The sequence below is a fragment of the Thunnus thynnus genome, chromosome 8 (assembly GCF_963924715.1).
Source record: "Thunnus thynnus chromosome 8, fThuThy2.1, whole genome shotgun sequence".
NCBI lineage: Eukaryota > Metazoa > Chordata > Actinopteri > Scombriformes > Scombridae > Thunnus > Thunnus thynnus.
This window is the reverse complement of record NC_089524.1, coordinates 26,403,665-26,533,553: the sequence shown is the minus strand read 5'-3', so window position 1 is coordinate 26,533,553 and position 129,889 is coordinate 26,403,665. Positions and strand designations below refer to the sequence as shown.

General features: G+C 39.3%; 6 protein-coding genes across 19 annotated transcripts; 3 read left to right on the top strand and 3 right to left on the bottom strand.

The window, feature by feature from the left end:
* The first annotated feature begins 16,246 nt into the window (after positions 1 to 16,246).
* Positions 16,247 to 36,513, top strand: kita (KIT proto-oncogene, receptor tyrosine kinase a). 2 transcript variants are annotated; one of them, XM_067597592.1, is made up of 21 exons: positions 16,247 to 16,685; positions 19,580 to 19,834; positions 20,530 to 20,814; positions 20,952 to 21,091; positions 21,911 to 22,082; positions 22,545 to 22,731; positions 23,554 to 23,669; positions 23,917 to 24,031; positions 25,857 to 26,041; positions 27,541 to 27,647; positions 27,805 to 27,931; positions 28,519 to 28,623; positions 28,947 to 29,057; positions 29,290 to 29,431; positions 29,607 to 29,701; positions 29,805 to 29,935; positions 30,326 to 30,448; positions 31,280 to 31,391; positions 31,484 to 31,583; positions 31,895 to 32,000; positions 33,842 to 36,513. In XM_067597592.1, exons 1-21 carry the CDS (start codon positions 16,631 to 16,633, stop codon positions 34,019 to 34,021), a joined length of 2,949 nt encoding a protein of 982 aa, XP_067453693.1. In that variant the 5' UTR covers positions 16,247 to 16,630; the 3' UTR covers positions 34,022 to 36,513. The 2 variants fall into 2 exon arrangements, with proteins under 2 accessions (XP_067453693.1, XP_067453692.1); XM_067597591.1 differs by having other exon boundaries at positions 21,890 to 22,082.
* Positions 36,514 to 55,722: 19,209 nt separating this feature from the next.
* kdr (kinase insert domain receptor (a type III receptor tyrosine kinase)) lies at positions 55,723 to 73,059 on the bottom strand. 2 transcript variants are annotated; one of them, XM_067597590.1, is made up of 30 exons: positions 72,733 to 73,059; positions 71,743 to 71,836; positions 71,440 to 71,642; positions 70,820 to 70,941; positions 69,113 to 69,278; positions 68,716 to 68,855; positions 68,099 to 68,282; positions 66,237 to 66,357; positions 65,308 to 65,474; positions 65,066 to 65,222; positions 63,962 to 64,082; positions 63,729 to 63,840; positions 63,268 to 63,612; positions 62,653 to 62,799; positions 62,435 to 62,566; positions 61,345 to 61,451; positions 60,840 to 60,975; positions 60,032 to 60,136; positions 59,778 to 59,891; positions 59,339 to 59,427; positions 58,907 to 59,069; positions 58,724 to 58,815; positions 58,485 to 58,607; positions 58,288 to 58,399; positions 58,096 to 58,195; positions 57,896 to 58,001; positions 57,248 to 57,393; positions 57,063 to 57,147; positions 56,681 to 56,763; positions 55,723 to 56,533 (listed from the first exon to the last, which is right to left on the bottom strand). In XM_067597590.1, the coding sequence occupies exons 1-30, from the start codon at positions 72,797 to 72,799 to the stop codon at positions 56,317 to 56,319; spliced, it is 4,056 nt and encodes a 1,351-aa protein (XP_067453691.1). In that variant the 5' UTR covers positions 72,800 to 73,059; the 3' UTR covers positions 55,723 to 56,316. The 2 variants fall into 2 exon arrangements, with proteins under 2 accessions (XP_067453691.1, XP_067453690.1); XM_067597589.1 differs by having other exon boundaries at positions 69,113 to 69,281; positions 72,733 to 73,058.
* A 5,840-nt stretch (positions 73,060 to 78,899) lies between these two features.
* srd5a3 (steroid 5 alpha-reductase 3) lies at positions 78,900 to 81,905 on the top strand. Of its 2 annotated transcripts, XM_067597585.1 has the most exons (6): positions 78,906 to 79,014; positions 79,105 to 79,181; positions 79,351 to 79,502; positions 79,882 to 80,067; positions 80,150 to 80,275; positions 81,310 to 81,905. In XM_067597585.1, exons 1-6 carry the CDS (start codon positions 78,958 to 78,960, stop codon positions 81,567 to 81,569), a joined length of 858 nt encoding a protein of 285 aa, XP_067453686.1. In that variant the 5' UTR covers positions 78,906 to 78,957; the 3' UTR covers positions 81,570 to 81,905. The 2 variants fall into 2 exon arrangements, with proteins under 2 accessions (XP_067453685.1, XP_067453686.1); XM_067597584.1 differs by having other exon boundaries at positions 78,900 to 79,181.
* Positions 81,906 to 82,774: 869 nt separating this feature from the next.
* tmem165 (transmembrane protein 165) lies at positions 82,775 to 88,079 on the top strand. 2 transcript variants are annotated; one of them, XM_067597587.1, is made up of 6 exons: positions 82,775 to 83,118; positions 83,524 to 83,749; positions 83,862 to 84,037; positions 85,265 to 85,447; positions 85,548 to 85,653; positions 86,203 to 88,079. In XM_067597587.1, the coding sequence occupies exons 1-6, from the start codon at positions 82,969 to 82,971 to the stop codon at positions 86,277 to 86,279; spliced, it is 918 nt and encodes a 305-aa protein (XP_067453688.1). In that variant the 5' UTR covers positions 82,775 to 82,968; the 3' UTR covers positions 86,280 to 88,079. The 2 variants fall into 2 exon arrangements, with proteins under 2 accessions (XP_067453688.1, XP_067453687.1); XM_067597586.1 differs by having other exon boundaries at positions 82,776 to 83,118; positions 83,521 to 83,749.
* A 90-nt stretch (positions 88,080 to 88,169) lies between these two features.
* clocka (clock circadian regulator a) lies at positions 88,170 to 120,019 on the bottom strand. 6 transcript variants are annotated; one of them, XM_067597578.1, is made up of 23 exons: positions 119,929 to 120,019; positions 113,424 to 113,506; positions 103,931 to 104,158; positions 103,730 to 103,821; positions 102,219 to 102,278; positions 101,751 to 101,899; positions 101,543 to 101,634; positions 101,335 to 101,424; positions 101,014 to 101,134; positions 100,748 to 100,861; positions 100,538 to 100,656; positions 100,023 to 100,105; positions 99,182 to 99,288; positions 98,911 to 99,058; positions 98,659 to 98,734; positions 98,396 to 98,540; positions 98,163 to 98,263; positions 97,881 to 97,994; positions 96,808 to 96,966; positions 96,488 to 96,697; positions 96,187 to 96,374; positions 95,223 to 95,541; positions 88,170 to 94,472 (listed from the first exon to the last, which is right to left on the bottom strand). In XM_067597578.1, exons 4-23 carry the CDS (start codon positions 103,747 to 103,749, stop codon positions 94,218 to 94,220), a joined length of 2,670 nt encoding a protein of 889 aa, XP_067453679.1. In that variant the 5' UTR covers positions 103,750 to 103,821; positions 103,931 to 104,158; positions 113,424 to 113,506; positions 119,929 to 120,019; the 3' UTR covers positions 88,170 to 94,217. The 6 variants fall into 6 exon arrangements, with proteins under 6 accessions (XP_067453679.1, XP_067453683.1, XP_067453682.1 ...); XM_067597582.1 differs by having other exon boundaries at positions 96,808 to 96,942; XM_067597581.1 differs by having other exon boundaries at positions 97,881 to 97,991.
* A 2,293-nt stretch (positions 120,020 to 122,312) lies between these two features.
* Positions 122,313 to 127,337, bottom strand: nmu (neuromedin U). 5 transcript variants are annotated; one of them, XR_010929326.1, is made up of 10 exons: positions 127,009 to 127,337; positions 125,794 to 125,849; positions 125,661 to 125,708; positions 125,470 to 125,523; positions 125,339 to 125,368; positions 125,097 to 125,127; positions 123,854 to 123,928; positions 122,983 to 123,036; positions 122,851 to 122,893; positions 122,313 to 122,661 (listed from the first exon to the last, which is right to left on the bottom strand). XR_010929326.1 is itself a non-coding variant. In XM_067597573.1 (10 exons), exons 1-9 carry the CDS (start codon positions 127,154 to 127,156, stop codon positions 122,858 to 122,860), a joined length of 564 nt encoding a protein of 187 aa, XP_067453674.1. In that variant the 5' UTR covers positions 127,157 to 127,336; the 3' UTR covers positions 122,321 to 122,661; positions 122,851 to 122,857. The 5 variants fall into 5 exon arrangements, 4 of the variants coding, with proteins under 4 accessions (XP_067453674.1, XP_067453675.1, XP_067453677.1 ...); XM_067597573.1 differs by having other exon boundaries at positions 122,321 to 122,661; positions 125,085 to 125,147; positions 127,009 to 127,336; XM_067597574.1 differs by having other exon boundaries at positions 122,321 to 122,661; positions 125,097 to 125,147; positions 127,009 to 127,335.
* Between the last annotated feature and the right edge of the window lie 2,552 nt (positions 127,338 to 129,889).

Here is a 129,889-nt window from a genome sequence, read left to right as displayed (position 1 = left end):
ACCTGGAAAAAGTGTGTGTGGTGAAGGGGGTGTGGTGCCAGGAAGGTGTAGCTTTATGTAACATCAGGCCACAGCTGGATACCTGCAATTAATTTTATTTACCATCTCATGAGGTAATGTTTTGCCTTTTAAGAGCTTCAAACTGTAAAAATAATGTTGACAAGGCGTTTAACTGCATCTTTAACAGGAATCACAAAACAATAAATGACATCATGCTAAGACAAATATTTGTGCACTGAGAGTGCATTTTCCACTTCTACGCATATATTTATACTTCTACATAAAGTCTTATTTCATGTTATCCACATCTGAACAGTTCTACAACTATAACTTTAATAACTTCTCCCTTATTTGTCACACTAATTCGGTCTTGTTTTACAGGTTTTCTTTTTTTTTTTTCTCCTGTTTGCTCAAACTGTTGAACCCTTAAGGCAGATCTGTGCTAGTACAAAGCAGGGTCAATATCAGCTAGAAACCACAACTGCAACTTCAAGGGAGCTAGCAAAGGAGCTTGTACTGGATGGACAAGTAGTGATGATCAGAAGAGCTCTGCTCGAGGCTACTGGTAAACATGTCTGCGTGTTCAGAACCAACAGTTCTGAGCTTAAATTCAGGTTTTCTTGTCAGCAGGAATTTTATGAACTGCTGGTACAGGGAGTGTTTTTTTTAAAAATGTCTTTATGATAAACATTCGCACCTGAGCCAAAAATGAAAAGGACCTTCAACACATCTGGAATACAGTGAAGTAACTGAGAGAGTCTGTCAACGTCAGACCTGAAATGAAGTCGATCAACAGGGGCTTTGCAAATGGAACATTTTTTTTTCACCAAAGCTCAAATAACTTCTTAATATGTCAGAATAATATTTTTAAGTTTTATTTTTACTTTAAAAGAAACAGCTGTGCCCAGAATTGCTCCATAGGAAGCTTTGTTCCTGAGAAAAATAAAGTCCCTTGTGGTGTGAGGGGAGGAAGAAAGATCCCTCCATAATGATAACAAATGTGCCATTCACTGAGCTTTAACATGAGACATGCATGCAAAGTACAGCAATAAAATAACTGTAAGTTTGGCTGATTTTTTTTATGTATGGAAATTGATTCCAGAGTAATGTATCTTGTTTAAACTAAAAAGTTTCAAAGGCCAAAGAAAACAGCTCAAAGAAAACAGAAAAAAATAACTTTCTCGTAGCAAGACATGACAATAGAGATTCTGAAAAAGTCCACATTCATAAGAAATTAAAAACTGTAACTGGGGACATTTGTAGAGAAGCAAAACACTGATCAGACATCTCTGGAGACATCTGTTACTTACTCTACCCCACAAACACACACACACACACACTTGCAGTTAACACTAAGCAAAGCAACCTAACAACCTAACCTAACAAATGTGCTAATGTATAAAGATAACAATCTTGCTGAGGGGACAGGAGGACGAGACAAAGACACAGTATTCACTGTGTCAACACTTGTTTATTTATGAAGTGATTTAGTACGCTGCTGATACGCTTCATGCTATTCGCTTCATTTTTCAGGCTAATTCACCGAGCCTCTCAGGACAGTGAGTGCCCTGCAGTGTTTTGGTCTCTGTCAAATTGTGCCAAATGGGGTACCTTCAAACAGACCTGGAGTACGAAAAATAACCGTTGGGCGAGTTAGCACATGAAATATGTAACAAATCATATGATTGGATTTTGGTTGACCCTACCTTTTCACAAGAACAATTCATTTCTTTCAATTGCTAATGGAGGGCTGAATAGCACACATGTTGTAAACAAGAGATGAGCCAGTAACATGTGGTGCATCCACTAAATGTTTTGAGTACAAACTGACACTAGATCTGATTTAGAATGACAAATAAAGATCTCTTTTAACAATATGGAAAGACTCAGTAAGGCCTTACCAGATCATAAGTCATGTAAGAGATTGAGGGAAATTTGATTGTATGATGTTTTACTTTGTGAGAGTGAGAGGGAATCTGATTTTGATATATTTGGCTGCATGAGTGAGTGTGAGACAATTAGATTAGCAATCTCTTTGGTTTGTTTGATATGTAACATCAGTCTCCTTCGTGAAACTCGACGCCTTGTTGCCATCCGTGCGGTATCCATGCTCTGCTCCTCTGGGAGAACAGGTCCAGGAGTAGTCCAGGGTTTGAACAGATCTGCTGTAGATTTGTCTCTTGGCCGTCGTGAGTCCTCGAGGCCGGTGTCCCATTTCAAGCTTTTCTCTGAGGGGCTACATGTGTTTCCCAGGCTTTTTGTTTAACAGGGGGCATCATATACAGATTAAAACACCATCTCTGTAAGAGATACTGTCATTGATTTGTCACACCAGGACGGGAAAATAAACAGCAGTCAGATTACATCAACACTACTTTTAGCCTAACCTCTTAGAAAGACACACACGCACACACATACGACACATATGTGCTGTAGAATAACCAAAAACCCATTGATCTTGATCTCTAATTTATAGCTATAATCACATAGGCCTCGTTGTTGGGAACTTGCTGCAAGCCAAGAAAACATGCTAACTCATGACTGTGCAGAGATTGCTTTCAGGAATCATATGAGACTGCTCCAGGCTGGGACAGTACAGGACTCCAAACAGCACTTAAGACTTCCTTTTATATTTATACTTTTGTGTTACCAAGCCAACTTTTGTTTGGTCAAATCTTGCTCCTTGACTACTCAGTACAAAACAATCAACTGAAATAAATAAAAAGGATAATTTGCACATATGGACATATGTTTTCTTCAATAATCAGCTATCCAATGTCATTTCTTAACTTGAGTGTGAAAGTCAGAGTTCAAGAAAGATTTAGAAAAACAAAAATTCAAATACTGAATTTGTTCTCATAGAGGCTCTAATGTCCGATCTTTCATGCTACATAAATGTAAATGTTGTCTTACATAATCAGTATTATTAATTGATTTTCATGCTTTTCAAGTGAAACTGTTAATTCAGGGGTTACAATGTAATCAAAATACAGACATTTCCTGTCTGTATTTGACATATATTACAGAGTCCTGTGTTAGTTTAGGAATAAAGGTTAACAATGGCGCCAGACTAAAACTAATGTGTGTCATATCAACAAATGTGTGTCATATCATGAGGAAAATATGTTTTTCAAATACACAAATCACACTGGTTTAGCTTGTTTTTCGTATCTTTCGTGTTTTCCAGTCTAATTGTTCACTGCTTCAAATTGAAATTAAATTAAATTATCATAATGAATCTTCATTCAAAACATATGTTTTCTAAATTGTACAGTGAAAAGCATAGTAGTCATGCAAATCAATATATCCAAAGTGTTAATTATCCATGAGATGGATGTAATTTGAAAAGAAAGTCTTTGACAGTCCAGGTTTGAAAAGCACTTGGTCTTGAACTAACGGTGACTATCGAGGATACAAGACACCTGGCTATTCAGTTCCACTGTTGCCTACACCACTCTAGCCACATAGTATATTTAAACATTTATGTACCCTGACTGCCTCACATTACAGTATTTCCTCTGTTCTGAATGACCACACACAGATGGTACTGAATAGAAAAGGTTTTAACCAAAAGTGTTTCATATAGCTTCTTTCTGTCTGGAGCCTCACAGAGAAATAGTCTTCTGTATTCTCAGTAGCTGACTCTTTGCCCCTAAGGCAAATGTATTGGAACACGCAAACGATCGCTGACTGCTGCTGCGTCCACATTTCTACAAAGCACAAAACCCATGGCATCTCCATCACCCCCAACCCCCCCTCTTGGAAAGACTGTACAGAGTAATGATTGTTTTCTTTTTATTTCATTTTTTCACTTAACACCCTCCCTGTTTCTGTATTTTATAGCTTCAGGTCTGAAACATTGTGCCTCTTGTTGCTTCCTGGGGGTCTGACCTGGATACAACAATGTTTATTTTTATTATATATATATATAATAATAATAATAATAATAATAATAGTTGTTATTGTCCACAAATGTGGAGATGTGCCTTCAGCTTCACAGGTTGGTTAAAACACATCACAGTAAATCACATTAAATACAATAATAAATAGCACAACATGCACAGTACAGACAAAAACAACAGACATGGTTTGAGAGTGAATGGTGTTTATGAATTTAGCAAAGTTATTGTTCTATTATTGGTATGACAGACTTTTTGTAAATGTTCTTGGTTGCTGCAGCGACTCTATAGCGTCTTCCTGAGGGCAGTTTTATGAATTCTTTAAAAAAGGGATGAACAGGATCAGGCTTTTGTTTCACCTGTGTTTAACAAACTGTATACATCCCAGTTGTTTCTGTTCTTTCCCAATAATGTTACTGGCCATGTTTGTAATTCTGGACAGTCTATTTTTGTTCTTATGCCTATACTATATACACATATTAAAAGTTAAAACACTTTCTACATGACTTCTCTAATATGTTCTTGTTTATAACTTCCAATTTCCTGATTAGATACAAGCACTGCATTGCTTTTTAAAAGTGTATTCTGTGCTGGCTGTGAAAGTGCAGTCAAAAACGGTTCCTAAATATTTAAACTCAGGCTTATTTAAAAACTTATATTTAAAACAGGCTGATCATTAATCAGAGCGGTTGGAAAATAATGACAGGCATTGTGGTGACTCACAATCACCAGCTCCTTAGTCTTACTTTCGTTAATAAAAAGGCCACTGTCCTCACACCACTTAGTAAACTCACCAATATGGTGGAGATATGTAGACTGCTTAACTGTGTCCCCTCTCTGCATGAGACCAACTGACACCATGTCATCAGCATATCTATACAATTGACAGGTTGAATTCATAATTTCGATTTCATTAGTTTATAGGGAAAACAAAACTGGTGAGAAAGCAGTTGTCTGTATGGCTTGTTTTTTTTTAACTTGTGAGGGCTTGTTATTACATAAAACTGTTTTTGTATCTTACAGTATTAACTGCGGGTGTGTGTGTTTGCGCTGGTGTGTTTTTGCTTTTCTGTGTGGATGCATGTGCACTTGCGTGCTACTGATCCAATGTAGTAGTCATGTGCTTTTTGACTTGTGGCCTTGGCCTGGGGATGACACCCTTCCATTCATGTGATCAGTGACAGTGGGCTGTGTTGGTACCCTGAGCCTCAGGCTGAGTGGAGAAGATATATTCCTTTCATATGCCAGACTGACAGAAATAAACTCTCTGAAGTCACCAAAGTGCATCTGTCTCCCAAACTGTATTAAATGATGGCCATGATGCCCTCCATGTGGTGTGAAGCAAACATATTCAAATTCACAGCCACACTAACTACATGTATTTGCTTTGTGTGCTGCAGTCCTTTATAAACTGATCTGAGTGGAGGAGATGGTTTTAATCCTGCAGTGATCTGGCAGAGCCTGTATTGGTGCAGCTCTACTGATCCAGCACCAGGCAACAATTATCTGGGTCTGTCTTCATCTGAAACATTATCTGTTCCCCCAGGAAACAGTAAAAAAAAAAATCAAACTTGAGTTACTCTCAACTCTTGGTCCTGGCAATAAGTAAGAGTGTAAGAGAATGTGAGGAAGCCTGACCAGACTGGTTTGGAAGGAGGTAGGAGGCAGACTCAGACTTGTTGAATGAGAAAAAAAATATTTATTCTGTCCAGTGTAACAAAAAACAAATGAACAAACAGACAAACAAAAAAACAAATGTCTTAAATAAAGAAATGAATACAAGCAAATCAATTTAACTGGCTTAACTCAAGATGACTCAAACTAAGGTATGATCATGTGTACACAACTACACTGTCATGCTTTGATTTCTGCCCTCTCTCAAACCAACATCTCTCCCCTTAAAAAGGCCCTCCAATCTATTAGGCAGAACCACATTTCTTGCAGGGGTGTTCCTTTCCTAATACCAACTGGCATATAACTATGCTATTGTATCAGTTAACATTGTTTACAACAAATCATATCATCCGTAGCATAATCCTCATTACAAGCCAAAATATGTACAAATCATATAGATGCTAAAGCAAACATTAACGGAGTAAAATAAATCCCCCATACTTGGTCTAACACATGACAATGGGTGACAATTAATGACTAATGACTGTTTTAATCTCCTTGTTACTCTAGCCCAGATTTGACAGGTCTCAGTATAGTGGTTTTGATTTTCGATTTTGATTTAGACCTGGTCTAATGTGGTTTGGATGGAGAAATATCAGTGAAATTGCTTTTTTCATTTTTCATAAGCAAAATAAAGGTTTCACAAATCTGAAAGTGGGTTTAAATTGCATTAAGGCTTTTGCTATAATATAGTGTGAGTGATGCAGAGAATCAGCCACTAAAAATCATTATTTATGTTTCCCTTTGTTCTCTTAGACAAATTGTCAAACTAAACGGCCAATCAAAGGTCATGGTCAGTATTCAAAGTGACCAATGAAAGGAGTGAACTGTCTATTCCATCCCCACCTCCAAAGTCTCAAAAGTCAACGAGGGAGTGAGTGTTGACCAGTTGTGAGCGTATAGGAGTTGTTGAGCTCATGCTCATCACAGCCCCATGCTAACAGGACCACAATTGTGCACACAGAGCAGAAATGCTCCCTTGCGAGGATGCTTTTACAATCAAAGATACTATTCCGTGCACTTGTATCACATGCACGTGCCTGGTTTTTATGTGCGGGAGTTTTGAGACTAATTTAACACCATACACTACATACTACAAACTCATCTCTCATATGTTCCGTCAGGATGTTTTTGTCAAAATGACAATATAATATTACTTTAAGGGTTAATAATCTGTTTTTTGGGCAACATACATTGTAACATTGATTTGTGTTCAAAACGCAGAACACATTTCAATTCCATGTGTTCTGCAGAACCAGTGAATCTGATGATTGGCAGGTTGTCGATTCCTCTGAGACAGCTGCTGAACAGCTTTTTTCAAAACTGATTGTTTTGCTATGACTGTCTTTGTCTCTCTGTCTTTGTCTTATTGTCCATATGTGCAGTGATGGTCCATATGAAAAAAAGGAAATTGTGGTTACTGAGAGTGGCATCCATCCATGGCAGTGCAGACTGAAGCGACCAAAGCAATTATTATGGTTCAGCTACAGAGGAGAAGTCCATGAAGTTTAGACCTCCATGTTATGATTTTCATTTACTAGCAGTGACAGCTTGTCAGGAGTGTAATGGATAGACTTTCATTACATTTATTCAGGCTTTCTAGTCATTATTTCATAATGACATGACATTCCTGATGAGATGAAATGTGATTAAAGGTATTCAGAACAGAAAAACATGCAATTTTGTGCTACTCATAATTCTAATTTGACTGGTCAAATTTACATTCTGATTACAGTGAAAACATTTGCAGTTCTATAAATCTATATACTGTTGAAATACAGATCTGATTATAGTGCAACTCTCTTTTGTTGAATGAGAATAAAAATTTAACTGCATCAAGCAAGCAGGATATAAGAGACTTCTTTCTTCTGACTGTAAGTTGATATGTAAGAGCTTAAATGCAGATACGGTAGGTAGAAAACTATGTTTTTAATGTTTAAAGGAGAAAAACCTGACTAGTCAAAAATCAAAGACAAACTTTTTTTTTTACAACAACTTGCAAATGTTAGTCACAGATAAACAGCCAAGCTCAAAAACCACTGTGGATAATTACTGTAAATCCAATGTATTGGTGTGGGGAGCAAAAAAAAAAAAAAAAAAAATTTCTGTACTTCTTAAGTTTTTGTGATCTGTCTTTGAAATGAGTGTGGACATTTAACCATTTGAAACTCTAAATACCAGAATACCAGGTTCTTGAAAAAAAGTTGCATGCACATAGGTGGCTGTGTGCAGCATATTGGTATAGAAATTTAAATTTAAAATATGTTTGTTTTCCAGTCACTGTTGCCAAGTGCTTGCTCATGGAGGAATGTTGGGTCTCTGTAAATTAGAGGAAAATCTAGACCCTGATCTATGTGAAAAGTGCCCTGAGATAACTTCTGTCGTGATTTGGCACTATATAAGTACATTGACTCGACTTGACCAGTCATCTGGTTTGGCAGTATGGAGGACCTGATAACTTGCAGTTTTGAAGCAAGGCTCTTTCTCGCCAGCTGAGCAGCTCATAATCCCTCCATGATCCACAAACCGATTAACTCCCCTCCCAAACACACCCAGTTTTCCTCATGCCATGTTTTTACAGGAAAGCCAGACTCCATCACTCAATATATTCCAGTATGAGTTCTCCTGTGTTTTCACACAACATTCAGCGAGAAAAAGTTGGTACCGTCAAGTTACCCTAAGGCACATAGTATTTTAAGGGACCCTGGTCAACACATGCTTCAAATTTCTTAAGATTGATTTAGCACTATGAGATCATGGAGCCTTCATACTACAGCTCTGATTATAAGCTGTAACAGATGGGAAAATATCATGGACTCTGCCTTTGACAAAAATTTATTAGCTGTGAACGATGAATATATAGTATCTTTTGTGTCTGCAGTTGAAATGACAAATTTCTCTCCTGTTGCTGCAGGTGATTTGGATCAGCTGTAGCTGTACTGACATGACTTGCATGTTTGAAAAATATAATTTAGTAGTCTTAGCATTCATTTTACTATACATACATATAGTAAAATGAATGCTGTTGCAGAGCCGTTGTGGTTCCACAGAGATTACTACATTGTATTTCTATAGGTTGTTACACTGTGCGTTCATTGAATATGTCAATATTGGTATAAGCAAACGAGGCCTCTAGGTAATGCTGCAGGACCACTGCTGAAGCTTATTCTCACAGCTTTTTTTCACCTGTCTGTTCCCAAGAAAATTTGTAACAAAAACAAAAGGCCATGGAGGAAATTACAGAGTTGTCTTATTGTGATTCATATCCAAGCAAACTTTCTTGAGTAAAATATCAAACATGCCATGGTTGAGTAAATAATCTGGCTAACATAAAAATGTCTTTTCTCTCAAAGCTGCAATTTCAAGCCATAAATGTGTCTGAATTCAAGCAACAAACAGACTCCCCTCCTGGGAAACTGGATATTTAATGTCTGCTGGGTGATGCATAACTGACAGCTGGGCTCCCCCACTGTGCAAGTGGAGTATAGACAATATTATAAAGTATAGCTATATCAGACCCACTACTTCCTCTCTTGTGACTCTCGGAGGTTCGTTGCAGTGTGTTAGTATCATGTTGATAGGTTTATGGCTCATAACAAGCAGGGAATTATATTTGGAAGAGGTTGCAACAAGGTCATGTGATATGAATAAAATTGAAGGAAGTGCAAAGTTGACAGTTCACACCAGAGGGTACTGCAAGTGATAAGTGCTCATTTTTCATTCTGGCCTCTATTTAAAAGCAGCAGTCATTCTGAATGCTGCTTTCTTTCACAGCTTTTTCTCCCCCTCATGGTCCTGGGAACCATGACGGGCCCAATTAAGACCTCACTGACAAAATAAAAATAAGGATTCATTGTTGTTTTTTAGATGTAATGTACAAATACCTACTGGGGTCTAATATTTCATTCTGTCCCCTGTTGTTTCTCTGCAATATTGACATTACAATAACAAAATATCAAGAAAGAAGTACAGCATATTTAAAAAGCGTGTCATTTAGCTTATGGAATGCAGAGACTCTCTGGTATTGAGTTCATGTGATAAAATGCTAAAAGATATTCATAGATTTCATACCCTCAGATAAAAGTATATTTCAGCAGAAGATAAAAGGACTCTTCCTTTTACACTATCTGATCAGATGTATAGTACTAGTCAAAAGTTTGGACACACCTTCCCATTCTCTTGAATGAGAAAATGTGCATAAACTTTTGACTGGTAGCTACAGTATAAAAATGGACACTTTTAAAATACAGGTTTCCCCTTAGCTACTACGTAACACAGTAGTCTCCATTGTTCAGAGTTGTGTTATTTTCAGCAACAGGTTTATTATTTTGAGATCATAACAAATACATAAAACTCTTTCCCTGTACAAAGTTCATTAAACAGTTTCAGACCTTCTTTTCTTCCTAATCCTGCTGAATAATCCTAACAGTCACCAGCTACAGTACTTATAATTAAAAATGAATGATTTAAAAAACTGATTCTGTCCAATAATTGTCTTGGAGGTCATGGAGTGGTTAACGAAGATTCCTTGTCTTCCTGATTAACTATAGAAAAAGGACAAACAATGAATCCAAATATTGGGAACATCTTGGGCCCCTGGTTCCCTGGATCCTGGTTAAATTGTAGAAGTAAGCTTCCCTCACCCTTCTACTTTGCATTAAATAATGGTATTGCCAATAACCAATATCCAGAAATTCCACCAAGTGTTCACACTGGAAGTAATATTAATACCAAAGTGCAATATAAATACAATGACATCATCAGCATACAGTGACAGCCGATGTGTCTCTCTCACAATTATTCAGGCTCAGACCCTAAGGGGATCTAGATAGTCAGACAACAATGCTGATATCCTATTTTGACATTAATTGGCTTTCATATGTTGTGGACTTTGTATTTATATAATCTGAACCCATTTTTAAAAAGTTGCTCCCCCATCCAAAGCAATATATCCCAAAATATCAAAAAGATAAGGACACTGATTTCACCAAAGTCTTTGTTCCAAATTTCCTTCCAACTATGTAAGTTGGATCTTCCTGAAATGAAAGTCCTGAAATGAATACTTTTGATCTTTGCCACCTGCATATTTTTGATTTTATATTAGCCGATAATTTATGACTAGATTAAGCTACATATATAACTTTCGAAAGACGAAATAACACACTGTTTGTCTCACAAATGAAAAGCAGAATTTATATGCAAGATAGCGCAACCTTGCCCAATTCAGTACACTAGGCTGTAGTATGGCTGCTACATTAGCCACTGAGGCTAATGTTAGCAAACTACAAACATGTTTCTGTGTAACTAACATTGCTTTTACTGTCGTTATGGCAGATGAGCAAACTAAATTGATGATTCCTCTCTACTTATTCAACTGTTGCATATGTTTTAGCATTTACAATATCCTGTGATAGTCACTTGCGGCCACACTGGTGTTCAGGAAAAGATGCATATGGTTAATTTAATGTACATTGGTCTTGTAGTGTTTTGGGTGTTTCCACAAAACAGGCTATTACTTGTTTGGAATAATCATAATTAGAGCATTTCTCATGGAAGAGTTTCTCAGATGCCTCTAAAAACATTTCTACGAGTGGTTTCTGGCTCTGATCATTCCTGATTCTTTCAGTTCCAGCCAAGATTCCATCATGTCTTGAGGAAAAGTCATTCATAGCATTTATTATAGCCAATATTGTCTCTGGTTTGTACTCCCGAGTGCGCTCCCCGAAGTCTCCATGTCAGCCTCTTTGTTTTTCATCAACATTGTGTGCACCAAATTTGTTTAACTTTCATTGCCTTGTTTTTCATTCTCTCTGTGTCTTTTGTTAACCAGGATGTGCCTGCGCCCTAACATAACACTTCCATGCTTTATTGTTGCCCAAAGTCACACTAGGGACAGTTCAGCATCCCAAGTGCCCCCAAAGTGCCCTGTGGTTTGCCCAAGTAGCAGTCGGTGGAAAAAATTAAACATAAATTTAAACATACACACTAACACTGTGCACAGTGCAAATTTTGGTCTTTGCCTGTGCCCACTGGGGAGTCTTTGCATGCTACATCTCTATATGACCTCTCTGTTGTCAGCATTATAAATTCCATATGAACATTTTTGCTCATTTCCACATTATATCACAAACATATAATGTAGAGACACAATATTAAACATTGTTTATTAGTTGACAGGCATAATCACAAGTAGATTTGTGTTTTAACCCCATATTATTTTTTCTTATTTGTAAACAACAGATTTAACAGTCACTGTTTTCTGGTCTGTAGGCCTTTGACATGCTTTGACAAAACTATAATGAAGTCCAGTCCTCTCTTGCAATGTTTAGGATAACACAACTGAATTTATTTTTTCCAGCAGTGCATACCTCCTTTCTTCATGCCCTATGTTGCCTTCTAATGAAAAGAGCTTCAGTAAAACTATGCTTAAGTGCTTTTGATGTGTAACAGAGCCAATTAGAACAAAGCATGCACACACATACACATCTATACTGCAGTTAGCAGGACCCATGAGGAATGAGACCAAAACACCACCAGGAGACTGAGGGCAGGCATGAATCAAGTCCGCTCCATGAGGTTATTATGGAGAGGCTGCAGGCATGTGATGTACATTGATGCATTTAGTTAGCCAGAGGTCTATCTCACAGCTTGACAAAAGTTGGGCTAAATCTAGATTTGGGCTGTTTTGTTTTTGCTAATTCCTTTGGATATCACTTTGAAACACTGCAGGAGAAGAATCTGCCTTTTCAAAAACATGGACAATGTGGAACAGTCAGTGTACATCTGCTTCGTCTTGGCAGAAAATAAATTTGTTCTTACCGTTGCGTGCAATGCTAGGAGCCAAGTTTCTGTCACCTCCCAGTGTGATCACTTATTCCTTGTTGGATCACTTTGTAAGATCACAAAATAGAGGTGATGTGTCTTACATTACTTTTTCTGTTTTTAGACCACGGCGTAACTCCATAACCACATGTGTTCACACTTTTACAAGCACGCAGTTCCAAGACAACAGCAATTGTAGGGTATGTAAATTATACTGTAGATGGAAGCTGTATTCATCCGGTCACCTACTGTCAACACCTTTGTTGAGTTTTAGACTGCACTAAAACACAGTGATTAAAGACCATAAAGTACATTTTTTGTGTAACCACAGGTGGAGGATAGTTGGTTTTTTCCATGGCTGGCTGTGATGGAAACATATATATACCTGACTTCTGGGACAAAATATAACCCTATACATCAACCATGATTGTGAAAGAGGTTAATGAAATCCAGCGCAGTTCTGATGAAGTGAAAGAGATGGGATTGATGAAAAGCACAAGAGGACGTGTTACACAAGAGCTGCAGAGCAATTCTCATTCAAATGGCGTCTTTTGTATATTATTTCTATTTTCCATTTTATCCATATTTTTTAATTCCATATATGCATTATTCTATTTAATTTAATGATTTAAATTGTGGTCTGGTTATTTGTGGCAGTATTAAGATACATTTATTTGCCATTTTCTGACCGTGCTCTTTTGATCCTACAAACAGGAAACAAAGAGCAGTTGTTCTGATATCAGATTCTCTGCTACTGAGTTGAAGGCTCCTAAGGGGTTGTTGACTAAATCACATGCGCAAGTTTTAACCAGCCCCAAGTTCCCCAACCAAGCCCCTCTCTCATCATCTCTTTTGTCTCTCAGTCTCTTTATCTACACATGTTGCTTATTTAGATATGCATACACCCGCATGCACCTTCATGTAACTCTTAACCAAAACAATATGACCAAAACCGAAAGCGGCTACTGTAATGTGCACTCCGTCTGTTGTAGTCTGTTGTTCATATGTGGGCAAAAACTTGCACAAACATCAATTTACATAAAGACAAGCATTGTATTCCTACTTCCCTCTCCCAGTATCCCCTACCATTTTCCACTGTACACATCCTAGGTAATGTTTTGGAGAGACACACAGTCAAAACTTTGTTATTGAGCTTCCTTTATCTAAACCAAAACAACTCAAAATTACAATCATGTTTTTTTGGGTAGAGATGGTGCCTTGGTTAAAGAGAACATGTAGCCTACCTCCATTTTCCTTAATTATAAGACGGTGGATACTGTCCTTTTATTATTATATTACAGTATTATACAGCTACTATATTTAGATAAACATGGACATGGGACAACAGGTGTATCCTTAAGTTTTTATGCGTACAAGGAAATGTGGAAATGTTTAGGCTATGCCACTGAAAACAACTTGTGAACTATACTTCCATATACACATACATTATTTCCTTAATATACTTTTATTTAATATGTTATGTCGATGAGTGGATTTGACAACTAACTGTGGTGTTTTCACATGTTGATCAGACAAAAATCATTTTCTGTTACCCGAAAAGACATTTATGTGAATAGAAAAATCGATGTGTGATAATTGATGGGTCTTTTACAGGAGTTAATGCTTCGAGGAAGTTAAATTAGAGATTTGGTTTCAGTGTGTGAGCCATCTGAGCCTTTAAGAGTGGTGTGTGCTGCTCACGTTATGCGAAATGATCCCCGAACATGAAGACAGCAGGAATCTATTCAGGCATGAATTTATGGTTCATACCTTTTATAGTGTTGAGACATTTTTACAACAAGCATATTTTCCAGAAATGTGCTTTTTCCCAGTCCAAAACGGAGTGATTCTGAAGACAGTTTTACACCCAGAATAATACCAGGAGCACACGTCCAGTTTGATTTCTCCACAGCAGTTAAAACAATGTGCCGCTGCACAGCATTTACAGGTTGTGACATTTAATTTCATTGTAATTTCAAACTCTCCTCTGGGGAACCATGTCAGATGGTAGGAGTCTCGTGTTAAATGTGATTTAGTGTTTTCAAGCATGTGTGATTTTGTGTTTCGGGACTAAACACAAACAACATGAAGCTGTTAAATGAGTGTATGTATTATTTCTAGTGGGATTTGTTGTAAGTACACAAGGACTTAAAATTCATTTCTGAAACATGCATATCAGATTTCATGACATTTGTTTAATTGGGTTAGTCGTGACATTTATGGACTCTGGTTAAAAATGTCACAGCAGAATTACTGGTTGTCATTTATTGTCCACCTAATTTCACATTAACAACACACAATGTTAATAGTAGAAGCCACACCCACAGATTTGCATGTGGAAGCCAAACATGTACAATAGTGCAAATCATAGAAAATAAATACATACATATACAGAGGCAGAGATCAGTAGTCCAAATGACAAGTTGTAGAATAGATTGAATAATGGCAGCTTGATGAGCTTAAATCAGACCAAACATATAGGCTTTGTTTTATATTATTCTTTAAATTACTTTTAAAGGGGCACTCCATCAGATTTTACACAAAAAGGTTAGTTGAGAACCACTTGGCCTGTGAAAATCATTGTGTAATGTCTTCTTTGGCTCAGGTAAGAGCTTTCTAAAGTCAAACAGTCTTGACTCTCATGCCTATAATTTAAAAAATAACCCTGATGATGTTGTCAGAGTTGTTTTGAGTTATATGCTAGAGACTTCAAATATTTGGCAGAAATTGAAAATAAACTGGGGGTGTGGAGTTTGAGAGAGGCATTTAACAGGCGGGGAAGGTCTATGTACATGAAAGATACCATTGAGTTGCATTACGGGAAATGTAGGATCCAGTATTTTTAGAGCTTGACCCAAAATAGGGCCTAAAACTCAGAATCTCTCCGTCTCTGCTGCCTTGATTTTGACAATTGTTTTTTTTGTTCTTTTAAATCTGTCCCCCAACTTTATGAAGTGAAATCTGTACAGGTCTTTTTGATCTTTAATTATAGCGCCCCTTCAGGAGTCATTATGTTTTAATGTTTTTGGTTCAACTCCAACTGAAAATTTTTCCCAAGGGTACTACAAAAACTGGTTAAATCACTTGAACTGTAAAACCCTGAGGATGTAAAAATGTTATAATATAAAGTCTTATGCAAAAAATAGTATATGTGTAGAGAGAATTAAAAAGTCTAACATCATATCACAGGATAAATAGAAACAGAACATTTAAAATGCAAATTCTGTTTCCCCGAATGGGTTCATCTAAAAAGTCACTCAGAAGGGGAACAGTGTTTGATGTGATCACAACAGGGGATTTTAACTGGCTGTTTTAATTTACAGGATAAACCTGATGTGGATGGAATAGTGGATGATACAAGAACAGCTGTTTGCAATAAAAAAATGGCATAGCTATTTGCTTGCTTTGCTTTGCTTGCAACATTACACACCATCAGAGAGCAGTTACCATGCATGCATGTTTGATAGCCAGTGGAAAACTAGGCCACCTCTGGGAGTGTGCGAGTGTGTGCCAGTGTCCAAATAATGTCATGTGTGGTCTCAGGAGGAAGCAAAAGACAAAGAGTCGTTATCTTCCCCATTTCTGAAGAAATCCCAAAATAAATAAATAAAATAAAATAAAATACTTGAGAAACATTATTGTCTCTTTAGAGCTGAAACTGATGTGCTTTCAGTGTAAAGCGTGAATACGTGTTAGGGTTGCACCCAGTTTTTTGACTAGACATGTGGAAAGTTCTACAGACTTAATTAGATATACTGATTCCTAAAGATTCGGCGTTATCTACAGCAGGATCATTCATGTGGGCTAGATCAAAGCTTTGTACAATTGTTGGTGTGCAATTGGTCTTCATCTGTCAGTCTCTGAGCTCGGTTTTCTAGTCGGGAAGCAGACAACAGGTCCCAAACACCTCCCTCTCTCTGTGTAACGTAGGCTCCACCACTGGCTCGTATAAACATGTTGTTGACGCCACAGACAGTCAGAGATAGGCTACCTGGTCGGCCTGCACCGTCCCCTCTGGCGCGCTCCAGGAGAACAGCATGTTTACAGATAGGCGACGGCTGCTGCTGTTGCGAGCTATACTGAGCATCTGTGCCTTTAAAGACTTGTAAGTGCGCCTCTATCAGAGCCCGCAGTCAACTTCCCACAACCCCGACGCGCTCGGCGAGTAGAGTAGAGCTACCTTGACCATAAAGGCACTGGCTCACCTTCACAACTAGACCCATGGAATAATAACTATGGAATACCACTGGATACTGCTGTCTGTCTTTTTGCAGTTCACCTTCCATCCAGGTAAGGCTGAGCTTTTGCACTTGATGCGCCAGTTTATGAAGGCAACTTGTTGCTGTTCACTTTTGAACAACAAAAGGGTCGACTATATCTTAATGACTACAGGTATTCAGCTCCCTTTAGCCCGGTAGGTTAATCCACATTATAGTGAATTGAATTGTCTTGCTCTGCATCGCCCTCATGGTGCATTTCTCCACACTTGTCTTTGTTCTTGTAAGTGCAGGCAGGTCTAAAGCCCGCTGATAAGAAAACCTGAAGTCACTGAAACCTCATGAGGAAAGTGGATAGCTACTTTGGGTGATGATCTGGAGCGCGCTACTTTAATAATTTATGTTTTATTTAGAGAACAGAGCGCCATTAACAAAAAGCGATGTGACTGTGGAAGTAAAGTAGGATGCAGAATAACGTACATGACTGCGATCGATGCCGAGAGACTTTTTTAAATATCTTGTTATGGTCGATAAGGGCGACAGGTTCATGCGGTTTTCTGCCGCACATAACCGTCGTTATGGAAATATTGACAACCTCTTATTCCTAGGAAGCATGCAAACGAGCAGCTGCAATATCTCGGACTGTTTAGCCTGTTTATGCAATTCCTCACCTTTTGGATAGGTACTAAATATTGTCACATGTGTGACTTGACACCAAGCCGTTTAGACCTGCAGCCCGAGTTGGTTTGTTTTGCTTTCTTCTGTGGATGCATTTTGACACATTGCATCTATTATGTCTTGGCATCATTTTCAGTCTTGCTGCTGAGGTTAAGGGCCATAAACATCTAATTAGAACACTTTACTGCCTTTTTATACAAATATGTTTGGGTTTTACTCTGTTATGTCAGTTGAGTTTTCACTTTGAAAGGTTTTTATCGGTTCAACTGCAAGTTTATAATTCAAAGTCAACTTTTCATCATGTCAGGAAACAGACTTTGGGATTTCCCCAGAGATAGCTCGCAAAATTATGGAAATCTGTCTTGGCATGTCGCACACACCTCCTTTCTGTCCCGATACGAGCGGTTAACCATAATGTGATAAAGTGTTGCTGTTTGCACTCCTTTGCACCACTGGTGCGTCCGCGGAGCCTCGTGCAGCTCAGGGCGGGATCAGGTGGACTGTGTTTTGTGGCTTCATTTCCATCAGATCCGATCGCCAGCCCATGGGAGGCCGTTGATGTCCATGTTGATATCATCAGGGAATTTGAATGACTGCCACATTTCCAGTCAGTGTACACAAGCTTACCTGTCATGTGATGCAATACGGCACGCCATGAAGTTTGCCTTAAGCCCGTTCAGACAGGCTGCACACCTAATTCACTTTTTGCCATGTTTTTCTGCGCTCTGCGACAATTTCTCGTGCTATTTAATGATTTAATAAATGTAGCCTATTCCGCATACATCACAAAGAACTGTAAGATCCTCTTTTTTTTTTTATCTTCCATTACTTGCCATGTTGACCTGCCAAACCTTTACGTTAAATTCCACAGTTGTTGGGTAAATATTTAGGACACAGAGGTTCTGCACACACAGAATCCATAAGCATTATCAACAGTGTCTAAACGGACCTGTCTTTGCTGTTTGCTGTTCTGTGATTCTAATAATTTAAGTGTTTGAGATAAGTCTGTCGTGCCATTACACCCTTTCCACAATGTTATCTCTATACACAACAAATACTGTACATATTGTGGCTGAAGTGTAGGCTGTGGGAAAGGGAGAACAATTGACTTCATATGAAATGTATTTATTTATCGTAACAAAGGAGGGGTGAGTGGACGGATGGATCTCTCACACTCCTACTGTACAGAGGAAGCTGCAGCCACAGTTCTGTAGTGTTTTTATCACTGAGGAGCTCAGTGGGGGTTGTGTACCTCTTTTTTTTTTTAGTCTTCTTGGTGATGTTTTCTCAGGGAACAGGAAACATTACTCATTCACTTTCCGCACCTGTTTTCAGTTAGTGCAGCAGATTGAATCTTTGGGTATAGCCGACCCCTTGAAAACATCCACTTCACAGTACCCATCACGCCAGCTCATGCTACACACATTTGTTTTATTTTATACCATGACTGGTAAAAATATGAAGGAGGAGTTGCATGTTTCTTGTGTGTAGCGCAAGTCCTCACTTGATTTCCTTTGCTATTTGATTAGAGAGATGTACTCAGATGTCAAGAGGTTGAGGGTGTGATCTCTGGTGTCACTCCGAGCTCCTTTACCTGCCACTTTACGTCATGATAGTCAGACGTTAAAAGCCCAATCTTCAACAATCTAAAGTATATTCACATATATCATCAAAGCTTAGCTTGTAGATGAAAAATAACACTTTTTGTGATTCTCAAACCGTTAAGACAAACCGTCTTAAACCGAACAATTATTCTTTTATATATAGTTGTTTTTAAGTGTTAATCTGTGTATCAAAAGACCTCTCAATCAATTTGGGAGTGATAGCCAGTACAAATCTTGTGTTTTGAATTTTGAGGGTGGGGCAATCCTGTTGTTTACATTTGGATCAGGGATTGTACCTTTAAGCCGTTATAATGCACATGAGTCTTGTAGAGTTGTTGACACATCTTGACTTCACAGTGGGGAGGGGGATTATAGCATGATTAGGATCTTTTAATTGCCGCCTAACTCCCCTTTAAGGTTTTTAAAGTAATAATAAAAAAAAGACCTAAATTATCTCTCCAATATTCTGAGACTTGAAAAGATTTTCAGTCTTTCAGGACATTTAAACTCACTTCAGTGTTTAAAAGCATTCCTCCTCTGAGTGATCATAATATCACCAATGTTGCCATGAGGATGTATGATCTTGTCCTGCACAGTGTGGTAAAAAAGTAGACCACTTTGCAAAATATAAATAACACAAAATCATGAGTTTGGAATGTTTGCTGTACCTTCATTCCCATTATAGGCAACACAAAGCCCACTATCACCCCTGCCGGCCCCCACCTTGTCGTCCAGCTCAACGCACCCTTCGACCTGCGTTGCCAGGGTGAGAGGAACATGCAGTGGCAGCGGGAGGACCGGCTGAAGGTGCGGGGAGAGAAAAAAACTGTCGGGATGTCCACTCTGCACATCGGCCGGGCTCAGCCTCTTAACATGGGCCGCTACATCTGCCTGGAGGAGAGCTCCAAAGAGAAAACCTCCATCTATGTCTTTGTCAAAGGTAGCTGGATAATCTGTGTATGAGCAAATGTAGGTGATTTGTGGTTGTGTGGTATTTGCGTGTGTGTGTGTGAGTGAGAGAGAGGAGAAAGATGATTCAAATCAAAAACAGCAGAGGAAATCCTTTGGCATTTCTCACAGCAGTGACAGGGAGCAGTGTGTGTGGGTGTGTTTATAGACAAAGGTGTTTGTAACTTTGCCCCTGACAGGTACAGTAGATACTCTAACCGATTATCGAGTGCTATAACTGAGTTTTACTGTATCTCCTGCTCTATGTGGCTCCACATCCCCTTGGCTTACTGCCATCACTGCAGGCTTATGTGCTGATCATTCACCCCACAATCCACACTTCTACCTTTAAGGCAACAAGCAGTTTAGATCAGAGGCCCAGATGTGGAATCATCATAAATACTTGCTTATGAGCTTGTGCAGGAGGTAAACTTTTAACTTTTGCCCACAAATACACTCTGTTTTTTTTTTATCAGTGCTAGAACCATCATGAAGAAAGAAGCAATTCATAGCAATCATATGGCAAGAAGTCAAAATATGACTTCCCAAATAAAAATATCAGGAATATGGAGCCTGTTGAGCAGTGTAGCGTTTTTATATCATGGAAGTCACAAACTAAAGTTTCAACAACACATTGTTTTTACCGCTCTGACACCACCTTCGATGTGCGATTGCATTTTTTGGCAGATCCCGACAATCCGTTCAGAAAATCAATGGTGTCCAACATTCTCACTCGAGTGGGAGACTCTGTTTCCATCCCCTGCCTAGCAACTGATCCAAGTTTGGTCGACCTGCGCCTAGAAACGTGTTCCAGTAGAGTTCTGGCCCCTGGTCTCCAGTACTCTGCGAGCCTGGAGCAAGGCATCACCATCCACAACACACAAAAGGCCTACGAAGATTGCTATGTGTGCACAGGAACGCTCAGAGAACAGCACGTCAGATCACGTGACTACTATCTGACAGCGAAACCAGGTAAAGCAGTGTAAACACACGCATGCATGTACATTGTTTTGCTTGCTTTGTTTGTTTTGCTCTGTTTTGTTATGCACTAGCTCTACCAAAGTCAGTTTATGCAAATTGAATCTTAATTTGAGTTTATTTCCTTCTAGTCCCTGTTGCTCCTCCTGTGATTGAGATGCAGGCACCCAAAAGAATGATTCTCACCTGGGATGAGAGTCTCTTAATCACCTGCAACACCACCAACGTCAATGGAGAAATTAAGCTGAAGTGGGTCACCCCGCCTGGCTCGGTGAGACGCTTCTGCCTTTTCTTTACTGTGTACTGTGCTGTTGGTGTAAGATTCGACTAGATTTTTGTCAGTGGAGCCATTTTTGAGTATTGATTGGTTGTCTTGTGAGATCTAAAGGGGCTTTGATCAGGTCTAGGAGATATTTTACTCAAGAGTTAGGAAGAGTCAGCCACTAAATACCAGCTGTCCTGGGGATTTATAGCCAAAACTAGTGTTATTTTTCTGAATTTATTGTAAAAACTAGCTTATAAATCATCTTTGATATGTCAGAAATGTGAATCCAAATAATAACTACCTGCCAGTTACATTGATTATTGTCCAGGAACATAAAAATTAGTGCCATTTGAGCTGCCACAATTTATAGTCAAAAACTGCAATGATTCAGTAGAAACGTAGCATTTTAATACACACAAAAAACTTCATAAGATTGATGCCATGATGCACTAATGCAGATTTTTTTAAAAATATTTCATATATAGATTCAACTATTTTAAAAAATGTTTTTGTAATGAAGAGCAGAGTGTGGAGGAGAGAGGTGAAACTCCTGTGTAGCTGATATCAGTGGCTGTCTCTTCTTATAGACGAGAGTGAAAGGGGCCATAGTTCCTGCTGTCTAAGCTTGAGGGTCTTGGCTGTGTGTGGAACATGTGGACTACCGTGTGCATACGTATGTGTGTGTGACTGGATGTGTGTATGTAGCTTGCATGCAGGCACTTGTGTGTCTGTCAGTATTTGTGTGCTTGGCAAGGATAGACATGCAGACGGGGTTAATCTCTAGAGATCTCTGGGCGTTGACAGGGTGCCGTCTGGTATCCACAGCAACCACCAAAGGTTGACGGTGCTTCACGTATCCTGACGGAGGACTTTACTCACGTACGCAGTGCCACATTGCACATTGCGGCGGTCGGACCACAGGACGCTGGGAGGTACCAGTGTGAAGCCGAGAACGAGAAAGGGGTCAACATGCAATCAGTGTGGCTCGATGTTTATGGTGAGTACATGAAGAGATTTGTTTTCGGTTAAAGCTGCGTTCGGTAGATTTTTGACGTCATAAAATATTAAATGAAATGTGTCAAACATTTAACTGACCAATGAGGAGAAATTTTAAGCAGAAGGTGTGACCGGCCAGTCACTCATAGCTGGTATTGGAGTTGTATCAGTCTTGTGTTGAATTTCTTGATATTTCATCTCAAAAAATCCGACAGCAACTTTAAATTCACCAGTTTTCATGAAATTTGAATGTTAATTGTTCATATTTGGAGTGATACGGTATGTGTTGTCTTGTCCCGTCGCTTTTGACTGTGAGGTCTTCATGTGCATGTGTTGGGTTACTCTGTGGTTTGCCTGTAAGTCTCTTGACGACAACGACTGAAATCATTCTGTGTCCAATGAATATAGACTGTATTTTACTTCTGCAAATCCTGCAACAATATCTAATTTCATTATTTTTCAGAAAAAGGGTTCATCAGCTTAACCCACATAAACAACAGAACCATCCATGTCCGTTCAGGTGAGAGTTTGTCCCTAAACGTTGACATGGAGGCTTACCCAAAGCCATACTTCTCCTCCTGGAGCTTCATGGGCCACGAGCTCAAGAACACAACCGACCATGTCATCACCACACACAGTCATGAGTACAGGTGCGACAAAAACACACATACACACACACACACACACACACACACACACACACTTACTTTAAGTGTGACTTACCCCAGTCTCACCACATAGATGAAAATGTTCATTAACGTCTTACAATGGAATTTAACACCTTTGGTTTGGAGATGGCTGCAGTTCAGCCAAGGTGCTGATGCAACAGCTACACTTGTTGCAGCTCCCTGAGAAATACGGCAGAAATTTTAAAAAGGCCTATGGGTTTCTAGTGAAACGAGAACTGTCAGAATATAAATGGCTTTCATGGAAATTGAAACCATGAAATATCTGCAGTATTACCTCTGTGCTGCAGATAGAAATTTTACATAATATTATCAAAGGCTGCATGTCCAGCATAATGCATTTTAGTTCACGCTTCATGGTGTGTGAAACAAACATTTCTTTTAATATGACAAGCCTGTGATGTGACCTTTAAGCCTCAATTGGACATGAGAGAACACAGTTTTTCTTACTATGTTAAAAATCAATAAATCTATGTCAGTAAGTGTAGAAAAATTGATTTCTAAAGTAGCCTAGAGAATAATTGGGTATAAAAGGACTGCAAATAGTTAATCATTTTCTGTTAATGCTTTGCATGAGCACGCTGTCGATGAACTGATTTGTATAAAAGAAGACAAAGAGAACACTGGTTATAATCTTAAATGCAAATATCTGAGCATTTTAAATTCTTTCCTCAGGCAGTAAAGAAATGAATGAGCAGAAGCTGTTTCTTTTTTTTTCTTTGTTTATGCACAATTAAAGCAACAATAAGAATTTAACAATTAATATAATTACTTTTTGTTGTTTAGGTACAGCAGCGAGCTGAGGTTGGTGCGACTGAAAACGTCAGAAGGTGGAGTTTACACCTTTCAAGCTTCCAATGGTGACGCATCAGTGAATCAGACATTTACCATCTTTGTTATCAGTAAGTTATGTCATAGATTATGTTAAAGGTTTCCTGCTCCCTTAAGCTATATAATAAAAATTCAGTTCCTCCACATTGCATCCGCTGACATGAGGTAAAAGGCTTCATTGACATTTTTTCTTTATAGGTCTATAGCTTTCACCCTCCCTTGTGTGATTTATACCTGGCTGAGGTTCAATACAATTAAATGTCATGCTGATAAAATTTGTTTTACTTGACATTTAATAAATTAATTTGTATGATTTAGGTAAACCTGAAATTGTATCACATGAAGGCCCGGTGGACGGACAGGTACGCTGTGTGGCGGAGGGGTTCCCTGCCCCACAGATCACCTGGTACTACTGTGAGCAGCCCTATGTCAGGTGAGATCATCAGACAAAGCGGCTCAATCGGTGAACATTTTAATGTATAGTTTATAAAGGCCTTGGAAACCTATTTTCTCAATCAGCTTCTTACTATCAGGGATCGATGCAGATATGTGAAAACACAATTTTCTGTCAAAGTTAAAACAGTTTTGGTTATTTAACATGAGAGATTTCCACATTTCTCTGTTTGTCATTACGTTTCTCACTGGCTTGAAGTGGGCAGACAAAGTGTGACATCATACCTCCATGCACCAATCAGTGTTTAGTATTGTTGCCAGGCCGCTGTCAATCAAATCTGATCAAACCATACCCACATCGTCCTCATAAAGCAGATTAGCTGGGTTAAGTGTAAAGTGTTGAGTGAGTGTTAAACTTTAAATAAATAACAACTAAGGATTTTTCTTACCAAATTTGAACTTTTATTGTTGCTTATTTGGTAATATTTAATGTCATAGAGAAAGATTTGAAACTTTTCAGAAAGTTTTGAAAGTTTCCAGGGGCTTTAGAAACGACATAAGAGTAAGAAAAACATATGGTCCCATATTCCAGTCTCAAACTTTATCCATATTCCTTTGTGAAAGTTTTTCGTTATTTCTACTTTGGTTTAAAAGACATAAATAAGTACAGACTAATATGCTGGTGTTGTGTAACAACTATGCTGGACGTGCACTGAAACTACAGCCTGAAGTAATTACTGGGATTGGAAACTGATATAAGGCAAATTGGTCATCAGTTTTGAAAACAAAGTAAGCAAAACCTGCCAAATCAAAATCAAAAGCAGCTATATCATGTGTCAACGAACCAACAAAATGCTCTAAAGCTTTCCAGTTACTAGATTTGTGTTTGCTTAACGATTTCACAGCTTTTGCAATGTGTTTCCCACTATATACACAAGGTTTATTTTCTGTAAGACACTATTGATAAGCATTTAGGCTGTTAAAACTGCATTAATGTAGAGTCCCTTCTGGTTATTCTGTAAAGTTTTGGGAGTTTTACTTTATGTTTGCACGCAGAACCACCAACTTATTGCAAAGCACCTTTTCAGATCTTTGTTTGTAGTCTTACACTCAAACTTCCACAAAATCAATTTGAAGCACACCTCAAGGGTCATAAAGGTCACACTTAAGACATATTGGATGAAGGCAAGAATGATGATGAAGGTGGAATGTTGGATTGTGGGATTTGACGAGGCTGACTTGTGATTGGTTGACTGTGATAAGATGATCCCATGTGACAGGGGATTGGAAAAGAATTGACTTGTGATTGGTAGGGACCCAGTACATCTGCCTGGATACAACTGGACACCAGTTCATCTTGTGTCAAACATAAAGTGTGTTGTAGGAGGAGCACCTGGTTGCCATAGCAACTCCAATCCCAAGTGGCACAGCCAATGGATCATAAGTAATTATCCCAACTTCATCCAGTCATTTTTTAATTACAATCAAATCCACTTAACACTCATTACATGCAGGCACGCACACAAAGTATAGAAAGAGAAACTAACGTGACCTGACTGAGCTTATGACCAGAGAGCACGTAGATAAGAGTTGCTTTTATGGTACAGTGCAGTGAAACATGGAGCCATGGCCTCATTATAAAAAAATCACCTTTGTTTTATGAGCACAGAAGGAATTCCCTGCTAGTATTATGACTTCTGGCAAAACTAATTCCTGGGAAAGGTGTTTTCATGACTAAGGAAAGGAATGTGTGCTTTGCAGAGACTTAGGTCAGAGATGCCAGAGAGTCTTGACTGAGACAATTGATGAATAGCTCGGTGATCCCGTCAACTCGCAGTCAACAATGTATAATCTTCTGCCTTCAGGTGCTCCCAACAGGTGAATGCCACCCAGGAAGAGCACAATATCATCACTGTGACACTGTTCAGTCCCATGTTTGGAAAGACAGAGGTGGAGAGTCGAGTGAACATCAGCAGGGGACGGTTCAATACTCTGGAGTGTGTGGCCACAGTGCAGGGAGAGCAGGCCTACACACTCTTCTCTATCAGTGGTGAGTTGAGGTATCACACACGCAAATTAATACAGTGGGATGCACACACATATGCTCACAGGTCATGTGGTATTAAAGGGGGTGCCGGCGCCTGGCAGTCTCATGTTTTGTTGTTGAATTGTTATAATCCTCTGCTTGTGTTCACCTTCGGATAAGAATTAAGTGCAACAAAGTCGACAGTGCAGAGAGAGGACTGACGGATGTGAAAATCTCCTCATTTCAAATTGCAGATCTTTGTTTACCTGATTTTAGTTTCATGAAAATGCTGTTTACTAGATTAATCTGAGTGACGTTAAAACTTCTGTCACCTGCCTGTGACTCCCTGCTCTGTGGACTTAGAAACAAAATTTTAAGTTCAGCTTTCTGTAACGCCCTCATAGGATTTATTTCTCAACTCAAAATATTTACTAAAAGCATGATTTGGGTGAGGATTAACCCTTAAATGTGGCCTTAAAGTTAGAAGTTGGTCTCCTAAAATCTGTTAGGTAAACATTAGCACGGAGAGATACCTCAGACATGATTGGCTACGATAAGATGTTGTCACTTACAGATAGGAATTAGCTTTAGTCCATTGTTTACTCTATGACTCCAAATCCGCTCTGTTATAACGGCTTCCCCATCTGCTGTATAATGTCCTGAAAGTGGTAACAGCACTGGAACCGAAAGTATAACAAGTTGTCCCTGCCTCAGCCTGAAGACCCGGGTTTATGCAGGACACTGGGGGCTAACTGTGGCTACAGCGGGTATGTGGGCGAGCATTATGAGGGAGGAGAATGTTCGCAGCCAGACAAGACAGGCCTTTGGGAGCGTGTGCCCAGGATTTTTATGCTTCACAGAGTAACAGCAGACCAGGCGGAGGCGCTGAGAGTGTGGAGCGCAGTAGGAGTCCTGGCAGTGCTGGGAGTTCTGGGGCTGTAGGAGGCTTGGAGGTGTCAGTGAGCTGCAGCAGAGAATACACAGGGCTTTAGAAACCACTGACAGGTTTACAGGGGATTAGTTCCTGCAGACTCTGCATTCTCAGATTTGAAGTGGAGAGAAAGCTTCTTATCTCTAAAGAGCTTATTACACCCCACTGTACAGAGGAGCTAAACAATAAGGCATCACAAACAGCCAGACACAAAGGAACAGAACACTGATTACATATAATTACTCACCAGCACAGCTGTAAAAGCAACAGCAATACAGTAAAATACTGTATAATCAAAAGGGATTAAAAGCAGTTAACAAACAAAATAAAGTGGAGAATTTGCAAACATAAAATAGCAGAGGACCCTACTGTATGTATACATAAATAATTGGATTAGTTTGCTGTGATTTGACCAAAGAGGGCATCACTATGACTTAACTTTCTGTGGCTTACCTTAATGCCCCTTTGCAATGTCATTTAGAGTATAAACATGGCAAACCACTGAGAGAGTCACTGTTTGACTCTGTTGTCACTGCTCTCATACTGTGTATATCTTATGGTACCTAACAGAATCATATCTGTCTTCCTGCAGAGAGGACTGTTCCCCATGATCTATTCACCCCTCTGCTAATTGGCTCTGTATCAGCAGCAGCCATCCTCTGTCTTGTTCTTATCATGCTGTTCTACAAGTATATGCAGGTAAGACAGTTCCGCTCATTTCCTGAGTGGCACACCCTCTATCTTCAAATTTTGAGACATAACAGATCAAGAAATAAAGAATAGCATGTTCAGCCCTATGAGTTTGTTTGTATCAGTAATGTCTGTTTTGCTCTCTTTTTGTTTGCCTTCACACCAGAAACCCAAATACCAGATACAGTGGAAAGTTATCGAGGGCATCCACGGCAATAACTATGTGTACATTGACCCCACCCAGCTGCCGTATGATCACAATTGGGAGTTTCCTCGAAACAACTTGCGTTTTGGTGAGTAATTTGCACTCCTCATGTGCTGCAGCCACTGATTCATCAAAAAAAAATCTGTGATGTGTGCTGTATTGAGGCCTCTATAATTCTATTAATCTGTCATTTCTGACGCACTGTGACACTGAAATGTACATCCTGGTTGTCACTGTAGGAGCAGAGTGAAATGGAGATAAATGGAGGTTTGACTCAGTAATAGTCTCTGTAATCAAGCCTAACAGTGCAGTTGGCATGACATCATTGCTGCCACCCTCAGGCTACTTCATGCTGATTGACAGACTCTGTTTTCTGTGTATTTGGACACAGCATTAAGGTTTGAGCCATGTCTGTGGTCATTACCGACGAACCAGTTCTACAGCTCATTAATGAAGAAACCCCACTCCCTCACTGCAAACATAATATTGTTGACATATTCTGGGTGTTGTTTTTAACAAACCTCCTTAAACAGGATCCTGCGTGTCCTGTTGGCTACGCACGCAGCCCAGGGGGTAAAACTGGTGTGTTGTCCTAGGAACGCTGGCATGTGGCCAGTTTGAGGGAGGAAAACAAGATGGGGAGTAACAGTTTTGTGTCTGTCTTCTTGTGTTCAGGGAAGACACTGGGATCTGGTGCATTTGGAAAAGTGGTGGAAGCAACTGCGTATGGACTCTCCAAAGCAGATTCAGTCATGACGGTGGCTGTGAAAATGCTCAAATGTAAGCACATACATGCAAAGGAATTGGCACGAGCACAGTCTAGCAAACTGACTAAACGTAGCTATTTGATAAATGTGCATAATAGCTATGATTTATTAAGAATTAATTAATAAATAATTTTCCTGTAGATGTTTAAAGACAGGCAGTTATTATGTTGATATTTTTACTGGGTGGTTTGCACACTGCTGCCAAGTCAACATATTAAACAGGCACCCTTTTATTTTAATTAGCCTCCAGCAATCATGGGTGAACTTGAGCTTAGTTTACTCCTAATCCTTTTGCACATGCTGATTGTGTTCCAACATTTTTTTTTTCTTCCACAGCAAGCGCTCATGCCACAGAGAAAGAGGCACTGATGTCAGAGCTGAAAGTCCTCAGTTACTTGGGAAACCACATGAATATTGTCAACCTGCTGGGAGCCTGCACTGTTGGAGGTGCGGCAGCCATGTTGTCCAGCATGATAATTAGGAATGTGGAATAAAACTAGAAACCTCAGACATTGTTTACAACATTTAAGATGATTAATTTCCTTCTGATTCTTGCTGTCAGTATGTGTATCAAACCATGCTTTACCACACCACATTGGTACCGTTTCACTTTCTAAATCAGCTGTTTGTTATATTTCTGGAAATATCACTGACATGAGGCGTGTTTTTTCATCTGCAGGCCCTACACTGGTGATTACAGAGTACTGCTGTTTCGGAGACCTCCTTAACTTTCTACGCAGAAAGAGAGAATCCTTCATCTGCTACAAGCTCGAGGAAGACTGCTACTACCGCAACGTCGTGCCACAGAGAGACGCAGCTGGGTCAGGTTCTTTTATGTGTTGAAGAATGGGAGAGTGGTTTATTGTGTTTGGAAGAGAAAAGAAAGTACTAGTATTTACTATCCAGAACGTGCGTAGGAGGAGAGTATTTAGACGGCAGCGTGCCTATGTGCGACTGTGCTCAGCTCAGACCAGACTGCTCCTTTCCTCTTCACAGTGACAGCTTGAACGGCTACATGACCATGAGGCCTTCTGCTGCTGGCAACCTTCCTTTCAGCTCATCTTCTGAGAAGAGACGCTCACTGCGCAAAGGCAAGCCAGCCATTCATCAAATTCTTCAGACTTAATAGACACAGTTGAAAAAAGGCTTAAACCATATCAGAAAAAATAATTTTGGACCCGTTTGTCCCTTCAGGTGGCTCTTACGCTGAAGCAGATGTTGAGAGTGAAATGTTTGACGAGGATGGTCTGTCTCTAGACACTGAAGACCTTCTCAGCTTCTCCTACCAAGTGGCCAAAGGCATGGAATTCTTAGCCTCCAAAAATGTGAGCATCCACTCTTAAAATAACAACTGTCAAGCTAGATTTCTGCATAAAACTGAATGTGAATTTCTACAAATCATATCTGACTGTTTTTTGTTTTTTTTTAAACACAAAGCGTTGGTCATGTTTCCACAGCTAGTAAGCGGACCTAAAACGCATGTTGGAGCATGCTGTTGAAAAATTTATTAGTCATGGGGGCAAAGATACTGTGGCCGATAAGCTCATGTCTCAGTGTCAGTGGTTGTGTGTTACATAGAATCAGATGTGGAAATTCAGTACCAAACTGCATCGGGAAAAAGCGCTTCATTCGTGACTAATGTTATATTATTGATTGGTCACGTAGCTAATGTGTATCATCAGATATTATAGGTAGTGGTGTGCTTTGTTTTCCAGTGTATCCACAGAGATCTGGCAGCCAGAAATATCCTACTGACTCAAGGAAGAGTGGCAAAGATATGTGATTTTGGCCTGGCCCGGGACATCACCACAGACTCCAACTATGTAGTCAAAGGCAATGTAAGTCTGCACTAACGATGTGACACTTCATGAAAGTCCCACTGCAACATGACATCCTTCTACTGTATTAAATCAACCTCTGTCCTTAGGTTTACTGGTTTGGAACTGCTTAAATCAATTTGTAAAGTAATAAATTAGTTTATTGGTAAGTAAATAATAAAGTTAATTGGTGGGCCCTTGCATAATCTGTCATGTCGTCATTTGTCAAAGCTGCTGTTTATGCAACCTTCCTCCTTAGGGACTGTTCCTTTCTCTAGAAAGCTAATTTTAGCTGAAGGTGTATGACGATAAATCATCTAAGGAATATAATATTTGAAAGTAGTTAGTTGAAGGAACATTATTTAGTCTTGAGGATGTTTTGAAACACAGTTTCAAGATCAAACAAGGCAATTTGCCTTTGACTCACTCCTCTTAGAAAATATTCAGCAACTTAAGCGAACTGTATCTTGAACCTTATTTCTCAACAAGCCTGTTCTCAGATCATCGTGTCTTCTGAGAACTGTTAAAAAATGAATTTTCCAAAAGAACTCCTCTCAAAACTCAAGGCAACAATTCCCTTTTTAACTTTTTGTTTTTTCTCTGTTTCTGCAGTGGCCTCTCTTGTACTTTATTGTTTCATTTGTTTAATTGCTGCATTTGAATTGTTAGCCTTAAGATAGCATAGTAAACAGGAACAGTTGTTGAGGCTTGTATACAAACCCGACATGCATATGACAGCTCATGAACTGGCTGTGGTCTGTCACAACTTGTTTGGCCATAAAAGTAAAATAACATCACTGATTAAAAGTTTCCAATTGTTACTGAATGCAATTTTCCATCACTTTCTTTCAGGCTCGTCTTCCAGTGAAATGGATGTCTCCAGAAAGTATCTTCGAGTGCGTGTATACATTTGAGAGTGATGTGTGGTCATATGGCATCTTGCTCTGGGAGATCTTCTCACTGGGTATGTCTATCAAATCTGTGTGTGTGGTATTCTGGCTTTTCCATGCGTTTTCAGAAGCACATAGTGTAACAAGATCTCTCTTCTTAACATAGGAAACAGTCCTTATCCTGGTATGCCTGTGGATGCCAAGTTCTACAAACTGATAAAAGAAGGATACAGACTGGATGCGCCAGAGTTTGCACCCAGTGAAATGTGAGTTTCTGTTGAAGTGAAACATGAGCGTGTGTGAAAGGTGTTGAAGTGAAATGCGAGTGAGTGTAGAAGGATCATAGCAGAGATCGTGTGGTTGGATAGATGGAGGTGGTGAGACTATGAAAGAATGTGATGTGGGGGATTTGAAAAGCAGCCTGCTCTCATCCTGTTGCATTTGGCTTTTCACAAGCATATAACTACAGTAAAACTGGGACATGTAAAAACTCTTGAACAGAAAGCAAGACAAGCAAAGAAAAGGAAGGGAATGTGGACAAATAAAACTGTTTGTGTGCTCATATATTGCTTTGCAGGTATCAGATTATGCGGTCCTGCTGGGATGCTGACCCCTTCAACAGACCCCCCTTCAGGAAGGTCGTGGAAAGGATTGAACAACAGCTGTCAGATGCCACTAAGCATGTAGGTCGCACCACTTTGAGATTGTTTACTTTCTCTGTAAAGAGATCAAAATTCCATTCCTTAAAAATAATGAACCGAGAAGACTTCACACACCATTCAGCAGGGTTATGACGTTGTGAAATAGAGGCAATTCTTGGGTCCTAAAACCTGATGCTACATGGTTCATGTGATACCTTTGGCATTATTTTTAAGCCCTTAAGCTTTCACAAACAAACAAACTATATAAAAAAACAGAGAATGTTTTTACATATTGAACAACATGAAGCTAAGCAATGTCCTCTATGCTAACAGATAAACCAATGATTATTTTATTTTAATTCTTCAAACACTCCCTGATAGATTTGTTTTTTAAAGCGGATGACTGTGGCAAGCACGCTAGGTGTGGATTTCTGCCATTTTCAAAGCCACCTCTAGAGTGTTCACACATAATTTAGCCGAGGGTCTGGGGCCTCACAGCATGAGCATATGTCTTTGAACTCCCTGGTCATCTGATTTACACATGCAACATATGAGGGGTTCCACTGTTCTCATGATTTTCCACTTACACCACAACAACTTTGATAGTTCATGCTTTAAGCTTTAAAGGGACAGTTTGACATTTTGGGAAATATGCCTATTCATTTTCTTGCTGGGAATCAAATGAGAAGATCAATGCCACTCTCATGTTTGTGGATTAAATATGAAGCTACAGCCAGGAGGCGGCTAGCTTAGCTTAGCATAAAGACTGGAAAGAGAGGGAAAGAACTAGCTAAAAAACATGCATTCCACCAGCTCCAAAGCTCACAACTCACCATGTTATATCTAATTTGTTTAATTCATACAAAAAACAATTAAGAAACTATTTCTTCAGGAAGTAACTGCACCTGGCCAAGAAGTAGTCCAGTCCAGTAGTACATAACTGCTCGTAAAATCACAACTTTTTTCATTTGGGTTATTGTACGGATAAAAGGTGCAATACACAACATTCAGCGCCACTCAATGTCGGGAACAACTATCTGCTATGTAAAGATATTGTGGAGTAATGGCAACCTGAGCAGAGAATGAAGTCACACTCTGTGTGTGTGTGTTGTAATCCGAGCCTCTCTGTTCTTTGTTTGATAGCCGGTCCAGCCACGCATGCATGTTATTGCATGTGAGCGTGCATGCTAGTGTATCTGAGTGTGCATGTTAGTGCATGTGGGTCACTTTGTGTGCTCCATGTGTCCGTTTTCAACATGGCAGCTGGTCAAAAAGTTTCTCATATTACAGCTAAACAGAACATTAAAATATGTTTCTGAAAACATTAGCAGTAAGAGAATCTTGATCCATTTGATCAGCACTGCCTAGTTTGACAGTTTGATCTGAGTTTCGTGAGCTGTCAGTTCAGGGGGCGCTTTCTTTTTTTTTTTCTTTTTCCAACTTCATTGAGTAAATAATGCACACATTTGTTTTGGTCTGAGATGCCGGTGCCACAGCGAGACATCTAGTGAATGTCGTATATTGGACCTTTAAATTGACGAGATATAACGTGTTAATTAGTAACCTTCAGGTGGTGCTCGTAGGCATATTTTGTTACCTTTGGACAGAGCCAGGCTACCTGTTTTTCTCTACATCCAGTCTTTATGCTAAGCTAAGCTAACAGACTCCTGGCCATGAGCTAGGCAAGAAAGTGAACAAGCATATTTCCTAAAATGTCATACTATTCCTTAAAGTTTATTTGTTATTTGTTGATGTAGCGGCACATATATAAAACACTAAAGTAAGAAAAGAGACACATTGTGCAGATTATATGAATACTGAAGTTTAACTGAGATGTTTGAACAAACCTCTCTTTCTCTCCACCAACTCTTCCTCATTTTCAGATTTATCTCAACTTCAGCTCCAGGATTCCTGTGACGCCCGGAGCCAGGGAGGAGCCGAGTTCTCAGAGCATGGCGTTTCACCCAAATTCAGCTGGCAGTAATAGCGCTCCAACCCAGCCCTTACTGGTCCAACATGAGGTCTACCTGGAGGGGACAACCCTCAGAGCCCAACGGGTGTAAGGACCCACCCAACCTGTCTTGCTGCCTCATAAAGTGCCTGGAATGTTCCGCCACAAACCACCCAAACACTACACCTGCCCACCCCCACCCCCCACCCCCCGATACCAATGGCATTTGATGTCACGTGTCGCAGACAGAATGGTAATTGCCATTTGTTGCTAGAAAGAACAACAAAGGAAGAATGGCTTTTATCATTGCTATCACTATTATTGCCTACTGATTACAGGGAGAAAAGTTGGACTAATGCTCCCCTGCTCACAGCAAATAACTCTTAAGGCACCGGGGAGGCGGAGGGACTCTAAAACTGTTGTACATTATCACTGCTATCTGTTTTGTTATTTTGAGTTTTTCAGTCAAATTTTTCCTACATATTTCATAAAGATTGTTTTGTTGTTTTTTGGCACTCCGTATGTAACTGAGATGTTTCTTTCTATCTATTTGGAGTTTTTTTCTTTTTATTACATTTTGTGTTTTGTTATTCTTTGTTGTTTTTCTGTCATGGACATTTTATGTAGTGTTTTTATTTTGGTTGGCTGTTGCAATTGTCGGAGGAAAAAAAGCACTTGAGGCACTTGAAATTCACATCACTCCATACACCACGTATACACCAGCTTTCATTTATTTTTTTTTATTCTTTTATTGTCAGTATTATTTCCATCTGTTCAGCTTTATGTTTATATGAAGGATATAATTTTCAGGGGCCAATTCAAATTGAGATATCAAGACACTGGTATATAAGCTACAGTATTAGTAGACAACATGGTAGACATGCTTAGAGTCCATAAGTGCTTCAAGTTGATTAGTTGATACATTTCTGCTCATTTTATGTTGGATGTCACTACCTAGAGAGCAAATAACTTTCTTTACAGGATTTGATTAACAGATACACTTATTTATACCATGTATCAGCCCATTATTACTTTACATACACAGTTGTCTTCAGAGATGTGGTATAGACATGGTACTCTAGCTTTTCATTTATGTGCTTGTTGACTGTATATGTGTACATATCTGTAGATAATGATACTAATCATTACAATATGATGAGAGTTAAACATTTGACAAAGAAGACACTCTGTGATGCCTGTAACTCTGAGGAGCTTCAGCGTTCGTCCTGGTTTTGTTACATATAAGTAATCCAGGTGTATAGTTTCACTTTTTGACAACTGGACTGCTGGAGAGTTCTCTTGTAAAGGTGTAAATAACTGTTCAGGTTTATATGGTTTCTCTCCTGCCACATCCAGTGTATGATCTTTGTTTACAAGCATGAGACAGGTACTGCCATTTCTGAGATGTGTTTTCTCTGCTTTACACCTTCTACCCCTTCATGAAGGACCAGGAAACAGGAACTTGTCTGTTTAGGCTGACAGGCAGTTGGTGTGTTTTTTGCCCATACTGCTGCTGAAGTTCTCTATTGTATATATCATGATCAAGTCAGGGCGATGCTAATGTGAAATGCCATTAAGTGAACTGCAGTAATCTCTGAGGCAACAAGCCAGATGAAGACTGAGGGTCATCAAGGCTCAACACTGAGTAAGAGTGGCTCAGTGTGTTGGTCATCTCATTGTTCCCCCGGCCAGTAGCTGGTTTCCCAGCAGTCCTTCTCCTCTTTGTATCCAGCTGTTTCCTCCATCAGAAGTGGGTCTATCAGTAGCTCTCAGCCAGTAGTCTGTTCCAGTTCAGACCATTACGATTCCCCTCTTCCCACTGGTGGATGTTGTTGTGAAGAGCACCAGGAAAGTGTCCTGTTTGTGTGTATGAACATGTGTTTGTGTGTGTTTGTATGCGTGAGAGCATGCACGTCTACTTGTCTTTGTGTGCGTGTCTGTATGTTTGCAGAATTAAAAGAATTATTGTTATAAGAGGTGCCACTACTAAAGATTCATCGAAGTCGTTTAGGCTACTAAAACCCCACAGTCTTACTGCTCTGTCTTTTTGTAAATATAAATGTGCATATGTTGTAAAGTAATGTTGATGCTTTTGAAGATGTTTATCTTACTGAAGATGTGGTACATTCATGCAAATTTTTATTATGCTGTATTTTCTTACGTGTGCACAGATTTCCAACTGTAGACTCAACTGGAAAACGCTGCTTGTGTCTCTGTCACCATGGTAACTTAAATGGAAGAGATTCGCTTTAGCTAATGTTTTGATTTTGGCTAATTCATCATTTCGACCCATGTGCCAGTTCACTTGGTAACTGCCACAGTAAAACAGGCTAAACTGTTCTCAATGGTCATATCAGACCATCAGTATTTATGGCAATATCAGTCAAAAATGACATTACTGTATTTTACAACCTGGAGGGAGATGTCTGAGACAAATAGAGATTATTTTTCATTTCATTGCTCCCCTTACATCTTAGAGGTTTTTCCTGCATTTTGCTACATATTTATTAAAACTAAGGCTTTAGTGTTACCATGTAAATTTGATGTGTTGCTGTTACATATGTCAATGTAAATAAAATTGTGTATATTGAATTCCCAATGAAATTTTTTGGTCCTTGAATACATCATTTCTCATTGAAAATGCATCTTGCTCAACATAGGTCACTTTAAATCTCCTGAAATCAGTGCTGTAATGAATGGAAATCTTTTAATGACTGACATATGACAGTCATTACAAATTTTCCAAGTGCAGTGCCAGCCATGTGAATTCTCAAAGCAGTTTGTCCCCTCAGGCGGTTGTCACAAGTGATTCAGATTATCTCTACTTTGCTGTGAAATGGAGGTTAACTGGACCTCAGTTTTGCTGAATGCTATGTGAAGCACAGTAATGGACACTATATGTTTTTTTTAGCCATTCTTCCTGCTCTACACTAAATCCTTTGGCCCCTGCCCAGAAAGGGACATCTGGTCGTTAGGGGAAAGCCACAAGGAGGATTCGGAGTCACCCACAGACAAGCCCGGTGTACAAATTTGTGTGGGCTGAGTCTATTGTTTTAGGATCTAACTGATAAGAGACAGGCAGGAAATCCCACCATTGAAGCAACAGAGTAGTTGGATGCGAATGACTTAGGGAAGTTTTAGAAGAAGAGTGAAAGACTGAGGTGAATCTTTGTGCTATTACAGTAATAAGGCCAAGACAACATCAACGCTTCTCACTGCAGCCAACAGATATTTTCACAATATAAAATATTATTTGTCACAGCATTTCATTGTCAATGAATAATATATGTGTGTATTAATTAAGTCTGTTTATGACCTTGCTCCTAAGAAAGTTACAGTTACAGAGTCAGTTGCTCCTTCCATCCTCTTACAGCAGTTGAATGTCAATGAATTACAGATGTTTTGGAACATATTTCAAAGACATTGAATCTGTCAAACCTTTTTTATATGATTAGGCTCCAGGCTTCCTTGAGGGCTAATAGGTGTGCACTGCATCAGTATGAAAATGTTCTTGTTGAAGTAAGTATACTACTCTATTAACACTGACATTTATAATGTAGCTAGGGGGGTTTGTCAGACAGTAGAACCATTATTCATCTCTTGAAACCATCTTGTCTCCTTTCTCTCTGCCCATTGGAAAGACGAAAAGTGGGAAGTGATCTGGCTCCGAAAGAGTAGACACATTTGTTTTCTGTTATATCAGAAAATATAAAACGAACATGTGCTGTGTTTTGTGCAACAGGTCCCCTGTCAATATGTGGTGGCTGCAGTTGCTCAACTCGCTGCGGTTATTCGTTGTGGTTGTAAATTTGATAAGCATGTCTCTCTCCTTCCGACACTGTTTGTGGTAAATCTGGCAGTTTAATATGAAACACTTTCTCCATGTTTTTAAGCTTAAGGTAAGAAGGAAACAGTGAGGCTGGTGCGTTGTGGACAGTACAAAGATTAACAGTAACTTCTGTGGACAGAAAGACGACTTTTCTAGTTTACAAATGTATTTTCTTTGTGGATTTCTAGAATTTAGAATATTACTGCAAATATCCAAAAACAAAATTACCTTCAGCTTCTGCAAAGTTGCCTAATGACAAATTATTTAGAGTAAAGGAACATTTAACAGTACCTCCAGGTCCTCTATTAAATGACCTTCCTTGACCACGTCACAGTGTCTTTCCTCAGCATCATGTGATGCTTGATGCCTTACCATGTGATGCTTGAGCACCATCTTATTTTCAGTGAACTACTATGTAACGGAGATAGAATCAAGTCTTCAGTTAGAAAAAAGGGTTGTCCTGATGTACACCAGAACACATTCCCATTCCCGCTAGCCTCCCACGGCTCTGGTGAGCTGAATACCAGCATTGTCACAGACTGTGTCCTGCATTAACCAACTTACTGTAACTTCTGGTCACGTCTTGAAGACTTTCAAAAATAGCAATTCACCTCAGAAATGACATATTTTGCCAGTAAACATATTAAATAAATGAGGTGGAAAAATGTTTTTATTGTGCACATTTAGCAGTTAGATTATTTGCAGGGGTAAGAAAGGAAGGCAATATGGGTGCCACATATGGGTTACTTTCTGGGTCACCACCACTTCCTCATATTTGCTCAAGCTGCTCAGGAAACATGCACCCCTGTGTGCACCCTGACAGAGCCAAGGAGGGGTGCTGCTGCAGCCTGTCAGCCAGAAGCTCAGAGATACAGAGACCGCAGCGGGAGCAAGCAGAGATGGTTGGTTGAGGATGAGTTGTGTGTGTGTGTGTGCAGAAGGTGGTTAAGGATCTGTGTGTGGTGGGGGTTGTTGGGGGGCAAATTTTATCTAAGGTACACTGCACTTCCTCATGTGTTAAGAGCAAACCTTCTGTTCCCAGCACTGTGTGTCGGGTCAGTAACAGCTACATTCAGTCCCAGGCAGGCAGGCAGGGCTCGGGACTCTAGCAGATGGCTGCCATGACTCTGTTGTAACTATAAAAATACTAAGCAAACTTGATGGGTAAACAACTCTCTCACATTTTGTTTGCTTTGAAACATTTTATAGGGTTGACTCATGACATGTAGAGACATCATAGACATTGTCTTGTTTGGTTAAATTATAAAAGTCCTGGAAAATTTACACACTCAAAAATGTGTTTTACTTATTGTTTCTTCAGCTTCACTGTGCAGAATAATGTATGTACAGTTGGCATAATGCATGTGAGTTTGACACCAGAGGGCTGTTTTCACATTCTCCTGCTGAAAGTGCTATGAGCATGATTTGTCACGTCACAACTAGTTTGAGGGCCAGTAGTGGTCTAGTATGCAACTTACACAAGTGTGATGTGAAGATCTAAAGCCTCCAGTGCACAAACACTGAAAATGGACTTTACAGTGAAGCAGGAGACATCTTGTGTCCAGCAGTTAAACTTTGGTAATGAAAAATATTTGTATATTCATATATTCTGGATTTTTCAGAGGGAAAATGAGCAGAGGTCATTTTAAGAATTTATAACTTTATAACTGAACTTTAAAAAAACAGTGACTATGAACATTGAAATGTCATCACCTTTTAAGTTGATTTATTGAACCTGTTTCTTATTCACACATTAGGCAGTATTTATTAACATTATTATTCATTAGGAGTTGAGTTTCTGTCCGGCTGGTGAATGAAAGTTCAATATTTACTTTAGCTCTGTTTTTGATGTCTACCAACTTCTGAGGGAAATATTTGGCTCTGTAGCTACTAAATGCTCCACTATGCTCACCAGTTAGTGACTAACTGTGTCTGTTAGCCGTTTGGTGCTGAGCAGGTAGTTTACAGTTGGTTTTTAAAGCTTTTTATCTGAAAACAGCTGCCCGCTGCGACCGAGAATGATGCTATGAGAGCTGTGAGAGTGAGCCAAAACAAGAAAGTCACAGCCAGACAGCTAAACAATGAGCTGAAACTGGCTGTAAAGCTCTGTAAAGCCGGGGAAAGCCATGTCAGTGTGTTTACCTCTTGGTTACTAGAGATATCAACATTCTTGTGCGCTTCAGGTATTTATTCATTCATTCACTGTTCACCTCAGGCTTGATGCCAACATGTTTGTGCAAGCACACAACAGGGAACCATAGCGACTTTGCTTCTTTTTTTTTTTAATTGGCCCCTATTTTTGGATGTGACCAAATCTTTTGAGGCATGGATTAAAGGATAATTTCTAACTACAGTTGAAGTGCAATTGTGTTGACAGCTCAGAAATATATTGTGATGCTTATTGCAGGAGTTCTCACGCCCAAGGTGTGTTGTAGAGTGAGTTACTGTTTATAATGCTGACTTTAATATTCATCCTCTACGATGTGTACAGATGTTATAGTGCCATCCTATTTGGAATAATCTTCATTTGTACCTTCATTTTTTTCTTATAGCTTTAACATTAATGTTTTGATGTAAAACTGCTCTATAGGCCATGTTTGTTTTTTTTAAACACAGAATGAATGATCTTATCTGGTTTTAATACAGTCTTTTATCAACTCTACCATCTCTGCAAATGTTTTAGTTGTTCAACAGAGCCAGTTCCTCCTGTGAGATGTTTTTCCAAGCCGTCCTGTGTGTCGGAACATTCCATCGGGCAAAAGGATATCACCTGTCCGCTCATCCAATATTTAACTGGTGCTGCAAAGGCAAGGTATTGAGTTCATTTTAATCTCCAATTTCCTTGGATCTATCGAATAGGTCATGACGTTTACTCAGAGTTAATTCTGCCAAACATGCCATTCATTCCATTTCAAACTATTGTTCACTTCACTGTAATGTCTGTTCTTGTCTGGGAGACATTGTGTATCCCTGTGCTGTCATTAAACCCACACTATCACCGGCCTTTGTCTTTTATCACAAACCATCAATTTTATATAACTAATTGTGATCTGTACTGGAAACTGAGACAACCTTTCTTATTGACAAAAGGAGGCCTACTTTTCATGTTTATCTGTAAAGCTTAACTGTCAAATCTTCCCAACTATATCACATCTTTCCTTTCATTTAAATCACAGTTTAAAATTATTACTACAAAATTACAGTTTTGATAGACAATGATTACCCTGACTTATGTCCATTCTAACCCTTGCAGGGCTGGATTGATACTATGACTGCTACTGCACCTTTAAAATGCAATGAAATAGAAACAACTCTGGAGTTCCCCTCTTTCTTTCTCTTTGGAGATTGTGAAGGTCTATTACGACATAACATTTATGACTCTTTATTGTTACCTGAGTATCGGTTCTCTGACTTTATATTAGTTTAACGGTTGTAACTGTTTTCTCTATGCTGTATGTCTGGAAGCTATTTAAGAGCTGTCTGTAAAAGTTTTGTCTAAGTTCCCTCTTGAATAAGACAATTTGATATCAGGGAGTCTACCTGATGATAAAGTTTCTATTCATATACAAGCCTTTTGAATACAATTTAAAAAAATATTCTATATGTGATTAAAAGCATTGAAAACATATGTATAATATGTACATATATTGCCATATGTTGCAGCAGCTCATGTGATAAGTGCATTGAACTGTGGAATTTCAAGCAAGCTGTTTCTCATAGTCCCCCAACACCATCACATATGGTGTAAATGAGAGAGGCTATCTGGGAGAACATGCGTGACAGGAGTCAGGAAACCAGAGGGTGAGGGTCATTGGTTTGATGACACAAGTGAGTGGCTCCCTACCTCAAACCCCACTCCACAATAAACTTGTAAAATTATTTTGTGAAACCAATCTTGTTTTTAGCGAAACTCATTTTCCCATATATCCTCTTAAGAAGGCTCAAGCAAAGATCTTCAAATGTGATTTCAAGCTTGAACTTATTTAGTTATCTTTTTGAGGAAACTTGCAATAGAGGAACAACACAGACTAAGAGACAAGAGACTACAGCCAAGTTAGCATCTCTGTGAAGATGTAGCCTACTTAGGCACAGCAGTGCACTAAATACTAATGATAATGATAATGCTAACATGCTGGTGTTTATAAGGTGAAATGTTTACCATCTTAGTTTAGCATGTTAGCATGCTACCATTTGCTTATAAACACTAAACACAAAGTCCAGCTGAGGCTGATGGGAATGTGATTAGGTTTGCAGCTATTTAGAAATAAACCAAAGTATTGGACAAATCAAAAACTGAACCTGGTGATGGTGCTAGAGGAAAAGTTCAATAGCTGAGAAAAAAATCACAGAAGTAATTTCAGTTCATCCTGCAGGACAGCACATTTCATGGAAATCCATCCAATAGTTGTTGAGAAAACCACAAATGTCAAACTCACGGTCGTGCGAGAGGTCAATATGACACATCATCTAGGAACCATGAATGTCTGTACAAAATTTTGTCCCCATCCATCTAGCATTTACTTTAAATTTTGAGTGTAAAATTTGACATCCTGGTGGTGCTATATAAAAAGTCAAGGGATCGCAAAAATAAGTATGATTCATCCTCTCGCGACCATGATTGTCTGTTTGGTGGCACCTGGAAGTTCCTCGATGCCCTGTCGATCAACCATATTCTTCATACATTTTCTCAATTTATTTATCATTTTGTCATCCTGTTTTTCTATTCTTTTGGGGGGGGTTGGATGGAGGATGTTGTATGCTGTACAGATTGCAAAGTCCCCTGAGAAAAATTTGTGATGTGTGATATTGGGCTATGACAAAATCTCATGGTGATCCATCCGATAGATGGACAAAACTGACCAACAGACAGACCAATATTGCTAAACCAACAGCCATGCTGCTACCATGGTGAAAAATGTCTCTTGCATTATCTTGTTAGACATTCAATTCTTGTTCTAACTACACTGTATACATCATCGAAACAAGTTTTCTCATTATACAATAAAACAAGCGTTCATAACCACGTTATGACGATGTTAATGTGAGATATAATTTCTCTAATAATGGAAGCTGCACACTGCTGGAGGAAATAGGGGAGCTAGAGTTCAGAAGAATACTTTTCTAACCTCTATAAAACAAAACAGCATGTTTTTATGTTTCTCTGTAATATTCAACACACAAATGACTGATTGACACTGTTTGAGACCGCCTATGACAGCTGGTTTCTATAATGATACAGAGGAAACAGCATGGTGCAGCTACAAGCACGATATTGAGACTGCCAAGCTGTATTAAGTCATGTTCTAACAACTGCAAGTAACTAATTGTCTGGTATGCGACATCACATACCAGGCATACACGAATAAGATTCTAATGGAGTTCTGTATGTTTTGGTCCATAGGTGGTGAGGGTATATCGCCTTACTAAAGTAGATGCAGCCATTTGTGTTGGTTCAAAACAAGCCCTGAGGCAGTTTGTCTTGTTCAAGCGCAGTCCTGTGAGTGGATGTTGACTGACACTGACAGATTTTTATTTTAACAGGCTCTATACCTAACCACTCTATATGTAGGGTAGTAGCTGGAGAGTTTCACAGGAATGTTAACATCACCACGGGTGCATTGGTAGGAATGCGAGGAGATCACTGTTGTTCCCCTGTGGCTCTTTTCAACACTGTTCTTACTGTAACCAATGCAAACAGCAAACAATGAGAATAGAATAGAAAAGAATCCCTTTATTGTCGTTGCACAGAGTATAACACATATATTTGGTGCAGCCTATGAAACAATAAGATATAAAACAATATGATAAAAAAGAAAAATTATTAGCAGCTGAGATAATGCACTTCAGGATATCGTACATTTGCTGAATTGCAGTGGCCTGTATACAAGTAGTGCAGTTAGGAATATGTGCATACTAAGGTTCAGTTGTAATGAAAACATCTGTACAGTGTCCTGTAAATGTGTCTGTAAGTATTGTAGTACTGATAGTCACACAGGTCCCACACAGTCAGTGTTCAGTTCTGGCTCTGGGGTAGAAGCTGTTCTGGTTAGCCCTTTTAACATGTTGTGATCACAGCATGTTGGCAATTCAAATTGTGGTTTTTACTGGTGTGTTGTTAAGTGCTAAAATACAGAGCTGAATAATTAGTTGTGGGATTTTTTCAAGTGTACACTTGCTTGGTAAGAAATACTGATCCTTGTGCTTTTCTGTAGGTGAACGAGTGCTTTATTAAACCCTTTATCAAATACATATTGGCAGTGAAATTAAAGAGGAGAAGGTATTCAGCCTAATTTATTTATATCACAGGTAACACACAGTGAACCCTGGATTAACTTCTTGAACATAAAAGAAACATGATTTCATATTTCTTCTTTATTGAAAACAATTTTATTACTTTCCCTTTCATAATCCTGCTTAAGTAGCCAATTTCTAATACTCATCCACGATATTTATACCCCAGGGCATTATATCTTCAATCAAACTCATGTTTTCTGTGTTTGTTAGGGTTAGTGGTTTCGTCATTAAAGTGGGATTAATGGCCTGTCTCAGCTCAAAGTCAATGACCATATTAGGAAAGCACAGTGACTCTCTCATGCCAACTCAGACTAAGGTAATGATTAACAGACCACTGTGAGGGAGTACTTTAGTTTGAGGCTCATTTATCTGCTGGTTTATGTTGAATTTCCAGGATCCATAGTTCTGCTGTTTTGTTTCCTTGAGGTTCTTTCACCTGCAGATGATTTAGAGTCTATAAGTGAATGTTTGTGTTCATCCGTGGTGTTATTATAAGTGGATTGTTGGTATTATTAGGCTTAAAATCCCTGAAGGCAGACTGCCCTGAGGACACTCATTATGTTTTCAGGGATCCGTGGTTAAAGCTGTCTGAAACTGCACAGGATGTTTGGAGGTCAGTGACCAGAAAAAACAGATCCCTGTTTAATGTTTTAAATCAGACTCTGTTTACTTGACTTTCCTTGACTATGGTTTAATTTAATAAAATTATATTTTGGAAAACACAAAATAACTCATTTTGTTGAGATTGTATAACCAGTCATTCTCCCATGCTTTATGGCTTTGGACCCAACCAAAAATTTGATCATCATTCTCATTAAAGGAAAATAATCAGAATTGAACAGTTCATTTATAGTTTTCAGTCTAAATTTATTATAGACCAGTAATGTCAATTTATTCTCCTGAGTGGCTGTAATTGAGACAAAACAGTCTGAGAGAATGAAAGTCTTTTGCCGCACTCTTACTGAGCATACTGTACACAATGCCGTTATCTCTTCACCTTGTATAGTACGCACCAAACATCCTGTTTCTGCATTCATTATTTTAAGAGTAAGGATATCAGTCTTCCTTCCCTTCCACTTTGAGCTGTTGGCAACTAAATAAACATCCATACGCACACATGCACACGTTCTCTCGGTGTCAGTCTTACATCCTGGATCATTCAGTCATCATGCAGTCTATCAAATTCACTCTCCCGCTGTCTCTGCTCATTTGAGTTGAGTAAGACTAATCTATACCATGCTGCTGGTGTGGCAAAAAAGCAAAAAAAAAAACCCTGTAATATTCAGTTTTCATTTCACTGTCCCAAATGTTTCCATTGCTATTCTATTTTGTCATCATCATTTCGAGTGAGGAACGAATCAGCAATGACCTGATAATTGATCAATCAGTATTTCCTGAATAACTTGAGAACTGAGGACTATATAGTAGATAATGATGAATTACTATAGAACTGACTATATTAATCAATCATTAGGTAATAATTTATTCATAAATATCTGTGAATTTATCATACTGACCACTTTCACCATGAATCACTCCTGATTAACTCTGAACCGGATACTGAGCAGCACAAAACTAGTGTTGTTAATTACTCATTGCCTAAACATTAGTTACTCTTTTTGTACACCTCAAGTAAAGTGATATATCATACAAAGTGGTTACTCATTAGTCCCTCATTACTTCATCATTATCTTACCATTATTACTCTTTTTGTGCATCCTCAAGTAAAGAGACACATCACACTGAATTGTTACTAATTAGTCTCTCGTTAGTAATGTGGGTGGCTCAAAAAAGATGGTAAGATAACCACCTTACTTGTGCTCCAGCAGATTAATTCATATATTTTAAGAGTTCTTGGCACACCTTCTTACGGACTTTGGATTAATGTTCGAGGAACGACATTGTGTGGACAGCATGCAGAGCAGATATAAAAAAGGAGAAAACTGTGGACAAGGCCCAAGAAAAGGAAATGGCCCAAATCAAAGTGGATAAAGTTAGAGTAGTGAGGTAGTGAACTGAACCAGCTTTTGATATTAAGCAGGCAAACTCTTTACTGTGATTAAAGCAAAGCAAAGGGAAGCAGGTGGCCTCTTTTGGTTCAGAGCGCCTTAGTGGGGGAAGCTCAGAGAGCAGCTGCAGTGTTAGACAGTCGCACAGTGATTTTAGGAAAGCACCTACAGAGAAGTTTTGTAAACTTACAGTAGGTGACAACCTGGATACCTGGATTTGTAGAGGAAACTGGTAGTAGCACAAGACCTGTGGTTTAATTCCTGTGACACTTGCACTTTCCAATAAATGAAAGACCTCATTTTACTGGAGTAGTTTAGGGTTGCTGTGTTGCATGAAATAGAAATCTATTTGAATGATCATGAAGTAACCAGCCCGACATTTGCAGCTCACAGTGGTACGATTAGTGAAGTATTTGGATGAAGATAACAAAAGGAGTAGAAAGAACAGAGCCTGGCGTCCTCAACTGCCTGAGTGGAGAAGTTTACCACTACTCCAGTCCTGGGAAGGCGCTTACAGCTGACACTCAGGGCGTACTGCCACCATAATGGCTAAGCTTCACTGCCATTATTGTTATAAATTGGGGAATAAAAAGAGTTGGACAACAGACGTGGTCCAGCTAAGCCAGTTGGACTTGTATTTGTGGAGAAATGTGTTCATGATGATCGTCAGGAGCAAAAGTCCACACCATTACTGACTTTCGTGTTCCCAGTAACCAAAAACACCTTTGCAAAAAACCAGAGGAAGGTTATAGAACAGGCCCTGCACACTCACACAGCTGCTTTCAATTGTTCTAATTAGACCCTGCTCAAGTTAAGATGGGACTGGGAATTATGTAAGCTTGCTTAACTACATTTCCTAGTAATGATGATAAGGGAATGAGAAAGTTTTAGTTCTGTCAGGGTATGTAGAGGGTTTGCAGGACCCCGGTGGCTCTTCCAAGTTCAGGTCAGTTCAGGTCAAGGTATCAGGAGTATTGAGTGCTTAAATGTAATTAATAGTGTTAGAGGTTACAATAAATTTATTGACTCAGTCATGGTTTATTTAAGCCACACCCAGCAACTTGAGAGTGAGGGAGGGAGAGAGAGCTCCAGCAAAGGTCCCCAGTTGGACTGGAGACAGAAACATAGCAGTTCGTGGTTAGTGGCTTAACCCTTAATCTATGTGGGTGCCCCATTTTGATTTTGACATGGTTTCAAATCAAATCAAATCAAGTTTATTTATAAAGCTTTAAACTCTGTCAGCCAATGCAGGGACAGCGGTACAGGTGTGATGCTGTGTACTGACTGCTTGTTTTTCATCAGCTCTGTCTAACTCAGAAGGGAGATGTCTGTCAAGCAGAGTCTGGACATGCAGTCTTGAAAAGAGGTCTAATCTGGCAAATAAGTGAAAACACCTGTGTGGGTGGACCATCAGTGTGTGGGCACTGTGTGGGCAATGGATGAAAATTAGAAATATCAAACAAAATGACATTTTAATAGAAAAGCGACACATTAGCTCAGTTACACCATATAAAGTGCATAGCAATAAAAAGCATGCACAACACAGTATAATACACAGTACTTGCACCAACAGAAGACATTAAAATTTGACTAGATAGTTTATACCACTTGGTATTCACTCCTTTAGTGACTGATTTGGTGATTTATTGTATCCACCAGCACTGTTAATTCAATTTGAACTACCCAGTCTTATTCAAGGTACCAGTTCCTCTCTGGAATATAGTATAATATATATTATTTACCTGGGCCCCACAAAACACCCAGTGTATCCCTTTGGTCCAAAATATCTCCTTCCCCTTTCTCCTGCTGACCTGCTTTAAACTGCACCTGTAAAACTTAAAAAGATTCCTCTTCCTCAAACAGTTTTAGTTCCTCTTGATTCACTTCCTCCAGTAGAATCGATCAAAATATGCTTTCAAATTGCCTCCAAAATGACATTAGCACCTGCAAGGCCTCATTTAACAATTTAATTGCAGAGTTTTTCATCACAAATGCATCTCTTAATGTTCTGTTAACTTGACATACATCTTGCAGAGAATATATGTAATAACATAATGATGATGTAATTTTACTGATGATGTAGTTTTCCAAATAGACTTAATGGCAGGTTCCAATTTGCAAAACTAAAGGTCAAGTTATGTACAGTCCATAAATGTTATGATGAAATTTACTGCCACTAAATGCTCACAAAAGTTTGAAAACGTATGGGCTGCTTTTATAATTAAGAGTTTAATACACAGACTTCCCTTTACTGATGCGAGAGGACTGACAGTTGACATTTTCAGTTCATCATTTAGTTTATTTGGATTTGTGACTTTCTCTTTATGTAAGTTTCTTGTAACTTGTTTTGAGGAATTGTGCAACAATGTCACAAAAGACTTTTCCCTCTGTGTGTCCCCGTCACTGCTGTAGTTTCCCTGCCGTGTTTTCCCTGTGACGGCGGCGAAAACACACATCTGCAGTGTAGCCGGGGAATGACGTGAGCATCCGGTGAGAGTAGTGATAACCTGAGAGGGTCTACTTCCTGTACAGCTGTGCTTGACCGGTACAACAACACTCATGAATGAATTATTCACCAAAGACACATGCAGATGCACACACACACACACACATACAAAGCTGATGACATAGATACCTGACTTATCCTTGATATTTAGTGTCGGCACCATAGATGGACATTCCTTTTACGAAGGAAGGAACCAGCAGTGTTATCATGACAGAGAGAAAAACATCCTGAAGTTTCATACTTTTTTGCCCCCCCTCTCCCTCCCGCCAGCACTATTGCCGCCACCCCGCTGGCTTTTAATATCCAACAGCTGAGTGACCTCATGAGAAATTTGTGAATGGGCAGTCCGGCGGGTTCTCTTATCAGACTCTGCAGATTTCAGCCCCTTGTAGGACTATGAGACACAATAACAGTGAGGCAGCACATCCTGCTTTGCTCAATGGATAATGGATAATTGTGCAATCAATTGTTGAGAATATACAGTACAGTTGTGCAGGAATCATTCAGTTCATGCCCTGATACCAGCTGCAGATAGTTGTGTGACACTAACAATGTACAACTGGAGCGGGGCCATTTTATTCATGTCCCCCACACTCACTGCTAACTTTTCCAAACAAAAGTGTTGTAGATAAAAAGTGCCATGGGAAATCTGAGGCTCTGTGTGATTAAATAAACTTGAATCATATTAATCTGCTGACAGTGTGTGTGCTCATAGATGTGCTAGATGCAGAATTCAGTATGATGCATCTGTGACCATTTTACCCGTATTATCTCTGAAATGTAATAAATTAAAGTCATCTGACTTGATGAAACTGTTTCATGACAATGTTTTTCAGTCCTACAAGAGAAAACCCACTTTTTAAAAAACTACCTCAATATTATTGTAATATCTTTTTCCTCATTATTACAAAGCCTCTGAAAGGCTTTGTAATAATTTATTACATGTGTTTTCATATTGCAGTCTAAGCTATTCATCATATACAATACAAAGTCCAGCATGTTAATATCTATGATTTAAAGACCCATATAATACCTGCTTCTCTTTACTATCTGAATCCATGTCAGAGAGGATAAGTAATTACAACCCTAGAACTATTTCCTCTTTTCACTTTCAAAAAATAGAGAGCATCTTGATGTATTTCACCTCCTATTGTTGTGTGACTACAGACAAAATAAAATTGAACTACAAGGGTGTTAAATAAACGGATCCAACAAAGCAATATTAGTGTGTCTCTATTTTTGTAAACTCTCGCTGATGTTAATCACAGTATGTATTGTTCAGAGTTTACACTAGTGTTTACATTCATAAAGTCTGAGCTTCCAACATTCTTGTTTCTGAACCACATAGAAATATTTCAAATGGTTTGCATTTGTCATGGTTGGTGGGTTTAAATCTCTGTCAAGTTGTGAGTTAAATTACAACTTCGATTCAGCCATGTGTTGCCAGATGTTTGGGAAATTACCAGCAGGTGTGTGTTATCTGAACTTTTTTCAGAGAGGAATTTTTGGTTCAGAGGCACGTCTCCTCTCAGACAAGCTGCTCTCAGGTGATCATGACTCCTCTAACCCTGAGACTGCAGACACAGACGGTCGCTGCTACCCACCCGATGCACACAGGACACTGATTGATGAGGTGGTGCGACACACTTCCTGACAGCAAGATGGATTGCTGATTTTACTGATCTGATCTGGTGTCACTCATGGTAACATATTTAGTTAGTTGAGGTATGCAATGCCCCCTGTGGGTGAATCTTAGCTCTGATAAGATGGAGTCAAATGTTGAGGTCATCAGTGTTTACAACTTAAGCAACACTTTAAATACTCTGTATGTATCACTTCCTGTGGACATACTGGTCAAATGCAATTAGCCTCAAGCCAGAGCACACATCATTCACTGCTGAATGTTTACTGTTGAAACCAGGCCTGTGGCTACCACTGAGGATGTAAGCGATGTACTTGTTTTTGTCTTTGTCCATGTTTTCTTGATTTTAAGCTTAATCCAGTGTCGTATTGACTTTCCTAACATCTGATTTTGTTACACTGAACAGAGAGTAAAAGAAGTGAAATGAATACCAGTTTCAGAATTTCTCTTCAATTAATCAAATGATCATTACCCACATCAAGCCAATGCACTATATCAGACCATCAAACTCATCATTAAATATCCCCCGGCACCAGAGCATGTACGAATAACTGCATCAAAACAACTTTATTGCCAGGCTTCTCACGAACATACGCACACACACACACATCATGTTTGAGGATGAACTCCCTGGCGACCCAGCAGCGTATCCTGCAGGCGACAGGTCACATTGACAAGTTTATAAGAACATTGCTTTCAGTCTGTGCCCAGACGCTCCAACAGAACATCACCTCCTGCTCCTGCTAGACCTTCAGCCATGAGCGTAGCATGCATTGAAAATGTGGGTTCGTCAATCTAATGTGGGTCTAGAACATTTTTTAACAGAATACATGTCGTTTCCTGTATTCTGGTGCCTTTTAACAGGTGGTTTGATACTTTTATCTGGCTATACTAGCGTGAGGAAAATTATGGGAACATTTCGTAAGTGGTTGGCCCCAAATCACATATTTGAAGATATTAAAAAGATAAAAGTAAAGAAATTGATTAGATGACTAATTCAGAGCCATCTTTCATAATCACCACTTATTGTTTATTTAAACTTGAGGATCTCTTTATGCTTGCATGCAATCACAATTCCTCTTGAAATTTCTTGTGTGTTATCAAATCAATGAGTAAAGTGTGGAGTACAACTGTAGTCAAAGTGCCTCTGCGCGTTCTCCAATAAACTACATTCATCTTCCAATCATTTCTACTAATATGAAGAATCACCAGGACCTGAGGTCTGTGTCTCAAAGCTAGATTATGTTGTTAACCAGTTAGCTTTGTTTACACACACATTTTTTAACACATAACACTGCCACTGAGAAGCACTCCATATACATTTTTAGGGCAACATTTCATGAGAGGATGCATGATATAATACCTGATGTTATATAATATAATAGCTGTGACACCCGTGCCTCCAGCCCCCCTTCCAGACATGACACACAGTGAACCAAACTGAAATGTACTGTCAGCCTCAGACCTCAGGTAACTGCAATTAATCTTCCAATTTACTATACCCAGCACACGTTATCATAGTCACTGTTTGTTTGTGGTTTTATCAATATTTGAATAATGTTTGTATGTTAGGGAACTGGAGGTGGTCCCTGGGGGCTGCACTGTGGCTGCCCACTGCACCTAGTGTGTGTGTGTATAGGATAGGTCTTTCCCCACAGTGATCAATAAAGTTCTTCTTCTTCTTTAATTGCATATCAAAGCTTCTATTTTGACTTTTGTCTGGGAAGCTTCAGAGGAACATTTTGCTCTGAGCTTCCCTTTCGGCAACTGAACACCAAATGCCACAGGAGTTTATTTGCCGCTGAATTGTTCGAGTATCAAAGGAGTCAATCTTGACTGGTAGCGAGTGAGTGACAGGCTTGCATAAGCAGCCTTTAAAAGCTTGGGGCATATGCCAAGAATATGAGATAAAGCTGCTACAAGCCTGTCAGTGAAACAAGAATATCTGTTCAATCAATATGTGTGTGTCTGTGTGCTGTGTGCAAGTGTGGTAGTGCAGTATCAAAAATGCAACTAAGCCACTATGTTGATTGCTAGTAGGTTTTTGGGTTTTTTTTCAGGTTAGGTAGTTATTTGTGAACTGACAGAACCCGGTTCAAGGAAGTCACAAGTCTTTATCTCTGAGTGACACACTGATAGAAGTCTGACAGCTTAACAAGCCAATCCATCATTGCCACACTTACTGAAGGTGTGCATTTGTGTGTGAGAGTCTGTAAATGTGTCTTGGGTTTCAGCAAATCTTTTCTGATTAGACAGACATGAGGAAAGAGCAAAGTACATTTAGTGTGCATCATGTTGCAAGGCACTATTAGAGATTGTCCAGCTGAGTTAAAAGAGTGTCAGTCAATCATATAACATCAGCTTTTCACACGGGGAGACCGCTCTTCGTTTCCTGTTTCCAGCCGCAAGTTAACATTAGTTCTGTAAACCATGATCAAGGTCATACTTAACCACATGGTTATTATTGTGTCCATAACGACGAAAGGTACCAATAACCTTAATTTCAACTAAAACCATGATATTTAAATTATCACATCATAAAACATATACATTTTTCAAAGAGTTTAGGAAGTGACAGACAAATGATCAAATCAGGAACCTCCTGAATCAGGAACCTCCTCCTATGTGTCATTGTGGAGTGCATGAATAAATGTATCTTTCATTTAATTTGGAGGACTTGTTGCACTATTGCTCTGTCTAATTTCTGTTAACATACCAAATAACATGTAGGTTAGCATCAAGATCTGGGGTGTAGTTTGTAGGGTGTGCCATCAGATGACACGAGAGACGTTGCTTGCTGTTCTGTCTCTTTGTGATCTCAGACTTCAACAACTACAAGTTAGAGCGTTGCTACCACTTAGTGGTGGGACTCAGTTTAATAAGACAGAAGTCACATGATCTTTCTGCTGCATCCCTGTATGAAATTGTTTGGTAGTTTTTTGTGATGGTGCTGTATATTGTGAGAACTCTCTGTTTGTTTTAAAGTTTATTCAGCAATCATCTGTTTACTCAAAGACTCATTGACAGCAACCGCCTGTTCCTTAATATGGAACCTAATCCTGATGTTCCATTTGTATTAGTTATAAACTATGTAAATTATAAACACTATCTATTGCATACAAGTGGATATTGTTACAATATTTTAATACTTTTGAACTTAATATTTAGGTCAGAATTTCAACTGTTTATCCATTAGCCTGCTGTATTAGTTTTACCTCTCTCTCTGTGTGTGTGTGTGTGTGTGTGTGTGTGTGTGTGTGTGTGTGTGTGTGTGTGCGCGTGTGTGTGTATGTGTGTGTAATCAGAATTCCATTACAGCAATTCATCATTATAACATATAATTTCTGCAGAGCATTGTAGCTTTGGTTTGTTTGTTTGTTTGTTTGTTTCTCTCTTTTGCTGTTCCACACTAACACACACACCTACACACATGCATAATATAAGAAAATGATCCTTTAAAAGTTCAATTTTTTTTCTTTTTGTTGTCTTGTCTTGTTGCTTCTCTCTGTCATGTGTCTTTATCTTACACTACCAATTAAAAAAAGAAATTTGCTGATTCATTCCATTAGAGCTCTTTTACACTAAGAAAACAAAACAAAACAAAAAAACATGTAATTTTTGCAGGAGGTTATGTAAATAACAGAACCCTCTGGTATGTCAAGTTGACGTCAGAGTGTACTTTGTAATGGCAAACTCTGCAATTATATTCCTAAGGCAATTTCAAAAGATATCTTGATCAGTTCTACAGGATGACGGGACAATCTTTCCGCCTACAGCTGCAGATTTACTTCCTACAATTACAACCCTGGCTGGGAATCAGTGATCATGTATGTCTGCAGGGGCAGAGCAAGTATGACCCCCTGATTTGACCATTTCAAATTTTCTTCACTGAAACCTTCCACCTCACTACATTAACAGCTGTTATTAATCATGCACTGGAGAACAGGTGTATTTGTGTTGGCGGGGCAGTTCTGTCTGTCTGTCTGTCTGTTTATTTATCCGTCTCCATTTGGTGAGCTGGCAGCCTGATTACAATAAGGCTGCTGATATCTGTTTGTGAATGCCAAGGTATTTCCTGCCAGCGCAGAGTTCTGCCTTCGGCCTGTTTATCCATTCCTGAGGAAATTAGACCGAGTTCCTGTGTCTGTGTCTGTTTTCTGAACAGCAGGAGTCTGTCACATGAATCATGAGTCATATACATAATGCTTTTATGATTACTTAATAGCTTCACCTTCTTTGCCAACATAATGCACTGATCAATCTGACCTACTACAATAAATTGAGGAATGGGTGTGCTGTGTGGGAGGGTTGGGGTAGGCGGAGACAGACATGTAATTACATCTTAGGATCAGCAGAGGGCACTGTTGCTTAGTTATCCCTGGATTCCAGATACGAACAATACTGACATCTTTTGAGAGATGATCTGATTTTTCCAGTAATTTTGAACATTATACAGACCATTCCTGTCTATGTCTATTTTCAGTGAATGAGTATGTTTTCTCAGCACAATTTCACCTGGTACACTATATATGGTTATGATTTGGCTGTAAATTTCATTCAATTGATGCCTGAGAAGAAACATTTGATTTTGAAACCCTCTGTATCCATCTTGAATACACCTAAAAGCCCGCTGACTTTTGATCCCCCCCCCCCCCATACACACATACACACACACCCTGCACTATGTATGAAGTGTGGAAACAACTCCTCAGGGGCAACAAGTTGTTTCCTCTAGGATGCTATAATTAGCCGGGTTTGTTGTGCTTGATTGCAGACAAAACTGTGTTCTCATGCACCGTCACCCGCTGAGACCACCACCCCTGAGCTCTTAAGCCCAAGATAGCAGTGGCTGCCATCGTCTGTTACGGCCATACATCCGGGCACAACGGCACACCAGGGTAGAAACAGCTGAGGAACAATGTAGTGACACAACCCCCAGACAAAAATCACAGACATTGAATCATACAAGATTTACTTTGAACTGCTTCCTAATCAGGGATTTTGCCCGGAACTTTGAATATTTGGAAATGCTTCACTTCATAAACTTCTACTGTTGTATAAACACATTTTTAAGTCACTCAAAATTATGGTTGCACTCTCAGTGGTAGTGTGTGCATCATGCATCATAATTACAAGTCAGTGTTGAAAAAAGACATCCAGAATCTATATGTGGATGGTTTCTGTCCTAAGCTCTCACACTGGCTTTCAAATGTGCTCTTTACTTTGTTTGTTTTCATACTGGCCCACACTGGCCTTGGCAGGTCCATTGTGGGCATTGTGAACTGAATACACCTAAGAAAATACCCAAGGTTGGAAGGGTATTGTTTATAGGATACACACACAGAATGACCAAGGCTGAGAAAGTATTGTTTTCTTTGCATAAGACAAAGAGAAAGGAAGCAAGAGGTGTATAATACACACGGACAGACAAACACAGATTTTTTTATGTTTCGGATGAAAAATGATGAGTTTGGAAGATTTTTCTCATCAAACAAAGGCTATTAAATATTTTTTTAAGAATACACAAGAGCAATTAATCTGTGAGTATTTTTATTTTATAAAACTACTTACATTTATTGCAGGTTTAGTCAATACATTTTCAATAAAATACAGTAAGTCATATGAATAAAGGAACTGTACAAATGTGACTCTAGAAACATTGTTCAGATTGATCTGAGAGAACTTCCTCTTTACTGGGCATTCAGTGTGCCAACACAATATAAAAAATAGAGAGAGAGAGAGAGAGAGAGGGAATGAAAAGAAAGAAAGAAAGAAAGAAAACATTTGCTGATTCAATTATCTAAAAATTCCAGATGCCATTTCCTGCAATAGAGGAAGCGGGTGGATTTGCGCCTCAGGAAGTAGGCGTGCCCTCATGTCTCGGCTCCGCAGGCCTTCACATGCTGTGTAAACATGATAGCATTCCTCCGGCTGTCCAAAGAGAGCTTACACACTTATCATACAACCTTCATTTTCCCCAGCTGATTTATTAAGTTATAAAAATATCTCAACGTCACAGTGAACAGAGCTCTTTTGCGATTGTTCCTAAAGTGTGACACCTGTGGAAGGTAAACAAATACTGTACAGTGAGATGACTCAGGGTTAAGGGTTGGGGGAATATCTGGGGTCAGACAGGTGGCGTGCTGTAACGGATCTCCACGTTGAACTTGTCTGGCGTCTTGGGCAGCGGAGGTTTCTTCAGCATGTTGTGCTTCATTATCACCTCCTCGTTAGCGTAGATCGGGGTGTCTGTGTCGTCAGAATGGTACCCTGACTGGTACCCGCTCGTCTGATTGGACGACTCTGATGCCACAGACTCTTTGCTCTTACAGCGCAGCAGCTGGCTGTGGAGAGAAAAGAAGGATCTAGACGTTCAGAATCATAAACCCTGAAAAATGTTAACTAGGAAAATTAGATTTACAGTAACAGATTGTAGTTATATGAGTGACACTGGGTTTAATGTAGTGTGGGTTATATGCTGATATCCTCACCTGAAGTTAGGCGTAGTTGGCAGCTGATTCAAACCCTTTACCTCCTCTGGTGAAAAGCACATACCACTGTCTGTGTGACCCTCCTATAAGAAAGCAACCGATGTGAACAAACATGTGTCTTTATAAATATGTTTAGCAGTGAAAAATGAGGCCTTACTCAACATCATTAGTTTCCCCTTTAAACAGACTGACTTGCACTCATGAACAACTTGCCTTAAAGATTGATGCACTATATTGAAAGTAGTCTCGATCATCAGATTTTATGACATAATATTTTGTAACACTTTAAGTCCCTCTATGTAGGATTTATTAATTTGTGACTACTGCCATTTTATGACTGAGGCACACTGTGTGTTGATGGAGCACATTCAGAGACACTCACCATGACGCTGCTGTGCTCCACAGGGATGTCCTCAAACGTCTTCACACTGAGGGGCCTGCTGCACCTTTCACTCTGCTGGGACGCTCTGCACACAGAAGATGAGTCAATGAATGAAAATCCACATGTAAGCACCTCAACATTTTGAAGTGACAGTAGACAGTGAGAAGTAGGAGCATCGTGCTGACCCCAGGGATGGTGCGTTGTCATAGTGAAGCTGAGCTTCCAGGATTTCTCCACTTTGGGGCGTGCTGTAGGGGCTCCTGGGCTCAGGGGTCACTGGAGATGCCTCTGTCTCATTACCTGCTGTTAGAGGGATGTAGTCCTTCCCATCCTGGAGAGCAAGAATGACATCACCTCAAATACACACTGGAACATTTAATTACACTTACTAATAAAACAAATGAGTACAAATATTTTAAAAAATCTAAAATGTTGAATATTGTAAATCTGTGATATTAATCACATTATAGTACATTCTGGTAACTACTTTTTTCTGATGTAACTAATTTGCATTTATCTGTTTTGTCTATTTCAACTTCAGGTACTGACTTCCTAAATTTACCAGAATAACATGGCAACACTCAGTGAAGGGGTGTAAACGTGTTGCAATCAGCTGTGCATTTATTATACAGGCAACAGTGTGATGTAATGAAAAGTCAAATTGGGCCTTTGATCTAAATTGTATCATGAACTATTGTGCAGAAACTGTTGCATCCGCCCTTTGTGTGACAGATTTCTCCATGAGTGCTAAATAGAATATGTTGAGTCAAATCTAGAAAGGAAATAATTAATCTAAATGGAAACTATTAGCATTAGCATTGATACAAACGGACCTGTTGAGCACTGGCCTGTAGCAGGTTGCCCAGATGTTCAACCAGTTCTGCAAATGTTGGCCTGTCTGTGGGTCGATCCAGCCAACAGTCCAACATGGTCTGGTATCTATGGACACAAGTAATTCGGATCACAGTAAGACAGCGGATCAAGTTACATTTCTGTGGTGTGTTTAAGTGCTTCATGTCAACTTTCCACTCACATCTCAGTGGTGGCGTACTCTGGAGGTCTCATCCTGGTGCCTTCCTTAAGCCTCCTACAGAAAGACTCATCGATGCAAACACCCGGATAGGGAGAAGCCCCTGTAGGAGAAATGACAGAGGTGGTATTGGAGGTATAAAGTGGTCATTATGTATCCAGTGTTGTGTGTGCTAGTTATTACTACAAGGTTTACCCAAGGAAAAGATCTCCCAGAGAAGGACCCCAAAGGACCAAACATCACTTTGTGTGGTGTACACCCGGTCGAAGATGGTCTCAGGAGCCATCCACTTCAGAGGCAGACGAGCCTGCAGCAATGATGATGTCAATTTTACTGCTTCACAAACCTAAATAGTACGATAGATTATCTATGCGTCAGTTCACGGGACTCACATCGCCTTTGCGGACATAGTCAGGGTCTTTGTAGACATCTCTAGCGAGGCCGAAGTCGCAGATCTTCACCACATTGTTCTCTGAAAGCAGGATGTTCCTGGCTGCTAGATCCCTGTGGATACACTGCAGAGGAAACAGAAAAAGAGGAATTTACATTCACATGCATCAAAGAGCGATCATTAAATATAATTTGGATGCCTACATGCACACGCACTGATATCCAAATCATTTGTTTTCACCTTGCGAGAGGACAGAAACTCCATGCCTTTGGCCACCTGGAAGCTGTAGCATATCAGGTCCTCCATGGTCAGATGGTCATGGTCTGAGCTCTCTGTGGTCACATGATGTATTTTACAATCATAAATGAACTAGGATTGACAATAGCAATGAGCTGAGTGCAAAAGTGAAAATGACTTCAGTACCTTCCTGAGTGTCCACACTGCTGCCTGAAGCCTTGTCTCCAGCTCTGGAGCAGACAGCCGTTCCTGTGCAGATGTCCAGCTGGGCAATCTTCCCCAGACCCAGATCCCCTTCAGTCACATCCTCCTCTCCAGATGCCCACTTTTGGCTATCCACTCGCTTCCTCTGTTGAATACAGACGTCGGTTGAGAAAATCAGTGGATAAAAGTTAGAACATACAGGATAATAGTATACTATTCAGCATGCAGGTATTGTTTGTATACATCACAATAACATCCAAATTAGATAAGACGTGTGAGTCAGTACTGTAGTGCATTGCTGTGTAATGGTCTGTGGTCTGTGGTGTGGCTGTGTGCAGTGGCCTGGACTGAGTGCAACCACTTCAGAGGTCGACTGCACTTTATTGTGCTGCATGTGGGTTACACATCATTTACCTTGTAGGGACTGTACTCTCCGCGCTTGCTCTTTAGGTAGCTGGAGAGGTTTCCATGTTTACAGTACTCTACAATCACCATCAGTGGCCCTGAGGAGAGAGCAAAGAGGTTAGGGATCAAAGTAAGAAGGATCAACAACTCATAAATACATGTTACAGGATCACAGAGCACATCTACAGGCTGATTTAATGAGAAGTGTGAAGCATATTAGAGAGAAAGGAAAATAAATACCAGCTGCCCCAAATAAACTCAGATAAGTTAGTGCTTGAAGGCGATATGTACAGTAAGTAGGCCAGAGAACACTTGTTAAGTCCCATCTCTTGCTCTCATAAAAACGACTATTACTCAGGAATGCTGTATGCTCGGGACACAAAGGGGACAACGTGAACAGGCCCTTCTTGATGTAAAGTACAGGCGTGTGTTTTGTATGATGACTCACCCCCAGGCTTTGTACAGGCTCCCAGCAGGTTAACAACATTGAGATGATGTCCAATATGGATGAGGATTTTCAGCTCTGACATCAAGGCACGGTACTCACTCGACGTGGCTCCCTCTTTGACACAAAGAGATCACATTTAGCTCTGTGTGTTTGAAGGTTTGAACTGTCTTTTGTCTATATGTGTGTGTGTGTGTGTGTGTGTGTGTGTGTGTGTGTGTGTGTGCGGGGAGAGAAGGAGAGGACTGATTACTAACCCTTAAGCATCTTGACTGCAACAGTGGTGCATGTGGTGGCTTTCTCGATGCCAAAGGCGGCTGCTTCTACAACCTGACCAAATGCTCCTCGTCCCAGTGGTTCACCTTTGATGCAGAACATTTGACATGAAGATTAAAATTTTTCTATTTTGACTTATATGCTCAATTGCTATCTAGTTTTTATGCATTTTTTCCCCACAAACCTACAAACCACTGATAATCCCTGGTACACAATATAGTCAGTCTGTTGTTACTTTTTTTGTTCTTTCTCTCTTTTTATGACTTTTTCCCTTGGTATTTTTGTCCATCTTTTATTTAACATGAGATATGTTCCTGACATTTTGAACTTGAACTTCTCAAACATCAAAAACACAATGTAACAAGGCAAGTCTACAGCCATGCTAGCAGCTCTGTCAGGCTGTACTAAAGCTAATGTCAGCATGCTCACAATGAAAATGCAAACATGCTGATGGACCAACTGACAGACCGACATTGCCATACCTAGTGCAACAACGCTAGCAAGGCTGAAAATCATTTTAAAAATAATTAAACATTTTTTTAAAATGGCAGACAGTCATCTAATTGTTAAAATCTATAATAATTTCATATGGATGAATTGAACTATTTTTCAGCATAATTTTTTGTGATTATAAATGAACTCTTCTGGGGACATTCTCCTTGCTTGTCCCCCCTTTCAGTGTCTTGCTTAAGGACCGTTGTCCTTACTCACTATACCCCCTTGCTGCCTATTTTCTGGATTTCAGTTTCATGTTTCACCCATTAGATTATTATACATCCACGGTCTCACCTAGCTTCAGCCTGTCCCGAGGGAACTCCCATTTGTTAGCATCATAGGTGAGCCTTTCACACTGCTCATCCATGGGCATGTCCTCTGAGTCCAGGATCATGGACAGGTAGCCCGTCTTCAGATCCCCACCATTTGGCTGAGAGAGAATATGAGAGGCAAGCAGAGATGTAACATGTGAATTAATGAGCCATGGTTTGTCAGCAGTTTTCCAGTGACTCCGGTGCCCCTCCAGTAAAAGGGGGCCCAGTCAGTACTGCGAGTCCGCGTGACTTATGGGAGCAGAAAGTGGCCCTCTTGTTCCTGGATACAAAGGAGAGCGGCTACTGAGAGCCACACTAATCACTTCTAATTAGTCATACACCCCATGAGTGTTTTTCTCATGCATGTGGGTGTGTTTTAGCTATAATTTTATTATTCATTATTGGCTCCCCTGTGTGTAACTGGAGGGAAAATCCAAGGAAGGAAAAGCGTGGCAAAGGGAGGATGAGGATGAGGAAGTTCTTACTCTCTTTCTTCCACGGATGACAAAGACGATCAGTAGCCAGAAAAACATGGCGATGACCACTGACCCAATAGGAACAATCAGCTCCACATTAGTTTTTTCCTCTGCACCTAAAACAAGCACAGAAATATCATTTGCAGGATTATTCACAAAAACGTCTCATGAAAAGTGTCAAATCGTACAAGTGATCTGACAAATTAAGGGCCCATTCTCCTGAGAAAAAGAGGAATGTCGAGTGTAATTTCAGTGACGTGCCTTGGCAGCAGGGCATAAAGTTCAGACAGATTTGTCATTGTCTTTGGCATCTACACATGTGTCTGTGTTTGGGTTGGAGGAAGGAGGCTGTTGGAATTTGGACCGTAAGCAAACTGATATTTTATCTAGTCATAACAAATGGTCAGGAGTCAGCGCGAACAAGTACTGCCAAAGACAACTTGGAAAAGGCCTATCAGAGCAATAGTGGTGTGTAACTACATGCTGTAATGGACCGTTTCTCCCTCTAATTCACTTCAGTTCTCTGTTGCTCTGTAAATCTCATACACAGAGATTTTCTTGTTAGGGGGTTTGTCGTCTACCCTCCCTCTTTAGTGGCGCTGGGAACTGCTGTAACTGGGTCTACATTCTGCTGGCGGGGATCAGGTCACGTAGGCCCTGCTGGTTCTAGTTAGCACATTTGTCTATTTGTCTCTCTGTCCAGGACAGAAAAGGGTGGACAGGAGAGGTGGAGGCTGGAGTTGGGGCAGGGTTGGCCTCTCCCTTTGTCCTGCAGTCTCCTCATTGTTTTGGATTTAGAAACTCCCAGGAGGATGTGCGCTAACTGGGCCAACTTCCTGTCATGCGGAAGCAAAGTTATTCTTACTCTACATCTTTGATATCATAAAATACGTATGTGTGATGTGAATCACTGAAACCTTGAGGCTGGATATAAATACACAGTCTTTGTGGGTACTGCCAAGAGGTTAAGGCTAACTCTCTTCCATGAACTATGGACAAAATATTTTTTATTATCAGTAAACAGGAAATATTACATCATTATACACCGTAATATTTCAGTTATAATTAGCATCAGTTGCCAGTTCAGGCAGGGACTGACCTTCAGTAGTCAAAAAGGCCTGTGAGGTGTCACAGCCACGACTGTTACATGCAGTGCAGGTGTACAGACCACTGTCCTCCTTCTTCACACGCTGAATAGTCAAATCATGGTTGCGCTGGCTCAGAATCACACCTGAAAACAATTCCACATTATTCCTTAATAGCTGTGGCAACTCATGAAGTCAGTCAGTTTTAATTGATAAGACGTGCACGCCTCACCTGAGCCCTCCACCACAGTGTGGTTGTTTTTGGTCCACACCACCGTTGGGTTTGGCGTCCCAGTGGCATTACAGAGGAGAGTGATCGTTGCACTCACGTTAGCCTTTTGGTCGGTTAAATTGTTAAGGATCCTTGCAGCCTCAAGACCTAAGATTATAGCACAGAATCAAACGCAATTCATTTCAAAGCCACTGAATAACTTTAAATATCATGTTTTGCTGACTCTTTTGAACATGCTTGAACTCTCTTGGAACAATAGCAAACAGTTATTATATTATATATTATTGTATATTCTTCATGACTCCATTATAAATATATTCAGCTTGTGTCAAGATGGTAGCACTGGTCTTTTGAAAAATCCTTAATGTGAAAACAATGTAACTGCAGTGGAAACAAGTAAAATAATCCCAAATTACAGGCATAAAGCTTCACTTCAGCAATCGAAAATATGACAGTAAAGTGCCTCTAAAACATTTTTTTGTAATGCACAAACCTGTCAGATTTCTATCCTATGTAATGAAATTATGGTTTTCCCTTTTGAATAATTGTTTTGCCAGGCACAACACCATCAAACAAAAAGGGGTCAGAGGTCAGACATTGAAATCTTTGTTTTACCTCTGAGAGAAAGACGGCGTAGCAGGCAGGTTCTCTCCCCAGTCTTGATGTTTTCCACCTGACAGGCATACAGACCCTCATCCTGGCGGGATGCGTTGGGCAGCGGCAGGTCCAGGGTTACGTTGGTGCCCCGCACACTGGACGACTTGACGTGCGACAGGGGCTTCCATTGCGGCGGCACGGAGCGACAGGACTGCACTGACGCGATCTGCTCCGACTCTGAGATGTTGTTCACACGGAACCAAGCGAGGTTGTTGTAGATCAGCCTGTCTGCCTTACACCGCAGGACCACATCGTCTTCTTCCAACGGCTCATTGGATGGAGACACACTCAGCTCAAGGCCACCTAACAGATGGACACACAAACAAGAATGAAACCAGACGTGATGTACACTGAAATGTAGCCACGATTACAGAAAGAGCCCACATGAAACAAAGGAGAAGAAAAAACATAGTGCTTACGTGTCACATGGAAAAAGATGATGCGTGAATCCTCTCCTACTTTGTTAGCAGCCAGGCATCTGTAGAGAGCATGAGCCTCGGCTTTCTGAATCTTCAAAGAGCTCATGATTTTCTAGGGAAATGTATAATTTGTTAATACTTATTATTAACTGGGCTGTCAATTAAACACATCAAATGCAAAAAAGAAAATGCAGGAGTCTCATGGGGACAGGGTGTAATCTCAAAGAATTTACCTTTTGGGCATGATCTGTGTCAGTGAAAATCCGCTCTATAGGGTTGTGACCAGTGCTATTGCTGATATCTCTCCAACCTTTACAGGCCGCTAGCTGGACCTCAGACTTCATCAGACCTGACCTGTTGGATGAAAATGAACAGAAACCAGGTGAAAACTAAAAAATCTTGCTATGATACTTCTTTCTTCAAATTTTCCTGACAGTAACACTGAAGCGCCTACAGTGTTACAGTATTACACAAGTTTCTCTGAGAACTCTGAGAACATTCGCAGTCAGTCTTGCGTGTGTTTCAATTGTTTCCATTTCTAAAAATAGAGTTTGTTTGTCTTCGGTTTTTGTTTTGCTGTGTTACGCAATGTATTTTTAGGTGAAGCATATAATACAAACTGATGTCTGTCCAAAGTAAGAAAGACTTGGAAAACTGATATTTTGTAGAATACAGCTGTACAAAATTGGATACATGAGAACAAGAGCAAGAAAGTTTACAACAAGAGACGCAGCTTTAGCAGGAAGAAGCTCTTTTTTGACAGAGAGCACGGTGGGAACAACAGGAAATGTAGTGCAGGACTGACTGAGGAAGTGCTCTGATGTGTAGACAGAAGATAAGGAACATGCTGATGGTCTTCTCTGGCCAAAGCAACCCCGCACGCCTCCTTCATTCTATCAACAGTCAAACAAATCACTGCATACCTGAGGAGGCTGTTGTGTAACCGCATTGACCTCCTGTCTGTTTGGACACAGACTAGAGCTGCTATCTTAAACAGCTGATCCACGCAGGCACATGGCTTGCGGTAAAAATATCTGCTTGTCGTAATTAGTAAACACATTCAGAGTCTGAATAATTGATGTCTAAAAATAGACATTGTGAAGAACATGAATCACATCCGCTGATCTGCATCGGGTCAGAGTGCACTCTCATTGTCTCTTCTTTTGTTTTTGTCAACATCACGAAAGCAGCTATTCCTCTCCTAAATCAACAACCTGTTGACAATGAGCGACTGAGAGGCATGTGAACACTGCGTGCGTACACGCAAGCCCGCTGTCTTCCTTTCTGGTTCTCTCTGTGTCTCTCTCACACACACAAACTGATTGAAGGTGACTTACGGGAAGGCATTCGGACAATCCTCTTTAGACATCCACTGCCACTGGATGTGTGCTGGTGTGGGAAATCCACGGGCGGTGCACCTTAGGGTGGGGCTGCTGCCATATGGGTATACATCAGTGTCCATAGCCACCTCCTTCTCAATGATATGAGGAGGAACTGTAGGAGAAAATAACAGGAATTATCACAACTGTCTGCAAAAGTGTCAGGCACTGTAAGAAGGAACAGAACGGGGGCTACATGCCATTGACCAGCAGCTGGAAGGAGCGTCTCTGCTCCTCTTTAGTGATCTTATTGGTCAGGACCATTGTGTAATTTCCTGCATCCATTTCTGTGACTCCACGGATGACGAGGGCATCACCTCTCTGTCTGATCCTGTAGTCATCCCTCAGTGGAAAGCCATTTTTTAACCTGGACAGATCGAGGAGAGTGACAAAGTAATCCATAACACGCAGTATCTGGATAAACTGTATGAACAGTCCGCCATGAAGGTGGTCACAATGGATTATAACTTTTTCACATGTTGCCAAAGCTATATATCGATGGCCAAAGTGCAAAACCTCCTATCTGCAGAATTTTCTGATTGGCAGATTTCACTTTGGATGATGAGAACAAGGAAGGCTGCTCATATTCAGTCTGTGTGCAAGATAATCCTGCCCTTCGTTGTGACAGAAAAGTCACACAACAAAACAAAAACACAACGCAGAGTCCCTGGGTGTGTAGACAGCATGAGTGAGTTACACAATCACTGAACATTCATTTCCAGTGGACAAGGAAGCAAATACACTGAATTTAAGGAATTCTGACCCTAGTATACTACAATGTAGTAACTATAACATTTACTACATCTTTTTACCTGAAAACAAACTTCATTTTATTTTTAATTTAATTTTTATTATTAACTTAATTTAGAGCATCGTTTTGTAGAACCTCTTCCAACTTGCAAAAGCTCCTATCTGCACTTAGCGAGGCATTAACATCTAGTTGGTATTGTTAACACATAATATAATAATATAGTCCAAAAACAGTGTATTATGTGTTGGATATCCTTAACAAATAGCATTCTGCAAGAAAATAAGTTTTTTTTTAGTTTTTTCAAAAAAGTACATTTTTCAGATAGGAGGTTTTGCTCTTCGGCCATCGATATATATAGTTCTTCTAGTATGATCATACCATTTAATGCTGGGTTCAGGATATGCTGAGTACTTGACAGGAATGACAGTAGATGTCTGATCTCCCACATTTGCCTCCCAAACCTTCGTCCATGGCTCTTTCATATCAATGAAAGGCTTTTCTGGAAACACAAGATAAATCACAAAATGCTGTTAGCGACACAAATCATCAGTATTTCAACATATATGAAAGGAATTTCCTTTGGCAAATTCACAGAAAACAGAAACTTTTGGATATTACATGACTATTCTGAGACATAAAATCGGAAGTAGAACATGAAATGATTATAGTTAAACAAAAAGATTGCATTAAAAAAACTAAATTAGAAATACATTTTAAAAATCAGCACCATAAACCAACTATATTTACTAATGTGGGGCACCAAAGTGATCACTCATGTGTCTTACTTATCTGCAGATCTAACTGACACGGCCTCCAGGACTATTATAATCTGGTTTATCAACTTCATTTCATTGTGCAGGTGTTGCTAGGAGAAAAAAACAACTACTCAAACAAGCTCACATGGGATTGTTGGTTAAATTAAGATCTATGTGTATAGCTAAATTAAGCTCAATCTTTTAAGGAAAGAAAGATGGAGATATTTAATTTAGAAAGCAGGTGCAAAGTGAGCTTTTAGGATTCACAAGACACATCCAAGGAAATACAAAAATAAAGTAAAAAAGTCCTTCTTCAGACTGAATGGGCGGTCTTTGCATTAACAATAATGGAAAAGGAGATAAAAATAAAGTAAGATATTATGATGGCGTATCTTGAAGAGATAATGCACTCTGAACAGATACAGACAGCATCTGAATTTTTCCATTTTTTCCATTCATCAGATATTGAGTTATGTTCATCCTCAATAACTTTTCACCAGACTTCATCATACTTGTTGGTCATGGTAGTATGTAGCTTGACTGATGTTATGCAGGTGTTATTTTTACCGCATGAGCCGATATTGAAGCCTGGCAACTTACAGGTAGACAGTAGACGGAAAACTGACAAGCTGAATTTACGGACTGTCTTAAAAGTGAAAAACAGTTATGAGATTTTCAGATTCCTGTTTTTTGTAGAAACTTCAGACCAGTTTGCATCCACACCTCCTCCTACTGCATACTCAGCTTCCTTTTTATTCAATGATGCAATATGGCCCAATTATATTCATTATGACCCATTTTTTGTCAGTATCCTCCTCATTTTCATCTTACACACTTCTGACTACTTGACATTCATGTGGGCCTCCTCCCAATTCAGTATAAATCAGTGTAATTCTGTACTTCTGTTAACAACTCTTATTGTATTTAAAGTATTAATCAACAATTACACAGTTTTTATTTAGACTCACTGTAGACTTTCTTTTTGAAGGTGGGGATCAAATGCTAATCCTGCTTTATTATTTGATTTGTTTAGGTACATAATTGAAATACTGTTGTATACTCCTTATATGCATAAGGAGTATACAACAGTATTTGATCAGTATATGATCAGTATTACACATTTACCTAAGTATAACCATATAAATATAACCATGTATCTATGTATAAATCACAGGAGAAAAGAACTATTGAACATGTAAAATGAAGCAGCTCAGACAATGTCCATCAAGTTCCTGTGTAGCCCCCATCCCACTTCCAGCATGAATCCGACAACAGACTACATTTTTGTACCATTTAATGGTACTCTCAGTAAGACTCAAGTCTCAAGGCTCTCTATCTCCAGGCTTTCCTTAATGTCAAATTATTTCTTTTATAGCATGAAAGACTTTCTAAATGGGATTAAATCATTTGTCATAGTGATTTCTTTTAGCTCTGAGCATTGAAACAGCTGTCTTATACAACATTACGTTTTTTTAGTAAACATACCATAAACTGTAAGAAATGCTGAGGCTTTTTTCTCCATCTGCCCACTGAATGCAGTGCAGGTGTATTCTCCTGTGTGATCGACCGTCACATTCTCCACTATGAGCGTGTTGGACAGCTCCAGAGAGTCCCACAGCTTCTTCTTGTGGGGTGTTGCGTAGGTCAGCCTCGAACCATTCACAGAGGTCTGACGGAGAGACAGAGAGATGCATAAGGAATGCTACAGTATGTATTTAGTGTATTTGTCTTTTACAACAGACAGTTTAAAACACATGTAGACATTTAAAATATTTATGTGTGGAAGTTTTGTTTTTGTTTTGTTTTTTGGGTTGTTTTTTTTTTTTCAAAAGCCACCACTCTCATGTCAAAAGCATATCTGGTCACCTTTGCACTTTGACCTGGCATAAAGATAATCTGAAGGATTCCTGAAAGCAGGAAGTAAGGAATATGTGCAAGGACAACAGGAAGTGAGATACAACACTTCTGGTATCTCTGTCCTCAGCAGTGTGTCAAACAGGCTGATTTCAGTATCAGTATGAAAGAACGCTGTTACAAGGTTCGTTTAAAGCACACAAGAGCTTCTAATGTCACAGAAGACAAATAGAGGCTTGGGCACTGACCAGGGCCTGGCCAGAGTGTGTCCAGTTAAACTCCATGGCCACATTGAGCTCAGTGTGGGCAGTGCAGCTGAGCACCAGCCGCTCCCCCACAGACAGCCTGACTTGTGTGGGGTTCAGGGTGAGGTCATAGATCTTGTATCCTGCGGAAAAGGGAGGAAAGACACGGCAGTCAGTCGATGGCCTATTGTTCTCCTGAGACCACAGACGGTCTCGCTCTCTCTGTACCTACTCTCCCTCACTCACTCAGGACTTATAAATACTATCTGTATAAATAAAGTTTAATATTCAGAAATAATTAAGTCATAAAACACACGTACATACATTTTTCCCAAAAATTTGTATTAAAATAAGTAAACAACAGACTCATAATTTGTTTTGAGAATCTTTTCCACCTTACCGACAACAGCGACAATGTAGAGAGGGGACTTAAATGTCTCATTCCCAATACGAGTCTGGCAGGACACGACACCGGCGTAGCTGATCAGATAACTGGGAACAGTGAAACCCGTCCTGGCATCCCACAGAGAATCCTTCCCATCGGGATGAAGCTCCTTATTTGGATACTTCTGACAGACACAGAAATTTGAAGATTTTGAACACAGAATTTAAAAAAGAGACATCAATACCATCAGCACATTTTACAAATGAGCAGCCTTATCTGGCATTGTAAATAAGATAGCACTACTTTTTAACAACACATTAGATAAAAGTTCAGCAAACTGATATGTCGCTGATGATATGGGAACTGATGTCACTCCTGAGGATGTATTTTTCAGTATGATAGCTTGAAACCACATTAAACTGAAAAGCCTTTTGTGTCAGTTCCACTGATTTAAAGGGGCACTCCTCAGGCACTTTTACACATAAAGGATAGTTTGATGATGATGATGATGATGATGATGATGATGATGATGATGTCATCAGGCTTATCTCAGCTTGGGATTGGAAGCAAAAAATCTATAAGAGCAAGCCTTCTTTACAAAATGGGGCATGGAGTTTGAAAAACATGGACATTACACAGCCAGGAGGGTCAAATGGAAAGAGGCTATTAGCTGCATTTTGGGATATCTCAACCAATTTTGAAGAAATTTTTTAAAGAGGTCACATTATGCCCCTTTCTCAGTTTAATATTTTCATTTTTGTGGTCTATTTACAAACATTTAAATGTTTACCACAGGTATTGGATTGTAGCACACAGAGAGCAGAGGAGAAGAAAGAAACTAGCGCGACCATAAGTTACAGCGAAACACAGTAGAGATTCTAACACTGAGCTGAAATGAAACGAGTACACATAAATAAGGTAAATAAAAAATAAACATAGTTTGTTTCTTTCAGGAGTGGTGGGGGGGGTCGCGTTGGAAGTGGGGGTGGGGGGTGGGTGCCCCTCCGAGGCAATGGTAGGGGGAACGCTGAGCGCATAGTTGTGACATCACAACCTTATGGAAGTCCAAACGACTTAAAGGCGCAGTTTCTGGAAACGGGCTGTGTGCATTTCTCTGAGGACTGAGCATTTTGATAATTTCACAGTATTTATTTAGCACCTAGACCTGCTTTATCACCAAAAAAGAAATGGAAATCTCCCTTTCTACGATATGTACCCTTTAAAATCTATGTCTTCTCTAAGTCTATGTCTTGTGAGTCCACTGATTTTATGGCAGTGCAATTCTAAATCCCACTTTAAGAGTACCTCTTTAAATAACATGATATTAGTTTATATTAATGTGTCCTTAAACTGGGGAAATATCACTTGAAAATAAATTCACATATCATTATATTCTGGTGCTCTACTGGAATATCTTTGCATGATTTACAGTTCAGAAAACTCCTTATTTATGTTATACTGAGTCTTTATGGAGCCCCTCAGTTCAGCCTCTGTCTGAAACAGGTCGTTTTAGCTCCTGTCTCTTTAAGGCCCGCCTCCTGATGAGCACACTCTGTTCTGATTGTTAGCTTCCAGAAGCTGCCCCCTGGCTACGTGAACAGATAGTAGTAGTTGGATTTAACTTCTTTTCATTTCATCCATCAATTAAAAGTAGCTCCTGGTTGTACAACACTTTGGATTTCACAAAGGCAGGAGAAGAAGACAGAAATAACTCTTCCTTACAGTGTGGAGCGTAACGTTGAGATTCTCCATAGAGCCTCGGCACGGTATGACCACCCGCTCTCCTTCACGGATGAACACCACCTCATATTCTTTCTCAGACGGCACAAATGGCACCTTGTAATCTAAAATCAAATCAAATGCATAAATATTAGATATGTGTTTAAATATAGGTTAGACGAAAGTAAAAATCGCGAAATCACCACAACACTGACAAGGCTGTAGCAGGCAGGTGGTCAGGGTGGCAAAACTTGAATTATGATTGGTCACCTCGATTTTTTTGGTACATAAGTGAATTTTTGAGCAAACACATTAGAGTAAATGGAAAACTGTGTAATAGTGTATCATTTGTGCCACACAAGACACACAAAATACTACATCACACACAAAAGTAGCACAAAACATCAAAACACAACACAGTACAATTCAAAAACACATCTGCATTTTCATATAACACAAAATATGACATAATGTAACACTGCAACCTGCACAAATCACACTATATTAGATAAAATAGCAGCAATGAATACTTGATTATTATTCTCCTAACTCTCCAGTGCCTATTAACTAAAGCAAAACTCTTCTGTCTAAGTAACTCCAAATTAAGTTAAAAAGAGTTATACCATGCACAAACACGTATGCAGCTACTGAAGTCTTGCCATCTTCAACTTTAAGGTCTCTGTAGGAGCAGCGATACTGTCCAGTTTCATTGGCAGTTGCATTGTAGATCTCCAGTCTTGTGCAGAAGAGTCCTGATCCACTGCAGTCGCTGGTGGAGAAGCGAGTGCTTGTAGGAGGAGTCGTCCACCTCAAGTACTGGCGACCTCTGTTGGATCAGGAGACAGATAGTTATGGATGACCTGTTTCTGCACTGTGTGTGTATGAGTGAGTGGATGAATGCAATGCATTAAGGTACATTTACATACCTGCATGTGAGTTCAAGGTTGTCAGATTTGTTCATCCTGTGGATGCCATAGATGTTCAGTGTTGGTGGATCAGGCATAAACCGCAGTTCAATGGCTGAAAGAACCAACAAAACAAGTCAACAAATCACTGCAGAGACTGACAACAAACACAAACAACAGTGATGACATAAATCTGTACGGCCCTCACTAACAATAGCTTCATAAAGAGATCAGAGGTCATGTTACTATAGTTTCCAAATCTCACACAAACAACGTAATCCTTGAAAAAAATGGAAAAAAACTAAAAACAATCAAATAGTTCAAGATTCCTATAACAATAGAAACTAAAAGTCTCAAACATGTGATTTGTTTTGTCACTGGCTCTCTGGCTTCCGGGGCCATTTTTCCACTGTTACACAAAATGGTGGAGCTGTGTCAAAACAGGAAGCCGGGGAAGATGGGCCGGGTCAGGCTCAATGGCCAAGCACAGTGTGGCCTAGGTGGGGTTCCTGTTTCTGAGGATACAGGCTGCCTCCCACCTCCCTGTGAGGCCCTAACACAGATATTTTATGGAAAAAGCCAAACATATTGGTCTGACCAGTTAGATATAAAGCACACGTTAACTTACTGTAACTTCATGAACCCTAAATAAAAAAAGGCATAATAAACACAAACTAGCATTATGACTAGTTGTAACAATTATTCTTTGTCAAATAGGCACATATTTCCCTCCTTTTCTCATCATATGAATTTGTGCCTGAGAGAACAGAAATTAGCTGACACCACAATACTTTCATTTTCTTCACATTATGTAACTCTTAATTAAACACAGCATGTATTTCTGTCCTCATAGTCACAACTGACAACCACATTATATTGAGAAATAAAAACAGTCTGATAGCATATATTTTTGCCACATTATCTCACTCTATTATAAAAACTCCTCAGTACTATTATTCAACTACAGTTTATAGATACAAAGCTTTGTAAGTAATTAATTCATTATCTTACCAGCAACACAACTGATTTCCATAATAATGCCAAGAAGTGGAATGACGGAGACTGCCAGAGCCATCATCCCACAGAAGACATGGACAGAGTCCTCATGAACATCCAATAATTACAATAATCCAACAAGCTTATTACTAATCCATTGACCTCTGATGTTTTATATTCCACTCTGGTGAAAATTTTTCAGTGCCGCAAACTCCTGAAAACAAGCACCAGTAGAGCCAGCACTGACAGTGATCAGCAGTGTGTCCCCATGGAGCTGGATCTGCTGCTGAGGATGGAGAGACGCGCTTCAGCTGAGCAGCCTGCAGGGGAGGAGCGTCTCTCTCTCTCTCTGACTGTAACTAAAACTTACCACATGAGAGGCACCTCTTCTTGTTGCTGCTTGTTGGAGGGACAAACACTGAACTTTGACCAGAGTTTTTAAGGGGACCTTACTTAATTTGAATGTTTATTTTAAATGGAAATGGGATCATTAATAGGCATATTAAAAAGCAGGTCATGGTAAAAACTAATTAGGTAACACTAAAGCATTTGATGATGATTTTGTTGTTAAATTGTCATTTTGAATGATGAATTTTAGGAACTCCCCAAAAAACACATAAACAGTAACATTTAAAATGCAGCTTGTGTAACGTACATTTATTTTCAGAATATGAAAAAAACAAAAACAAATTCAGGACTTATAACATTTACAATAAGTTCACTCTGTTTCAGTTTTATTTCAATTTAAACAACTGTATGGAAAAAACTAACATGTAATTGACAGACATTCATGGCTCCTGGAGGATGAATCCTAATGACTTAAGTGATCTCCTGACTTTTCCTGTAGCGCCACCAGCAGTTAATTACTACTTGAGAGACTGCCACAAAATTTGGCACAAACATTCATGGACCCTAAATGGTGAAGACCATCATACAGACTTTGGAGATCCCTAGACTTTTCCTTTCCTTGAATGGATTTCCATGTAATTTGGTACAGATATTCATGTAGCCCTCATGATGAATTACACTAACTTTGGTGATCCTCTGACTTTTCATCTCGCACCATCATCAGATCAAAATGTCAAGTTGTCTAATAATTTGGTTTATGACCAAATACTTGCAAAGTTAATGATTTTCCCATCAGCCTCAGCTGTACTTGTGTCGGCTGTTTTGTGCTAATTAGCAATTGTGAGCATGCTAACACACTTAACCAAGATGGTGAACGTGGTAAAGAATATTGTGCGCATGTTAGCATTTTAACACTAGTATTCACCCTCACAGAGCCGCTAGTGTGGCTGTAGACTCATGTTTTCTTTTATTAATCATGATTTTGAATGAACTTGAAAACAATCTTTCATTTTGGAACATTAATATACAGAGAAAGACAAGAAACAACTGCTTAAGTACCTCTGTGTAACTGTGATATTCAGTAAATTCAAAGTCTTGATTGAAAGTTTAAAAAATTAATTTAAAACAAAATTTGAAGGTTCAATCTGAGCTTAAAGGATGGGTTCATAATTTTTCAAGTCTGTCCTCAAACATCAGTCAGGTGTCCGTATGAACAGTGAGAGATCTCCTTCAAATGTGCTTTCAATGTAAGTGATGGGTGCCAAAATACACAGTGTGTCCACACAGTCATTTTGTGCAAAAATGCATTTAAAAGTTGCTGAGGTTATGAGGCTTCAGCAGTCTCAGTTAGTCATATCAAGTTGATATCTGCCACATTTATAGTCTTTTTAGCATCAAATTCCCTCTTTGTGTTTCCTCAGACAGTGTTTCCCTGTTGAGCTGTTAATAACAAAAAGAAGAACTTTGGCACTAAAAAGACTGTAAGATTGAAAGATATCTACTTGATTTGACTAATTTTGACGTCTGAAGCTTCATATTAGCTTCAGATAAACTTTTAAATACATTTTTGTGCAGTAGGAGGACTGTGGATTTGGGCCCCCATCACTTACATTAAAAGTGCATTATGAAGGATCTTCTAATGGTCAGTATGAACAAGAGGAATGATTACAGCAAGAAAAACATGTTTCAGTTTTCATTTGGGCTCCTGACTATTGCTCAAAGACAGACTTGAAAAACTGTGAACCTGTCCTTTAAGGTGCTCCATCTGCTCTCTCAACTACAATGTCAGAAGGGGAATTTGTTAACTTTTCCAGTTTAAGGAGTCATATACTGAACTAATTTTACAGACTCAAATCTATCAAGTAATCAGGTTTCACTATATATCCACAGATTTCTGATAAGGTTTGGAAATTAGAACTCAAATAGTTATGTCATTTTGCACAGGAAGGGAGGGACAAGCCACACAGTGCCTCGGTCACAGATGACATCTACATTAGAGTACATAATGGTTAGTTCAGCTTGGGAAAAATAAAAGCAAAGCAGTACCTTGAATTACACTAGTCCATGTCTAATGATCATGTTTTTCAGCGGAATTCAAAACTGCCCTCAACATGATGAGTGTGGCATTTCACCTGACGAGAAGGTGGAGACTTGTGTTTTGTTGCTGGCATGGATTCAGGAGGGTTTAGGGAGATGATGGGGTTGTCTGTTAATGTGCTACATCCACATGTTTCCTGGCCTGGTCACTTCTACAGGGACCCTCTGCCTACTAAACCGCCCACCCGCCTCCAAACCAACACTTCCTGCAGGGCACTCCTCATCACATGCACCTCTGGTAAAGCTGGAAACATAAAATATTTTCCATTTTTCTGTCTGCTTCTGTTTTCCAAACTCAACATGAGGTGATGGCTTTGAACTAAGGTTCACTCAAAGACAAAGAGAAACATAAATGATGATTATTACAGTACTTGAGCAAACGAAAGAGGAGGAATGTTGTAGAGCATAATACATTGTATTTATAAGGTATTTGTTCAGGTCTTTAAAAAGCATGATGTGAGTGATATCTGCTTGATATCACTTCCACAGTTCTCAAATTACTGATAAAAGAAAGCAGAATCACAAGGCATAAGAAAAGTGGTAAAACAGTAAAAAAAAAAAAAAAAAAGATTCATACACAATGAGCTATGACTGGTATCTCTAGCTCTGAACTCAAAAACAGTGTTTGCATTAAATCACCTATAAAAACAACCCCTGTGCAACAGTCTTTGCAAGTAAAAAGCTGTGAATTGTCTTGGCAACGTTTGTGTTTATGCCTCTGGGATCACAAGAGGGATTTCAAAGGTCAGTGTCCCACAATTGAACAGAGAAAGAATGGGCACGCCACGCAGCGTTTGTGCACTGAGAGAGAAAGACAGAGGGAGGGGGTGAGTGTTTGTGAGTTCATTTTGCATTGTTGAGATTGAGGCAAAAAAGAGGGCACAGTACAGATGGCATCAGAGGGGAGTACGATAAACAACTAGACTGAAACAAGGAAAAACATGACTGATGAAGAAATCAGTGATTACAAAAGAAGAAATGTATTAAGGAAATGTTTGAAGTATTTCTGAAATTACTGGTTGATTAAAATCAATTTCAAGTTTGAAAAAACCGATTCATCCTTTAAGGATGAATCAAACATATGAACATTAAATGACCAAACATTTCCTTGTTAATACTCACAAATGTGACAAATTTGCTTTTTGTCACATTTTTATTTCACATCATTCCAATTTCAATGAGTCTTTTGGGTGCACTACTCAACTCAACTCTATTTGTATTGCGTTTTTTAATACAACACAGCTGATCAAAAGGGATCTGCAGAGCAAAAGAAAGGAAGGGGAAAAGCAAAAAAAAAAAAAAGTCACATATTCATGACTACACACACAAGACACAAGACACACAAACACCAAACAGTACGAGAGCCAGTGGACACTTCAGAAGAAACACAGGAGCAGGTGAAGTTATGAATACATTAATAAGGGCGATGAGTAAACGTGTATTTAAAGCTGACTCTTGACAGCATTAAAGAGTGACAAAAAAATGGTCAGAGGGATATTTAATGCTTTGTAGACAAACAGCAGGATTTAAACTCTACTCTAACAGGAAGCCAGTGTACGGAGGAGAGAATGGGAGTAATATGGTGCCTCTCTTTTGACACTGTTAAAATGAACTAGTTTGAGACGGGATAAAAAAAGTCTGAGTGTCCTCTATTAAAGATGTGTGGATATCAAGGCACAGATGACTTCCTCCACATCAGAGACAGAGAATTGTTTTAATAAGCACTAATAAGCAGTTGGCATTCATTTTTGAAAAGGCTCCCAAAGCCTTCCACTAATAAACAAAGGGCAGAGAGTAACAGTCTCTCTGCTGTGTGTCTCATTCATTTATGCAATATCAAAACCTTCTTCTTCACTCTGATATTTTGGATTATTTTCCCTCACATTGAGCCTGAATCTGTATGTACTGATTTGGATTTTCTGCTTTACACATGTTATGGTACAGAGTGTTCATGGAGCACCAGCTTGATTGCAAGGAGAGAAGTTTCTGCAATCTTCGGGGGCCTATGAGGGTCCAGCTCTTGGCACGATAAAAAAGATGAGGACACTCTGAGGACAGGGAAGGGAGGGAAGCAGGAAACAGTCCCCACTTCCTCAGACAGGATACTGCGCTCCTCTAAGAGGCATCCTGGAATCTAAGGCCTCAAAGGCCTTACTAAGTCTTTCACACAAAAACACTTCTTTTCCTTTGACATATTACTGCATTGTAGAGGACGGGAACACACACTTGTGAAGCTGTGAGTAGAAAGCTCAGCAGAAACTGAACATGAGTGAAGTATGGAGGCCAGAAGGTCAGTTCATCGTGTTTGGTAACGCTGTCCTGAAGATCAAAGTGTGACGAACTGATGCAGATACTGAATCCAGAGAAGTGCTTTGATCACTTTTCACATTATACACAGTGCACACAAACACACACACCAACACTGTCATTGTCCTCTAAACCAAACCTCAGACAGTTTGTTTTAAGCTTTTAGTTTGTTTACAAGTTTAAAACATGTATTTAACCAGTGGTGGGAAGCACAGTAAGGTAAAGCTTGAGTTTTTTTTTGTTTTGTTTTTTTACTACTTTCTACTTCTACTACATTATATCTGAGGGAGTTTTTACTCCACTACATTTATCTGACAGATGTAGTAGTGTAGATGTATAACAAGTTATTTTGCAGAAAAAACATTTTACACATAAACAGGATAAATTCATAAGATACATTGTAGATAGATTTATCTAAAATAGTTCAAATTAGATCCACTTTTACATGCTTCAGCATTTAAATGATTCTTTCATGTTAATCATTAATCCAACAATATAATGTAAATAATAACATACCACTCTTATTGTGTATAATTAGCATATTTTGCTGGCAATACTTATGTTCTCTCACTGAAATAAAATTAGGAAGTCAGACCTTTTAGTTTTTGCAGAGTATTTTTACATTGTGATACTGTTTATTGTTTAAAAAGAATCTGAATTAGATGATTAAACAATTAGTCAATTAATGACAGAAAATTAACCAGCATCTGATTTTGAAAATCGATAAATTGTTACAGTCAATTTTTAAAGCAAAAGTGCAAAGAATTCACTGGTTCCAGCTTTTCAGATGAGACTGTTAGCTGGTTTTCTTGTTCTTTTATTGTCTCTAAACCCAATTTCTTTTTTGGGTGGGTTTTGGGTTTTGGACTCTCGGTTGGACAGAACAAACCGTTTGAATATGTTAACTTGGGTTTTGAGAATTTCTGATAAAATAATGCACAGATTAAGCGATAATGAAGATAATCATTAGTTGCAGCCTTAATCTGAATATTTCTTTCATTACTACCTTTGATTTTGTAAGTTCAAAATCAAACTGATGGAATTAAGGCATATGGGTCATTGCACATGGACATAAAGCATCTCTCATTGTTGGTTACCAGGAAACAATTGAAAACGTCAGAATATTTAAAAGTACATCACCTATTAGAAATTGACCGCATCCACATGGTCCGTGTTTTCATGTTTGCTTGGTTTGTAACTCAGCTCCTCTTGTCCTGAGATGAGATTCAAGTGCTGCCACCTGCTGCACCATTTTGCCAGATCGTTAACTGTCTGAATGCAGAGTGAAAAGCTCTTCTCGTGAATGCTGTGTGTTATATATTTTTTGCACAAATAGCTTGCAACTTATAACATTAGTAGAATTGAATAATTTCTTGACATTCATTGTCATGAAGTTTCATCCGGAACTGTTCTGCACCTTTTACCCGACGGTCTCTTTTCCGTGTGACACAAAACAATGAACACAAACTGCGGCGCTGAGCCTGAAACATGATTTGGAGCTCAGTGAGCTTTAGCTTTATTGATGTTTTGTGGTCATTTCTGTCTGTATGTTTCCTTGTAGCTTTTGTCGCACACAAGATCTCAACACACCTGCCGAGGAAATATGAAACATCTCGTCTTTATGTGTTATTTCAGGATCTTATTCGGTACGGAAAAACCAAACAAAACCTCAAACGAGACGACTTATTGTTAGTGTTTGACGTCCCCAAAAGGTAACTGTTGCTTAGTACCTTATATACATAGCAACCCTTGTATATCATTAATATATTCTTAATATATTTTAAGGTTCGATTTCATTGTTTACCTCTGAAAAACTTAAACGTATATGTGCTAATTTAGTTGCATTTTCACAGACATAACTTGAGCTTTTTCCTCTTTCAGATGGTTCTGGCACTTCTATGCCATCTCTACTGGGTGGAATGGTCTTCTTCTGGCTTTATCCCTGAACTTCATATTACAGCATCAGTCATACCCAGTATGGCTGACTGGGATGTTAGACATGTTGACAGGTGTACCACACAAAGACAGTCAAGGTAGGCTAACATCCCTCTGCTCTGTTAAAGCTTGTAGAGATGCAACGATTAGTCGATCGACAGAAAATGAATCACCAACTATTTTGACAACCAGTTCGTTGTTTAGAGTCATTTTTTAAGAAATAATGTCCAAATTCTTTGATTTCAGCTTCTCAAATATGAATATTTTCTGGTTTATCTATGATTATGAACTAAATATATTTGGGTTGTGGACAGGTGGTCTTTTGAGGACGTCACCTTTGGCTTTGAGAAACAGTGATCAACATTTTTCACATTTTTTAGACTTTTTATAGACCGAATGACTAAATAGCTGTGGCCTTAAAAGCTTGTGTTTTCCTGCTTGCTGCACACTGGTATGTGATGTTTGTCCTGTCTATAGTCCCTCAGCTGTCCACTCTACTGGTGCTGCTGCTGCTCTGGGTCCACTCCCTCAGGAGGCTGCTGGAGTGCCTGTTCATCAGTGTTTTCTCTGATGGAGCCATGCATTTGGTGCAATATGTGTTCGGTCTGGGGTATTATGTCGTACTGGGGTTGACGGTGCTCTGCTCAGATCGCCTGGGAAAAGGTTAAACTGATACTAGTCCTTTCTATATTTGATATCCACTTATTCTACTGTGGGGTATTGATGCTTGTGTTGTTATTTCTAGGGACTGGCCCTCTCCTCTCACAGCTGAACTGGTTGCATGTAGCTGGAGGTGCACTTTTCATTTTGGCCTCACTGCTGCAGCATCAGTCTATGGTCCTGCTGGCAAGACTGCGCACTGGAAAGTCAGGTAAACATGTGCAGTTTTCTCAGCTTAAAGGATCATTGTGTTAATTTAGTGGCATCTAGTGGAACAGACTGGGCAGGAATGGAATATAAGAGTCATAAGTTTGTTTTAGTTAGTGTTTGTTTTAGTTAGTGTATAAGGATATCTATTATTTATATCTACATATTTCCACAGCGGCCACTATGTTGCACCACCATGTTTGTACAGTAGCCCAGAATGTACAAACCAAACACTGGCTCTAGAGACGGCCTTTCACATTTTTCGCAGCCACTGCAGGTTCTCCTACATGCTTGGAAGGGGAGTATGAGTGGAGGTGTATTCAGTCAGTTGCAATCTGCAACCTCACCGCTAGATGCCACTAAATCCCACACACTGGTCCTTTAAAGGACCATACCAGTGTTTCTGCTTATACTTCATTACTGCCAACCATTTCTTCAAATTATACTCTAATTATTGGGTATCTGTAGGTGTTTTTCTACCTTCCAGACTGCTACTGCTTTCTATTCTTTTCAGGATACAAAACAGACTACAGATAATTCAAGTGTGCTTGTAATACTGTAGGTGATCCATAGTGAACATCTTGTCTTGCTTTTATTGTTGTGTTATTGTTGCATGGTGATAGCTTTTTAAAGTGCAAATTGATTTTTAAAAACAATTGCATTGTAACACACAACAATGAAGTAACTTTGGCTGAAGTAGGAGCATACATGACATTCAATCTGAAATGAACAAACAGCATGGTCCATTGAAGCTGCATTAATTGATTTTTTTCAAAGGGGGATGGGTAGGGGGGTGTTCTTGGGGTTAGTAGAACAAGCTGAAAACATTGACATTATTTTATAAACTTATTATGGTGAGAATGTTAGGAAACAGTTACTATTTACACATCCAACAGACATTGAACAACTCTAGCATTCATTTGGAATCATGTTTCTGGTCACCTGATGAATGTAAGTCCAGTAGTAACTCTAAACGAGTGACGGTTTATGTTACAACTGATGTGATTTTGTCTTGTTGTCTTTTGTGACATCTTGCAGGAGCAGTGGAGACACTGGCTCACAGAGTGCCAGAGGGAGGCGGGTTCGAGCTGGTGTCATGCCCGCATTACTTTGCAGAGCTGCTGATCTACGTCTCACTGAGCTTAGTTTTTGGAGGCCTCTCTCTTACCTGGTGGCTTGTTGTCCTTTATGTGCTCTTCAACCAGGCGCTGGCAGCTCAGCTTTGTCATGACCTTTACACTAGCAAATATGAGTCATACCCAAGGCATAGAAAAGCATTTATACCTTTTGTGCTGTGAATGTCTGTTAACTAAAGGAAGTACGGCAGTAAAACTCACCTTTCTGTCATTGTCACTCACTGATAAGGTGCTCTTGACCAAGTGGAGCTGCACAGAGGCCAACAGCACAACACTGGCTGTAGATGACTCCCTGATGTGAATGTGTATTTGCATGAATGTAAAGTAAGGCAGTGCCAATATAAATCACTTGTTCATTACATGTACAAGGTACAAGGTGTAAAAATTATTTATTATTATTATTCTTATAAGATATCAATCTATGTTATAACTCATAAGTATTATGTTGTTATAACAGAAACTTTGAAATGTTGCTTTAATAAACCAGGTCCTTTTAAATACTCAGAGAATTCGAAGTTTTTTGTTAAAATGAAGTTATTTTGCAATTAATAATAATAATAATAATAATAATAATAATAAGAGAAATAGTATATTGTGACACACAATTTATTTTGTTATAACAACAAAATTCTCTCATTATTGTTAGAAACATATTTATTTCTCATAATGGCAGTAATGCCCTGCTATAGAACAAACATTGGAAAGTTGTTTTGTGATACATATGACTATGAAGTAACATAACATAAATACTACAATTGTAACCAATAAAAACATAACAGAGTAAGGGGGTAGAATGCCTGTAATTTTTAATTACTGTCTGTATACCTATTTATTTAAGCTTTGTGTATTTTTTGTACATGTGCAGTCTACATTGGGATTTGGAAAATCCACTAGATGGCGACGTTATTGATTTTGATTTGATTTGATAACCTCAAACTGAAAACTGAATTTAAAAAAGTACATTGTAAGAGTGTGCCCGGCATATTCATTTCTGCATTTAAATCTATATTGTAAAATAATCAACACAGATTACTCAGACTTAAAGTGGTCAGTTTTTTGCAACCAGTCAATAAACATGCAGTCAGTAGCTTAGTACAGTTTGCATTTTAAAGGTTATTGATACATTTGAAGCGTAAGTTCTTTTGATTTAGTGTATTTTCGAACTTGGTACGTAGTGGTGAGAGGCAACCTGTAATGTGGACTTCATAGTTTTTTTTCCCCGTATGTCTTTCAGGCATTGAACACATTTTCCATCACATTTGCATGGGATTGTTATAGACAATGAAACTGACCAATCACCGAGCTGTCCAGTGCTACGTCACCCTTCAATGTTATGTCACTCTTTCGACGGACCAATCACGACTCTGGTTTGGACCTCTAACTTCCTCTTCTGTTGAGTTGGCTCGGTCGGTGTGATAGTGACGTGTGCTAGCGAGGAGTCACTCAAATTGCACAGGTTGCTAATATGAAGTTAGCCACCTTTGTTGCCGATGATATAAAGTGATTCGCTGTAGAGAGATTAACGCGTATACTGTCTTTAGTCGGTGTTTTAGAAGCAATAATGCCTGTCATGGTCGGCGGAGGAGAAGGACGGACTGACAGAAATGTGATGTGCGTCCTTCTTCCGCTCGCCGCCGTGTTGTTGTTGTCGGTCGGAGTTGCTGCTTCTCCAGAGGAACAGAAACCTGTCCAAGAGCAGCCTCCGCAAGAGGTACAAGCATATACTTTATTTTATTACCAATTAAACTTTTTATCGTCGTCGATAGGAAGCAGTTTTTAATGCTAACGGTGCCGCTTCCTCTTTTAGCGCCGCCGAGCTAGCCGCTACATGCTAACTGAGGCGTATCACATTGTGTTCCGGGTAACTGTAAAGTTACTCTTTCATTTAAAAGATAACGCAAGCCAAGCAAATATTTGGTGGAAACGTGGCATCAGATGGCGGATGTATTGGATGTAGAGCATGAGGCAGCTTTGCCGGGTCATACTGACATAATGTTGTGATTACATTTACATTGATGTTTCACAAGCATGCAGCCAGGACAGACGTGCATGTTTAAATGTTATTATGAACTCAGTATGACTTACCTGACTGTTACTATGTTGCTTTTCTTAGCAGAAAGCCTCAAGTCCCCATCCTGTAGGTCCAGCAGTTTCTGAAGATGACCCCAGCAAAGGGAACCTGGGCTTCATCCATGCCTTTGTGGCTTCTTTCTCCGTTATCATTGTATCTGAGTTGGGAGACAAGACATTTTTCATTGCAGCTATCATGGCCATGCGTTACAACCGCCTCACCGTGCTGGTGGGCGCCATGCTGGCCCTGGGAGTCATGACATGTCTTTCTGGTTAGTAGACTTGGACATATATATAGTGGTTTTTGCACATACATGTAATGAAGAGTTATTCCTCCATACTTTTCTTATGAGTAATTAAGAAATCATCACATTCACCCCACAGTGCTGTTTGGCTACGCCACCACCATCATTCCTAGAATCTACACATACTATGTGTCCACCGCTCTGTTTGCCATCTTTGGTGTACGAATGCTGAGAGAGGGGCTGAGAATGAGTCCAGATGAGGGCCAGGAGGAGCTGGAGGAGGTGCAGGCAGAGATCAAGAAGAAGGATGAAGAGGTACAGTTCAGTGTTCAAATATTAAATTTTTACCTTTTTAAAACCTAGAGAAGAACAGGTATGACTACAGTGTGACTACAAGTTGTTTAATCAAGCCTAATGGATGATTAAACATACATAATTTGAAGCATGTATAGAGAATTCATCAATGTGGGTATGGTTTCTGACAAGTAGCACCGTTTCTTTTTTTATGCTCAACCGACACACAAATGGTTCATATTACTTTACTACCAGGAAAGATGTGTTGGTTCTTCTCAGAGGAAGATAAGGTGATACCTGCATGGGCAAGGAGGAAATACTGGCAAGAAGAATTTCGCAAGTTCAAAGTGTTTCATATAAATCTTTAAGATTTATATGAAATACTTTTTTGGGTAAAAACCATATCAGACACAAATTGTTGTTCAAAGATGTCGTTAAAATCCTTAAAATGACATCTACTCCTCCCTCAATACAAATTTCCAGAATCAATGAATATGCAAATTCATTTCAGAAGTTTAGCTGCTGGACACAAGATGTCTCCTACTTCACTGTAAAGTCCATTCTCAGTTTTGGGGGGTTAAGGTTTCAAGTTTTCACATCACACTTGTGTAAGTTGCATACTGAACCAGGATTGGCTCCAAACTAGTTGTGATGTCACAAATCATGCTCGTAGGCTCACCCTTTAAAATCGGATTTTCAGTGAGCACAGAGAAACTTTCCACTTTCAGCAGATGAATGAGAAAACAGTCTTCTAGTGTCAAACTCTGCGCAGACATCATTCTACACAGTGAAGCTCAAACATCCAACTGAAGGAACAATAAGAAAAACATTTGTGAGTGGTGGACTTTTGAGAAGAATGGTGACTTTTTGAAGATTGGAGTCATGTTAAAGCCATTTTGTTTACGTGGAAGCATGGAGGTTTTACTGTTTTACATGCTGCCAGTTTATTATCATGGTTTCCCAGGGAATCTGCCTTACGTCACTCGACCTGACCGACTGATCTGCAGTCATAAATGCTTCTCATTATCTTGGGAATTCTACCTGTTACAGGGGGCCATATCTCTCTACCTTATGCTTATCTGAAATGGCACCATTACAAACAGTGAGAGAAGAGCAGCTGTTGAAGCACATACTATACTGTAGATTGGATCAAAAATATCAAATATCATGACTAGTCAAACCTGTGGTCAAATCTAAAATGGTGTTTCAATAAAAAAATCGTTTACATCTCTTGTTGTGTGTGTGCAGCTCCAGCGGGCGAAGCTGGTTAACGGGGCTCCAGATGTGGAGGCTGGATCAGGTACTGCTCTGCCTCAGAGAAAGTGGCACAGCTTCATCTCACCCATCTTCATCCAGGCCTTCACACTCACCTTCCTGGCAGAGTGGGGGGACCGCTCTCAGCTGACCACCATTATTCTAGCTGCCCGGGAGGTTTGTTAGACATTCATTCTCTCTCTAAAACTAAATATTTAGTAGCAGTGTTTAATATTCTTTAGCATTAACATAAAATGTACTTTATAAAAATTTCCAGGATCCATTTGGAGTTGCTGTGGGTGGTACACTTGGACACTGTTTGTGCACAGGACTGGCTGTGATAGGAGGGAGAATGATCGCCCAGAAAATTTCTGTCAGAACAGGTGAGATGATGTTTTTCTTCTTCTAACACATCTATTTTCATCATTACAACCTTTAAAGCTAGTAATTTAATTTGCCTGCACTTGATATTATTATCCATCCATTCATTCATTCTCACATCACGTATCCTGGTGGGTGTCGTGGCAGAAACAGGGCGACCAGAGCAGCTCATTTTAATGTAATTTCCTCCAGCTCCTACTGGAGATGTAACCCCTCTAACATGTTATTAATATAAATCTGTTCCAGCATTATTAAGATTATTGGAGTGTTTATATTTAGTGAGACAGATAGTCTGGAAACCACATTGAGTTGAGGATCAGTCACGATTGACAAAGATCTATCACATGAATTAGAACAAATCAGTGGTGTGAGATGAGTGAATCAGATGTGGGTTTTTCTTGTTTTCTTTACTGGATTTTAGGAACAAATGTAAAAGAATGTACGTTTAATCTTTCCTTTATCTCTTTAACAAAGTTACATATATATTGTTTTTTTTTCATCTTAAAAACCACAGCATAACTAAACAACTTTTTTTCCTTTTGCTTCCTTAGTTACAATCATTGGAGGGATTGTTTTTCTGGCGTTTGCCTTCTCTGCCCTCTTCATCAAACCAGACGCTGGATTATAATGGGATGAAAGACTTTCAGGTTCACGCTGTACATAAGTGTAAAATTTGATTTAGTTGCTGTAGAGAGACTGTAGTTTTGACTCTGTGTGTGTCCAACAGAAAGTGTGACCTGCTTAACATACAGCTTAAGTCCTATCCTCTTTTCCCAGAAAGCCTCGGTTCCACTACAGCCTGTAAGCCTGAGGGTGAACACTCATATAAATTATCTTCATAGCGTTCAACAACCTTTCCCAGGAGTCTTAACCTATAGCACACAGTCAGAGACTCATGGGAGGTGTAGCTGTTGAATGCTAACAAAATAATCAATGTTTTATATTTAGTGAAATGTCTTTAAATTGTACTATCAAGATAAACATTTAGCTTGGACCAGAAAACCCCAGGAACATGTTTCAACTTTTCAGAAATCCTCTGAGAAAAATCTGTTGAATCACATCCACTAGTGGAGCAGAGGCTAGTTAGGAGAGGAGGAGGAGGGGGGGGGCAGGATCGTGACTCTAAAAGAGCTGTAATCTCATCACAAGGTGTGTGAGAGAAAGAGGACCTGGATTGTTTCTGATCGCTGCCCTCCGACACAACTTAGAAGCTCTGTTTCTCAGAAACAAAACCTCCTGACATGCAGTACTTCCCACACACTGAGTCAGTTTCAAATGTCCTTTCTTTGCCTTTTTTTTATTTTTCTTTTTAAATGTTGAGCTGTTGATTTTTGCTTATTTAACATGAACCCAGGTGCTGTCAGGTGACTTGACTTGACAGAATACTAACAGTAGACGGAGCTGCCAGTTTCCTCCAGCATACAGCTGTTGAGTCTGGTGGTACACAGCTGTTTATTCCACCTTCCTCTCTGATGACACTTTTTGTTACAGCACATAAAAATCTTAAGAAGTGGGCCTACTTTACTTAAGATGTGACTTTCCCAATAGAAAAAAAACCCGTATTTGTAACTGAAAACAAACCAACAGCACATAATTGATATTTTTTTGTGATCTGATTTAAGTTGAGATTTTATTTGAGGCAGAGACATAATCAAAATATTTCCCTTAGTTATTCCTCTGTTCCACTGGCGATACATAGAAGTTTTTTTTTTTTTTAAAGGCGATAGAGACCTGAACCACTACAACATCTGTCCAGGTGTTGCTATACTTGAGCAGAGAGCTACACCACAGCTTATCCATAGCTTATGTGCATCTCTTCAAAATGCTAGTCATATATGGGAGATATTCAGTCACTGCCAAAGCTGTGGCTCATTATATTTCCTCCCTTTCGGTGCCGATTGTGAACACAGCATGGATCAGGTTGAAAAAAAGGCCAGTAAATCACAGATTCTCCCACACAGGTTAAATCTTCCTCAGTGATCTACCTAAGCCATTTCCAGTATAAACCTCGTTTCTCCATTTGTTACTGGCGCCAAATCACTAAATCAATGTGACAGAATGTAAACTTGACTACATCCGGTACAGAATCACATATGTCACTCCTTTTTGCCGTAAGCAGCTCTGGTGTAGCTACAGCAGTGACACCTCAACACTTTCATCTTTTATTTAAGCAGTATCTATTTATTTAGCTTCATTTCTCTTTCCTTTTTAAGCGTATGTACTTTAAACACAGAAGGGGGGGGGGAGAGGTCAATATAAACACGGAATGGAAATATTTTTTTAAGTGAACAGGCTAAAGCCGCATTGTCAATATTTGACAGGCTGTGCCCAGCTGTGAAATACATCAGAATTCTGTTTGTGATACAGATCAGTTGAAATGCCTATAAATCTAAAATGCTCAATAAAAAAAAAATCATGTGTTGTTTGATTTCTAACGTAATCATTTTGTACTTCAGCAATAACGGTCACATCTTGGAAATCGAATACAAATGGCAGCTATATTCAACACAACACCACAGACATTTCATACAGTTTTATTTTGAAATTTAAGGGGAGCAAACGATTGATACATTTGCCTTAAAAGGTAATGTTATGTTTAAATTTATGAATGATTTAGCTCAAGAAATTCAATGCAGGGCAGCACACTTGTAGGCTCACACATGTGCAGCAGTTTATAATGGCATAATTCATGATTTACTGTGCCAGACACACTTCAGTGGGGCTATTTCACATCATTTCTAAGAAGCGAATGTCAGATCCAAGTTTATTTGTGGTCAAAGAGCCTAAAAATGGTGTTTGATGTAAAATGGAACAGCAGGTGGCAGTAGTGAAGAATTCAAAATTAATCCTCAATCTTCCTTCATATTAAGAAAGTGAACATCTTAATATGTTGGAGCAGAATATTCTGATTTTGATATTGAAGCCCACTGATTGTACTGGCAATGGTATTAAAAATGTGGTACCACTTTCTATTAAGGCATGCTTTATAAAGGAGTTTTAAGTTACAACTAATGGCTTTATTAATAACTGATTTACTAATGTGGAAACAAGTAGTTAATTGACAGAAAATTAATGTAACTATTTTGATTATTGATAAACAGTCATTTCTGAAATAGCAATGCAAAGCACTCGCTGATTCCAGCTTGTCAAACATGAGGATTTACTGCTTTTCTCCTTTGTTTTATATTGTATATTTTATGTGATTTATGAGAAAATAAGCATCAATCAACAATGAAAATAGTCATTAGTCGTAGCCCTATGAGAGATAAAGTGGAGGCACCAGGTTGTGAAAAATGTTTACCCTTCAATTTAATAATAATGCAGTTACTAATGTTAGTAATTTATTAATATATGTGTATTTTTTGTTTAATAAGGTATCAGGTTTGCAGATATAAATGTTAGTAAGTCATTGAAAAAGGGTTCAAATCAAGTCTGCAGGTTTAAGTGTTAATAAGATGGTTTTTTTGGTCCAGACTTCTCTGCAGCACTTTTTTAGTCTGTTTTCACAGCCTGGCAACCCAAAAGTCGTTCTCATTAATGGCTTATTAATGATTTATAAAGTGTTAGTAAATTATTTATTGACTTAATAATAATTAGAAAGTAGTACCAAAAATTTCTAACAATACCCAGCCGTATTATCTGGGCAGTTAAAGCATCTTGCACTTCTGGCCATAACTGAATCGGGGATGTCATAGCTGGTGTTATGTCCACCTAAACACCTGCTGTGACATCACTGACGGGACGCAACTAAGCCTTTTAATCACATCAGGTGTGCTTTGCCGTCAAGTGCACCGCGGCAGTGAATTTCTCGAGCCAAACAATAATGCCACACAAATATGAACTGAAAGCGGAGAGAGAACACTGATCACACTGACATTCAGTTTCTAGTGTGTACATCAGAACTACACAACATTTAACACAATGCACTGTGTCCGTCTATTTGGATGCAAAACATTTCCCCTCATGTGACTTGGAAATACAACAACTTGAAGAGCCAAAGATGTCATTGAACTTTGTGCATTCAGTTAACAAAACTGAGCATTGTGTCGCTTTTTAAAAAGTTGATGTCAATTTCCAACATGAAGGGAAAACTTGACTGGCAGGTATAGATTCAATATTAACACTGAATCACAGCTTGTGAAAAGAGAAAATAAAAATTTGATACCAAGTCTTTGCATAACCATAAACTCACATGTAACCAGCTCTTTCTGGGGGAAATAAGTTCAACAGTCTTTGTGTGTATGTCACAGTTAGTTTAGATCCTCCATATGTAGTTAAAACCTTGATTTGGAACTTTTATGTCTTCAGTTTGATGTCATGTGTGAGCTCAATGAGGTCTATTCTGGCAATAGAAAAATAATTCATTTCTCTTATTTACTGCACATCCTATCATACATTGTGCAAAGTCTCCCACAGCCATCAAGCAAAGTACTCATGTTTATGATATTTAATTACATTCTTTTAGGGTATATTGCACCACTTATATGACACAGGGCCAGGTCCACTCTACCAGTTTGTGGGACAGGATCAAAATTGTTGAGTGTCATATTCAAATATTGATATGTGCTGTAGCACCACAACATATTTTAAAGGAGAGGGAGGGATGGAGGGGAGTAAATGGTAAATGGACTGTACTTGTATAGCGCCTTTCTAGTCTTCCGACCACTCAAAGTGCATTTTACACTACGAGTCATTTTCACCCATTCATACCATCAGAGGGAATCTAATCATTCACACACATTCACACACTGATAGCACAGCCATCAGGAGCAATTTGGGGTTCAGTATCTTGCCCAATGACACTTCCAAATGCGGACCAGAGGAGCCCGGAATCAAACCACCGATCTTCCAATTAGTGGATGACACGCTCCACCTCCTCGAGTGTGTCGTAAAAGGTCGTTACTGTAATTTGAAAAAATGAATGAGAGAATGAATGAATATGGTTGTGGATGTACCACAACATGATGTAACACTGATGCTGGTTATAGCACGCATCCGACTATAATGTAGGTTGACAACAGCTCCAATAGGAACTGCACACTTCACATGGGCCTGTATCATAACATGACCAGTTAGATATAAAATGACAAATCCAGTCCACAAAACTCAAAGGCAACGTCACAACCAATTTTTATAAAAATAACACCAATTACATAAATACGCTGCCAGCCAAACAAGAATTAATGAATCTTAATATTACATATTGGGAACAATCTCCTAATTAAGTATCCGCCCCACTTACTAATCATTTGAGATGACATTTTAAGTGCGACATCCAGTAAAACCACATTCAACATAAAACAAGTGCAGTTTTTTTCCTACTTGTCTCATTAGGGAGGTTATTGGCCTGCAAGCGGCCAGCCGAGTGGAAGTCAATTAAGAAGCGACAACCTCGGCGTTAAAATGAAACATTATAAACAAAAGGTGGTAATTAAGGCTAAAAGATGACATGTGACAGATAATTAATTTCTTCCCTGAAAAACTGAGCCACTGTTAGAAGAGGTATCTGTGTGTGCCAACTCATGGGTCTAATAAACCAAATCAGTAAGCAGCAAATGAGGGTTATAACTGGCATTTCTCCACTGCTACTTAAGACTTGGCTTAAACCAAGCGCGACTCGTGTGATGCATCACTCCCATTTTGCACAGTGAATGAATAATGTTTTTCTCTTTAAGTGCTTCAAACTGAACGTGAAGATTGTGATTGATTTGCAGTTGAATACAATGCTGCGCAGACTGGCTAAGTGTCTTCATAGGGGGGGAAAAAGACAACTCAATGAGACACGGATCAAGAGCAGACTAAAATAACACCTGATGGCTGATTATAGCAGTGACTGGACATCATTTACAGCTGCTATTTCTGTCAAAGTGTCCAAATGTCATTCAGGTGCGACGTCACCTTTCTATTCACAAAGCACTCTTAAGGTTGGTTTTTGAAAGACTGCATTAACATTTTCAATAGTACAGCATGGTTGTGAATACTGCCAACTGCTTGTTTTTGGCATGAAGGGCTATTGCTGGCACTTCTTAAAATAAATTTCATGAGGAGGGCCTGTTGGCATGTTTTAAAATGAGTTCAACAGAAGAGGAAACCCTTGTGACCACATTAACAGAAAACATGTCCATGAATGGAGATTTTCACCACACACACACGTCCATTCCTCCCACCCCCCCTTCGCAAGGCGCAAGGTACCAACTAGATTGAGTTGGCCGCACCTCGACACACAGTACTCCTACTCAAGAGTTCTGCAGGATGAGGAACACCATGTGAGTGTGGGAGTAGTCACAAGTTTGCAGCTGACTGATGGATGGAACAAACTGTCTCAATATGACTACGTACTGCAGTAAAAAGGAAAAACTTCATTGTTGTATTGTGTGTATGAAGCTAAACGTGCTCTCTGAACACCTAGAACGGTGTGATAAAGAGGAATAACCTCCATAATGTGAACAGAAATGTCAGACGTTACTGGATTTCTGGGTTAGACGGGTTTCCCATGATGCACAGTGCACCACCAGACACCGAAAGGTCGAAGAGCGACTACTGTAGGCATTTCACCAGACCTGTGGCCGTGTGTCGAGCTCAGCCCGTCACTTCACACAGATGAAGAATGGGCTGAGCTGTCAGCTTGTTACCATCTGGCGGTGAATTAGGTCAGATGGTGGTGAAGCTGCCAGGCGAGCCTGGTAAATGTCTCGAGGGTCTGCCGGGGAACTCGGCGGAGGTCTCTGTCTGCAGTGAGATTGTGATCTCCTAAATGTTGTCTTGAGTTTAAGAACAGACTTTTTATTCATCAGACGGCAGGGATGAGACTGTCTCCAGTTAAAAACAGAAGAGGTATGTTCCAACTAAGACAATGGCTTCCTGATCTGTTCAGGAAACTCTCTGTTTTAAATGAACAGATTAATGGATGATGGATTCTGTTCTGATGGCTAAATAGCGAAGCAGATTTTTACTGCCTTGCAATCAGAAAAAGGTAAGTGAATCCATGAAAAAGTTTTAGATGTTATTAGCTTCATTGAGATGGCTGCTTTATTGCAGTATGGAGAACCACAAAGCAAAGCTCTCACTTGCCAGATGAATTTCATTCTGACCACCAAGCACTGGCGAGTAACTCTAAGAATGAGTTTGCAGATATAAGGATTATTAAAATTAAATGAAGTCTCTGCTGGTTGACTGGTCTCACCCTCCCTGATGGAAATCACAAGATATGGGGGCACCATTGCTTCTCCAAGAGCTACTTAAGGTGGTTTGGAACTCTTGCAGCTTGTACAGGAGCAGCTGGGAGTCCCTCAGAAAGAACTGGAGGGAAGAGGACGTCTGGGTCGCTCTGATGACCCAGTGAAGAAATCATCTGATTGGCCCTATGCTAGCACAAATCCTTGCACTCGAGCTTAGTTTGAAAAATGGTTAACATGTCTGGTTTTCAAAATTTCAATATATTTTAAGGTATGCATGTTTATAGGTGGAGCATACAGGTGATGTGAACGGCTGTGAAATGAAGGGATCTTGGCAGAAGTGCTAAAAGTGAAGAAAATAAGGATACAAAGGGAGATGTGTTGGCAAATCTTACTCTGTTGCATACATTTAGCTTAACCTTGGTAGTCTTCATTTCATTCACAATAACTGACTCATGTTGTGTTTAAGTGTGCGGATTTTAAGCACTTCTTAAAAAGCTTAAAAATACTTTAAAACATTTGTCTATCATTTTGACAATTTTGTGAAAATATGGGTCAAGGATTAAACAAACTGTGACACAACAAGCAGCATCAGCATTGTCTGCTATGCAGACACACAAACAAACACATCCCCTAGGAGAAAGGAAGTCTGTGAAAATATCAGCCACTGAGCATTTTAAGATCTTTTTTTCTTAGAATACTAGAAAAAAAGCATATTCAAAGCTGCAAATAACAGACTATGCATTTCATTTCATGCATCATATAAAATATTAGTTCTTTCTTTTTCAGTATATTTACAGAATATATTACACATGATGTTCTGTACAGTAAAAGTTCAATCTACACCACATTCTTAAAAATATTTTCTGACCCATAATTATTTTTACATGAAAAACAAGAATAGGAGAAAACATCCAAAACAAACAACCCGTTGGCTGTTGCAGGACGTCCTTGAAACTCGGAGAGAAGCCCCACTGAATTAACTGGAGAGCTCTGCATAAAATAGTCCTGTGAGGGTGACTAGAGCGCACGCACACACACGCACACACGCACACACGCACACACACACTAAACACACAAGGGGTGTGAGGGGGAGTCCATTACAGGGAATGTAGCTCCCTGTTTTCTTGGAGAAAAGGTTTCAACCCAGAGCCAAAGCCGACTGCCAGAACCACAGAGAGCCCAGTCTTGGGTTCTCTGCAGCAGTCTGTGCTCAGGAGTTCAGTGCAACCAGCAAAAGGTCCTTGTGAGGGACCATCCAACCACTCCTCAGCCTCTGAGGCATGGTCTCAGTACTGCACTTTCAGCAGAACTCCTCATGAGACCCCCCCTGTCATAAAGACAACCACACCTGGGTTTGGCTCACTCCACTTCTGATTGGCTTCAGCCAGCTACTGTGGCTGCGCAGCAGAGCGATCAGACAGACTATCTGCCCTGTGAGGAGCTAGTTGCTGTTGCTGAAGTTGCTGTTTCTGCTGTTGTAACTGCTTCTGTTGTTGTTGATGTTGTTGTTGTAACTGTTGTTGCTGTTGTAACTGTTGTTGCTGCTGTTGGGGTGTGGCAGTAAAGGCACCCTGCTGCTGCAAAGGGAACGCTGCCTGCAGGATCAACTGGGTGGACTGGTTTCCATGAAGCAGCCGTGGAGCCTTAAGCATCAAGTGAAAAATTAGGATTAGCTGGATGTCAGGAGGGATTTTATATTTAACCTGTTGAGCTATAAAGTCAATATTTAACTTTAACTAACAAGGCAACATTTTGGTTTTGACATTTAAAATTGTGACCCTGTTGATTCACTTTATCACATGATACCAACCCCCTCACAATCACTGTGGCTGCTATAAATAGAGAGAACAGTGATACTGAGAGGCAAACAAAAACAAAATAAAAACAAAACAAAACAAATATCTTGAAAAACTAAAGCCATCAACACTGATGACATCTGTGGATGTTGAAAAGTGCTTCCTGACATTTACATGTATGTAACTAGACACAAGGGAAGTAGTATTACCCTTAAAAGTCTGAATGCACATACAATAGAAGCCTTGTCATACTTTAAAGAAATATGTGACAAAATCACAAGGTCTTAAAAGGATACTATCATTGTCTGTAGGCAAGTTTGTGAGTATTAGACTGCACCAAAGTGAAGCTTCACAATACTTTTCTTCTCTTTAACCTTTGCAAGTCTATCAAAATGTCTTTTGGATTATATTTGTGTAGTTTATAGTAGTGGTGCAGCTCTATGAGCACATGTATAAATAAATTGAAATTATAAATGGTCAAATTAACAGCTACCTGTACTCCAGTAAACATGAGCATGCCTTAATTTTACTGATGTTGCTCAGGTAAAAACTTTCTGTTTCTGTAAGTTATCGTGTGCATTTAAATGCTAGTGTTACCTGTAGGAACTGTGTTTGCTGCTGGGCCAGTGGAGCCTGCCCTGGCTGCATGGCTGTGACTTGTGACTGCGTCTGTGCCTGCTGCTCCTGTTGCTGCTGCTGCTGCTGCTGCTGTTGCTGCTGCTGCTGCTGTTGTTGTTGCTGCTGCTGCTGCTGCTGTGGTGGCTGCTGGGAAATGCTGATGGTCTGGGTCTGGCCCTGCTGAGGAGCGAAGGCCGTCACCACTTGGCCCATAAACATGGTCGTGGGGACCATGACCGCCCCACATGCCATCTGTCCTGTCACTAGCTTGGTAAGCAGCTGAGGAGCGGCAGGAAACCTGTCGGACACGGGAAGCAGGCAAAGGTCAGGTAGGTTTAACGAAAGCATGTGGAAATAAGGTCAGGAGATTCCTATTAGTCTTCACTCGTGCACAAATGGAATTGCATTGTAGAAACGCTAGTATAAATCAAATAAGATCTAATTGAGCAAATCAACAACAAAATTATTCAAATCAACAAGTTATCTGAGGTCAGAAGCAAAATGTTTGTTTTGACCAACTAGACTACTTCAACTTCTGTTTATTTGCCCTGAGGGAACAACTGTTTTGCAGTATTTGTTTCTCACATACTGCTTACAGACTGTAGAAAAACTGCAATAATACCTCTTGTCTGCTATGTGTATGTTTTATTAATATAGCAACAGTAGGTTAAGTAAAAAATAATTCTTTTAGCTTATTTGTGGTCCCAATTAACTTGTACAATGTCAAGGATGGGCTCACATTTTTTCCAAGTGTATCTTTATACAACACTCATATGCCCATATGTACACTGAAAGGGCCATCGGTGGTTGTAACTGATCCTCCTGCCCTCTTAAAGCAGTTTCAATGTAAATGATGAAGGACAAAACCTATCCTTTAATAGCAAAATCGCTGTGTGAAGGAAATAAAATGTAACTATGACAGTTTTCAAATGAAGATACAAACCTAATCTGAGCAGCACGGTCCTGTGCAAATGTTGCCACAGCAGGAGTGTTGGGGCCAGTGTTCTGGGCCAGGCTAGTGGCAATCTGGACAACGTTAGTGGGACTTTGCTGAGGGATCATCATTGTGTTGTAGAGAGACGCCGGCAGTGGATTTTGTTGAGGCTGCAGAGTGAGAGACGACCGCTGAGACTGAAATACACAGAAGCAGAGTAAGTGACTACATCTAAAACATAGTGGCTAGAAGAATCTTAAACAAGCCACGAATGAGATGTGTTTAATGGACAGCAAAGAGAGAAGGAGACCTGTGAGAGTGCTGTGCTCTGTTCCCGCAGGAGTGTTTGTTGCTGGGATTGTGGCTGGACAGCATGTTGTTGCTGTATGCTGTTCTGTAGAGGCCCTGCAGAGACCACCTGGCCCTGCATGTTGAGCGTCCCCCCCTGCTGCACGGCATTGCCCTGGGCCATCGGAACAGTGCTGAGATTTAATCCTCCAGCTCCTTTCTGCAAGAACATCTGCAACATACAGTACAGAAAAGAGTGAATGAAATAAAAACAATGAAAAATTCCATGCAGTGATATATTTAGTGTCCTATTTGTTCACTATGAGGCCTTTAGCCACACACCTGCAGACTCTGTCCCTGCACCCTCTGCAGTTCGTCCTGAATCTGCCGCAGCTCATCCTGCTGCCGCTGAATGTTGGCCTCAATCATCCTGGTCCTCTGCTCGAGCTGGTCTTTCAGGTGTTGCATGGCATCTAACTGGTTGGAAAACTGCACTATTGACTATCAAAGAAAAGTGACATGGAAACATGGCAGAAAGTGACATGGCAGTTGCTGAGGCAGTTCATATGTGAATGCTTGTATCTGGTGTCGCATAAAACCGGCACTTTTGATGACTAATGTAGACTGAAAGCTGTATATTTGTAATGTTTCTATTCAGAATGTATAATTAACAAAATCATAAATGATTTAAGCTAATGCTACATTTCTCTAACACAAAACATATATTAGCATGTTTGTGTGTATGTGTGTATTTATCACTTCTTCCATTAGCCAACTAAGATTCAAGACCACAGGGGTCCAATCCTAACTGACACGGAGGTACAGGTTCATCCAGGACATGTTTACATGTTTAAAAAATCTCAAGGGTTATCATGTTACCTGCAAATGCCTATGCTTACAATATAATTATACATTTTTCCCCTTATTACATCTATTTTAGATACTTTTACTTACATTTGAGCTGAAAATTGTAATTACTCATTTTACTATGTCACTTATGTCACGTTTTTAGCATTTGTGCTCATATTGTTGATATGTGTTTTCTAATTTATGGTCTTTTCAATAAGACAATTTGGTTTGGGCTCTGCAGTGATTAAGCAATATAACAAACAATACATAGTATGTATGTAATCTTTTCATTTTGGGAATTAATAAAATACTTTATTAGGAGTTGGACTGATGAACAGAATTCGTAATAGAATTGGAAACATCCTTTTAGTGGATATCCCTATTTATCAGAGAAGCTCAAGACATGATTACCTTTTGTAAAACAATCTCACACAACATGTTAAAGAATAAATTCAGGATTACTTTTGTAAATTGAGCTGCAGTGGCTAAATTAGCAGGATTTGCTTGCACAGTAAACATGCTTGTTTTTGAATTTGACCTTAACATGAATGAGATGAATATCTTACTTGGCCGCTGGTCTGAACTTGTTGCTGTTGAGGCTGCTGCTGCTGTTGTTGTTGTTGCTGTGAAACCATGGATGAAGCCATGTTCTGTCCTGTGTTTTGGGAGCTCATCGACTGCTAATGGAAACAATACGGACAAAAAAAAACAACAAAAAAAAAATCAGGATGAAGAACAGAGAGAAGATGAGCTAAGAGTACTTTTCATTCCTTATTAAATCCCTCATGACCCAGGGCACAATTATTCACAAAATGACTACCAGACTCTGTTCTTGTCCCTTGACTGACCTGACTGCTGATAGATGATCTTCGTTGTGATGTCATCTCCACTGCAGAGACGGACTGGCGACCTGGTGTACTCCTATCTCCCTGAAGCTTCATCTGTGATGCTGAGGGAAAAATATTAACATGATGCTCAGATAAAAAACAAAAAAAAAAAACCAGGAACACATATAAAATTGTGTCAGTCATAGAAATGATATGTTGGGGTGTCACATTGCTCGTTAATGTTTACTGCTTACAGGCTGGGTCAGACACAGCAGTGTGTGAGGATTTGCGAGAGCTGCGGGACGAGGCAGAGGGTGTCCGGCTGTGGTTGAAGCGCTCTAGAACCTCCTTTAGGCTGGAAGTGTTGAGCTGGGACTCGGAGCCAGAATCCTGGGATTGCTGAGAGGTGAGGGAGGAAGTAGCTGTTGTCAGTGTGGGAAAAGCTCAGGACTGCTTCAGATTAGTGCTCCATCCATTACATTAAAAGAAACATACTCACGTTAGACAAAAGTCTTACCTTGTCTGCTGTGATCTCAGGCGGTGACTCTTCTATTCCAAGCTCTCTGCGCTGTTCTGCTCTTACTTCTCCATAACTGTAGAGCACAGACAGTGAATGAAAAACATTTATATGATATTCTCATCGACTGTGACATTTGTTTTAGGTCATTTTTATGCTTCTATTTTTTTTTTATCTTGCACTGTTTACAGATGCATTTCTATTTTTGTATCTAGGAATGTAAATATCAGAGGGTAAATCTTCCACTCATACCTTACTACAGTGTGTGTGCAGACAATAAACTCGGGTCTTGAGTTCCACTGGTGGTAAGTGATGTAGTAGTGGGTCTGAAGCCAAATCCACTGCTGCCCTTTGGTGAGGAATCTGTAGTAGCAGGACTTTCCTTTGCCATACTGCATTACTACAGAGACACAGGAAGAAGGATTGGACTGACATTCACTGTTTGAAAACTCAAGAGGAAGCTCAGGATCTAAGATAAACTCAGTTTTCTTAATAGCTTAATAGCTGGAATGACTGTACTCACAGTGTTCATGGCATTTGGCCAGAGTGTCCAGGTCATCTACATGGTAGTAGTCATATCCTGATGTGCCCAGGACCTCAAATGGGAGGTAACCTATGATGGGTGGAGCTCTGGACAAACACAATAAATGTTCGTGAGATGAATCACTGGAAGACCTCTGAGTAAATGTTCAAGAACACAAACACTCCTGTAGATAAGTCATATTCACACACCATCATTTAGGGGCTAAATAATCATCAAGTTTCCACAGTGGTAGGAAAAGGTGCTACAGCATTGTTCCTAAGTGCCTCAGAGCGATATACTTTCACAGCTCTGTTGACTACAGCAGAACTGAATAAAGAGCACTGTCAAAAAAATCATGTGATTTGGGATCATTTGTCACCACGTGATTTGATCCCATAAACCCCAACATCACAGGATTGGACTTGTCTATATTCTGCTTCCATTGACTTCCACTTCCAGGTGACCATTCACCACCGCTGCCACGGCAAAACTATTCTTTACCAATCAAGCTAAACAATCAAGCTCAGAGTGCTCCCTCACTGGCACATGCAAGTTTTAACACTCATCCTGCAGTGTGTCTTGACTAGTTACTGGTCACAAGTAAAAAGTATGTTGTGGAGCAAGCAGGCAGCCGGGTTTACACACACAGAGTTAGTTTGAACTAAACTAAACAGGTTAGGAATGAAAGGACGCTTGATAAAGTATCCTCTCATGGGTGAAGGGTTACTATACAAAAACATATAACACAAACAGCAGACATGTCTTTACAAAATGAAAAACAGACACTGAAATGGAGACTGTTCTTTTGAAGGGTCAATGACAAATGCAGAAGAAACTGTACCTGTGGTCCAAGAAGAGAAATTTCCACTCTAAACTATGTCTGGATGTGAATTCCTCATTAGGCTCTTCTACAGTGCACATCTCCTGCGGAGGAAAGGGGTGGAGATGAAGAATGTATTTGCATTTTTTATAATATTATTAACATTAAATACAAAACTGTTATCTTTTGAGTTTTTATTCCACACCTAATTTCACAATTTCCATAAAGTCAAGTAAGTCAAATCAACAGCAGCACTTTCAATCCACTAAGAGAAAGACTTCACACTGTGGGCAAGAGACAAAGAGAAAAAGTGCTCTTTGTTTTGAGTGGTTACCAACAGGGGCAACAGGGGACTGCACATAATGGTTAACAGGAGCCCAAATGTGTTTGCCTCGGGGTGCTGGGCAACCATTACTGTTGAGCCGTGTCCTAATTAAAAACTTACCTTTTTAAAACCCTGAAGCAAGAAACTGAACTGTGTGTCAACCAGATAAAAAGGAGAAGGGAGAAGTGGAAGAGCTTCTAATGATTCTTACCTTGATAAACTGTGGTTTGGCTAGCCTCACAGTTGCTATGAGACACACTCTGTCTTCAAAGGCAGAGTGAAGCGATCGCGGGATCACTCCTTCAAAACCGTTTCGGGTACAGTTAGGCACTTGTGAAAAACAGAACAAAAGAAAAATTAAACCTTACAGCCAGAAAAACTCATCCTTGAGGCTCAGAAGCCTTTTTTTAGTGTAACTCACCATTATTCAGGGACTTGAAGTTTCCAATGAACTTGACATATTCGTACACAGGAGGCTCTTTGGGGTCAATCGTCCCTCGGAGCATGTGGCAACAGAACTCTAGCTGATTTTTTGCTGGAAACAGAAATTGCCATGTTAAAGAAACGAGGACCCCAGTGTAAGAATTTGCACTTAGCAACCTAAATATAACAGTAAAATAATTTAATAACACAAGCGGAAATGCCAAGATACAAATAAGATTCCAATGAGAAAGCTGTAGCACTTACTTTTCAGATATTCTGGCGTGAGCGTCTCCCCCTCCATGATATGAGAGGACAGAGCCTTGTAGACATCTGAATGCTCCCCCATGGGCAGGAAGTTCAACAGATTCTGATCCACAAGATCAGACTGAAACACAAAAAATATATTCAATACTACTAAACCTATGAGCATGTGTAGCTTTATAACACTGAACTGACATGTTGGAATTGTTGTAGATGATCAATAATATGAGCGAGTGATGCAAATTTAACTCTCCTTCCATCACTTGAATTATTCTAAAAGTGTAATATATTATTATTAATCAGAACTTAACACATTATACTCACAGGTAAGTGTTCTAGTAGGGACGTCACACTCTCAGAGGCGTAGATTATATTCCCATCAGTCATAATTGCAAGGAAGAATCCATCTAACGCCTGATAGCAACAGATAAAAGTAAACTATTTTAATTTCACTCATATTCTTGAATGTGAACAAAAGAAAAGAACATAGAAAGACAACTGCACTCCATGTTAAGCAGTCTCACCACCTCACCTCCAACATCAGCTGAGTGAACTCTTCATTACTAAGAAAAGGAGGCTTCCAGTCTTGTCTGATCTCAGTTGACTCTGACTGAGCAGCGATTTCTGATAAAGGAGACATAAAACATGCCAACAAACAGGGTCAGCTGAAGAATGTGTAATACACAACTCTCTGAATCTTTCTGACCACTTGATTTCTGTCACTTGTCAGAGTTCCTCACCTTTGTGTTTGTGCAGAAAGTCGATGCTTTTCTGCAAAATAGTAGACTTGTCCATCTTCCGGGTGTTGCCCGGCAACATGGTACCCAGCTCCTTGATAAGGACATTGAACTGGTCTCTGCGTTTCTTCTCAGACTTGTTACGGGACACTCTGTGGGGTGAAACCCATTAAAAATAACAACACATTATCTCTTGATTACATGGTTTGGTCATTGGTTAAAGCTACATCAGCAATCTTGTATTAATGTGAGTTCCAATAGACTTCAGCTGCATTTAATTTGGGCAATTACAACATGAGACAATCTGATGTACCCTTACTTCAACTAAGACAGGTGAGGCAGGTGCATTTTTACATGATCTCTTGGTTAGTGAAACTTTATTTATCAAACAAAGAAAATCAAGTCTCATAAAAGCTACAACTGTAATATCAAGGAGGATGTTTATATCATTGAAAGTCACAGGTTTCTTACCGTTTTGCTTTGTCCTTTTCATCTTCCTCCATTAACCCATCAAAGATACTGCTGTCATCCCTGCAGAGCAAACAAACCAACAGTTGGAGAAGATCTTCCAAAATTCACTCTCTAGCAACCCTTTATACACAATTTCTCCCAGTTCCTACATTTTTATCTTGAGATAATAACAGGAAAGAATAAAAATAAACATATAGAAATAATTTTATTTCATTATTTGTTTTATTAGTTTATTTTACAAGGACAGTGGTCATTTATAGATATAAAAAATGTAAATGAACCATCTTTTACCCCTAGCCAGATGTTAAAAAGGCACCCTGAAAAATAAAACACTACTTCACTTCCCAGAAAACTTAATCTGTTAGTCAAGTAATCAATTAGTCACCTGGGTGAAAATCAATCACTGATAATTGTGATAACCAACTGATTGAAATCTAGTATCTGGTAAAAACCAGAAATACCGCCTCGTTGTTATATGCCTCCACCAACCAGTCAAGTTGCAGACATCCATGTCTGTCCAGATTCATATAATACTTGTAATGAAGACTTTGAAGGGATTTAATAAAACGTATTAAGTGTATTTTCCTTGTATGTGTTCACATGTTTGGCCAATAAAGCTGATTCTAATACAACACAAAGTTGTAGCCACGACAGCGACAAAGCTTCAGATATGGATGCTGCTGCAAAGAAGCTACAAATTCTAAAACATGGATGCTTCACACACATCTTCAACCACGCAGCACAGAAGATATCTCACAGTTTCATGGTGGAGACCCAAGATTAGTGTCACCAGTTCAGTAACTGACTAAATGCAAAATATGGTCACAATCTCCCCTTCTGTTCCCGAGTTATGGTGTTGAATAGTGACCAGAAAAGTGTATGTGCAAAACATTATGATGCCACAGTGAAGTTGACCTTTGACCTTTTGGATATAAAATGTCATCACTTCATCCTATTAGACGTTTGTGTGAAACTTTGTCACAATTATCGTATGAATTCTGAGTTAAAATGTGTTTTGTGAGGTCACAATGACCTATGACCTTTGACCACCAAATCTGAATAGTTCATCCTTGAGTCCAAGTGGATGTTTGTGCCAGATGTAATGAAATTCTCTCCAGGCGTTCCTGAGATATCATGTTCACGAGAATGGGACGGACATGAGGCCACAGTGACCTTTGACCTTAGACCACCAAAATCTAATCAGTTCATCCTTGAGTCCAAGTGGACGCTTGTGCCAAATGTGAAGAAATTCCCTCAAGGTGTTCCTAAGAATATCGTGTTCACAAGAATAGGTCAGACGGACACCCTGAAAACATAACGCCTCCAGTCACGGCTATCGCCAGCACAGAGGCATAAAAATGCTGTTGACAGCATCTCAAATGAGATGATTTGATACCATTTTCTGTATCATTTTAAACTGAATACCTTGTGGTTTTTGGACTGTAGGTCAGACATCATTCATAAAAATCAATAATGAAAATAAGCCAGACGCAGCAAAATGTTTGACTCACCGGTCAATGCTCGAGGTCATTTTGTATCCTGTTCAGGGTCGCAGTGTTGGAGCGGGGTCTTTTAATCGTGAGGTAGACATTTGTGAATGAACCTTTGAGGGGAAAAAAAACACATAAAAATGATAAGTTGTGACAGCTTCATCGCCACGCAGTAATTCAAAACTACTGATAAACTCAAATCTAACCTCATCTGAATCTCACCTTACTGACAGTTCAGCCAGTCCTGTGAGAGGATGAGGAAAGTTCTGCTGGATGAAGGCAGGGTCTGGGTGGGCACACTGCGGAGGTGGTTGAGTTCTGTGAGTCTTGGAGGAGAGTCACTGAAGGTGTCCTCAATCAGAGGGTAGAAAGCTGCCAAAAGGTCTTCAATGAGCTGAGTTTTTCTTCTACTTCGAGTATGAGTGTGGCACATGGCAGCAACATCTGAGTCTACAAGAGGTTAGAGAATAACACACATGTGGTCATTGGAGAAGTCCAAACAGACGGAGATGCTTTAGGTATCTCAGTATGCAATGTTATCTATTTGCCCTCGTAGCAACATTAGCGAACATGACCGAATGTGATCTGACATTCTGAAATCCCATTCAAAACATGTACTGTGTGTTAAGTCAGAATGATTAATAGCCAGCACAGGCTGACACAACAGTGATACAACTTTGCACTGCAAGACTATGTCTTCCTAGATCAGTTTTTAGTGAGATTTAAGTCTCAAAAACATCCACTTAAGAACTGATTCAGCCTCATCAGATTTGTATCAGGCCAATCAGCAAGAGTTTACATGATAACTCAACTCAGCCTCTATTCCGACTCTCCAAACCACTTCAACAAAATTAAAACTAGACACCACAGATACACAATGAACATGAATCTGCAGCTGAATGGTCTATTTCTTGCCTCAAATTTATTCAACGACTGATTTCAGTTTGATTAAAACTTGATTAAAACTGACATTGTGTCAGAGCAGCTGCCATGTTTGAAAATCATTTATTTATTTATTTTGATTCAAGACCGTGATCACATGGTATAGACCACAAACAGAACAACATAATAATATCAAAACAATAGCACACTACATGGATAAAGTACAACAAATGTTACTTAAACAGTGGAAAGACATTCTTCAAAAAGGCACCTAATTTACAATTAAGTTTTGCAATATATGATTGTAATAACAAAATTAATTTAAACATAGAGGGGCGGTTTAAATAATACTTTGGCAGGTACCTTTCTCTATAATTCATTATGCTTACATTCTTAGAAACAAAGCTAATGAGAGTCCGGCAAGTGGACCATTCATCCAATCAGGTCTTTGAAGGGGAATTATGTAATCGAGTGGCATTTTAATTTAAAATATGCAGACATAAGAAACAGAAATATCATTTTTGTTTCTGTGATCTCTGTCAACAAACAAAATAATTAAGAATATAGTGGTCCCACATAATGTTTGAACCTTCTTTATAATGTTCATACACGCTCAACTTGTAAATTCTGACATTTCTGACATCTACTCAAAGCAGCATAAAATACAGCTGTTAGGTCAGACAACACCATTAGCATGTCCCTGTCAGCTCAGCATGTGAAAGGTAGAATGTAGCGAACAAAAGTGAGGTTAACTAAAGGACCAAAGATGTACTCATGTGATTAATTAACACCCTGCCACACACTGACAGGCCAGTCTAATATGGGAGTCAGCGTGGGACATTTTTAATGTCCTGCATGTTCTCCTATAACTCCAGATGGCCAGCTAACGCCTGCTGTACTGGGGCAGACCTTTGCCTTACCAGCCATGCGAAACTCAAAGTGATGCAGCAGTTAGTCTTTATTGCCGCATCTCAAGCTGGCAGATGTCAGATTTTATCTGTCTAATTATCCAACGTTAGCTAATGTCTGCACCAAAAAAAACAATGTGGGGAACTCTAACATGATGTGATTGCAGTGGAGCTTGAAGACAAACATGCCAGAGGCAGAAGACACTGGCTTGGGTTGGTAAAACATGAATATTTGGAAAATACTAATAGGTAACATCCATAAATCATCATAAAAAAACAGATACAAATTGGGTGTGCAACCAGGGTCAGACATTGCACAGTCAGACTATATGTGAATGTAGCCCAATACTGTGTGTTCTATTTAAACTACCGATGGTGCGCAAATGTTTTTAAAGGTAAATTATTGCCTGATGTTTGACACCTTGAATGCTGACGAAGCAGGTACATAAAAACGCCTATCCTGACTTACCGTAAATTGACCAGCAAAAACATCAACAATTCATATATTCAGCCACTCATTGCCCATGCATTCGTCCTATTGCCCAACTCTACTATTCTCCTCGCGCAGGTAGGCCTACAATAGATTGTCAAATTAAAATGAGAAGGCCCGCTGGGTCTCTAGCCTAAATATTTGACCCATTTATCTGATGAACCAATTACCGTCAGAACCTGTGTGGGAGTTTTTCTCGCCATAATGGACTTTTTGTGCTGGTGAGAAAATCCCTTTGAAGTTTCTTTTCCTGTATCATGGTAAACACTGACATTTCCATTCATACTATAAACATTTCTATATTTTGACTGAGAATTAGTTTTTGTTTTTCCTATTTGAGGGATTTATACAAAAGTCGCATTAGCTAATATGTACTCTGAGTTTTAAATGAGCTCTGTTATTATAAGCAACATTTGCCAACAGCATAAAACACAACTGCACTTACTGATATAACTGGCATCATCCCACATTCACATTTCAGTGTCTAAAATACCAAACAAGCCACCACATACTGTGAAAATGGAGCTCTGTTCCTGGATGTGATTTAATTATCTCTGCTTTGTTTAGTTTTGGAGTTTTTTTTTTTCAGATTTAATAGCACCTACTGTTCCAGATTTAGAAGCAATAAACATGTTTTCAACACACAGCATCACTGCCTACATAAAGATAATAAACTAATAGAATAAAATACATCACAACAGACTTTGATGACATGTTAATACATGTTTGAATTCATTATGAACAACTGACCAAGAATCACAGTGTATTTAGTGGCAACACACAGCACATGTGAGGGAAACCCCAGTCAGCACATGTGCTGTTGCTCTTACTGTAAAAAAAAAAAGAAATTTGTGTTGAGGCTTAAATCAACTTACTGTCATATTAATCAAAACAGGGAAAGGAAGTCATCACGGTGAGTATTTACACTATCATGTTAAGACAGGCAGGAAAAAATGGAGGGAAAAAAATGGAAGCGTGAGGAGGAGTGGGTTTTCTCACGGGCAATTGACTTCCAGCTATGCTGTGTTATTTTACTGCTCACTGCATGTGACTCTTTTGACACAAATAAGAGAATGAGTTCCTTATCTAAGATTACAGTTCTGTCAACACGAGGAAACTACACTTGGCAGCAGCACTATAAAGGCAGTGGAGAGGGGTGGTGAAGAGCTTTATCTACAGACCTAGTAGCTACTGAAAAACAGAGCATTTGCATTTCTCTACACAGCATCTTGAAAACAGTAAAGCTGTTGTCTTGTGGAAAACAGAACAAAATGGAAAAAAGGCCAAAAGAAACATTGGATGCTAGAAAATTCAATAAAGACATTAGTGATATGAGAACAAAAAAAAAAAAAAAAAGAGAAGGAAAAGGTTAGTCACTGACACTGGTGTATCAGCAGAGGCTGCAGCGCAGAGTGAGCGTTGTGTAACCGGAGAGCAGGGGTTGTATAACTGTGATGTCATCTGTGCTTCACTGACCTGCTGGCCCAATGACCTACTTTCCTCCTCCTCCGATCTAACTTAATCACAGCTCCACAGGCTACACCTTCCTGTTCTTACCAATAACACTACACTCCCTGTCAACATAAATCCCGTAAAAGCCAACCATTTTACAGAAAAAGACCCTCACAAAAGGTGCGAACACATTATCTCACTTAATCACACGATGTACAAAGGCACCCTGGTGTCTCTTAAGCTAAAGCAGGCGGAGACGTAAAGGAAAAAAGCAACGCAGGCGTGTAAAGGTGCTGAATTTTGACAGACAATTATCAGTTTTTGATAATGTCAACCATGTAGAAAAGGGGATATATTCAAATTAACAAGCCTCACACATGCACGAGTGTTTTTTCACCCTGAAACACATCAAGTCACAGGATGAAAACACTCTCTTATCATCATTTTGCTATTGCTCACACAGCATTGTTGAATGTTACTGAGTGTGTGTGTGTGTATGTGTGGGTGTGTGCCAGCATACTCAGATGTAGGGCAGCAGAGCTCTGAGGATATGAGTCACTCTGAAGTGGATCTGTGGCGCCGCTCGTCACGCACCCCACCACACCCCACGCTGAGATGCCAGCGCAGCAACAGTGCCAATGGGCAACACCATAGCAACCGGCCTCACCGTGCAGTGTAAAAATAGCCTGGCTGAATTCCTCCACAGCTGATACTCCCTCCATCACACACGGAGAACTATGAGACTATAGAGAGCGACTCCCTTTGTCGTGTACTTAAGTCTTAACTTGTGCGGATGTAAAACACTGTGACGGGTCCACATGTGCGCCGCAGCGGTTACAGGTGTGTCATGTAAACATTACTGTGCTGTTCTTTCATGCAGTGGCTGTCATTCCACATTGTTAAGAAGGAACCAATCACAAGCGATCCCTCCCACCCTTATTCTATTATGACGGATTCTCTTCATCATGGAGAGTGCTTTTCTGATTCAATTTGAGGACAGACTATACCGAGCAAAAAAAAAAAAAGGATTAGGCAAAGAAGGAAAGAAAGAATGGAGTGAGCTCAGAAATTTAAATAATAGATGACATATTAAGTGCACCCAGTGAGTATCCAAGTGTAAACCAAAGACCAGTAAAGACCAGTAGTCAATGTCCACACAGCTTTAGTATTTTTATGCTCTACCAGACAGGATAACATACTGTAGCATACAGTATAAGCATACCAGTCTAATGAGGGCAGACACTACTCGATGCAGCCAGACTAAAACCAGCTCGTCTTACCATAGTTCTTTATCATTTAAATGCCAGGATGCATCTTTTTTTAATCCACTATGCCTCCAAAAAAAAAAGCTTTTCTACTACGTTGAGGACAAAAGAAGAGATTTGTGCCGTTTGTCTACTGGGTTCAAAACATTCATACAACTGACTAGTAATTCAAGAGCACATTTGTTTTTACACCAACATGTACTGTTACAGTAAGTGGTAGCGTCACTTGGTATGGAATGGTATCATTCTGTCTTTCAGTAATCAGTGATTCAGGCAAAATCATTTCCTGTTTCATTCTTGTGACTGGAAAAAAATACAAATACTGAGGTAACTTGGGCTGCGACTAACAATTATTTCATTTTCTGCTGTTTATTTTCTCCATTAATCATTTCGTCAATAAAACATGTGAGAAAGAAAAGAGGTGAAAAACACTCACCAGTTTCCTAGGGCACAAGATGACATCATCAAATGTATCATCTAATTTATGACCAAGAAACACAACGTAATCTCACATTTGAAAGCCTTGAACCAGCATGTATTTGGCATTTTTGCTTGAAGAATTACTTAAACGATTATTCATAAATTAAAATAGTTGCCGTTTTTTTTTTTTTTTTAATTTTCTGTCAATCGACTGATTGATTTAATCGACTAATTGTTGCAGCTCTAAACACCTGGACAGTTACTGTAGTTCCCAAACAAGGTTTATAATTTGTGAATGAAACAATCAGGTGGTGCACAGGCCTTACTGCTGCTTTTTCAAAACACCTAAGATTAAGAGAGTTGCTGATAGAGCTACAGAGGCCTGTATGATTTGCAGTGTTTTGCACTGCATCAAAAATATTGCTTAATGGAGCTCATCAAAATAGACACGAACTAGTTGAATAACTGATCGTTTTAGCACAATTGTCTTAATTCCGCAAATAACCTTTAAACTTCCACTATGATCGCTGGATTTCTCATTAAGGGTCATCTTCCTAGACCTTTAAACCCCAACCGCAGACAGTACTGTTTGGTAGTTCTTGTATCACATGATTAGGTAAACTCTGGTGTCATAGCAACCCTTGTGTTTTCTTCATCATCCACGTCACACCCTGACACCCGAGAGCGGGGGATTTGTGAACTCTCAAGGATCCCAGGTGTCACAACACAGACCACAGCTTTTACAGGATTTGAAGAAAGACTGACAAAAATCATACCAATAACTTAACAACCTACTGGTTCTGGTAGACAACAACAAATAAGACATGCAACTCGGTACTCACATTAGGAGCGAATAAGGAGGAGGGGGTGTTCATTCTGCGCTCAGTGCTGGGAATTATCTATGCAGTTTTTAATAGCCAGCAAGCGACAGACTCACTGCCAAGGAGGCGACACAAATCTACAAAAACACATCACCGGATAAATTACTCAGTCACACATCCTGTCTTAAACAGTATCAAGGCTTGTACATCTTTGTGGAATCCACGTATGATTCACTCATTTCAATAGAAGTTTCCTGATGACTGGCATAGACGATATGCATCTGAGGATGGTTTTAATAATGTCACGGTCATCTAGCCTTGAAAGAATAAAACCCACAACACAAGCTTGTCAACATTGCCCACCACCGAATCAAACCCTTAACGCTGGGCAGCCAGCTGTGTTTCCACTCGATGCACACACATCCACAGCCGCAGCAGCACAAAAGGAGTCTTTGTTTAGCATTTTCACTCCACAGCCCACAGACAGGAATGTTTGAGAGGCGAGCAGCAGTGGTTGGCAGGGGCCCCTCGACGGCTGCTGGCCTCTTGTCCCAGCGGAGCAGGAACTAAGCCAGGGGCCTTGTACTGATGCCAAGTGGGTCACTGGAGTTCAGAAGGATGACTGGCAGCACAAGAGAAGCGATCGAGAATGACCGTAGACCCGAGCCCTGGTAAGACCAGGGTCTATGATTAAATGTATGACTGATGTGACCACCAACATTTCATCTAGTAAATAATGCTGCTCACGCTAACTAGCCAAACACTAGATTAGAAGAGTCAACATTCGGTTTTCACTGGTGTAATGATATACAGCAGCAGTGCTCTGAGCAAGCTAAAGACTTTGCAGCGCTTTATATTATACTCCTAACCTACTTCACCCAGGACAAAATCACACTTTATTGACTGCAATTCATCTCAGATAAACAGAGCACTCTTCATATTCAGCCACTGCACAATCTTAAATCAAACATCATTCATCCCGCAGAGCTCAACTGATATGGGATCTTATAACCTCACAAGGCCCAGATGTGCACTGTAATAAACTTGCTTTACTTGCTTGGTGCTGAACAAGTAGTCAATTTTAATAATTGATTTTTCATAAAATCAAGAAAAAAAATGCAAAACATTCACGGATTCTGGATTCTCATGTGAGGTTTTGCTGATTGTCTTTTTTGTCTTTGCTTTTGTAAAATGAATGATCCATCATTGAAATTTGAACAAGTTTTTAACTGTTGATTGAAAAAACAAGTGCTTTAAAGATTATGAAATTGTGAGCAGCTGTTTTTCACGATCCTCTTTTCCAGACTAAATACATTGTTGTTGTGAGAAAAAAATGTTAGTTACAGTTGTAGTTGGTATCAATTTTAAACTATTTTCATTACGCTGCCTACTTGGAACCTTGTAAAAAGTTCAGAATATTTTATACGCAGCTCAAGTATCAACAAAAGTAGGAGTATTGCCAGTAAAGGCACACAGAAGATAACAACATTCTTACAACATTTTTCTGTAAAGCATGTCCACCTATCATAGAAAGATGAGAAATAAAGCTGGAAAAATCTTGACCTTCTGAGCCTTGAGACAATTTTTAAGCTGCAAATATAAAAATACTTTTTGGAGCTACTTTTATAAGAATGACTGGAAATTGGTTTGGCAGGAAACAATCTCTAAACCTTGTATTATATGCATCTCCTACTTAGCCAAGTCTTGTGTGAAAGATGCTGAATATCTTGCAGGGATTATGGCTCTAATTGTAATGATCCTGTCATGTTTGAACAAAATTTTCCACAACAGAGACAAATGTGTGTGAGCCATAAAGCCATTAGTTTAACAAGATAAAACCAGCAATGCGTCTGAAAGGGACTATAATGAAATAAATACAATTACACCTAGCAATGTGATTTGGCATCACAAAAAATGTTACGACCAGAAATACCGCCACACAGTTGTATGGCTCTGCCAACCAGTCAAGTTGCAGTTTACATCCATGTCCGTCCAGACTCATTTAATACTTGTAGTGAAGACTTTGGAGGAATTTAGTGTATTAAGTGCATTTTCTTTGTATATGTTCACATGCTTTGCCAATAAAGCTGATTCTGATAGAACATAAAGTTGCAGTCATGACAGTAGACGATGCTTCAGATATGAATGTTGCTGCAAAGAAACTACAAATTCTAAAACGTGGATGCTTCACACACATCTTCAACCCAGCAGCACAAAAGATCTAAACAATCACCCAAGATTAGTGTCACCAATTCAGTATCTGACCAAATGTGAAATATGGTCACAATCTCCCCTTCTGTTCCTGAGTTATGGCGTTGAATAATAGCCAGGAAAGTGAAGTTTACCTTTGACCTTTTGGATATAAAATGTCATCACATCATTTTATCCTATTAGACATTTGTTTGAAACTTTGTCATAATTAAGTAATGGATTCTTGAGTTATGGCCAAAAACATGTTTTGTGAGGTCAGAGACCTCGACCTTTGACCACCAAATTCTAATCAGTTCATCACTGAGTCCAAGTGGATGTTTGTGCCAAATTTGAAGAAATTTCCTAACAGTGTCCCTGAGACAGAGTTCACGAGCACGGGACGTACGGACACACAGATGGATGGATGGAGGGACAACCCAAAAACACAATGCCTCCGGCCATAGCTGTCGCCGGTGTGGAGACATAAATAGGTACACAAGATCCTTGATAAAGTTTTCTATTTTTGGCAGTCTTTCTTTTAAAGTTCAACATGAGTAACTCTCTACTAAAGCCAAAAACCTGTTGATGTACCCTTACAACATTAACAAACATTAAACAAACACACACACAGACTCCTCAACTCCCTCCTGTCTCTTTCCACTCTAAAATACACAATTTGGAATAAATTCCCCCAAAATATAAATAATTTGATGAAGTGTCACCCTGTGGGTAAATATACTCACAAAAGGGAGCTATTATTATTACAATGATATTCAAGACTGAGTTTAATCTATGGCTTAAACCTAGTTTAGGTAATCTGGTCAACTGTTAAGACTTATGATGTTCAGTTTAGGTTTAGATATTGTGCTGAAAGAGATATTTTAACAATAAATATTTACTGATCAAGACTAAACCTTCAGAGAACGTAACTATATGCAACTTGCACATACACACACAGTTTGAGCAGACACAGCAAAATGACATTACAGGCTAATCAGTATCAGCAGATACAACTAAAGGATACTAAACCATTTCTATAGCAGCATCATATCATGAGACAATTATGTGAAATCTGGTGACTCAGTCAACACCATTTAAATTCCATATTTATTATATTCAGAAGAAACAGCAACAGACAGCAAATAATCAATAATAGCTCCTGATGAATAAGGCTTCAAATGGCTTAATTAGCCAAGACTGTCTGTCTCCTTATCTAAATAAGGCTGAAACCATCCACAGCAGGCAGCTAGGAGCAAAATTCAGCAGACCCCGTCCAAGGTGTCTTACCTTTTGTCTTTGAGTGATGATTAATTAGCAAACTGCTTCACCTCATGACTGGAGACTCTGTAGGCAAACCTTGAATTCTTCACCTGTTGAAAAGAAAAGACAGAGGCTTAAATTTACAAAACGAGTGGCTTAGAGCTAAGAAACTCACATTACTGAATCAGAACTAAAACATCTGGGTCATCGTGTGAACCTCCCACAGCACTGCAGAAATAAGAGCAGCTCTGAACTCACACACACACACACACACACACACATTCACAAGTCCATTCACAAGCGAGCCCCTGGCCATCAGCTGGGAAGGAGGAGGGGGGGGGGGGGTCTTCTTCCAGGCAATGTAAACATGTGCATCTGTTCTTAGAAATCCATTCATATAAACCTGAGTTTACGTGAATGAGTTTGCATGTGAGTGTGTCGATAAGCAACCGGAACCGATATATTTTATGACCCCTCATAATCGAGGACTTTGTTATACTAGGGCATACAAACAGCGTCATGAAATGTTGTACTACGCTACTCATTGTAATAAAATGACCTAATGACGCTTTATTATTTCCTTGAAGGAGTTCTGTCATATACTTTCAACATACCATCTTTTTTTATTTACTGGGATCTTGAATATCAAAGAAGAGGAATTCTCACTTTGATTTCTCAAAAGCAAGTACTTCACTAAGTGGATCAGATACCAGTCTCAGTATTTATTACTCAGTCATGCTCTAGTCAGTAGCATGAAATGCCGCCATTGAATGAATGTAGAGCTGCAACCATCTAACTATTATTTTATTATTTCATGATCAGTTCATCTATTATTTTTTCAATTAAATTATTACATGTTCTGTCTATAAAAGAAGTAAGAAAATCGTTTCCCAGAACTCGAGATGACGTCCTCAAAAAACTAAATAGTCGAACAATCCATAACCTGAAATTATCCCATTTGCAATTATATAAAACAAAGAAATAAAGGCAAAGTCGCAGATATGAAAAGCTAAAACCGGACTAATGACTCATGTACTAGTGATGATGATGATGAGTCGTCCTGTCTCATATATTCCAAAACCAAAAACTTTCTGTTCTATGTATTTTGAAAGTTTGCTTTGTCATTATCTCCAGTAGCTTTAGCTTTACCATCTGATAGCTGATCTCATCTGCTCAGTGAAATCTCTGCAGCATGTTCTTCTACACCAGGCAATAGTTTCTGATTTCTGATTGCACCAAAGTCATTATTAACGATGACACTGCTGCTACAGATAACACTGATGCACCAACAACCCCCATCGGTTTTTAGGGAAAACCCAACAGACTTGACCCATTTTTTTCTTAATCGTAGTAAAATCAGATAGCGTCATTCTAAGACAGTTTTGATTGCCCCTGATCTGCATGTAGGTCAACTTTTTTCCGTTTTTACAAGAAACAACTGCTCTCTGAAAAAAATGTTACATTTGCTGTCTCCTGTATCGTATATTTCAAAGCGAGACTTACTCATATCTTGCTACCATTTTCACTAGTTGTGGGATAAAGTGAAAACAATGCACATAATTCCTACTACAGGATGTGATATAGACTGGAGGGCTGGTTCCCTCTGTGTGTTACATACTAAAGCTGCGATGATTAGTCGATAAATGGATTAGTTGCCAAGTATTAAATTAATCACCAGCTATTTTGGTAATCGATTTGTTGATGTTTGTAGTTATTTTTTAAGAAAAAAAAATGTCCAGATTCTCTGATTCCAGCTTCTCGAATGTGAATATTTTCTTCTATGACAGTAAACTGAAAATCTTTGGGTCATGGACTGCTGGTCAGGACAAAACAAGACACTTGAGGATGTTTCACCATTTTCTGACATTTTATAGACCAAACAACACATTGATTGATTGAGAAAAATAATCCCACAGATTAATAGATGATGAAAACAATAGTTAGTTGCAGCGCTATTACATACAGACGTCTACACAGAGGTTGCTATGTCTGGTTTTGAGTCAAATTGTGATCATTCAATCATATTCACTGACTTTTAATAACTATGCAACTAATTTCTGGCTGTACAAACCTGTTCAAGTCTCTTAAATGTCACAGTTTTTCAGTTATAGACAAGTATCCACAATATTTAATGTTAGAGATTGCCAGCCATCAGATCAATAACCCAACAGTGCACTCCTCCTTAGCCTCATCAGCTAGCATCACTGTACAATCCCTGCACATACTGAGACAAAACTCCACAGAGACGTGTAGTTTGTCATGTAATGAAACATTATTTTTGGTGATAAAGTGTTAGGCCATGCAAAGGAATAACTACTGACAAAGTCTGTGAATCTGATTCATGTCTTCAGAAGGAAGAAGCCTCTCCGCTCTCAGAGAAAGGTCAGTCTGACAGAAACAATCCTGTGTGGCTTAAAGATTTCTCTGCAGCTACTGTTGCTGTCAGTGGTCATCCTCTTCTCAGAGCACGAGGAAGCCAAACAGTAGAGAGAGGAGTTTAATATTTCTCTCATTTAAATGTCTGGTTTCTGTTCATACTACATTAACTACATGTTAATAATTAAAAGCAGTACATGTTATGCTAATTAATTGGTTTGGAAATTACCATTTTACATCTCATTGCTACAGATTTTTTTTTTGCATCAAACATTCAGTAGCAAGATTATTTTCTTTATGATTATCAACAGATCCCATTAAAAGACTAATACCAACAATTAATTTATCCAACTAAAAAATATTGCCTGTGTAAAACCTGATATAGATTATAACATAGAACTGTTCAGTTGTGTCCAAGAAACACATTCAAACCACATAAAAACAGCCATACTGATACACTGAGTGCCATATTGCTTCATTACAATGATCACTGCCAGTGCAGCTGCTGGTACCAGTTGGTCTGGTTGTTTATCACGTCAAAGACCATTTTGACAGATGATATTAAACTTCATTAGATCATTTTTAACTCTGCGACGGGTATTAAAGCCAAACAGGAAAATATAACAGAGTCATCTAATAAAGCTAGCTATATGAGTCTATCCAACTTTTACAACAAGAAACATTCATTCCAACAAACAGCATTAATTATTGAGTGTGAAGCAAACTGCAGACCAAATATTGGTGGCATCAAATTATCTGCTGCAGGGCCATGAGTTTGAAACGTCAGCCATAACAAGGCTCTGCTGGTGAGGTCTGCATATTAAATGGCTGAGATGACAAAGTCACATGCCAGCTCCTAAATCTGCAAGCAATAACATTAAGAGGAAGAAAAAGCTAAATGTAGTAAATCTGATATTCTACACAAAACCATATCAAATGCTAAATTACTGGGAAAATGAACTAAAACTCTTCTTACCTTGTGCACTTAAGCTTATGTTTCATGTTGCAAGATGAAGACGAAAGTATAGTAAAGTCAGCTAAAGTTGAGATAGTGTCAAATCATCAAACCCTGCAGTCAATAAAAACCTCCGGTGTATGATCTAAAGGTCAAGTCTCCTATACTGAACTAGATTTAAAAACCCTTCTACTATACCGTTGCCTTTTAAAGTGAATAACTCACATGACGTCAAATTCAGGGTCACCTCTGGCAAAGCGAGAGTCAAAATAAAGAGTCGAGTCTCTGACCGTATGATAGCAAACACATGGTCGACCCTGACTAATGAAATTAGTTCTATATGTTAGAAAAAAACATTTCAAGGATTGTGACCAAGGAAAACTTCTTGCTTGTTAATCTGTTCAACTGTTGGTGCTGGTACTTGAACTGTGTGCTACTTTGGTTGCTGCAGGATGTGACATTTCTCACTGATGTCAGGAGGAAGATTACCCTGAGGTACCAACGTTATAGAAGTTATACTTGAGACACTGTGAATGTACAGTTCGCATGAAGCAACCGTACTAAGCCCAGGGCCTTGGCGATTACACAGTCACTGAGTCAGCTGTGTAGTCCTCTAAAACTACAGAAGAAAACAGGCAATCTGCAATACAGCAGGGCTACAACTAACATTTATGTTCATTATTGATTAATCTGCTGATCCGCCAGCCTATGAAAGGTCATAAGACAGTAAAAAATGGTCATTTCCCAGAGTCCAAGGTGACATCTTTAAATGTCTTGTTTTGTCTTATCAAACGTTTAAAACCCAAATATATTCAGTTTACAATTATATAAAAAAGCGAAAAGGAGAAAATCCTCACAAGCTGAAACCACAGGATGTTTGGCGTTTTTGCTTGAGAAATGATTCATTGATTATCAAAACAGTTGCAGATTAATTCTCAGATGGAGATGAAGTATCGTGACTTGTTATCAGTCCACTGACTGATTCAAGCTGCCTGCATTAGTCCAAAGCCGGAGAATCGTCACATCTGACACAACACAGCCTCCTCTGTATCACAAAAGCCTGATATGACAGGCGTATGATAATTACATTATTAGGCGTAGCAAATAATAATGTAATCTGTGCGTGAGAATTTGACAGTGTTGTTAGCCGCACCTCCTCGTCTGTTCAAAGAAAACAATCTTGTCGGTGCTCTGCTGCCCAGTGTGCCACAACTACATAATATATAATACACAACTGAAATGTATCTGCAATTAATGTGGGCTAATAAACTTGGAGAAACTTGTAAAACTTGATAAACGTGTTGTGATATGTAAAATATGCCAGGCGACGACGAGACACAAAGCAGAGACAGCAGTGGACTCTCAGAGGAAGACAGAGAGCGAGCGTCCCTGTTTACTCTCTTCACCTGCAGCCAGCCAGAGCGCATGCAACCAAAGAGGTGTCAGAGTATTTTTCCACGCTCCACTAACAGCTCTAACAACTCTGCGTAGCCAAAATTGATTACTGAATCTGTATTGTATGTAAACACAGCTGCAAGGTATTACCTATTAACAATGGCCTCTCTGAGAGTATCACCCTCTGATTTGATTGTTTTTCGTGTTTACAATCAACTAGGAGGAGGTAATGGACAAACAAAATCATGAAACTGTAAAAGAATTTCTTATAGACATGTTTAGGTAAGGAAATATCATACTGGATATGTTGGAAGTTGCACATCTCATCAGACTGCAGTCTAAGGGGAATTAAAACACCCAACTACCGTTTTCAGCTGGCATTGTCAGTGATTTAAAAAAATCATTTCGAAAGCGGATTAGTAACGGGTTTGTAGTCTTTTAGAGTATAAAACTGTGTTACAATAGTCAAAACAATTACAGGAACATATGATTAGATCCTAATCACTGATGTACTGTTCAGCTCAGTTATCAAATGTCACTCAAAACGAGAGCGATCATCAGAATGTGGAATCATTTTAATGCTCTTTTAAAAATAAGGCTACATAAAGATTCATTTTTGCAACCAGCGGCAAGCTACAGTAGAAAGTAAATGGAACTGTTTGCATGACTAAACTTCATCTTATCATCGCATTAAGCGCTGTATCTCATTACACTGTTGTTGCATTAAGTCTGAATAAAATCCCAAGGAATCAAAAGACTTAGTGAGGCGACAGTGAAATGTGTATCAAACTGCCGTCTGAAGGTAAGATACTCTTCCTTTGTGGGGTTTTTTTTTTTTTTTTAGAGAAAGACAAAGTACCTAAGATCTGAGGTGTCACAACATGAACCTTGACATATATGTAGCAGGTGAGAAAATAAGACATATTTGATCCCCAAAGCAGAGTACAACATTACCATTACATAGTCATATGTGTCATATTCACATGTAGCCCATAGGATCCTGATCCAAATGCACCTTTCAGACAAGCTGTACAGTGTTGTTGAAACAGTTCTGGATGACAGGTGGGACATCACATGAGACCATGAAGTGACTCTGTGATCGATTTCATATTTGTTGAATGAGGAGCAGCGGAACAAGACTGGAAATCTGGAGTGAAACGCAGCTGCCACAGATCTACTAATTAACACCGGGGTGGAAAAAAACAAAACAAAACAAAACAGACATAACCTTAATAAAGAAGCAGGAAATGTGGCAAGTGACATGTCAGTGAGATGTTTACGGTTGTCAAGTATGTAAAGTCACCTGAACTGAAGTCAGTCTTGAAGGTACAGCTCGTCTGTCAGCCTGTCTCCGTGCTGCCGGTGATGCCGGCCGGCAAACCGGGCAGTGATTGCTAACGCCACCTAGCTTGCGTGCTAACGTCAATTACAGCAACAAAACAACAGCTTTTTTTTATAGTTTGACACACTTACTGCGACATATGACACACACTCTCAAGGCACCTTTATCCGTGAACAATTAAATATCCGTTATTTTTCCAGGTGGCGAGCGACTTTATAATGTAATACGAGCACTGAAGTCGTCTGCAACAATGTACTGTATGTATGTCAACCTACTTTTAGCCGGAGCTAGCTAGCTAACGTGCAGCATTAGATAATAATGTGGGTCACCGGGCCTTTGGCCAGTCTCTGTCACCAAACAAGCCGAAGCAAAACTGTTCCGTTTGCAGCTTTACGCGTGTCAATAGTCAAACAAACAGACTGTAAAAACACACAAACGCGGAGCGGTAGAGATGTCACACTTACCCCGAGCAGACTGCCCTTTCATCGGGATATCCCTGCACCCGGTGGCGCTGCTGACGGTGGACTGCGCAGGGCTGAGGCAGGCTGACTGGAGCCGGACCGGAGCTGGAGCCAAAAGGCCCCACACTACTCCAGATAACGCACACGCCTGCTTACAGAGAACTGATCAACACCCAGGTTTAGTTAGATTAGCTGGATTGGACACCCACTCTCCACAGGTATCCGTGTGTGCTGACTAGTTGTTTTTTGTTGTTTATTTTGTTGTTAAAGTAGCTAAAATGTATCATATTAAAAATGAATCTTAAACCTAATTTAAAGCTAGTCCATTACTTCTTTTTCAAAACCTTATTTTAGTTAGTTTTGATCACAAAAACATCACCTGAGTAAGATTTTTTATCAATTTTCTAACACATGTATATTGTGAATACCACACTTCGTTTCAGGAAAAACAACACGAGCAAGACCAACTTTTAGCAAAGACTATAGACGCACCAATCAATGTAAATTGTTCTTTTAAACAGAGAAATACGGTATAATTTAATCTGATTGATTTTAGTGAATCCCCATCTTCGGCGTGGTGCTGATCACCATGGCAACAGCCTAAATAGCAAAAGCTGCAGCACCATTTTGGAGCCACAGCGGAGGAGTGAATGAGCTAGTGGCGCTGTTTCGACCTTTAGACGGGGACAGAGATTAAAAGGATGAATTTGCATAGCCAGTGTATGAATAGGTATAATGTACCTTCCTTTTTTGCCATTGTTAGCTGTTAGATAGCACATCTTCCACAATTAGCCCATTTATTTTTCCCATAGTGAAGAGGCAGGGACAGAGTATGACACATTGTATCATCTAAACTCCTTTGCATACCCACCGCTGTATTCACTCATCATGTAAAATGATTTGCATGCATCCAGTGTATGAATGTCCACTTCAACATGCTGATTTTGTGTCATGCATTGGAGTGGTAGCAAGTCCACAAAAAAAATTATAGAGGGGAAAAAAGAGAGAATTACACAATGTCCCACATATTTCTTTTGGGTATAGTGATGAAAACTGTCTTAAACTTTTAGGCTTGAGAGTGATTATTATATGATTTAATACCCACGTTTACTTGGAAGGATGCCAAATGGGCAAATTTATAATAGTATATTTACTATTCTATCCCTACAGATGTGACACAGTATTCTTCCATCAACAATCGTACTTTTGTTCCCAGGTGATATGAGCTACATTGAGTGCTCACGGGACACAGTTTGAAAGACAGCTTTACAGTATTGGCTGGAGTCCAACATAAGATGTTGCAGCAGGGTTTTAAAACATTACTGTGAAAAACACATATTTATTGTTGTTTGTGGTGAAATCATCATTGGCTGGAAATGCAAGGGCTCCATCTTGATGAGGACATGGAGAACACAGCCAAAAACATTGTGTCTATGAAATGTTCACATTCAAAGGAGTGTGTTCTTTACTGTGGTGCAGTTTAATCTTTAAATGAACTACTGTCATTGTCTACTAATACTGAGAGTATCATAGAATACTAAAAACCTTTCATAGAATACCTTTCTGTATCTGTTTTGAATTGTGTTTACATCTCTCGTCTTTGAAGGCAAAATGCATAAGTCAGAGTTTAATTAAGGTGTCATGAGGTCAGACTTATGAATATAAAATGCATATATAGGATGACTTATTTGCATCTTCCTTCAGTTATACAATATTCAGCTACATATCAGTGATTATTTATGTGGTAGGAAGAGATCTCAATTCAATTGGTTGATAATGGCGACATCTACTGTCAATAACAGTAGTACCACATTCAGGTTTTCAGGTCTGTTAAATAACTTCTGACCAAAAAAAAGCATTTCTGCAAATAATTTTATTGCAAGAAGAAAACAAATAAGAAAATTCTGAAAAAAAAACTAGCTTATGATTATTCCAGAGCAACTTCTTTCATTAAAAAGATGTCAGTGCTCTGTTTTATTAATTTGATTGCTTGTTGGAGTGGTGGTCTCAGTGGGAACTGCAGTTTACTCATGAGTCCAACATCATTATCTCTCATGTGAAACTAATCAAAACATTCATGCTGTTCTTTCATGAGTCTATGACTTTCTCTGCTGCCAGGTTTCCAGTATGTTTTTCCAGTGTGTTATGGATTCCTCATTTCATTCAAAATGGTGGCAGGACATAAAACATTCTTTCTTTGTCTAATTTAAACCATTAAAATGAATTATGATAACAGATGCAGCACTTACTTTATCATAGTTCAGATTAATTAGATTAAAAAAAGCACTTAGGACATATTCCAAGTGTTTATATTTAACAATATATATAAGAATTTCCTCTAAACACAACATTTTATGTCAAATAAATGATTTTATTGTTTAAATATAAGGTTTTTAAGACTGTGTGTATGCATTCATTCATGTACATACAGTACTTTTTTAATGCTTTTTCCAAATATAATGAAAGATTGATATTCATAAGACACATTGCGTATAGAATCAAACGTACACGGCCACACCTAATCACATTATAGCAGTTTTAATGCAAATGACACACATATAACACAAAATAAAATTTGGACAAATGAACAGTATTTTAATTATATTCTTTGTGTACATTCAAACATCACTATACAGCAGTGGCAGAGGACTGTGGTTGACGTCTGGATCACTCAGTCGTAGTGCAGCGGCTCGGGGGTCTGTGTCGTCTCTGTACACTAAGCTTCAGAGGTGGAGACTAGCACACATTGATATACATGATTAGATGATGACTACAAGAACACACACACATGTACATGCCTGACACTGTAACTCCATATTAATGAGAGGGTTTGCAATTAAGCTTGTAAATGTCAATGTCTGATAAGACTGCAAACACGGATGTTGAGGTGGCAGGAAACAGACAAAACAATATCTGGAGTATTACCTTTAATTTACTCATATTCTAAGGATCTTCTTCCATTTCGTGGCTGCAAGTGCAAACAAGGTGTTATTGAATTATCATCATATTATCTAGGATATTTTTCTCTTTTATTTCTTGACATAAACATGTTCATACTCGATAGAGGAAGTAACCTCTGCTCTGGATTCCCCCAGGTCCCTGGAGTTCAGCCTGTACAGACACAACAACCACAGCAAACACTGTCTCTGTTATTATTTCCCATTTTCTCAGTGTTCAAATATATTGATGAGACATTTATTATTCAGTTTAAAGCAGAGGTTGCCTGGTGGTCTTCATTGTTTCACCTTTTCTTCCATGACTCACCGGCAACGTCAGCAGCACACACTCAAACAGTCACATCTGGATTTTCCAAAACAAACACTTTCCAACGCTTCTCGCTCACAATTCCTCTGTGTCCACTTTGTGAATGTCAGCACTTGACAGCATTGAGGGATAAGTTCACCTATCAGCTGCGCTAATTTTAGACCATAATTACTCTCAGCTTGCGAAAGAACAGCTAATGTAGACTGAGCTCGTACAGGGAGTGAGGGTAGTTGCCTGATATGAAACAGCATTACTGACATGTAAGCTCAGGAAGGGGAAAACATACATTGAAATCAACTACAGAATGTAGCGCACATGCTTCAGTGTTTGCCACAAAAATGCACTTTTTCCACTGCGCCAGCTGCAATTAGAACATTTTCTTTTCATCAGCTCTTTTCTATATTTTCAACCAAGGTTTCTACCGCAGTTGAGAGATCAGAATACATTCTGTAAGCATTAACTATGTATGTTTATCATCAGAAAATAAAAGAAGTCACACAAAATGGCATTTCATGTCAGTTTGCACCACTGATTGCATACAGTTTGTATTCGGAAAAACAAAGCATCTTGGTTTTCAGTATCTTTGTTTTACCAATCAGTCCTCAAAAAAAAAAAAGAAAAAGAAAAAGAGATTGAAAGGAGAACTGATGTGGGTGGTACATACGCGCATTGAGAGTCCTCTCTCTCTTCTGGTATGGAGTTGAGAAGCTAGATGCAGGAGGGGGTGCGACAGAGGGGTCTGACCAACACACACACACAAAGACACAGGTAGAGCCAGACAAACAAACATGAATAACAGCTCCAGCGAGAGAGAACATTAGAGAATATGAAGTGTACAGTGGCAAAGAGAGAAACATCACTTCTCTCCCTTTAACACACAACAGCATGCGAAACAGAAATGCAAACATAATACAAATGCTTCCTCAGTGCAGCGATTTATTCATTGCAGCCTTAGTGTCAGTATTTTGACAAACACCTGGCATTTTGCATTATTCACATACCAGTGATGGAGGACTGGAAAACAAAGTGGCTTCATATTTCATGTAAGAAATATGTTTTGTTCTTACACATACAACGTATAACATGTTGCAAGTGAATGTGTATCCTGGGGCGCTTTGTATGGTATGCAGGTTTCAGTGAGTATAAATGCACATGGAGGAAAATAAACAGAATACATGTAAATGGTCATAACTGATTTAATCACAAGTGCAGAGAGCTTCATCAGATGCATAAAAATGTCCAAATTGGACCATATTTAATTATGAAAATGTACTTTATATTTCAAAATATAGTAGACCTTTTTTGCAATCACTGATTGCAACTAATTCCCTGTTTTATATTCAGCAATATTAAGCACCAAGTCCTCCAAATAAAACGACCACACAAGTCGTTTGACCATGCACTCCAGAACAACCACTGGCAGTGTGAAGGACAGACAGAGGAGGCATACATAATCCAAGTTCTCATGCAACCAAGAAATAAAGCTGGCTGTGAAGCCATGCTGTCACCTCCCTGCACAAAATGTTGAGAATAAGCATCTGATATGCAAAGCACGCAACATGTTAGAGGAGCACTTGAAGAAGATTTCATTTGATTTTTTTTCATTTTGTTTGTGTCTGTGTCTGTATTTGTCTGCATGCATTAGTGTTGACTTGTTATGGTAAATGTGTACCTGCATGCATTTTGGTTTGGGGAATGAAGTTGTGGATACTTTACACAACTGGTTTTGTTATGTGACATAATAGCTCCAACAGAGGGCTGTATTCAGTCGTCTGTTGCACTGCACACATTGAAAAGTACCACACTTGTGCAAAAAGTGCAAGTTAAAAATAGTTATCAAACGATGTGAGGTGCTTTCTTAGGTCAAGCAACAAACTGTAGCAGTGTACATTTACCTTATAACTTACCGTCCCCTCTGACAAGGCAGAACTTTGTGGTCTAGAGTAATGAAATAAAAACTGTGCATACAGTGTATGACATGAACCAAAAAAACAAAAAAAAAACCAACCACTCACATACAAACACATAATACATACAAGCCAACACAAATTTGTCATTAGGTTAAATCCTTTGTTATGTCTCTATAGGTCTAGTCTATTGTTGTCGTTGTTTTTTAACTAATTCATATAATAAAGAAACTTGTACTTACCCTTTTACTATTTTCTTGCACTGTCATCTCCTGAGAAAACAACAAAATGTTGTTGGTTTTTTGCAATTAGTAACATATTCTGCTATTAAACTTTACTTCTGGGTTTGAAGAGAGTGCAAAGTATAAGGTACCTTTAACTTCTGAACCAGCATCAAGACACAGAGTTCTCCTAAGACATCAGATGCCTGGAAAAGAAATTAGAGAGAAAAGTGTCTGTTTAAACTAATAAATTAAACTTGTAACATGTATTTAAAGAAACAAAGAGCAGCACGCTTTACTCAGACTCTTCTCAATTCTTGTTTTAGTATGACACAGCACTCACCAAAAACTTCAGGTCTGCAGGGAGGTAGGATGAGCACATAGCGTCTATCTGTGGAGCAGCACAGAGGATGATGGACAGTTACACAGACAGGAGCGATGAAGTCGAAAGGAGAGAATAAAACTGCGCTGCGTACCTGGCTGAGTAGCTGCCTCTGATCTGTTGTGGCTTGCTGAAGTTCTGCTGGAGCACCTTTGGTTTCATACAGCACAGAAATACACAGTTAATACTCAAGCGGAAACTTGAGATAGATGCTTCTATTTTAATAACATCCTGACGAAAAGTACACTTATATTGACAGAACAATAAAAATGCAATTATGATATTGGAGAAGCTACAAGTCAGTAATGCCTCTGTGTTGTGATGATGAATAGCATCTCCTGTATGACTGTTTTCTGGATGCTCTCCTTCAGCATGATTGCAGTAAATGTCCATTAGCAAGGATAAAAGCTTTACTGTGGAACATAGATTTGTTGTGCATCATGTTGATGTGTGATTACTGCCGGGCAGATATCTGGTTTTGAAAATATTCTTGAATCAAAACTACAATGAATCTAAACCATCAAAACTAGATTTTCATAAACTTTTCCACGTTTCATTATCTGTGTACTCATCATCTACAAGTAAACGATTCAACAGCATGCTGCGTCACTGTGCCAACACTGATGTTGAATCCCCACAGCCTATGCAAAGATCACTTTGACATCATGAGAATACTGCACGAGTGCCTGTCAATCGCACATCTCAATCATTTCTGACTTTATGTCAGTTGACACCTAAAGTCAGAGGTTGCAAGACCGGAATGGAATTTATGGCTGCAGGTTTCTGCCAAACTGTCTCTGCTAATTAAACATCACATCAGTTACTTAACATGTCATGAATTGATGGATGGATGGATGGATGGATGGATATGGTTTATCAAAATTCTTCACTAATAGTCAAATAAATATAATATTTCTATTTGTTCATTCATACACAGTCAAATGCCACTTATTTGCTATTGAAATTGTGATATGAGTGAAAATATTATTTGGGATATTGTATTTATTTCTTTTTTAAAAAGTAAACACTAATCTTCTAAACAATCTTCATTAAAATTCTTCCAGCTTTTCCATCTTAAATTAGGTAGATAGATAGATAGATAGATAGATAGATAGATAGATAGATAGATAGATAGATAGATTGCACAGAGAGGGAAAAACTGAAAGAAAAAAATGAATAAAGTTTTATATCCCTCTGATGTTAAAAGGTCATATCAGCAGTCACAAGTGCAAGATTTGCAATAATTTACTGGCTAAAAAAAAGCTAGGAATGCAATAAATAAGATCAAATAAAATGGTGCCAAACTTACTTTTGCAGACTGGGATGGTTAGGATGAGAAGGGCTGCGAGAGTGATGCTGGCCGTGCTGAGTGGACTCATGGCGCTGCTGCTGAGGCTGGACAGGCTGCTGGAGGCTCCGCGCTGCGCAGGCTGGCTTTGGCACTGGATGGACCTCATCTCCCTCTCGTTGGCCTTTCTTTCTTTCTTTTTGGTTCTGTTCGCTTGACTTCTTGCTCTTCTGACAGTTTCCGTCTCACGTCAGAGAAATATGAAGGCTGGTGTCACACACCCTCCTCGCGCGCTGACACTTGACTGCGTCATTAGCAGCTCCGCGCGTAAAAAAAGGAAAGAAAGAAAGAAATGAAAGGGAAAAAAAAGAAAAGAGAGAAAAGTTATGAGAATTGATCAACAGGTTGGCTGAACGTGATACTTCGAGGAGAGCAGTGATGAAATGATAAAATATTTAAGACGAGGGTGAGTAAAGATTAAAGATTGAAGTCCAGCTGTTGACCATCAGAAAATTAAAAATTCTTTTCCACCCTGTTTTCATGTTTTAGTGGAGCACAAAGTATAATTCAATCCAGCACATGTTGCTTTTGTGTTGTTGTTGTTCAGTCTGTGTCTGAGATATTTGATTCATGTCTATTATTATTTTTAGGGTGCAGTTTGTTGTGATGCTTTGCATTATAATATCATATGTTTATACTTCTAGGCTATTCCTTCTGAGAAAATCCTCCTGATTTTATATTCAGTGCGCCAATTCTTCAACAGCTTAATGCCAGGAAGTCAGCTTTAGTTTTCTGAGAGGCCAGTTTGGTACAGGCACGTGCACTCACCTCTATATTTATCCTATATTTATCTGTTGCTATTGGACCTCATAAAAACCACCGCTTTTATCACTCAACAATGCACTATAGTCCTCTGTCTATGCTGTTGTGATAATGGTGAGTGAATATAAGGACAGCAGCAACCTTACACCAAGGTGTTAACAGCCAACTTCTCTTCCTCTTCTTCTTCTTCTTCTTACTAAGAATCAAGATTAGCTTACATTCACCTGTTGTCCTGATGTAGCCTGTATGATACTTTTGTGATTTTTGTTAAAGTTAGAAGTAAAAATGTGGCAAAGCATGTTCACACACCAATCAAAACCAAACTTCAGGACTTTAATTTTGTGTCTCTTGTCTATATAAGTCTCATAAAGCCCCCCTCCAGTCAAAAATCAGTTTTTCCTCTTGTTCTCTCACTTGGATGTTTGACACTGGAAGCCTGTTTTCACATTCATCTGCTGAAAGGGGGAAGTTCCTCTCTGCTCACTTTAAATCTGAGTTTAAGGCGTGCACCTGCAAGCATAATTTGTGCCATTGCAACTAGTCTGGAGTAAATTGTGGTTGAGATTATACAAGTGTGATGGGACACTTGAAGCCTCCAGTGCACAAATACAGAGAATGGACTTTTCAGTAAGGAGACATTTTATTTCCAGTGGATAATCTTTTGAAAATATATAATTGTATTTATATTTTTTAAGTTAGGGTGAAGGAGTACATGTCATTCTGAGGATCTTAATGAGGAACTTTTTTGTGGAAAAACCATGGACACAAATGATTATTTCAAGCAGCGTGTTTTTATTTGTCCTAACACATCTGTGGAGGGCATCTTTAAATGTGTTTTTTTTTTTTATCAAAGCCAATTAGTTGGCTCCAATTTTTTTTTCCTTCATCAGGAAAACATCCCTGCATAATATCTTGACATCATGCTTGACCCACATTGTGATGATCAGTGGCAAAGCAATGTGATATTTTACACAGCATTCCCGGATATCAAAATTGTTGTGGCCCAGATCCAGCCCACACCCGACACTTACGGCATTTTCATCCGGCCCACATACTACGTGGAATGATGGCACATGGGCGGTTCGCTCCTTTTTCCCAGATTTTGGCCACAAGCAAGTCGTATATCAACCAAGAACAAACCAGATAAACCAGAACTGGCCCACATCCAGAATATACATACCTGAGAGCATCACATCTTTACCAAAAAAGGCCCACATTTGATTTGGGATTTTTGAGCCATATTTGCTATTTTACATAAGGGCCATCTCAGGCTCACGTCCATTTTGTCTGGGCCAGAAGAACGCCAACAGTGCCACATCATCGCCTGAAGTGGCTCACTTCTGTAGGCTATCTGGGTTTCAACATGATTTCTCTTAGACTGTCACCCACCACAGCGGCATACAGTATTTGTTTTTATGAATAAGAATCTGTAAACTGAAAGCCAAATAATTAGGCTTGATGGTGTCATTGATGTGACACACGTTACAGCTGCGGAGAAATCAGCCATGATAAATTTAATATGACATCAGTTCAGCTCAATTTTTTTTAAACAGGATTCATGTTCTCATTTCAGCATTATTTTGTGTCAGAGTGTACAACTCAAGGCTTTGGAAACTGCGGTTTGTTCCGTAATGCCAATCCAACAAAATCATACATCATAAGTAAAGTGCATAAAATAATGACTATAATTGTATGAAATAGCGTGTCTTCATTTTCAACTTTTGTTCAACTTTTGATAGCACAGCATTACAATATTCATGCATTGACAGCATTACGTAAATTTGAATCTATTTCTTTATCATAGTGACTCATTACAGCTCATTACAGAATTACCTTTTCTGATAAAACTCAGGTAATGTGTCGGTCTTTGTGCGAGGCTGTGTGTGCGAGGGCATTAATACTCCCCAGCACTATATTTCATTTTGATCTGTTTCAATAAACCATATGACACAGTAAAAAAACAACCACTCTCCTGTTTTCTTCAGCAAAACCCACAATGAATAAAAAATAAGTTATTACAAAGTAAGGTGGATTTGCTTTGGTTGTAATTGGCTTTATTGTTGTTGTATTGGCTTTACAA

Coding starts and splice junctions, on each gene's coding strand:
- tmem165 (XM_067597586.1), top strand. CDS start 82,969: ATGCCTGTCATGGTCGGCGGAGGAGAAGGACGGACTGACAGAAATGTG. Junction 83,119..83,520: donor AAGAGCAGCCTCCGCAAGAG/GTACAAGCATAT, acceptor TGCTTTTCTTAG/CAGAAAGCCTCAAGTCCCCA. Junction 83,750..83,861: donor AGTCATGACATGTCTTTCTG/GTTAGTAGACTT, acceptor TTCACCCCACAG/TGCTGTTTGGCTACGCCACC.
- kdr (XM_067597589.1), bottom strand. CDS start 72,799: ATGATGGCTCTGGCAGTCTCCGTCATTCCACTTCTTGGCATTATTATG. Junction 59,428..59,777: donor AGCCTGTACAAAGCCTGGGG/GTGAGTCATCAT, acceptor CTCTCTCCTCAG/GGCCACTGATGGTGATTGTA. Junction 59,070..59,338: donor GAGAGTACAGTCCCTACAAG/GTAAATGATGTG, acceptor TGTATTCAACAG/AGGAAGCGAGTGGATAGCCA.
- kita (XM_067597591.1), top strand. CDS start 16,631: ATGGAATACCACTGGATACTGCTGTCTGTCTTTTTGCAGTTCACCTTC. Junction 30,449..31,279: donor ACTATGTAGTCAAAGGCAAT/GTAAGTCTGCAC, acceptor ACTTTCTTTCAG/GCTCGTCTTCCAGTGAAATG. Junction 32,001..33,841: donor TGTCAGATGCCACTAAGCAT/GTAGGTCGCACC, acceptor CCTCATTTTCAG/ATTTATCTCAACTTCAGCTC.
- srd5a3 (XM_067597584.1), top strand. CDS start 78,958: ATGATTTGGAGCTCAGTGAGCTTTAGCTTTATTGATGTTTTGTGGTCA. Junction 80,068..80,149: donor CTCAGATCGCCTGGGAAAAG/GTTAAACTGATA, acceptor TGTTATTTCTAG/GGACTGGCCCTCTCCTCTCA. Junction 80,276..81,309: donor ACTGCGCACTGGAAAGTCAG/GTAAACATGTGC, acceptor GACATCTTGCAG/GAGCAGTGGAGACACTGGCT.
- clocka (XM_067597578.1), bottom strand. CDS start 103,749: ATGACCTCGAGCATTGACCG. Junction 98,735..98,910: donor TGCACACACACTGTAGTAAG/GTATGAGTGGAA, acceptor TGTGCTCTACAG/TTATGGAGAAGTAAGAGCAG. Junction 94,473..95,222: donor AGCAAACACAGTTCCTACAG/GTAACACTAGCA, acceptor TTGATGCTTAAG/GCTCCACGGCTGCTTCATGG.
- nmu (XM_067597573.1), bottom strand. CDS start 127,156: ATGAGGTCCATCCAGTGCCAAAGCCAGCCTGCGCAGCGCGGAGCCTCC. Junction 125,709..125,793: donor AGAGGCAGCTACTCAGCCAG/GTACGCAGCGCA, acceptor GCTGCTCCACAG/ATAGACGCTATGTGCTCATC. Junction 125,148..125,338: donor TGCAAGAAAATAGTAAAAGG/GTAAGTACAAGT, acceptor CTGTATGCACAG/TTTTTATTTCATTACTCTAG.